The sequence below is a fragment of the Drosophila grimshawi genome, unplaced genomic scaffold (assembly GCF_018153295.1).
Source record: "Drosophila grimshawi isolate 15287-2541.00 unplaced genomic scaffold, ASM1815329v1 contig_78, whole genome shotgun sequence".
NCBI lineage: Eukaryota > Metazoa > Arthropoda > Insecta > Diptera > Drosophilidae > Drosophila > Drosophila grimshawi.
Window position 1 is genome coordinate 407,694 of NW_025063616.1, and position 141,271 is coordinate 548,964.

The 141,271-nt window shown below is 36.7% G+C and overlaps 19 protein-coding genes and 1 long non-coding RNA gene across 25 annotated transcripts; 7 read left to right on the top strand and 13 right to left on the bottom strand.

The window, feature by feature from the left end:
• Positions 1 to 2,215: 2,215 nt before the first annotated feature.
• LOC6557703 (nuclear hormone receptor FTZ-F1) lies at positions 2,216 to 45,096 on the top strand. 2 transcript variants are annotated; one of them, XM_001985632.2, is made up of 10 exons: positions 2,216 to 3,642; positions 4,482 to 5,660; positions 30,641 to 31,159; positions 39,625 to 39,842; positions 39,908 to 40,260; positions 40,657 to 40,713; positions 40,791 to 40,989; positions 42,145 to 42,403; positions 42,465 to 42,565; positions 44,244 to 45,096. In XM_001985632.2, exons 2-10 carry the CDS (start codon positions 4,619 to 4,621, stop codon positions 44,391 to 44,393), a joined length of 2,898 nt encoding a protein of 965 aa, XP_001985668.1. In that variant the 5' UTR covers positions 2,216 to 3,642; positions 4,482 to 4,618; the 3' UTR covers positions 44,394 to 45,096. The 2 variants fall into 2 exon arrangements, with proteins under 2 accessions (XP_001985668.1, XP_032598731.1); XM_032742840.1 differs by lacking the exons at positions 2,216 to 3,642; positions 4,482 to 5,660; positions 30,641 to 31,159 and adding an exon at positions 39,478 to 39,505.
• Positions 45,097 to 48,525: 3,429 nt separating this feature from the next.
• Positions 48,526 to 50,077, bottom strand: LOC6558584 (ubiquitin-like-conjugating enzyme ATG3). The gene is made up of 4 exons (XM_001985633.2): positions 49,860 to 50,077; positions 49,505 to 49,640; positions 49,259 to 49,449; positions 48,526 to 49,200 (listed from the first exon to the last, which is right to left on the bottom strand). Exons 1-4 carry the CDS (start codon positions 49,929 to 49,931, stop codon positions 48,601 to 48,603), a joined length of 999 nt encoding a protein of 332 aa, XP_001985669.1. The 5' UTR covers positions 49,932 to 50,077; the 3' UTR covers positions 48,526 to 48,600.
• A 1,668-nt stretch (positions 50,078 to 51,745) lies between these two features.
• LOC6558202 (nuclear fragile X mental retardation-interacting protein 1) lies at positions 51,746 to 53,337 on the top strand. The gene is made up of 3 exons (XM_001985634.2): positions 51,746 to 51,953; positions 52,008 to 52,279; positions 52,340 to 53,337. The coding sequence occupies exons 1-3, from the start codon at positions 51,768 to 51,770 to the stop codon at positions 53,289 to 53,291; spliced, it is 1,410 nt and encodes a 469-aa protein (XP_001985670.2). The 5' UTR covers positions 51,746 to 51,767; the 3' UTR covers positions 53,292 to 53,337.
• LOC6558447 (mediator of RNA polymerase II transcription subunit 11) lies at positions 53,283 to 54,012 on the bottom strand. The gene is made up of 2 exons (XM_001985635.2): positions 53,882 to 54,012; positions 53,283 to 53,826 (listed from the first exon to the last, which is right to left on the bottom strand). The coding sequence occupies exons 1-2, from the start codon at positions 53,952 to 53,954 to the stop codon at positions 53,348 to 53,350; spliced, it is 552 nt and encodes a 183-aa protein (XP_001985671.1). The 5' UTR covers positions 53,955 to 54,012; the 3' UTR covers positions 53,283 to 53,347.
• Positions 54,013 to 55,020: 1,008 nt separating this feature from the next.
• Positions 55,021 to 58,659, bottom strand: LOC6557935 (protein terminus). The gene is made up of 2 exons (XM_001985636.3): positions 58,645 to 58,659; positions 55,021 to 56,133 (listed from the first exon to the last, which is right to left on the bottom strand). Exons 1-2 carry the CDS (start codon positions 58,650 to 58,652, stop codon positions 55,053 to 55,055), a joined length of 1,089 nt encoding a protein of 362 aa, XP_001985672.2. The 5' UTR covers positions 58,653 to 58,659; the 3' UTR covers positions 55,021 to 55,052.
• Positions 58,660 to 58,664: 5 nt separating this feature from the next.
• LOC6558060 (charged multivesicular body protein 1b) lies at positions 58,665 to 59,621 on the top strand. Its single transcript, XM_001985637.2, has 2 exons — positions 58,665 to 58,891; positions 58,962 to 59,621. Exons 1-2 carry the CDS (start codon positions 58,870 to 58,872, stop codon positions 59,549 to 59,551), a joined length of 612 nt encoding a protein of 203 aa, XP_001985673.1. The 5' UTR covers positions 58,665 to 58,869; the 3' UTR covers positions 59,552 to 59,621.
• On the bottom strand, positions 59,596 to 60,173 carry LOC6558575. Its single transcript, XM_001985638.2, has 2 exons — positions 60,055 to 60,173; positions 59,596 to 59,997 (listed from the first exon to the last, which is right to left on the bottom strand). Exons 1-2 carry the CDS (start codon positions 60,156 to 60,158, stop codon positions 59,706 to 59,708), a joined length of 396 nt encoding a protein of 131 aa, XP_001985674.1. The 5' UTR covers positions 60,159 to 60,173; the 3' UTR covers positions 59,596 to 59,705.
• An 8,480-nt stretch (positions 60,174 to 68,653) lies between these two features.
• On the bottom strand, positions 68,654 to 70,042 carry LOC6558876 (SAGA-associated factor 11 homolog 1). The gene has a single exon (XM_001985640.2). The coding sequence runs from the start codon at positions 69,968 to 69,970 to the stop codon at positions 69,335 to 69,337; it is 636 nt and encodes a 211-aa protein (XP_001985676.1). The 5' UTR covers positions 69,971 to 70,042; the 3' UTR covers positions 68,654 to 69,334.
• A 699-nt stretch (positions 70,043 to 70,741) lies between these two features.
• On the top strand, positions 70,742 to 71,445 carry LOC6558802 (SAGA-associated factor 11 homolog 2). The gene has a single exon (XM_001985641.3). The coding sequence runs from the start codon at positions 70,742 to 70,744 to the stop codon at positions 71,375 to 71,377; it is 636 nt and encodes a 211-aa protein (XP_001985677.1). The 3' UTR covers positions 71,378 to 71,445.
• On the bottom strand, positions 71,359 to 74,845 carry LOC116805114 (gram-negative bacteria-binding protein 2-like; the record flags this gene model as incomplete). The annotated part of the gene is made up of 5 exons (XM_043215794.1): positions 71,359 to 71,639; positions 72,185 to 72,519; positions 72,581 to 73,267; positions 73,342 to 73,419; positions 74,830 to 74,845. Coding segments are annotated over 5 exons (1,320 nt in total), but the record flags the coding sequence as incomplete, so codon positions are not given.
• Positions 74,846 to 75,456: 611 nt separating this feature from the next.
• LOC6557716 (gram-negative bacteria-binding protein 1) lies at positions 75,457 to 78,839 on the bottom strand. Of its 2 annotated transcripts, none has more exons than XM_032743236.2 (5): positions 78,764 to 78,839; positions 77,939 to 78,340; positions 77,064 to 77,879; positions 76,691 to 77,007; positions 75,457 to 75,858 (listed from the first exon to the last, which is right to left on the bottom strand). In XM_032743236.2, the coding sequence occupies exons 2-5, from the start codon at positions 78,078 to 78,080 to the stop codon at positions 75,661 to 75,663; spliced, it is 1,473 nt and encodes a 490-aa protein (XP_032599127.1). In that variant the 5' UTR covers positions 78,081 to 78,340; positions 78,764 to 78,839; the 3' UTR covers positions 75,457 to 75,660. The 2 variants fall into 2 exon arrangements, with proteins under 2 accessions (XP_032599127.1, XP_001985679.1); XM_001985643.3 differs by lacking the exon at positions 78,764 to 78,839 and adding an exon at positions 78,421 to 78,577.
• Positions 78,840 to 79,368: 529 nt separating this feature from the next.
• On the bottom strand, positions 79,369 to 82,308 carry LOC6558954 (gram-negative bacteria-binding protein 2). Its single transcript, XM_001985644.2, has 4 exons — positions 82,095 to 82,308; positions 81,295 to 82,041; positions 81,172 to 81,228; positions 79,369 to 79,930 (listed from the first exon to the last, which is right to left on the bottom strand). The coding sequence occupies exons 1-4, from the start codon at positions 82,225 to 82,227 to the stop codon at positions 79,473 to 79,475; spliced, it is 1,395 nt and encodes a 464-aa protein (XP_001985680.2). The 5' UTR covers positions 82,228 to 82,308; the 3' UTR covers positions 79,369 to 79,472.
• Positions 82,309 to 87,056: 4,748 nt separating this feature from the next.
• Positions 87,057 to 89,952, bottom strand: LOC122322797. The gene is made up of 3 exons (XR_006246858.1): positions 89,928 to 89,952; positions 88,273 to 88,509; positions 87,057 to 88,047 (listed from the first exon to the last, which is right to left on the bottom strand). It is a non-coding gene; the product is annotated as an uncharacterized LOC122322797 (long non-coding RNA).
• On the top strand, positions 89,644 to 98,470 carry LOC6558034. The gene is made up of 6 exons (XM_001985646.3): positions 89,644 to 89,870; positions 89,954 to 90,057; positions 92,709 to 92,785; positions 95,111 to 97,462; positions 97,522 to 97,680; positions 97,741 to 98,470. The coding sequence occupies exons 1-6, from the start codon at positions 89,824 to 89,826 to the stop codon at positions 97,942 to 97,944; spliced, it is 2,943 nt and encodes a 980-aa protein (XP_001985682.1). The 5' UTR covers positions 89,644 to 89,823; the 3' UTR covers positions 97,945 to 98,470.
• Positions 98,471 to 101,455: 2,985 nt separating this feature from the next.
• On the top strand, positions 101,456 to 104,798 carry LOC6558506. The gene is given in 3 exon segments (XM_043215803.1): positions 101,456 to 101,665; positions 101,667 to 101,952; positions 104,674 to 104,798. Coding segments are annotated over 3 exon segments (621 nt in total).
• Positions 104,799 to 107,772: 2,974 nt separating this feature from the next.
• LOC122322798 lies at positions 107,773 to 109,269 on the bottom strand. Its single transcript, XM_043215804.1, has one exon. It carries the CDS (start codon positions 109,267 to 109,269, stop codon positions 107,773 to 107,775), a length of 1,497 nt encoding a protein of 498 aa, XP_043071739.1.
• A 3,572-nt stretch (positions 109,270 to 112,841) lies between these two features.
• Positions 112,842 to 114,764, bottom strand: LOC6557947 (nucleobindin-2). The gene is made up of 3 exons (XM_001985648.2): positions 114,388 to 114,764; positions 113,681 to 114,328; positions 112,842 to 113,536 (listed from the first exon to the last, which is right to left on the bottom strand). Exons 1-3 carry the CDS (start codon positions 114,619 to 114,621, stop codon positions 112,877 to 112,879), a joined length of 1,542 nt encoding a protein of 513 aa, XP_001985684.1. The 5' UTR covers positions 114,622 to 114,764; the 3' UTR covers positions 112,842 to 112,876.
• Positions 114,765 to 115,165: 401 nt separating this feature from the next.
• On the top strand, positions 115,166 to 117,211 carry LOC6557819 (CDAN1-interacting nuclease 1). Of its 2 annotated transcripts, none has more exons than XM_043215795.1 (4): positions 115,166 to 115,208; positions 115,937 to 116,318; positions 116,385 to 116,873; positions 116,942 to 117,211. In XM_043215795.1, the coding sequence occupies exons 2-4, from the start codon at positions 116,077 to 116,079 to the stop codon at positions 117,111 to 117,113; spliced, it is 903 nt and encodes a 300-aa protein (XP_043071730.1). In that variant the 5' UTR covers positions 115,166 to 115,208; positions 115,937 to 116,076; the 3' UTR covers positions 117,114 to 117,211. The 2 variants fall into 2 exon arrangements, with proteins under 2 accessions (XP_043071730.1, XP_043071731.1); XM_043215796.1 differs by having other exon boundaries at positions 115,196 to 115,259.
• Positions 117,212 to 117,278: 67 nt separating this feature from the next.
• LOC6557606 (zinc finger protein 706) lies at positions 117,279 to 118,411 on the bottom strand. Its single transcript, XM_001985650.3, has 3 exons — positions 118,203 to 118,411; positions 117,650 to 117,820; positions 117,279 to 117,588 (listed from the first exon to the last, which is right to left on the bottom strand). Exons 2-3 carry the CDS (start codon positions 117,791 to 117,793, stop codon positions 117,499 to 117,501), a joined length of 234 nt encoding a protein of 77 aa, XP_001985686.1. The 5' UTR covers positions 117,794 to 117,820; positions 118,203 to 118,411; the 3' UTR covers positions 117,279 to 117,498.
• Positions 118,412 to 121,467: 3,056 nt separating this feature from the next.
• Positions 121,468 to 128,222, bottom strand: LOC6558641. 3 transcript variants are annotated; one of them, XM_043215818.1, is made up of 5 exons: positions 128,060 to 128,222; positions 125,287 to 125,605; positions 124,449 to 124,635; positions 123,729 to 123,853; positions 121,468 to 122,439 (listed from the first exon to the last, which is right to left on the bottom strand). In XM_043215818.1, the coding sequence occupies exons 2-5, from the start codon at positions 125,575 to 125,577 to the stop codon at positions 121,567 to 121,569; spliced, it is 1,476 nt and encodes a 491-aa protein (XP_043071753.1). In that variant the 5' UTR covers positions 125,578 to 125,605; positions 128,060 to 128,222; the 3' UTR covers positions 121,468 to 121,566. The 3 variants fall into 3 exon arrangements, with proteins under 3 accessions (XP_043071753.1, XP_032599304.1, XP_043071754.1); XM_032743413.2 differs by lacking the exons at positions 123,729 to 123,853; positions 124,449 to 124,635 and having other exon boundaries at positions 121,473 to 122,439; XM_043215819.1 differs by lacking the exons at positions 124,449 to 124,635; positions 128,060 to 128,222 and having other exon boundaries at positions 121,473 to 122,439; positions 125,287 to 125,318.
• Between the last annotated feature and the right edge of the window lie 13,049 nt (positions 128,223 to 141,271).

A 141,271-nucleotide genomic window follows, 5' to 3' on the forward strand; every position in this document is an offset into this window, starting at 1 on the left:
AAATCAGCTAATCTTATATATCTAGGCCTATTTGCGTAATGTAATCTATGGTTATTGAACAAAAAGTGTTAGCAAAAAATAATATTAATAATGAATAATGCAAATTATAAAAAAAATAGTTGTAAGCAATGTAACGAAGGCGTATTTATATATTATGTATTTTTAAATGAAATTACATCAAATAAGCGAAATAATAGTAATACATACATACAAATATATGATAAAACACTCAGTGTGCGTATGCTTACGAATATGTTATTTATAATTATCTTAAATCAATTTTGCATATAGGTTTTTAACTTTTCGATGTAATATTGTATCGTAAGCGATAATGTTAACCCGGAAGATAATTGAAAATACTTTTTGGCAATTATATATATATAAATATGTATATGTATATATACATATATGTGTATTATATAGTAAATGAGAAGCAACAACAATGTTCAATGATTGTATTTATAAAAAAGAAACGTAATTTGTAAAAAGCAAAACAAAAATAAACGGAAATGCAAACTATTTTCTTATCAATAAAATCTAAAGTGATCGTGTTTTGAAGTGTGTATAAATTAAATCTATAAAATTATCGAAATTATAATTATTATAACAGTTATTATGAAAAATAGATAAGTTTACAAAACTACAAACTCATGAATGTATGTATATGTACAAGTGGATTAAAGGTTTATTAATGTGTATATAAACATGTTCAATTGGTAGTTATGGCTAGGAATAACAATAAGTGCAATAAGTTGGGATTGGATAAATTGTAGCATTCTATTTTATTTGATTCGTAATGTTTTTTGATTTAGCTTGATTAGCATCTAATTGATTTGTAGTTTGATATGTTTGATCTTGGGCCAAGCAAGAGATTAATATTTTTTCTGTGGTAACTTGTCGGTTTGAAAAAGGAGACAATAAGGAGATGCATTTCTTGAAACAAACTATGTAAGTAAATTCAGTTAGTGTGTTAAGTTGGTGTGGCCTAAGCGAGTCTAAGGTCGAGGCTAATGATCGTCTCTTGCAAAAAGTAAAGATAGTGCGCTGTATGTGTTTTTGGTTTATGTTGGAATTTCGAAACAACCTATTGCAAATGGATAAATGTAATATCTTCGTAGTGGATAGTTATGCTTTTTGGTATATGTTAACGTATACAGCTTTGATGTTGTGCAAAAATATAACGATTAAGCTTATTTATGATCCATCTTTTTTAATAAGATTTCAGAAAAAATGAAGAATAAATCTTAAAATTAAACTGAAAAAAAATGCCTAATAAAATCACGCCGGAGATGATACCCATGTAAATAGGATCTGTTATGCTGAAATCTCAACTATTTTAGTGCAGAGTCCGAAGTATTAGGTTTTGTACGTTCCACTTGTGACATGTATTTGCGATAGAGATAGTCGTCGTCACCCAAATATGTAGAATGCAGAAATGTTGAGTTCGCAATAGGACTCACGACTTGAAGGAAATCTGAAATTTGCTTAGAACTAACAATAAAAAAATAATTCAAACCAAAATGTATATGTCAGCAGATTAACTCCGGTCTGCAGGGGAATGTAATCTTCGCAGTATCTAAGATGACCGTGCTTGTTTAATCCATATATTGTGTATTATATAAAATTTTAAACTCCTACTTCTGCTTTTGTAGATTATTGTTATTGTTCTTTGATAAATGTGAAAAATTTTGTTGGTAAGTCCTATTATGTACAGGAATGCCATGTTTTTTCTAATTTCATACTTTTAATTTCTCTATTGTTGGGTTTTAATATTATTTGAGTTTATATAGAGAAACGTTATTGAATACAAATTCAAATATCAATCTATTCAAAATGGTCTAATAGGTGGCGCTTACTTGCGTTGGCTACATTTTATTCCAAGAGCTGGCGCTTTTCGAAAAAGCTATTCAGCGCTTACACACACAGTTGCTTTGGTGTGCGATTGCTTAAAGCTGAAAGCTTCATTGCTGGTCGCCATATGATTGCCGTCCTTGTTCTTCAAATGCGCGTTTAAAGGCCAAGAATAATTTTGACGCCGTCGTTGCTGCTGCTGCTTGCCTTTTACACGTCCTTGGCCCCGCCGCGTCGCACTCGATCTGTCTATCGGTGTGCTTGGGCTTGTGCTTGCGTATGTGTATGATATGTGCATACGTGTGTATGCGTGTGTGCTTTCCTCTTCTTCTACCTACGCCAACAACTTTGCTACTCTTACTGTGTTCCCGTTCGTGTTGGCCTACAGACCTAATTTTTGCGTGTGGTGTGCCGTGCATAGTTTTCCCGAAAAAAGCGGAATAAACAAATAGAGGCAGAAAGTTAAAGGAACTAAATTCTTCGAGCAGTGTGGCCTGAATCGGTCGCAACCAAATTACTTTCGTTCAAATGAAAATGAAAATGAAGCGCGCAGTGCAATTTCGAGAACACCATCAATGAAAACAAAAAAATCCACTAAAAAAACTGAAAAGCAAACTAAAATCTAAAAATGTGTGGCTCGTGCTGCTGGTGCCCATTACGATAGTGCAAGAATTGCAAAATTATTGCGTACGTACGTATGTAGTATGTACATACTACATACACACACACACGTCTCTATCAGTATTATATGCACTATATATGTACACACTTTGTTGTGTCATAGAATTGGAGCAGAGCTGCTAAAATAAAAACAAAATTAGTCGAGCGCCCCCTGCCAACCAGCCGCAGCAACAACACCAACAACAATAACAGCAGCAGTAAATGTGTGTGTATGCGTGAATATACATAAGTGCGCGTTGTTCTCGTCTGTCGTGTGCATACGTGTGTGTGTAATGGGGAATTGCAATTTGTTGTTTTTGTAGGAAGAGCTTTTCGCTTGTTGCTCGGACTCGTCTTTCTCTTCGTCTCGTCGTCGTCGTCGTTGTTGTGCAAGAAGTTTTTGTCGTCTGGCTTGGCATAATTGCAATAAATTTGCTGTTTTAACACATAAAAGGAAGCGGCAAACGCCGCCGCCGCCATGCAAAAACAAATTCCATGTGCGAAAGACAACACTGAAAGCGAATAGCGAATAGGCGAAGCGAAACAGAAAAAGAAAACGAAAACGAAAAAGAACGAAATAGCAAGAGAATTGGCGCAGCGCAAATAACAAGAACATACACTAGCGATAGCAACAACAACAAAAACAGCAACAATAATAATAAGCGTGAGCGCAAATGTGTATATATATGTGGGTATGTGAGTGTGTGCGCCGCAAGAAAATATGCTGAAAAAGCTTTCAACGGCGACTTCGCAGCTGCTGCTGGCGCAGGCGGAAACTGCATTAGTGCGGATCGCAGGGGGGAACAGGGCTGTAGGGGCAGCATGAATCACGCAAGTTCTTCTGCTGTGTGCGAATAACCGTGTGAAGTGTACAAACAAATAGAGAAGGCGAACGGGCTGACAAAAACAACAATAGCACTTTTGCTTTCGGTCCCAACTGGTTTTACGAACGACAAACATAAAAAGCACAGTAAACCAAGCGAGCGCCCCAAAAGTAGACGGAGTAGCAGCGTCTTCTTCTTTCTCGTGATCGCTGTTGCTGTAGCAGCGCATGCGCTAAGGCGCCTCTGCTAACGTGACCCAGCAGCAGCAGCAGCTGCTGTTGCTAATTTATATATATATGATGAAAAGGTAAGTTTGTGTTTCATCTCTCTGTTTACCCTGTGTACCTTGCCACGCCCCGTACATTCTAGCTCGGACCCGTCACTGCTAACTGTCCCAGATCTTTTGTCTAGTTGCGGTGAGCTTTTCAGCCGCAACTGCGGAGCGAACAAGGAGAATGCCAAAGCAAAGGCTGAATGAAAATAATTAACTTCTGTACAAGTTCTCTGTGTGTGGATGTTATTTAAGGCAGGCCGGGCTTTCCAGCTGGTTGGACAACCACTGGAAATTATCAAGTAGCATCCCGAGTAGAGTTAAACCAACTGCAGGGTTTAAAAAGTCAAATGAGTCTATATGTATAAAATGAAGCGTCCAATTGGATTCAAAAATAAATTACAGTGTGCCCTGTCTTAGAGGCATATCATGTTTTATCGACCGATAGTTTCTATGGTTTATTATAAAGTGGTCCGATTCGACCTATTCCGACACATTGCACACATTCTGCTGAAAAACTAAAGAACTCAAAACGTATGTTTTTTCTCGAATTTATTAGCGAAAACTGTTCTTGGCACAAATATCTAATAGCATAACAACTTTTCCTTTAATTTTATTTTAAATTTAATTTTGCTGTACAAAGCATTTTATCAAAAATTTAAAAGTCTTGTGGAGTGAAGTTCTGCATTTGTAAATATTATGAAATATTAATATGACCTTGACCTACATTAATTTTGAATCTCGAACTTTTGTTTAAACACCGTTCCTTTCTCCAGCATAGACACTAAAAACTATTTGCCTCTGCAATATATAAATTTAGTGTGTTCTTGTCTAATCTAATTTTTGAGAAATTTAATTGTTTTCTTCTTTTGCAGCTGGAAAATAAGTTTTAAACAATTGGGACGCCTACGGCAACAAGCTGCACTGCAACAGACTTTAAAACACACATTAAAACATCACCAAGACACTTAAGTGCATCACGAAAGAAAATAGAATTAAGCAACCTATTATTATGGATAACTTTAATGTACCTTTGTTGGCCGAGAGCAGTAGCATAGGCAACTATTCAACTAGTAACCACCACAACAACAATAACGATAGCAACAACCATCACCAGCAGCATTTGCAACAATTGCTGCCGCATCATCACAAGGATCAAATGCTTGGCGCTGGCAGCACACCAATTTTGCCATTTGGTAGCTATGCACAACTGCAAAAGGACTGCACACAGCCCAATTCCAATTCAAATCCACCCGTTGAGAACTTTAGTTCATTGCAAACCATCGATGGCAGCCAATTGGATGGGGCCGTGTCATTGAGCGGCCTGTGCGAGCGCATCTTTGCCAGTCCTAATCCCCACAGCAACAACAACAACAATAATAATCAGAACAATAATGTGGATGCCAAAGTTACAGCGCCATCTAGCGGCACCGGAGGTGGGCCGGTCATATTGGAATCAGTCACAATGCCATCATTTGCCAATATACTATTTAACAACCGTCATAACAACAACGATCAGTCAACGGTCAACACTGACCAGGTAAACAGTGATCCGGTTATTCTGCAGAAGTCTAACTCTGTGGAGTATCATCAGCTGAAGCCACTGGAGAACGGAGTGGGTTCAACGGCGGTCGTAAGCACATCCAGTTTCCTAAGCTCCACAACGGTGCAACTGCTGGACTTCGAAGTGGTGCCGAGCAGCAGTCACAAGAATATGGTTGTTGCCAATAATGGTTTGGCTGATACAACAACTCTAACAGGAGCAGCAGCAACAACAACGTCAACAACAAGCACTGCCAATCGTAGATCAATACACAGCATCGAAGAGTTAGCGGCCAGTTCATGTGGCGCTGCCAAAATATCTAACAATATTGATAATACTACAAGTACAAGTACAAAAGAACTTCATCAGATACATCAGCAACAGCGACAAACACATCAACAGCAACATCAGCGGCAACATCAGGCGGGCAATTTCAGTGGCTCCAATCTCAGCTCAGAGGATGAGTCGATGTCAGATGATGAATTTGGTCTAGAGATTGATGATCAAGGGGGTAAGTAGCCAATTCTCCATTAATTTTGAAGCGTTTCGCATAGCCGCAAATATTCTACTGAGTTGTTGGCAATATTCTACTGTATGCTGAGCAAAATTGTGACTTATACCGGAAAATATGATAACAGGAATAAAATATGTGAAAAATAATAATTAATAAATGAATAAAATACCAATTGAAAACCAAATGCAAATACAAATACAAAAAGTTTTTGAAAATATCTGAATGTAAGTGTAATCGCAATAAAAATAACAATCATAATCTAATTAAAATAAACAAACGGTTCAATCCAAAAATGTCATTTTACAAACTATCAATTGCGAAAGAGTTAAACAGTTAAATGTATTAAAGACAAAAAATCGAAAACCATCTTTGAAGCAATGGCCAGAATACTTATGTATGTGCTTATTTTTAATACTTCACATTTTGAAGAATGGATACTAACGTTTTCAAAGTGGATGTGAATTTATATGAAAGTGATTGAAAGTGCAAAATTGGCAGGAGAAGATGGTTTATAAGGAGGTACATAAAAAAAAACATTAGTGCCATTACTAAAATATATCAATTACTGTCCCAGAAGATCCACTCACTGGTTGCAAGTTAAATCTCAACTTCAGTAGAATATCTACTAATATGTATATATGTAATATGTGTAAGGAATACAAACATTTCTGATATGTTAAGGCATAACAAAATTTAAAATTTTGTCTTCCAAACAACAGACCAGACTTCACATATTGTAAATGGAAACTTTCGGTAGGTTCTCCTTATTTAGGCTAAGTGTAATAGAAAAGCAATTAAGACGATTTAAATTGTAGGCAATATGGATAGTCACAAGTTTATTTGTTTTCGCAAAAATAAAATTATAGAAAACATCACTCATTTGAACGTTGGCTCCTGTATAGCACACAAAAATCAAGTGCGCAACAAGTAAGGATTTCCTTATTGTTTTCTTTCCGCTTAACTGCATAAATATTATATAGGTATGTCCTATATTGTCATTTATATTTTTCAGTTTTTGTTTTGTGTTTTCAGATTGAAGTCCTCATCGCAACTTAATCTGTTCTCCTGTTCTTCATTGTTAAATTATTCTCTTTCTCTTTCTCAAACTCTTTGCTAATTGTCGTTGTATAACCATTTCAAAACACAATATCTCTCTAGGTGCTTAAGGAAAATATAGTTTCTGATATGATATATGCTTTTTGTGAACTTTCCATCATCCATAGCATTCTAAGTTCGTTAATATTGGGTTGCGGTAATGATTCTCCTTAGACTGTAACATACTCTCTCATAATGTAAGAAGTAAGTTGAAGTGAAGAGAAAGGATATTTTGTAAATTCTTTAACATCTTTTGATTCTTAGAGCATAAGCATTCTTGGTCTTATAGAAGCTGATAACAAAATGCAATCTACGTTTCTTTGGCTGGGCAGGTTCTTGAGTATGGATTTTCTGATTGTGATTTTCGGTCATCGTCGTTTGTACCTTTTTTAAAATTCGTTAGATCTGTCATGGCTTGATTTTATATGTTGATAAGATATGGGTGATAATGAACGGAATCATGAAGTTTTGCAAATGTATGTAACCAGGTGCTTGATATTTGGCATAGTCTCAAAAGCGATGGAGTCTAATTTACATTTTCGAAAAAATTAATTAATTAATTAACGGAGGCCTGGTGTAACTAAAATTAATTTCAGATTGCAAAAAAACAATATTTTTTAAATTTGGAAACTCGACTTTAGAAAACTTGCTTAAGTGAATTATTAAGGTATGGGCAGTTTCTCTCTTTCAATTGCAGTGTTGCCTAATGCAAAGTTTTTACGGAATTTAAGCAACGGCAAGAAACCGATTTAAAAACTATCTGGCTTTTAGTAAAGCAATCTGGATTTCGAATAACTTACCCATAAAGCGCAGCAAATTTTATCCTCTTGCCTAACTAATGGATTCCATGCCGATTCCATGCTTCCTCGAATTGATGTTCAAGGATCAATCCAAAAAGGAAAAACAACATCAAACAAAAGACTCGTTGCGACACCATTTCCGTTTTCGATTTCTTTTAATGTAGTTGGATACTGTACGCAGAGCATCGATATAATACTTCACATATCGGATGTGTCGCTTTCGTCATAATATGCCTTTTTTTTTGACAATTAAAACAAAATGATGTGCTTCGTTTCGCGATTATATACAAAAAGTTTTCTATGTAACTAAAGTTAGCTTCGGAATTATATGTTTAGATAAATATATTATTTACATTGGTACATTCCATCAAATGGCGTCTGTTTATTGGGCTAGAAACGTGGTCGATAGGTAGAAACTCGTCAAAGTATAATTCACTTGTTATTGCTGATTTTGCTGCTGCGTCAGCAAACGCACGCATTTGCCACCATTTGTGTTGTTGTTGCTGCTGCTGCGGCTTGTTCTAGCTGACATTCATCAATGTCAGGTGTCTAGTCGCCCACTTTGGCGACCTTCAGTGTTTCAAAACATGTAAGTATGAAAACACGTGTGTACATTTCTATCTATGTATGTATGTATGTATGTGTATTGGAATACCCACAAATGCAGCACGGGCATTGTTGCAATCCTTAGCTTCGTGCTTAAAATGGAGCAAGGTTGTTGCGCATTAAAATTTAGGTCAAAGGCATAACTCGTTTTTCATACCCTGTAATCGTTTCATGTGGCACCAAGAAGTGACATAAGACTCTGACTTAGTCATACTCAATACAGACATCAAATTTGATATTTTTGTTCTCGTACACCTAGCAGTGTGCTGGATTGTTGCTTAAGTCTCGATTTACATACACATTTGGGTATGCTTGTATTATGGAGTAGATAAATAAAACCTGGGTACAGGGTATATATAAGTCGAGAACTATAGTCGATTGCATTCTAACTTGTTTTTTGTTGTGTTGTTTTGTAATATGTATTAGAGATTGGGCACAAGGATGCAAGCGCATACACATACGCGCACACATACACACGGACAGCGAAATTGCATAGAAATTGAGGGTCACATTTGTGTATGTGTGTTTGTGTGCATGCCTCTGTTTGGGGGCATCAGCTGCGGCGAGCGAAACCCGTCAGTCGAATCAAACGTCTGTCGCGTGTGTGCAGTTTGCACTCTCTCTTTCCCTCTCTTTCTCCCTCTCCCTCTGTCTGTTTTGATCTGTCTATCTCTTTCTGTCTGTCTCTGACGTTCTCTATCTCTGTTCCTCTGTCAGTCTGTCTATGCTTATTGCTCTCGAGCTTTATGTTCTGCCTCAGTTAATTTAACGCCGCGTCGCCGCCCACTGCAACGCCGGCTGACATTGACATAGATTATTGCAATGTTTGCGACGCGTCGTCGCGTTCGCATACCGCTTTGTGACTACTGCTTACCTCAAAGGATTTAAATGGGTCAAAGTCAGCCGCTTGTTGCTGGCTCTGTTGCACTTTGGAAATAGCTAACGAGGTCACCGGCGACGCAAATTGGGGCATGACATTGTAGGGTCTAATGCTTAGTTGTTGCAGTTGTTGCTCTCCAAAGTATTGTAAATTGATTACAAGGCTCTATGCCGAAGGTTGTGCAAGGCTGCATCTGCAACGGGGCGATAGAGGCAGGCGGCACATGTCCTTGCCACTGCCTTATTTGTTGGTGTTGCTTGCGTTTTTGGTAGCAAGGTCGGACCTTGAAAATTATGTCTGTTGCCACCAAGTTGCCAGGTGCTTTAAGTTTGATTCATGGCTGCAGCTTTAAAATTCCCAGTTGGGGCGTTTGTATGTCTTTGAATAAGGATTTGCGGGAATCACTAATTCTTTTCATAAGTCTTTACAGCTATATAATCTAACTGAATGACGATAGTGGACGTTGGATCGATAAAAAAGATTCAAAATAAATATAATATACATAGGCAAATATAAAGTAATAGGATAAAAACTTGGAAATAAATTGATAATTTAAAAGTTTATTTATAACATTAGAAATGTTCGAATGATGTTAACTCTGTAAAGTTTACATATTGTTAATTACTTATATGTAATTTTTTTCACTTTAATACAATTAACAAGCGCTCAGACTTAGTTAAAGTTTTCTAGCTTAGTAGTATCCTCCAGAATGGTCATTCACGTTGATCGCCTCATAGGCTCTTGTATTATTAAATTTCAAACCTCAAATGTAAACCGCAAATTGCAATTGAAATACAATTGGCGTTAGTCAAGCGATTAGAAATCTTGTAAATGCTATCAAGGATGCAACATTGAAACGTTAAAATAACTTTGTATATATTGTATTAATATCAAATATTTATTATTCAATGTTTAGATAAAGTTTCAAGGTGCAATGCCTCCAAGCTCGTTGGATCGGAACAGAAATGCAAATTAAACCATAATAAAAGCTTTTCCGAACCAGCATTTTGCTTGCTTGCAAATTCTCAAACTATAAGTTAAGTTGCCTATTTTCATGGAGTTAATACATCACCCTTTCGAACTTAATTATTACCATATACAAGGTCGGCTAGACATAAAATGGGGACCAGAGGTAAGTGAAAGTTGTGCAGATTAATGCGACAGGCAGAACGTAACAATTCCCATGAGGAGTTTATGTACCTACACACCTTGACATTAAGATGTGAAGAAACAAACTTGTGAATTAAAAAAAGAAATGTAGAAATCATGTTCAAAATGCAATAAATTAATTTATAAGTGTGTCGACATTGCTTATTAATTAAAATCAGAAGTCTCTGACTTAAGATAACGGACAGTCAATTTGTTTGGCACATTTTTTTTGTTAAAACTCCATATTGATGTGGACAGTGAATTTAGTGCATGTTGCATGAAATTAACAAAACTCTAATTTCGCTGTTTGCAATCGGAAAGATTTCAAAATATTCATTATAATAAAGGCCACGGACATCACTACAGGACTAAGGATAGAAGGTAGAGCATAAGCTCTAGAATTAAGGAAAAAATTAAGAATTGCATAGCCAGATCAATTGGACGGTCACAGAACTTATCTACAAATGCTCTTATGTCAGAAAAAACATTTAGAGACACGAATGATTAAAAAAAACTTCATCAGCAATCGATAATAGTATGGTGTTATTGGCTAAAAGTGATCGAGAGTGATTGCAAGCGATATTGGGAATGTTACTTACTTACTTTTAATCCATTTTTTTTTATCCGTTTTTGATGGCAAAAAATAATAAAGGTTTTTTAAATTACCTTTCGGCTTTCTTTGAAATGTATACTGTTATAATAATGACAATCATGACCGTTTTAAAAACACAGAAGTTGTATGCGCATATAGACCAAACCACCTATTCAATTTAATTGTCCACTTTTTAAAATGAGTAATATGATAATGAATATATGGCTTTTGTGGATGGCACATCACAAAAAAATTAATTTTCTCAAAGTACGTTACAAATTAAAGCTGTAATAAAAATTCTGTGGTATCTTTATTTTCATCATATTTAAAGTTTGAAACATCAAATATTGCAGGTAGGATGTCGATAAGCTTCTTCAAAGACCTGCAAAAATAGGTTATAATATGTAATTTTCTACTCTGAATTGAAATTTTATATCTTGGGACGCGCTTTTGTTAAAGAATGTGTAATTGACCTTTATTGTTTTAGAAAAGTTTAATCAAAAAGATTTTAAATAATAATCTAAGTTGTGTTATAAATGTTAAATTGTTGAACTCACGTAAAGCAGATTATTATTTATAGTTGTTAAACTGAGAAAACGAAATCTGGTGAAACATTATTTATTGTATTCTAAGTCCGCAAGAGCCTGTAAGGGTAAGGACTTGATTAACAGCATACGAAACTCAATTACCGATTTTGTATTAAATTCTTAATAATAGTCTATTTGTAGATATACCTGCTAATTAGTTGAACTTTGAATTGAATTTAGTTTTTGTAGAAGTTTAACTTGTTTCGGACAACTAACTTTTTCTCTCGATTATTTTTTTTGATTCGTTGTTTTTGCTAATGATTTTCTCGCATTGCATTAGCCATTTTGTTGTTGACCTTAGCTCGAAAATAAAAAACTTCCATTGAGAGTTTGGCTGAGTAGCCGCAGTCTCGATGCGCTCATTGCAATTTGGATAGTATAAGAGGCATCAGCGGTATAAGGGGTACTCCGATTCGGTCAGTATGGAAAAGTGTGCTAATAGGTCACCAGTTGACCCTGTGCTACATTTCAATCGACGACGGTGATGATGGGGGCGACGATGGCGACGTCAACGGCGCCACATGCACTAGCTTTTTGCATTGCGATTGCGATTCCCCAGTGAAGGCGAAGAAATGCGAGAACGGGATTGGCGCTCTGGAGTGGAAGATGGTGTGAGGGTGAAAGGAACGAACGAAAGAGTGAGACATAGAAAAGCTTGCATTGCATTGATTTTCGTGCCACCGTGAATCTTTTTATTTTGTGTGTGGGTGTGACGGTTTGCACCCTGACCTAGTTATATTTCCATGTATTAAATTTATTCTGTTGTATGAGCGGAAAACATTGATAGTGCCCACTCGATAGTTTCGTCGATGGTGATTGTTTCAACCATTGACAGTATTTCGATACTGTTCTTAAAAACGATACTATTGTTGCTGAATCAGTTTAAATGTTACTCAGCCGTGCTCCCATTCGCTAAATAGCAACTTTTTCCGTTTCCGTTATAAAGGGACCATTTTAATGTTATTCAATGAATTAATTCTGCTGTGTACTTAACTCGAGTTGTACGTACCTCTAAAAAAGAGCTGATCAAACATAAGCCATTTGCTCTTGTCGAAGGAACTCGTCTAAGGGATATCCTTACTCCAACAATTAATTCGCACATTTATTTACGCTCGTTTCAACTCGCTTATCATGCTATTCCTTTCTAACACGTCATATTTATAAAGAAAATGCTTGTGCTGCTGGATAGTATTAGAATAAATATGAGAATACGATTTAGAATGTTTATTATGCGATCTTGATGATATAATAATTTGTCAATAATTTGATTAAATCAATACTTTGTCAACGTATATTTTAAATAAATTGTGAAGCTATACTTATAATATTAGGGCTTTTATTTCTATTTTATTTCTTTATTTCTAGAAAAACCGTATTGAATATATCAATATGTAACGATATTTGCGAAACAGGAACAGTAATCGAAAAATTAAAACATCTTGATATGAGATCTAATATCTCATCAGATCATATATCAATATGAGAACTTATATTCCAAAATTTCTTCAGCTCTTATCCATTTTATATGCAGATGGACATGGGTAAACCCATTCGGCTATTGATCCTGATAAAAAATATACATAAATACTTTATGGTGTCGAAGATGTTTCGTTCTGGCTGTCACATACTTTTGCACAACTTCATTATCCCTTTTTATCTATTTTTAAGTAAGTAGTATTTTTAAGGAAGTATAAAGTTTATTTCGAAAAATCTCCATTACGGCAACCATTGTTTAATTGGCTGCACAAAGTAATGACAAATGTGATCCATACTTTATTTGACACCTTTTCACATCAGCATAATGGAACCTGAGCCATAAAATGCCGTTAAGTGTTAGCTCCTTGTCTGAGGTTTTTGCTGCGTATATATCACGTAATGTTTTTAAGTATACTATATGTGTCTTATTATAACGTTGTGGTGATAACTATAAATACTTAGGAGGCACTGATAAAAATACCTATCATCTAACCTGCTATTGTTTTAGTTGCTATTGCTGTTAGTTCGACATCATACATCATCATATATATACTATATCGTCAAGCTAATTTCCTTCGGGATATCTTTCAAGTGGTTCTTAATATAGTTCCTGAGTGAGCTATATGAGTGCATACGTTGAAAATAACACATATGGAAGCTGAATGTGATCTCGGTTTACCATTAGATCACACTCCATCTCAACTATTGAAGCTGGAAGCTTAAACTTCATATTTATAAGTGTATCGCATCTAGCAGCATTCACAGCTATAGAAAATATTATTGTTTTTCATTTAACCGAAAAAAGTTTAAATTCTTCAGTAATATATAACAGCTTAGAAAAGTCGAAGAGTACCTACTCTCACTGACCAGAGTCCACCTTCCGATCTGTGCCTGTAGCAAACTGAGTAATAAACTACAAGGTAGACTAGCAATAATACCACCCTCTGCAAGGGTATTATAACACAATTCAGCTCATAGAATACGTACTCAACAAAAGAGCTTTCGGAAAGCTTTCAGACCTGCATGTGAGAGCGTTAGTTCAATATGTATTTTTGAGCGATGAGTTCGGGCTTTGAGTCTGTGCGCAGTAGTCGGCCGTTGTTAAAAAACTATATTAACACTGTAGCGATCTTCAGTCAGAGCGCAGAACGAAATCAACAGAGATAGCAGATACGAGCAGCTTAAGCGTACTATTTACTACTCTTGTACACACACATTTATTTTTATATCTATGTACACATTTACTATACATACACATTCAATCTCATGTGTATATACAAATCGTATGCATGCATTCAAGTGCACACGCAAAACTGAGCTTTTGCTATAGAAAGCTCACCGCAGTTTACCTATAATGCTACTGAATGAAGGGTAGGTCTCATCTATTCCTATCATGTCACAAATATTATCTTACATGCAAAAAATACATTGCTAACTTCTTAAATATTATTGTTGAACATATTAGTTATTAATATATATATAATAAAATTATTTATATGTATATAGTAAACATATTATATGTATATTTAACCGCTGCCATAGCGACTATCAGTATAAGAATATAAGTAAGTAAACAAGTATACTTTTTGAATATAGTATGGAGTATCACTAAATAGGAAAATACTTCACTTTTATGTGCTGCCTAAAGAGAATTTAGATGCTCCATGGAAAAAGGCAGATCACTTCTAGAAGCCTGTGTGATTCGTAATCTGATCTGTTCGGAACTCATTGCGTAAATGCTCCTTCCTGCTCTGGGTTACGGCTGGACATCAATTAAATGTGCTGAGGTAGTCTCGACGTCCTCTCTGCACAGTCTATATTATACGTCAAGCCAAATTTAATTTTTGGAAGCTGATATTTCGAGGTGTGATGCCATTCTGTCAGAAGCTTCAGTTCCGAAGCCGCGTGGATTAGCTGTTTGGGGTTCCAGTTATCCTTTGCCTAGTTGGTTTGTAAGTTAGCTACAGTTAATACAAAATCGTAGCTAACTGGTATTATGCTTCAAACATTTAGTTATACAATATTACCCCACAAGTATGATGGGTCCGTTTTTGCCATATTGTCGTGAACTTTATAGTGCATTGAACAGGTCTAAAACTTCATAAAGATAATATTTAATTGAGCAACATCTAAGTTGACTTTGGTTCGTTGACAAATGAAGCCAACACAATGAAAAATCAGCGAGCATGTTTACGATTTGTATCCGTGTTATTAATTAAATCTTCACCGGGGATCAGTATTTCTTTATGGTAAACATATTCGTTATTAGAAATATCTATCTTCAAAATTTAAACATTTATTATTGTCGGTAATCGAATTGTGTAGATATTAGCTAAATGTATGTTATACGAGTACATATACTCCATATTTGGAGTCTGTGAGATCGGAATGTTCATATAACAATCAAATAAATACAGTCACTGTTACTCACATCTGCACTATGGCAACTGCATTATAACCTTCTATTAAGCATTATTAATGCGTTCAAGGAATAAAATCTCGACACGAGATTATAATTTAGTGACAAAAGCTCATTTGTTAAATAGACAAAAGCATATATTTTTGTGATGATTTTGTGACGATGAATATATTATTTAATATATCAGCTAAACGCATTGGCATAGTGTTCGAAAATGAATATGCATGTAAACTGATTTAATATAACATATTGTCATCTTTTGCGTTGCCCAACTTAAAAATAAGGTATTTGGTCATTGTCATTTTGGTCAACTAGGTAAGTTAATATAAATGCAAATACCGCGTTGACTTTGTTAGGACGCCTTGTCACCAGTGTAAATCCACTATAAATACAAATGTTCTGGTTTCTTGTTTCTACGTATATATGTATTTTATTGCTGACTGCAGGTGGTCTATAAGTCGACCACTCCCGTGTAGAGCAACCTGACTTGTTGCTTTTGCTGTTATTGTTTTGGTCGTTGTGTTGTATTGTGTTGTGCAGCGTCGGCTATTGCCGAACTGATGTTCGTGTTTGTGTTGTACTTGTTGTTTGTGTCGGCCACTCTTACTGATAGTCATAGTCGTTGTCGTCGTCGTCGTTGTCGTAAAGTATTAAAATACGCGTGCGTTGTTGATAGCTGACCTACTTTGCCATTTGCATGGCCTACTGCACTTGGCCAAGTTTTTGTCTCGCTCGCGCACCTGCCAAAGTGACGAGTGAGCGAGAGCCGGTCGAAAATAATGAAAACGCAAATAAAAAATGGTATATATTTTTTAAGACGTTTTATTTTGTTTGCTTGTTGATAAGCCACCATGCTGAATAAAATACTAAATTACTCATACGCAGCACTCCGCTCTGCTGAGCTGTGCGGTGCGTTAGTTGGCTCAGAAACTACAATATGTTTTTAGTTGGGAAATTTAGATCATGGTAGCAATTAATAAACATAGTAATAGCAGTTGCAATCACACACAACACCAACAACTAAGTAAACAGAAAGCTCAATTTTTCGTTTTGACCTTAAATACGTAATATTTTAAGGAAGACTACAGATCCCATGCGGTGTGTAATCTTCAACGTGCCCAACATGGATGTACTCTCTTGTTTAATGTGTAAGATTAGATGTTAATTGTGATCTATTATTATATTATATACGAAAATGGGAAAAATTAAAAAGAAAAGTACAAAAAATGGGTTTAGATATGCATACAACTAAAGTAATAGTTACAAAAAGAATATAATCTGTTAAAAACTCAAACACTTCGAAACTTTTACTTTTTCATTTTCATCCATCTTTTTCATTATTTAAAAAGTATTGAATGCAACTGTTTTTTTTTTTAGCTGGAATTTTCAAAACTCAAGAGACGTGTACTCCATATTCTTTTTATAATGTTTTTATAATTATCGCTTTCATGGATTATTCTAATAGATCTGAATAGATAAATTGATGATCGGTTCGGGTGAGAAACAAAAAAGTTTCATAGTATGGGGAGTGTACCAAAAGTACCTTTATAATAAGTAGTAAATATTATTAAGAGCTAAATAAGCTTATAACCAAGGTTTTTGAACTTGTGAACTTTAACTTATAAGTTTATGAAGTTTGTCAAAAAACAGTTTTGGTGCAATAGTCCATAAATATATCAATTGCAGCGTATTTTAGATTTTCCATAGTTTCAATGACACATGTTGAAGACCCAACCTTTTCTACTGCTATTACAGATTATTGTGCAATAGGGAGATTCCGACTTGTACTTGTTGTTACTCATTTTTTAATGTGTAACTTTGAAAATTGAGCAAAAGATCGTGAATATGAGAATACGTTGTGTTGTTGTGTTTTGTTGTTTATAAAAAGCTTCAGAAAAATATCACGCACAAAACAAAGAGCGAAATAATGTGCGAGAGCTTCTGCCCCATCTACTCATGTACATACGTATGTATGTATTTTGTTGTTTTGTTGGGTTAGGTTCAATATGAAACAGTAGTGTCTGTGTGTATAATTTTGTGCGTGCGAGGCGTGAATGGTTACTGTATCTGTATAGCTGTGTTTACAGTTTGTTTCTGTTTTTTTATTTTTTTTTCGACTATTGCGTGCGTTTTGTGTATACTTACCTAAATGTATTTATTACGTATTTATGTTCATACGTTTGTATGTATGTGCGTGTGTCCACTGAAGCGTCGCCGTGTGTGAATCTCTCAGTGCGGTTTGTACGTTGGCCAAGGCAAAGACAACAAAGAAGCAAGCTTGTTTTCGCTGAGATGGTCGGAGTAGAAGATACCCTCTAAGTACCATAAACTAGAGTCGGTATTTGGTAGTTAGCTATGTACACGTATGTATGTAAGAGGGGAAAGAAAGAGGTGCAAAACATGAAATCAACTTGTTATATTGATACTCTTTAAATCTTTAAGGACGCGTACACATGACTAGACAGACTCAACTTCTCTTGTCCTGATCAATAATATATGGACTTTATGGGGTCAAAGATAATTCCTTTTGCCTAAACTGTACTTTTGCAATTTTAATGAATATAGGGTATTAAAAGCTTCATGAGCTTGTACGCAGCTTGACACTCCTCCGCCCGCTCTACGCAGTGCGCTACGCAACTAATAAACACAGATACGTTTCGTATATGTACGAGTATGTATGAATGCATACGCAAAGTGAGAGAGTAAAAAAGATAGAGAGGCATTTTAGCTTATTCGTTTTCATTTTCATTATTTCGTGTTGGTTTTGTTTTCGTTTCTGTGTCGATTGCGTTGTTGAATATTTCCACTTTGTTTATATAATTTTAATCAAAAAAAAAAAAAATAAAAGAAAAAAAACAAAAAAAAGAAGCAGTGAGCAATATATTTATACATATAAACATGTGTATATATACATAAGTGTATGTGAGTGTGTGTACGTAAAAAGCTTCAACGTTTTGAAAAAAGTAGGTTAGTGGGTCACCATATCTAACAACGGGGCAGCAACAACAACTGGCAGCAGCGTCGACAGCGACGCCAGCGTCTCAGCTTTGTCAGTAGACAGACGAAGCACATTTGTATTTATTTGTTTTCTTTTTATATACCCTGTACCGATTAAAATGGCTAAGAAGCGTACTCTGATTAAGGAGACACTTCCGACGCGCCAATCTCATAAAATCTGTAGCGTAGTTTCTTGCGAAGACTTTCTATAACACTTGTAATTAAGGAAATTTATAAATATACATTTCACCGATCGTAAACATACTATAAGGTATTTCCCAGATTTTAAGCTAAAAAACGAACAGATTTGTTACATACGATATCTCACATATCATGCGCACATCATACATAATTTTCCGTAAATAACATTTTATTGAATATATGAATGTATATATTTTTATAGATAGAGGCTTAACTGTTCGACGTTGCATAGATAGACATTTGTTTTATTTTAATTTTAAAAATAGTATAAAGTCGTAAGTAAATCAGGTTATAATTTTACAATTAATAATTAAGAGTATTCAATAGCTGTCGCACGCATTTTTAATGAAGCACTGAGTTGCTGTAACTCCCACATTATGGTGGCCAGTACGAAATACACAAAACGCCTCATCCGCATTCGTTCCCCTACGAACATACCACTTTTTATCAAGCTGCCGCATACCCTATTTCTACAATCAAAAAAATGTTGTTCCTAAGAAGTCGCAATCTAAAAAAATGTATATATTATTAAAAAATGATATTTTTTTGCTTAAAATAAGGATTCAACCAAAAATGTGTGCTGCGTGTTAACCTATAATGCATTTCGCCTCCCAGCTGGTCTGGCTGATTGCAACTCATTTGTCCATACGCGCACGGACAAACTGGACGACTCAATTAATTGTCCACTGCCCACCCAGCTGGCCTGCAACTGTCATCCGCCCACCCGCCCGTTCGACCGCTTGAGCAACTGAAACGCGCATTGCATTTTTAACAGTTAGCGTCGCTGGGTCTTACCGTATCAGCTACCCCCACCCCCCTCCGATCGCTCATACCTTGGCGCCCACCCTCCTGCACATAACCATACCGCCAACGCCAACGCCGCTGCTGGTGCTGGTGCTGCTGCTGCTGCTGCTGCGCTGCAATTGTTTTTGTGGCCTCGTGACCTAGTTTTGAGCTCCGTCAACTGCAACGACGACGTCAATAGCAAGCTTGCGTCGCGACGCAGCGTTGTATCTGTCTCTGTTGACGCGCGCGTCGGGTTTTTAAGAGAACTGCTGCTTCAGTCGTATGCTTTTTTGTGCATCTTTTTTTTGCAAAAAAAAAAAAAATAAGTGAAATGCAAATAAAAAGACATGCTATAATAAAGTAGTAACCCTGAGGAAAATGATGAAATAAACAAGCGAACGATAGATAGATGGAGAGAAAAGAGGAAAAATTAGAGAGAATGCGAGAGAGAAAGAGAAATCACGTTGCATCGAATTAGTCAAAATATCGAACTATGGCAGGAATGCGTATTACAAATCAGGGGATATTTTTTAATTTCAACGTGTTGCCAATTGTAACGAATAAGAAAATTACAATACTGATCAGTTTCTTTTTAATATGTATTAATAAGTTTATAAATATTTCTTAAATAATTGAAGATATTTAAATTGAAGATATCTTACAAATGTAACGTGACGTAATAAAGATATTTCAATAAATTACTTATATAAAGTATGATTGTTCTGTTCTATAATGAATTAGCAACAGCTGCAAAATTCGAATTTATTTAGATGAGTTTTCCAAAAACCTTAGGACATTTTCAAGTATTTGCTTATAATTTATAAAATGTAGCTTAGATTAAAAAATATAAACAAAATTATATTCAACCGAGTCATCCAAACACGAAAAGCTGGGCATCTATTTGCAATTAGAGGTGCGTGGATTGTGCGTAAAAGTAGGCACTCCTCCGATTATTGCTCAAATAGATCATATAAAATAAAACGTTTCATAAAATAGATGCTCTTACAATTTTCACCCACTTAGGTAACGTGTTTTTCCAAAACCTAAAACTGCTGTATTCACATTCTTACATATAGAAAATAAATCAAAAACAAAATTAAACCCAGTAAAATAAGAACAACAACAGCAACAAGAAGCAAGCTACGATCAAAACTGCAAGCGTTGCTCAAATCGGAGGCCGCCGCACCTGTTACGCTTTCGATATTGACGGACGGGCAACAATATATCGAAAACGTCGACCCGTCGCTCGATCTACGAGAGAAATGTGTATTTGTGTATGTGTGTATTCATATTTACATAAATACACATATATAAATAAGTATGCACAAACATACAAATACAAACTGAGTGATTTTGTTGAGGTCTGTGCCCATTTACAGGCTTCTTGTTGCCGCTGACCTGAATTGCAATGAGTGCTAATAAGCAAAAATTAAAATTATATACGTATATATATTATATATTATATACAGATATTGTACAATTTATATGCGTTAATTAATTTAATTAGCTGCAACAAAACAAATTCGAGTGAGACCACAAGGGTTTGGGGTTGGGGTTTGTTGTTGTTGTGAGTCAAAATGCAATTTATTGCGCATCGCTTAGAATTGCACTCTTTATTATGTATATATATATGCATGTATGTGTGTATGTGTATATTTATATGTGTGTTCGTACATACATTTGTATGTATTTCTACACACACACGCACACACAAACAAACAACGTACACTCGTTGAACTGACCTCCTCACAGAGGCAACGACGACGTCGGCGAATTGCGGTCGAAACCGTCCCTGGGCGAGTATCTCTCACTGTGAGCATGTTCGTATGTTTGTATATACATATGTATGCATGTATGTAAGAGTATAAGTATGTGTGTGTGTGCGTCGCGCGCACAAAAGTGTGTCAAGGTTTTTTGAAAAATATTTTGTGCAGCGTTAACGTTTGCGAACAGAAGCGACGCGACAGCGTCGACAGCACTGCACAGCACAGCGTAGCAGCAGCGGCTCTCCTTCTTAAGCTTTTGATTTGTTGCTATTGTAATCATAGTCCGCGCTGCTCAGTGCGCTCTCTCTCTGTTGTCCGAAGCTGCTGTGTATGCATTGTATGTGTGCGGCGGCCGCTACTCATTTTGAGTCGTCTCATCTCTTTATTAATTTTGGTAGATATAGTACTCTGTAACAATAAAATTACTTAACATTGGGTATACTAAATTTTGCGAATGCTCGCATCAAAAATTACAAAAATGAATCGGAAAGCTCTTTTACTGGTAACCACTTTTAAAGATCGATAACATACTCTGCAAGCCATGCCTACACTAGCCTCCAACAATGCGAATGCCTATATCCTCCACAAACAATATGTAAATTAGAACGGTAATTTCTAACAATTCCTTCCAAAGTCATTTTCATAGGTCAGCCACTCGTACTTGATTTATTTTGTTATTGCTTAAATTAAATAAAATAAAAACGATGTTAATTGAATTTTAAGTATTCATATTATTATTGAGTCAGGTATATCTATTGATTGCAGAAGATATACAAATGATTCTCGAATTACACAAATTGCTGACGGTATTTCTGTTTTATGCTTTCGGTAAATCAACTATGAGAACTCTGATCAAGTGAGTTCAAGATAGAAGATACCCTAAACCCAAGTCTTTACCTATCTTATGTATGTACAGTTGGGGTTAAAATAATAGTAGTGCGAAAATAGTACATTTTGCGGTGATACGGATAAGAATTGTGGTGATGTGGTAAGAATTACACTGCGGAGAGACCACAATACAAAGTTTACATGTCGATGAAAATCCTATTTTGAAATATATGAAATGGTAATATTGTCAAGTATATCTACTGCCCATATTTTGAGAAATGCAGGGCACGACCTATTATGTATGATGAAATGATGATACGAAAATGATTGTTCCTGATATGAATATAGGGTTTCCTTTCCAGTTTCTCAACCGATATTGATGATGATTATAATTGATAGTTAATCCATGCTATGCCAAGGTACACTAGTAAATAAAGTTATTTGAACATGTTGCAGATTGTATTTCTTATCTTTTTACAATTATTTTTGGATATAGACCCAAAACAATAAAATTTTATTCACTGACATAAGCAATATTAAAAACCAAAAATATTAATTTCTTAGAGTGTCAAGAAAGTGTTTTGGCGACTGCTTTATGATTTTACAATTCTCTTTATGGTCGACATTGACAAAAATACTCTGTTCAAATTTAATCATGGTAGATCAGTTTTGCTTACAAAAATAATGTTAAAATAGAATCATTTGATTTCCCAGTTGGTTTATTATAACAGAATGCGAAAACACTCCATTTTCAATTGGGTTAATGCTTGGATTCTTTCGTGGAGTATCAAAAGCATGCGCACAGCTATAAAGTGGCCTCGCAAATAGGAAAAATTAATTATGGACAATGCCATTAAACGGAAGTCCTCGAAAAATACCGGACTGAAATTAAGGATACTGAGCAGCAAACGCCAAATACATTAATTTCACTAAATGATAACAGGATCTGCTTGTGGTATAATGGAACTTGCATAGGCTCACAGCTTAATTCAATTAAAATTAATTAAAACTAACTAACTGAAACTATAATTACTTTCTGGATTCTGAAAGTTTTCATTCATTTTTTTCGCGAGTAGAAATTATGCTTCTAATAAATCACACATGTGTGGAACACTGCTGACGGGAGTTTCATTCTACTAACAACTTATCTAAAGATAAGGATCTTAAGCGAGTTGAATGAACTACTGCACCCTAATTTGGATCCTGGTTCCAAGGATTAGGTATTTCCACTTTCTCGTCTATAACCGATTTAAGCCTTTTGGGAATCGAAGTCACCATTTTTTGTTTTTTTTTTTGTTTTGGGTTTAACGTCTTCAACGTTGATATCACGAGACTGTGGATCCCAGTGGATCCAATTTGGACAGAATCCAAAATATGTTCACATTGCCTTATGCCAGTATCCTTGGAACTTCGGAGATATGTTTTCTTTGAGAATCTCAAGTGGCTTCCCCCCATTTAAAATATGTATATGTGGTTTGCGAAGTAAGCTTGCGAGGCACTGTATATACTAAAATTTAAGTCTGTACCTATATATAGTATATATGTAATTTATGGGGTCAGCTCAATGTGTTCAGGGTATACAAATCGGCCTAATATTTCTGGTAATTACTCAAAGTGCAGCTGCAAAAGCGATTTATTGAATAAATTTATCGAACGCTGAGTGCTGTCTTACATAAAAACAGATGTTCTATTACGATCATAAACAGTTACTTAGAACTTATTTGTACCTTAGTAGTTCTTCAGTAATCCATTCAAGGTCTACTGTCTGCTCTACTAGCATTCGCATACCGTTCTTAGGCCCAAAGCTAACGAAACCAGCTGTTTTGTTGTCCTGATTATAAATGGACATCACTTACTCAAATACACATGAATGTATTGTGCATAGCCAGACACATATGTATGCAGTATAAATGTTAAATAATGTGGAACCCACCTAAACGAAAACATTTGACGCGTCACACTAAACTGCCTCCTGACCTATTAACATTAATAGCAAAGTCATAGGAAAACCAAGAGCAGCAGCAGCAGCAGCAGCAGCATCAGCAGCAACGTTTGCAGACCATTAAATCAAATAGAGACGACGCCGAGCGGGCCTAACATAAGGTTTTTTAGTTGACTGCCTCACAACACTCATGCATAGTTGGATGGATGATGGAGTTCATCGTCATCGCCGTCAAGCTGCTTACACTGACATGGCAATAGTTTGGCGTTACCATACGCAGCATGAGCCATTATCATCATTCCTTTCTCATTGCGCCCCACATTGTTACCACATGCGCCGAGTGTCTTTCATACATTTGTGTGTGTGAGTGTGTGTGTGCGTGTGTGTGTGTGTGTGTGTGTGTGTGTGTGTGTGTGTGGGTATACATAGGCCTAAGCATAAAAACGTAAAACGTAATGAAACGAAATCGAAATTTATCTCTCTAACATAGACCTGAATATACACAACAAAAATGTAGGTCAGCTGAGGCAGCACGAGTAGCAGCGACTGCGAGCGATGTCATACACAACACAACACTGACAGCGCTCGCAACACTTTCACTTATTACATTATTCAATGATGCCAGGCAAGCGCCGGGCCCCAAAAAGCGCACCCAGGCGACAAAATTTCGGCAGCCGACAAGTAACTGCGGCAGCAGCGTGAGCTGAGCGAGCGTACTCGGCGTGCTGGTTTTTTTTTTTTGCCTCTCGCCGCGCTCCATTTCCGACAATAGGGCGACGACGAAGCATGTGGGCGAAAACTTGTTCGTGCGCTCTCATTTGCTTCGCAGCTCAGCTGCTTTGACTGCTGTTGCCGCTGCTGCTGCCGCTGCCGCTGTCGCCAGTGACGCCGACGCCGACGCCGACGCTGTCGATTATTTCATATTGAAAGCAAAAGTGATCAACGTTGAGAGAGCAGACAAACAAACCAGTAAGCAATTTGGCGGTCTCTGCTGCCGCTGTATTTGTGTGTTTGTGTTTGTGCTGTGTGTTGTGTGTTGTGTTGCTGCCGTTTGCACTCGCTGCAGTTTCGCGTCTGTACATACTTGAAGCGCCCCCCTCCTTGTTGCCTACAAGCGTGTGTAAACCGGCACGTCAATTAAGCTTGAGAAGCAGCGCAGCAGCGGCGACGCCAAGCTAGGGAAAAATGTTACAAGGTTTCGTTTCAGGTTAAGACGAGTTTTTTTTTTGGTTTTTTTATATATATATTTTTTTTTGGGTCTCTTGCCATTTGTTGCTGCTGCTGGTTGGTTGTTATTTTCGTGGTTTGAGTTTTAAACACATAATGTATGAGTGTATGTATGCATGCATGTATTCATTTACATTTATATGTATATATTAGTGTTTATACATGCATGTGTGTGTTCGTACGTGTACATAAAAACATTTTGTGTTTTCTAAATTTAGCCGCCGCTTGTATGTATTTATTGTTGGTGTTGTTCTTGTTGTTGTCGTTGTTGTGCGAGTTTTGTGCTTTTTTGTTGTTTGTTTTCTTCTCAGCACTACTTGCTCATGTTGACGCTGTCGGCGTGCGCCCATTGTCAAATAAGTGACCTGCCTCATTTGAAATTTGTTTGGGACTGTAAATGGGATGCACTAAACAAAAAGATAGAAAGAACGCCAATGCATTGGAATATATGTTGACATATTATGGAAAACAGGACAATTTTTTAAAATCGTGTACTCGACAGCCCGACCCAATTAACACAGAATAAAGTGCAATAATAATTTACTGGAAGCAATTTTTTTTTTAATGGGCACCATATACAATTTCATTGTAAACTTAATAGCTTAAACATATGCAAAATTCTTACCAAAATTATTTTTTTTTTTACATATTTAAATACGTATGTATAAATGTTTCTGAGATAATTAAAAAAAAAAATAAAAATCTTGGTGGACTTATGTTAATAAATATATTAGCCAAATCTCAAACTATAACTTTATTTTCCTCACATCTCTTATTTTCAAATTTAGAGTAAAAAATTGGCTCCATCAATAGTTGTTCGAACGATACTAAATTAGTATACTCTTCCCAAAAGAATTTTATTTTTTTTTTTCGAGAAATAAGTAACGCACTTAATGACATGTCTCTGACCCATCAACGTGAACTTATCCCTCAATTAAAAAAAAATGAAAATGAAACTTGGAATATATTCAAATTTTTGCTGCAGGATGCACACTTCGCGTCGGCCGGATCGGTTCACAATGTCATATGGCAGTCATAGGAACGTTTGGTCCAAAGTTGGTGTCTTCGATAAATCCACTTTAAAATACTTGAGTCAAGTACCGTTTTCTATATTCACGAATACTGAACTGTCTTTATTGTATAATTTGGGATAAAAAGCTAATGGGAAATTGTTTTGTATGTATACTTATTTACATACTATTTATGTGCATTTTTGTTCTAACTTCAATATTTGTATACTAAATTAAAAAATAAATTACTAATTGTTAAAAAAAATAGTACGAAAACTATTTTAGTACGACTTCGGTAACACTCTGTGTGGTGAATGAGAGCCTACCCGCCTCATCTTTTGATGCCGATAAGGAATATATAAAAACATTTGTGTCGGAGATGTATTTCCTTTTCGTACGGTTAAAGTTGTATATTTCCTGCCTCTATTTGGGTACAAGAAATAGATGAAGATGAAGAGAGGATCGAATCTATATCGGTGAATGGATGTTTTATTTCTGTAGTGTTGTTTTGGCGCTAAGAAGACACAGCCTCCATTTAAATGGAGAAGAAGTGGAGTTAAACCGGAGTTGCCACAGTATGCCTCATATCTCTAGCTGCTTGAGTATCTGGTTTATTTCACTGCCGAAACTGTGAAACCTGTTTTTGCAGGTTTTAAAAACTTAACATCTGAACACGAGAGTGAAATTTGTAAATGTATATGTATATGTGTCTGCTGGGTGATTGCCATACTCACGAAACGCATTGTGATTTGGTACTAACTGGCCATATTGCCTTTGCCTTGGCCATATGGAAAAGTCTGAAATTTTATTTTGTGTCTTACGGCTGTAATAAAAAATATGTGGAAGAAAATTGAAATAACCTTTGGGTCTTGGATGCGTTTGGTTTTGTGTTGGGAATCGGATCTCCAGCGCATTGCAGTTTCGCAAGTCTCTGAAATAAGGGCATGCTCTAATTTATAATCCCCGGAGTACCGTCAAAACAGCAACAAACGTGTTTCCTTAATAAAAAAAAGTAAAAACAAAACTAATCTTGCTTATTTAGTATCACATTCAGTTATAGTTTTTTTTACTTTCATACACTACATCATCTTCCTTCAAGTGGTTCCCCATAGCTGCGGCTATCGAATAGATATGTCTGCATCCATTTAAAACTATTTTAAAATGAATACATCGTTTGTCATCATGTAATTTGTATACGAAAGGCAAAAGAAAGTTTCATTGTCTACATGTTTTTTTTTTTTAATTATAATATATCTATTATAATTCGTACCCTTGTGGCGGCATTTGAACTCTGCTTTGTGTCTTTTGGTCCTACAAAAACGCAATACATCGCTGCAAAGTGCGAACCATTTTCGCAGTCCATTTTTTTCTATCTTTTTTTTAAGGAAAACATTCAATATATCAGATTTTCTAAACGATCTTTAATAAAATGAGAAAGTGATGCGGCATTCATTTATAAGGCAGCGCGAAGATTGTGATGCGTCTTATATTTATATTTATTATTATTTTTTAACAAAACACATCTTTCAACGAATTTTTTGACTGTCTGCGTAGGCCTCGTTGCAGTTTGTTCGCCATGTTTTATTTCCGTTCGGTTATTAAAGGAACTAAATTTTACGATGGGCATTGCAAAGCTGAGTGAAAGTTTGGTTTTTACGCTCCTTGCAGCGTTGAAGTTGACTTATGTAATTTAAAATGTTTTTTTTTTTGTGTTTTTATTTTGTATGTCATACATGTTGCATCCTTCTTTGGAGTTTATTGTTAAAATGTGTTTAAAAAGGGGAACAGCATACCAGACCGTGTGTAAATATGCATATGTAAATTGAATTGCAATATAAAACAGGAACTGTATTTCACAACTTGTATACACAAATCAAATTACGGCATTTTACAGTCGGGGTTATAATTCGAATGCCTTTTTAATTAAAATAGATAATAAACTTTAATAACTCTTTATTCATGCACAAAAAAAGCATTTAAATAAATAAAAAACAACAAAAAATAAATATATATATATATATTTATACATATAAAAAATTAACAAATCGAGGAAGCTAAAACTCGCCATAAAGAAACAGTGTCATGAACAAATGCAACAACAGAAATCCACAAATAATTGAGTGCAAAGAGAAGACGCGAAAGCACAGCAATTAATTATCAAGAAAACAAAAACTGAAACAAACACAGCCGCCAACTTAGCAATATGAGAGAAAAGCATTGAGATACTAACTCAACTCAATACAAACTCACAAAAATTTCAACTTTGAAAAATTAAGTAAAAAGTGAGTACCAATTACAAAATAGCAGGCACATTAAGCAAAGCTTAGCGCTTTCATAACATTGGAAGCTTTAACGGTGCTACATCGGAAAGAATGATTCGCTGTCATGTACTGTACAGTGGTCCAAAAGCTATGCCAAAAAGTTTCACTTTCGCTTTCAACGCAGTTGTAATTTTAATGCAGTAGTATTAACAGCAACAATAAGAAGCAGAAAAGCAGGGCATTAAGTCAAGCCGAGCAAAGCAAAAAAGCTTAAACAAAAATGAGAGGGCGAGCGCGCGCATTGAAAGTGAAACTGGCTCCCACTCACACACAAGCACACAGGCACACACATACACAAGTGTCGCATACGTAATATTGCAATGTTGCTGCTGAGAGCGAGAGTAAAACGCTGTCTGCGCCAACTGTGCTGTCGCTGCCGTCGCTGACGTAGCAGTAGCAGCGGCAGCGACAGCGACGCTTTAGTGTATGGCGGGTATCCTCGCCATTTGCTTGGGTTTAGTCAATCGAGATACGTGGTTGATGTTGGTCGTGTTTTTCGCATAGCAATTAACCTACATACAAAAATATTATAATTGATATACATATATATATAGTATATATTACATATGCCAAACAGCAAAATCAAATGTGCTTACCAACAACAAATGTGTGTGTGTGCGCGTCTGTTTGTGTGTAGAAATCAGAAAAAAAATATTGCGTACGCTTTTGTCTTAGCCAAATGACAACAGAAAAATAAACTTGGAATGCCTCAATTCATCAATATAACTTAACAGCAAAACAATAACAAATAAACAAAAAATTGCATTTGCTTCTTTTACTTCTCTCAATGGCAATTTGCACCCACAGCAGGAACAGCCCAAGGATTATGTTCTCTCTGCTCTGGTGTGTTTTGTCTACTTGCTAAGAGAGTAAAAGAGCAATGCAACATTTTTGTTGCCTGCCTAAAGGTGCAATAATATTGAGAAATAAATGTAAATAAGAAGTGACCAATAAGTGACTATACTACAATACTACAAAAAAAGTGACAACTCAAGGGTGTTGGTGTTCAAATGCCTGCACTCAAACAACAAGTATAAAGTTTTACAAAGTGTAAAAATAAGCTTAAAAACCCATCTATTCAAATCTCCCTATGTATGCAAGCAAATACTTCTCACTCACCTCGACAAAGTACCTGCAAAAAACGAAATAGAATTTAAACACATTTCAACTTGGATTTTTCAATAATAATAAATATAAAAATAAAATACAGCTTAAAAAATTATATTAAAAAAAAACGTATTAATTTTCAAACATTACAGACGAATTCAAAAACAGTTTTGACCGTATTCGAAAGTTGCACAACTATTGAACGTTACAGAATCACGATAAATATCTTAAAACAAAAATGGACGAAGTATTAAAAATAAAAAAGGACAAGAAAATATTTTAAAAGATCACAAACAGTTGCTTATAAATACATAAAATTGTTGAGTAAATAGCTAATAATTAAAATATCGGTAAAACCGAATGTTGTATGTTGTAAAAGTGTTACATATATTCAATTTGTTAAATGTTCGATTGTTGCAACTATAATGTTGTTTATAAAAATAATTCGACAGTTGAGTGCAAGGGGTAGACCACCGTATTTTAACAGCAACCACAACAACAACGTGCAAAGATATAAATAAATACAAATATTAAGAATAATATTGTAAATAAAGTTAAGTGAAGAAAATTCTAAATATCGCATCATACAAAAAATTAAATAAAATAAAATAAAAAAATTCAAATAAAAGTAAAAGGCAATCAACTTTGCTAAAACCGTCCAAATCGTAAACAACAATTACAACACCAATTAACAATAAAAATTAAAAACAAAAATAAAAATTCATGAAATGTTATTAGAAATGGATCAACAACAGGCGACTGTACAGTTTATATCGTCGCTGAATCTGTCGCCATTTAGCATGCAACTCGAACAACAGCAGCCCGCGAGTCCGGCGCACAGCAACACTAACAACGCTAACAGCAACAACAACAGCAGCAGCAACAACAACAACAGCAGCAGTAACAACAACAACAACAACAATAACAACGATAACGATACAAATGCATTGAGCAATTCCGATAACGATTACAGTGCATACACGCTGCAACTGGGCAGTCATCAGCAGCAGCAGCAACACTCACATCACACACATCACCAGCAGCAGCAGCAGCAACAACAGCAGCAGCATTACCAACAGCAACAACAACAAAATATTGCCAACAATGCGAATGCAGCGGCGAACCAATTCAATGCTTCCTCCTATTCGTATATATACAATTTCGATTCACAGTACATATTCCCGACAGGCTATCAGGAAACGAACTCATCCCATTCGCAGCAAAGTGCAAATGGAGCTGGCAATGCCGCAGCAGCTGGCAACTCTGGCCAGCTCTTAAACGGTGGCAGCAGCAGCTCGACAGGTAATGGTTACATGCTGTTGCCACCAGGCGCTAGTGGAACCTCAGCTGCTGCCGCTGCCCATATGTCCGGCAATGTGGGCGGCAATCCAGCCGCGGGCGTAAGTGGAACTGCTGCCGGCGGTGGTCATCATGGCGGCACCAGCGCCACCTCTGGCAGTGGTGAAGCGATCGATTTTAAGCATCTGTTCGAGGAGCTGTGCCCCGTTTGCGGGGACAAGGTGAGCGGCTATCACTACGGCCTGCTCACTTGCGAGTCCTGCAAGGGCTTCTTCAAGCGCACCGTTCAAAACAAAAAGGTCTACACTTGCGTAGCGGAGCGCTCCTGTCACATCGACAAGACGCAGCGCAAACGTTGTCCATATTGTCGATTCCAAAAGTGCCTGGAGGTGGGCATGAAACTAGAGGGTAAGTTGCCAACAATTTTTCCAGCTACAAATATTTACATGATAAGTGCGCAAGGATATTGTAACAATTACTTCAAGCTTATAATTCTCAACTGATATCAGCATTGGCTTAATGTATATGTATATGTATATGTATATGTATATGTATATGTATATGTATATGTATATGTATATGTATATGTATATGTATATGTATATGTATATGTATATGTATATGTATATGTATATGTATATGTATATGTATATGTATATGTATATGTATATGTATATGTATATGTATATGTATATGTATATGTATATGTATATGTATATGTATATGTATATGTATATGTATATGTATATGTATATGTATATGTATATGTATATGTATATGTATATGTATATGTATATGTATATGTATATGTATATGTATATGTATATGTATATGTATATGTATATGTATATGTATATGTATATGTATATGTATATGTATATGTATATGTATATGTATATGTATATGTGTTTGTATTTGTATATCTATACATGTACATGTATATATATATTTATATATATTTATATGTATACATATAGGCAATATAGGCAGCGCCGAACAAAACGCGACCAATGAAATTAAATCGATATTCCTTATTATTTATAAATTTACGAAACAAAAAATAGAAAATCAAGAAAAATCCTCAAATGCTTAAGTGAAATTGTTAGTCTTTTTTAATGTAATACTTTTTTTAAAATATATAATTTCTATTTTCATTTCAAAATAAAGCAGTATGAATATAAAGTATCTTTTAAACATATATAGATAAAGTCTGAAATCATTAGCGAGTGCGCCCGGTATACCCAGTACTCAGCTCTGATGTTTTGTATATAATACATTTTAAGCAGAGATAAAAGTTCATTTTATTTTTTTTATGCTCTGAACCCATTGCAAGTATTTAAAAAGTGGATTATGAAGTTGTTCAAATGTAGTTAACAGGCAGAAGGAAGCATATCCGACTCCACAAGTACATAAATATTTTTGATCATCATCAAAAGCCGAGTAGTTCTAGATGTCCTCTGTGTGTGCGTCCGCTTATCCGGCTGTGTGCACACACCGACCTCCGTGAATATAATAGCTAGAGACTCAAAATTTTGAACTAATGTTCTCCTATACTATACGCATATCGAGTTTATTTCCATTTTATCGATAACGTCTTCGTGACTATTGACAAGCCCTACCCTGAGTGGAATGAGTTGGAGTGTCGGACGCTGAAATTTATGGTATGGTGTGGAAAGCATTTTCGACTTCGCATAGGCCTCAAAAGAAATAATTTTTCAACATTGTTACGATTGTCAATAAGTTTTTTAAATAAAAGATATTTATGAAAACTTTAAAGCGCTTTAGTAAAAAATCTATTCTTATTTTAAAAGTATTTTTATTTAATGACTGATATATAAATATCACAAGGATTTCCATTGAAATAAAAATTTTGTAGTGTAAAAGAATATACAAAAGGGCCGCTTGCTTGTTGAGTTGAGTCATGCGAGCTGAGCTGAGCTGCTGTTGTAAGCTTCGCTCCGTCTCGCTTTGAGTGTGTTCACTTTGCTCAAGCTTTTAAAATCGTTTGCGAGAGTGTAAGAGTGAGTGTGAGTGAGTGAGCGTTCTCTCTCTCTCTCTCTCTCTCTCTGTCTCTCTCTTGTTCGATGTGCGTGTGTGTGTGTTTGTGTCTGTGTACGTGCTCTTTTAACATTGTTTGAATTTTGTAATATTTTTTTGTTGAGTTTTGTTCATATGCTTTGCGCAATTTTTTGTACTTTATCATTTGTACGATCATTTGCTCAAAGTGTGAGGCCTATGCAAATAGGCCATAGAGTGAGCCAAGAGAGGATGAGGAGAGTGGAAGGGGGGGCTAAAAATTGACAACCAACTGCCGTTAATTATTATGCAAAGTGCTCTTAATATCGAGTGTGGAAAAGTGTGAAAAGTGTTTATATAAATAAATATATGTACACAATATATATCTATACTAAATAGAGTGGAGATATCTGAGTCATTATAGATAACAATCGCATGTGTAATAATATGCGTTGCTTCTTTCAATTGCATGATCTCTATTAGATTTTATGGTTTATGTTATTCTACCTATTCCCAAAGTAAACAAGAGTAGACATGATCATAGGCGACAAAAATAAGAATGTTTAATTATCCCGTATTCCTAACGAAAATTGTTTTGACGATTTTTCTGAATTGAAAGTGCATTCCATAATCAATACTTTCAGTCCTTGTATTCCACATAATTTAAAAAATATCTAATATTTGACTCAATATTGCGAGGTACTCGCAACGTGCTCTTCTCACAAAGTCTTGCTTAGATTTTTTTCTTTCTGTTGTTTTTTTTTTAGATCAAATGCTTTGAATGGATTGGAATATAAATTTCAGCACATTGAAAATAACTTTTCCCTCTCGTTTATTTTGTAACGGTTGTATACCAACCATTCCCGTCCTCCGTCTCCTCTAAAATGAAAAACAAAAATTAGTTTTGTTTTTAGTTTGACTTAGCCTTTGCCGCTGCCCATTCTGCCTCAACTGAAAACCACACAACCCACAAACACACTCACAAACAAAAAAACACACACACAAACAAAAAAACACACACACAAACAAATAAACAAACACGCACAAACACACACACACACACACATGCAATGAGAAGCGCGTTCGCTCTCGCATTTATTCTCACACATACAGACATGAATAAAAGCTTCACATAAGTTTATTTGTAACATGCATATGTATGTATTTAGTCGTATTGCCATCTCCTTTGCACTTTGGCGCACTTGGACCATAGTGCCATCTCTTGCGCTCATGACCTAGATTCCGCAGCGTCTGTGTGTGTGCGTGCACGTGATATATAAATATAAACTTGTGACTGTATAAGTGCAATCAATGCAACATGTAGAGAGCGCTGTGTTGCTTTGCTTTGCGCTTTGCTTTGTACTTGGTGTTGTCGCTGTACACGTTTTTTTTTTTATATTTTTTATTTTTAATACTCAGTGAATTATTTCAAGCGATTTGCCATAGTGGTCGTTGTTCGTTCGTTCCGTCCTTCCGTTTTAGTTGTAGTTGCTGCTGAAGCTGACGCTCTGTCGTAATCTCTTGACGCTTTCGTCAGCGGCAGCAGCAGCAGCGGCAGTAGCAGCAATAGCAGTAGCATTGAGCATTGAGCGTAGTCATTTCGCTCTTTGCCAAGCGCAACGCTTTTATATTTACGGCACTTTTTGGTGTTGTGTTGTGGCAGCTTTGATTTAAACTTAGACGACGGCACGGAATTGGTTTAGTGTCTGTGCCCCTCTGCCTTTTGTCAACCTCAAGCGATGGAAATTCGGTACTGAAATCGACGACGAATGACTCACATGGCCTAGCTGGCCACATGTTGTTACTGTGCGCTGCTCTGGTTGTTATTGTTATTATTGCATATTTTTCTGTCTGTCTGCATTTGCCACTTGAACTGTACGCTACTTAGCCATTGGCAATTCGATTTTCAACCAGTTACGATTTGAACAAATGTCAAATTACTTCCATAGTAGTGTGTTTTAAACGGTTTTCATTCTCCAATCACTTAAAGACCTAAAATCCTATTTTCTTTGCTGTCCTCTTTAATTTACATATGTGCAAACATAAGCATAAGAAGTACAACAATTGTTACTCATACGCACCATTGACCTACATTAATGTATACTTTTGGCTTTGCCGGAGTGTGGGTGCACAAGCACTAAACGAATAAGAACTATCAGGCCATTCATTTATTGATTTTTTCCTGGTCAGGATATAGAAGGAAAAGAAATAAACAAGCAAAACTGCTACTAAGACCACCGATAGTTTAACAATTTTCGTATATAATATGGCAATAAATTCGATTGAAAAGAAAAAGATATCTGCGGAAATGAGCTGGTCAATCGCTGGACTCGTGAATCGCTCAGGAGATGAAGTCACTGCTTATGATATGATAATAGGTGATAGGAGATGCCCTTTATCAGGAGCTTAGCCAGAGTGCTGTTAACACATTTACAACTGCTGCATATATTTATGTGAAACATATTTAAATTTATCAAAGCTCAGAAGAATAGCTCTGCCTGCCGCCTACACCAATAGTAAAATGATTGTGTATTAGCTAGCGTTGCATAAAAGTAAACGCAGCCCACTAAACGAATACGTTGAGAGAAGAAATCCGTAACGAACCGCATAGACTCAATATAAATTGGCTTGCCCCAAGATGCCTAGCTTTGCTTTGCTTTGCAAGCGCGCCCACAAACAAAATAAACACAAGCTCACTTTCGTCCAACAAGCAACAAGAAGAGAGTGAGAGTTTTACAACGAAAAAGAGAAAGAGAGAGAAAGAGAGAGCAAGAGTTTCAATCGACGACGGCAACAACAATGCGCATGTTGTCCCAGTTTTCACAAAACTGTCCTTGACCTACTCCATTCAACAAAATTGTCTAATGCGGCAGAGTGTGTTTATGTGTGTGCTTGTATGCGTGTAAAAGAGTTGGCGAGCAAATGTCGTAATAGAAAGCTTTTTGAGTTGCTATGCCATGGCATACCATACCATGCCATGCCAGCCGCAACACGCAAGCCGCATAATGAGCGCGCGAACACAACACAAGAGAGAGCCCTCTTGCGCTCTCGTGCGTTTGGACATGTGACGCTGTGCGCTGTAACGCTGACGCAGACGCTGATGATGGCAGCGACGTTGACGCTGACGCTTACGAGCAGCAAGCGCCAATTTTCTATGCATTTGTTTGATGTGTGTGTGTGTGTGTTTATATGTATTTGTTTCACAAACTCACACACGCGCGTGATTATTTGTAAACAATACGCTTGACCTAAATTACAGTTACTTGTTTCTAGGAGAAACAAAAACGACTGCAATTTTGTTTTGCTGCACTGCTGCATATGAAATGCATATTTAATGGTCTCGTTCGTACATACATATGCATTTGTCTGTTGTGTGAGTGAGACAGCGTTAGTATGTTAGAAACTACACCACCTGCCGTCAAACCCACCCCACAATGTCTTTCAACGTCTTTCATTAATTTCCTTTTTATATCTGCTTTTTATTTAAATCCATACAGGGTACAATATTTTTTGTCTTAAAATGGGTAACCATAATGTGGCTTTCTAGAACTAGATGAGCTATTGTGAACGTTGTACTATATTTCTATAATTTTTTAATATGTATTTCGAGGATAAAACATAAAAAACAATCGAGCGAAAATGTATCTTCAGCAAATTTGATAGCTTTGCAAAGGATAACATAATGTTGTCAGGAAATAAGAATCACATAAAGTGTATTTATTGATCCTGTACGGCCGATTCGAGTTATTATTTACTGGAGAGGGACCATTGTTTCTCCTTAAAGAATGAACAAGCTTTTTATCTTTATCACCACATATAAGTATGTTTCTTTCTTGACATATTAGAGCGTTATTCAGGTGGAAATCGATGCGGATCATAATAATTGATAAATCGATTGCCTGACAATTGTTATGGCTCTGTCGTCGTGTATCTCCAAAAGCAATACACAAAAATCGCATTAGCAGAAAGGTTCATCGGCAAAGATACAACCACTAACAAAGAAAAGGATCGTCTCTGAGAAAAGCGTCATTGGCCACTTGGCGAAGGGGGTGCAGATTGTCTACCATGACTTCTGTAAAAGCAAATGAAGAGAAGACTAAAAGCATCCAACATTTCCTGAATAAGCGACACGTAATGCTTGAGAAATATTTGTTTTAAATATGTCTTGCTCAGCCGGACACCAGGCACCATAAAGGGCCAACAGACATCTGTATAAATTCGACCTCCTGGAGAAAATATTACCTAACCTATTAACCTAACACCCGTAATGGTGTTCGAAAGATGTACAAAGACATGATTTTTAAATTTTTGAAATCATCTCTAAGATTGAAAACAGCGCTGGAATTGTTGACCTTTTAGTTTTTCATTCAGTTTAAGGATTTTGGGTACGTTGCTTCCAATTCCCAATTTTTTTTAACTGAATATAGAAAATGTAAAAACGGAAAAGTACTGGGCGTGCTCAAAGTCAGGAATTACCTTCTTACATATATGGTGATATCGGTGATCCATATCCAAAAATGAAATATTACAAGATGTTCATTCTATGACAATATATATGGAACTCCCACTACAACAAAATTTTAGGAACAGAGCAATAATGACAACCCTTGTTGTGATCACACACCAGCATTGTCTTACAGATGAAGTAAAAAACTTATCACATGGTTTCTACGTTGATCACCGTGTTTTTTAATTTGAGTTTAATCTCATTGAATTATTCGCCTATTTTTTTTTACAAATTCTCTATGGTTCTAAATTTGTATCAGATTGTTGCCGATAGCCCCCTATCCGATCTACCTTAGTATAGTGTAGTCGAAAAATGAGAAGGAAATCTACTAACCAAAGAGCTAGCCAATCTCTCCATATGCATGACACAACTAATTTCTGGGGCTTTTTCTATAAGGTGATCAATGTAAAAAATATTGTTTTTTTTTTTAAATGATCAGGGCTCTCAAAATGTTTTTCTGCTTTAGCAAACATTATAAAGCAAAACATAAAGTTTGTTATTGTAAAAAGAAAAAAGTATTTCATTATGTACTGGAAAAAAATTGCAATTTATTTTCTGTCTTAAGCTGCCTTTCAAAATTGTATTCGTAGTGTTATATAAACTTTCAAATAATGCAGAAGTTTATATAACACTTTGTGCTTCAAGGTATTAAAAGGTGGAGATAAACAAAAATTACATTTCCACTTCTATTCTGAAGACTTGATATGTACTGTTAAATTTAGAATCGTGTAAATCTGAAACTTCAACCAATAATTTTTGCAAGTGCTTCTCAAAATACAAAAAAGAAATGATAATACCAACATTTTTTACACGTGGGCAAGAGCAGTGTGCTAGATTACTTAGTCCATGCTTAAGAGCATTAGCAACAACAAATGAGAAATGATTAGATTAGATTTAGAATTCCTTCTTTAAATCTTAGACGGGATTCGAAAGAAACTAGCAGAAATGGCGCCACAAATAGAAAATGAATTTTATATTTATTTATTTCTTTATTTGTATGTCTTTTGAAGTTAATTTGTTCGATGTTAAACGTGAATATGTATAAATTATAGTTATATACATATCATTTATTTTAGATATTCAAATTATAGATGCATTTCCATTTTTTACATATTTGATTTTCCGGAAAATGTGGCTTATGCTGTTGCGTTTAGACCTTTGTACAAGATAGGGTTTTGTATAAGATATCTGTATAAGTACGCGAACTCTCACTTTTGTTGTAGTTTTTTTTACTAACACGTATCTGCATTTCGTTCTTAGCTTGTCCTTGTTAAAAAAGGGTAACATATTTCCAATGAGTTTTGAAAGTTGATATATATGCATAAGTCCGTGCTGGCAAAAGTGTTCGATTTTTATGCCAAGCTTACTGGATGTCAGGCAAATGGATAAAAAGCTATATTTCTTTCGAAATTTTAAAACAAATCTCGCCAAGTGTTCCTCGACCTACTAATAACTTTCCTTCACTTTAAATTAAAGGATTTCTTTAAAGACCTAGGGGTATGCCTAATATTAGAATGCGCTAGTCGGGAGAGCTTGTCTACGATATCTCGAAACCGAAGCTCTTACTTATTATTTTATTTAGTTATTAGAAATAATGATGTAGGCAAGTATGAATGAACTTATGCTTGCATGCATTATATGTATATATGTAAATGTGATATGAATATTCCACCCGTGTTTCTCAACTGTTTTGATTAAATTTTTACAGATGGATATTGTTATGTACACCCGAATATATGTTTACGAATTGTTATCGGTTTGTACCGATATTCTCCAAACGGGGAAACTGATCCAAAAACGAAATAAACTTAATATGCGCGTCTTATACAAAAAAAGTTGAATACTCTGGCTCATATAATCTTTAAGATCGGCGGGCTCATATAAATATCGACTCTGCTTTTGAACGTCATAAACAATATTAATTATTATTATTATTATCTTATATAATCGGATGCTTCTTCGACCTGCTACATACTTTTGCACAACTTAATTTTTTTCTACCCATTTTTAATTAGTTTGCGGTAGAAATAAATGAAAAAATTATAAGTCCTAGATGGGTACAACAATAACAGCAGAACATCCTTTCGGTAGTAGTAGACTATATCGTTGAATATTTTTTTTGAAAATTCAGATCCATGACTCCTAAAGCTACAACTCAAAATTGCTCGGTATTCTCTGATTGCCTTCCATGAGCTCGAGAGTCTTTTCCAAAACACAAATGGAAACTGTGGGTACATTCAAAATTATTGTGCAAGTCATTTTACTTATTATTAACTTTTAATCTTAAATACTTTAATATATTTAATGTGTGACTATTTAATAAATCTATTGATATGCTGTATTCTTAAAGCGGTTCGAGCGGACCGGATGCGTGGCGGTCGCAATAAATTTGGACCCATGTACAAACGGGATCGGGCGCGAAAACTGCAAGTGATGCGTCAGCGGCAATTGGCGTTGCAGGCGTTGCGCAGTTCGATGGGCACGGACATAAAGCCGACGCCTCTCTCGCCGGGCTATCAGCAAGCATATCCAAATATGAATATTAAGCAAGAAATTCAAATACCTCAGGTAAGTGTGGGATCGAACAAGCAACTGAAACAGACTCACTGATATGCTTTTTTCTTTTTATATAGGTATCCTCACTCACACAATCGCCAGATTCATCACCCAGCCCCATTGCAATTGCCTTGGGTCAGGTGAATGCGAGCGGGGGCGGTGTGATAGCCACGCCGATCAATGCCGGCAACGGCAATGGTGGCTCCTCACTTGGCAATGGCAACAGCAACACCAACAACAACAACAACGGCACAGGCAGCGGAAGCGGTGGAGGAGGGGGTGGTGGTGGAGGAGGCACCAATACTGGTGGCAACAACAACGTCACCGATGGCCTGCAACGCAATGGAAACAGCAGCAATAGCAACAGCAACAGCAGCTGCCACGAAATCGGCACTGGATCTCTACAGAACTCAGCCGAAGCGAAATTGTGGTATTTACATCTAACTATTATTCAGAATAACCGAATCCACGCAAATAATTAGTATATATGTATATATCACGTCTACATATATAGCAACCGAAAAAGTCCAGTTTTATTTTTATTTTTTTGTAAGTGCAACAACATCTTTGATTTGAGAACAGACTAAAGATCAAAATTTCGGGAATGGCTCTAAAATGAATTCATGATTATTAGCCATTTATTCTCCAAAAGTAATCTTAAAACTGTTTAGTACTTAATATTATTTATTGCCTAATTGTCTCAAATTAGAGTGATATTTACTGTTAGTTATTTGAGAATCGTCATTATTGACACAGTAAACTCTCTTAACGCAAATTTAGACTCATCTATTTATTATAATATTTGTATTTTTACCTCACACTAAAGCTTCGATTCTGGCACACATCCATCGAGCACTGCAGACGCGCTTATTGAGCCACTGAGGTGAGCAGTTGCAAGTTACGAAAGCTCCTGATGGATTTTTTCTTATTAAAAGAGTGCTTTGTTTTTATTATTATTAGGGTCTCACCAATGATACGCGAGTTTGTGCAATCGATCGATGATCGGGAATGGCAAACGCAACTTTTTGCGCTACTGCAGAAGCAGACGTACAATCAAGTTGAAGTGGATCTCTTTGAGTTAATGTGCAAAGTGCTTGATCAGAATCTATTCTCACAAGTGGATTGGGCAAGAAACACCGTCTTCTTTAAGGATTTAAAGGTATGCCAAACATAAATCATACACATGCGATTCAACATACATGCAGACACATAAATACATGGACACGTGTACATACATACATATATATCTACTTACAACCACAACCACACAACCACAAACCGGGCAATCGCCAGTCACAAGCGACCACAACCAGTTTTTAAGCTAGGGGCCAAGTCTGCAGCAAGTTATGTAAAACGTAAACCAACAACGCACACGGCTACGGAGCAGCAGCGCTGCGGCCGCGACTGTGACTGCGATGACGGGTACTTAAATCTGCATTGAATTTCGATTTCATTTGGCGTCTGACCTACTTAGCAACCAAAGCTGAACCAGTCAGACCTAGCAGCGATGACAGCGGCTGCGACGCGACGTCGGCGTCGATGTTGCTCGTCAGTGACGCAACTGAGCGATGCCGCTCTCACACAAAAGTAAAGAGAAAGAACGACTTGAAACACAGCCAAGACAGAGAAAAACGCAACGCGTGCTGAAATCAAAAGCCAGCCCCATCAAGCAAAGCGGGTTTCTGTAAAATGTGTATAGGAAATTGATTTAATGAATTTCCATCCTTATGATAAGTAAATTTTATTGTGATTCGATCACAAATTGTTTTTGTTTATAATAGCGCTTACTTACTTAGTAGGTAAGTGTGTACAATATATAAATCCATTAGAAAGAATCGAGATGGCCAGATCATTATTTAACACATTTGAGAGGCATCAAATGTATAATAGTAAGACGACCACGCCCCTTGTGCCCACATATAATTAATTAACTTATTAATTAATTAACACGTATTAATTAATTAACTAACTTTCGATAGAGAGAATATGTTTATATACTCTACTTTTGTGCAATGTCTGCCATGCTCTCTGTCCGTCTGAGAATCCGAATCACAGAGCTGTTTGCAATGATCACACAATTTTCACTCAAACCCGAATGTATATTGTGTTTGTATGTGACCCAATAATTATGTGCATAAGCACGGATTGATCGATTGCACATACGCTCAAAACTATCATTCTGTTTGCTCCATGACATTCAAGTGTATGAATCACAATTTCAGGGTGATATATATATTATAAGTAGCCTACATTAATTAAAGAATCAAGTACATTTATTTAATATTTCAATCTCACTTGGATCCACTATTTGCAGGTTGACGATCAGATGAAGCTGCTTCAGCATTCTTGGTCCGATATGCTCGTGCTGGATCATTTGCATCATCGCATTCATAACGGTCTGCCCGATGAGACTCAGCTGAATAACGGTCAGGTCTTCAATTTGATGAGTCTTGGTCTACTGGGTGTGCCACAGCTTGGTGACTATTTCAACGAACTGCAGAATAAGCTGCAGGAACTGAAGTTTGATATGGGCGACTATGTTTGCATGAAATTCCTAATACTGCTAAATCCAGGTGAGTATTTTGTACGACAGATTGCCGCTCACGGGTTGTCATAAATTGCTTCTTATTCCAGATGTGCGAGGCATTGTGAACAAGAAGACCGTCTTGGAGGGTCATGAGAATGTTCAGGCCGCGCTGCTGGATTATACACTGACGTGTTATCCCTCAGTTAATGTGAGTGTATTCGTGTATTATGAACAGAAAATTTCAACAATTATGTAGTTTAAGTTTAATCAAGAAAGCACCCTGCAGATTGGAGTCTTCTGACCAACATTTATATTTAAAAAAGTCAAATCCCATTATTTTTGTTGCTGACATCGCACAGGAATTATTTTCTGTTATTTCCTAATTACCTATTAAAAACTATATAAAATATAATTTATTTGAAATGGAAATTATAGTTATGTAACAGGTAGATGGACGAATCATAAGATTCATAAGAAACACATATAAATATACCATTATTCTCTGCTGATTCGTTAAAGCCATTTCCGACTGTCTATCCACTTGCTTGAATATGCCGATCTCTGAGACTAAATGTTCTGTAGCCTATTTAATCCTTTCTGTTCTAACTCTCCATGTGCTACGAGAATAATTTAGCTCGAAGAAGATAATAATTTTGTTAATTTGAAGCGCTTTATATTTCCCTAACTATCTTCTTTATACTTTTAAATTTATCTTGGGCGTAGGATATTGTAAGTCTTACCTTTCAAATTACAGATACATTGGAAATTTATCTGCTGTTCCCTTTTATACAAACTCTTTTTTCAATTACTTGGCATCCTTCTCGAACTTGGCTCCATTACGAATAGTTCCAGCTTGAGACATTTTCTGAAATTTATCTCGCTGGTGAATTTTACATTTCCCATACAGATTATGTGTATATATACTGATATCAGTATTAAACCCAGTCAACCATGAGCTTTTAATTGTTAAGATTCCCTTCCTTGTTCAGATCCTCCTATTTAAGAGGCCAGACTCAAGAAGCGCTGATTTGGTCAACTACCTCGAAAATGATTCTCGATAGCTATTGACCTTCCGTCATATTATCACATTCTCATATTGTTATATATATTGTATATTATTGCCAGACACCGATCGCCTGGTTATTATACTCATCAACCGGATGATTTCAATTATATGCAGTTTTATTGCTTTGCCAAACAGTTGCATCTTGATTCTTTCTAAAGTTTATTGTCAGTCTATTTTTACCACCCAATATAATTAACAATATCAATTTGAACGCGTATCTTGGAGTTCTTTTTGATACCAAATAAATTATTAAAAATATCCTTTCCAATTTTTTTCTCCTTCAGTTCTATTCTTGAATACTGCCCTGATTTATGGTTTCCTCAATATAATAACTATCAAGATCGAGTTGATTCTGTTGATTATGCTCTGCACAATCCAAAGCTTCTATTTTCCCGTCTCATATACTCATGACTTTTCAAACATTTAACATACGCCACGCACTCTTTACTTGTACCCAGCCATAAAGAGCATTCATAATAGCACATAAGTATTTTTATATTAATACATACATTCAAAAATACTCAAGCGGAGAGCTTTAGTCAATGGTGTGCATCTTCTTACCTGACAAAATTTATTGATTGTTGATCAGTTTTTGTGCTTATAGTCCGATAATAATTATATTGAAATGGATTTATACCATAAGATTGGAGATTCTATTACTTTTTGTTACATACATGTTACGCAACTTAATAAGAAGAGTGGACATTTATCAAGGTTTTTCTTTTCAAAACATTGTGCATGTACCCAAATGTTTGGTCTGAGTTAACTCTCACTGCCTTTGCCATGGTCATATAAACAAAAATGTACATTTCTATTGCAGGACAAATTCAGGAGGCTACTGAACATCCTTCCAGAAATTCACGCAATGGCCGCACGGGGAGAGGAACATCTCTACTCAAAGCATTGTGCTGGCAGTGCGCCCACACAGACGCTGCTCATGGAGATGCTGCATGCAAAGCGGAAAGTGTAAGCAGGCAGCAAGCTTAATCAATTCCAGGAAAAAAAAAATTTGAAAAAAAGAAAAGAAAACGGCAAACAATCGCAAAAAATATAAAGAAAAGAATGAAGTCTTGTTTGCCATGCGAAGAACATGAATTATACATATATGATGGAAATATGAATATTTGTATGTATAAGGAAGAAAGATCATCACTACCACCAACAACCAACTACCACATACACACATTTGTTGATTCAATGTTTATTATTATTATTATGTTTATGACTAGCTTTATTTGTATGTTTAAATAATTAATTTGTCTTAATTTAAGTTGTTTTAATTCTTTGCCGTGTCCTCTGATAAAGCAGTTCAAAAACAAAACTAAAGTAAATTACGCAAAACTACCTTTCTTTAGAACATAACACAGATCATAACAAATTGAATTAATTAAAGATATATATATTTGTATATATAAATAATATGTAAAGAAAATTTGAGTAATTTTAACATTGTCCCCTACCCTCCCTCTTTCTTTATATGCATGTAAGATATGTTAAAATATCTCTTACAGATAAAACTTTTGTTATATGTTTTACCTGCTATTATTCGCGCCAATTGTCTTACATAGTATTTGCGTCTACTCTAAAAAGAAAAACTAAAGCAAAGAATATGATAAATAAAAAACGTTTTAGGTGTTCATTAAAGTATAACTACAAATACACATATACCTATATTTAAATGAATTATTGTACATTTTTTGTCTTTAAGTCTAATGTTTAAAAAACAATGCAAACAACTACCTTCATCAAAGGAAAACAACAACAAAATCGAAAACCAGAGCAAGAAACTCTCTTTAAAAAACAATGAGATATTATAAATAATTATAGCATAGGTATATTACAAAGTTTGAATGTTTGTAATTTTATTGTTTTAATGTTTAACGTATAAAGCTGCTTATTTCTAAAAAAAAGAAGAAACTAACCGTAAACCCATAACATATTGTATTTTATTTCTGAGAAGCAAATGCATGTTAAAAGAGTACAAGCGCTTGAATATCCTTGAACATATATATGAAACCGTTATCCAATCTAAAGTAATTACATGTTTAAAAATTTATGCCAAATGCAAAGTAGCTTACAAAATATTTTTTCCAACCAACATAATCTTGTTTGTTTTTGTTTTTACTACATGGAAAACAAATTTAGTACCAACATTTTTTGAAATCGTTTAAGTTCATGTATATCTCCTTCGATTTATTACACATTTAATGTCAAAATTATGGATGCTCTTTCTGAAAGAATATTGAAAATCTAAAACCAATAAATGGGCAATAATAAAAATCGAAATTCTTTTCAGTAGAAATAACAACTGGATGTTCAGTTCAGTTCAGAAATATGAGTAGAAAAGGGGGATAGTAGCTTGAAAGAACAAACAAGTTTGAAAAAATCAAGTTAAACTGTTTGGATCGAATATTATTCTATATATGTTAGCTAAAATTTTTAAAAATGTATTTTAACTTGTTTTTTTTTGCAAAATTAATTTTTTTATGAAGGCCTCAGTTTTCTTGGCATTGCGCTTAAACTAAATGTACCTTATAAAATTAAACCCACATACATAAATTAAGTGCAGTAAAATTAAAAAATTAAAGGCAGCATGTAAAAAATGTTTAAATAATAATTTTAACAGATAATAAATAAGCTAAATTTATGCATGTTTTGAATATTATTGTTAGACGCAAGAGTCGTGGGCATAAGAAGCGAGTCATACAAATACCGAAAGATAAAAATCCTTGTAGGTTCCTCCCCAGGTATTCATGTATGTATATGTTAGTTCTGTATGTATTGTAAAATGTATAATATCTAAAGGAAACATTAAGTGAAATTAAATGAGCAAAATTTGGGTTAGGATAAGATTTGAGCGTTATACATATTTATGTATATGTACATATGTACTACGTTTAACGTAAGTGGTAACGTGTTTTTTAAAACAAGTTAAAGAAAGATATATATATATATATATATATATATGGGACATACTGTGCGGTTCTGCATGAAGTAAAAATGTGTAATGGGTCTTATTATATAGGCAATGACGTTAAGTATGTTTATTGTAAAATTGATTACGATGTGAACCTGTTATTGCAAATGAAAAGTGATTTTAATTATTAAGAAAACATAATATAATAAATATAATAAAATAAATATATAATATACATTATTTGTTTTATTTATATATATAATACATATATATCTATATAAATAAAACAAATAAAAAATGTAAAACAAAGTATAACAAATATAAATGGAAGTTATATTTGGATAAAAGCTTATTATGCATATTGAAGTACACACCACATACCCCCACACAGCCGTTTTAAGTTTTTAAATTGTTGAAGCAACCAACCAGAGGAATAAAAACAAAACACCACTAGCTACACAAAACTACATGCATAATCGTTATGTTTATTATTATTACATTAACACATTAATAGCATCTCAGAGATGTTTCGAAACGAGCAACCAACCAACCAACAAAAAAAAAAAATAATAAAAAGTAATTATATAAAAAAAATCTGGCTGTTCTGTAGAAACAACGTTTTTGACATTCTGAAGCTCGTATAACCATACTAGCAGGTAATATTAGTCTCAAATTGTGTATTTTTTTTTGCAGCTTTTGAATAATAAGGTCAAGTTTAAATAATGCAAAATAACAATTTTGCTCTTTGGATTTTGAATAAGGTAAAAGAAGATGCAGTGGAGACTTAACATTCTTGGTACATACACTTATTTACAATGATTTTACTTATATAAAAATACTTATAATTACTTACAACCATATTTAGCTAATGAATATATATATATATTAGTGGTTTATCTAGATGCGGTCGAGTTGAATTAACCAAGTCCGTAGCACGTATGAATCCTGTTACCGGGGTACTTATTTGGAAATTGTAATAAAAATGTATATAATATTTTTATGATGTTGATCATTTTATGCCAAAATATTAGGAGTAAAATAAAAATACAGGTTAAAAGTAATTAGAGAGTGCCTTGAATATCTTTGTAACAAACAATTCTTTCACAAAATAACTTATTTTTCAAACAATACTGCTTTTGCTAATTTTATGAAATAATTATCCGATGTGGCCGACCCAAATCATTATCGATTGTAGCAAAACTATGTTTATAGTTTTATTAAGGTAGCTTTAAAGCTGTGGGACTAGTAATGTTGCTCAACAATATATTTATACTGAATGGAGTCGCGAACGTTTCCTCAATGCCTTACACACTTAATGAGAAAATTAGAATTCCCTCTGCGTGTGTATTTGAAGCAGCTGCTTCTGGACCACTGAAAATAAAGCCAATATGACGCAAACAAAACGATGCTGATACTTACAATTTCGTTTTGTTATTCATACGACTGCCGATAACTGTGGAACACAAATATTTCTGATTCCGCGGTTCAGGGGTTCTGTTTCTTTCCAGTGCCTGTGACTCGTATTTTGCTAATTTTCAACGAAATTTTAGATAGTACTGCACAAGGACTTTCCAAAAATATAATGGGCGATCTAAGTTGTAACACAGAAAACAACGGGCACAAATCCTTTTACCATTTAGCCAATTCGAACTCACACACACACACACTAAATGACTTCGCACAACAGTTTAAAAATCTCGTGTCTATTACAGCCAAAGACAAAAGTGCACATTTCAGTCCCGTTTTCCTGCCTGCTCCGAGAAATATACGCCAACGGCTCACTCGACTTTTCATGTGGTTATATGACAGCAGATTCCCAGTTCAGATTCGCGTAAGCCACTATATGCATAGGCTCACCGCCCACGTTCTTACAAGAGAGACATTTCACAAGCTACATATAACACATATATATATAGTATAATGAATCTTCACAGAATATTATATTATTTCATATTGGACAAAAAATCGCTAGTATATACTTGTCAGTATAAAAATCTCTTGCAATAATTGCTTCAAAAATATGTACGTCTGTCATAGCTTAGATGAACGGGTATGACTATATCGATTCATCTTGGTCAACAGTAGATACTCAGTAGATATTGTCAATGATATAGGATGCTACTACTTTTTCTGATTCTAATTCTAACCACTACCTAGAATATTCGTGTGGAACTTGCACCGTGGATTATGGTTTTATAATGAGTAATTTGTTTTATTATATTGCTGTTGTATTGCGTGAAGGTAGCTTATAACCAAGCTTCTAGGACATGTTGAAGTTTTGCGTAAAATCATATTCAATAGTTGGTATAACTGTTTGCACAAATTTTAAAAATATGATCAAATATAAATGTACACCGAGTTGGCCGCCGCCCTCCTCAACAGTTTGGATGATCTTTTTCATAATATCAGCATGGCGACAGGGGTGCACCGATGCCATATTGGGACCTGGCAAATGGGGATGCGATTCCATGGTAACAGTCTTTTTGGCATGATCCTGCGATACATCCTCGTACATTTGCTCCACATTAAGTGGCTTCCGCTGCTCATCGTAGCCGAACACCCATAGCCGAGGCGTCTGGTAGTACTTATCGTACGTGATGTGCAGATCGTAGGTGCGCGTGCGTAATACGGAGTCCCCGCTACTAGCAGTCTCGCTTGCAACAACTGATGCTGTTGTGTTGCATGGACGTGTTTCTGCCTCTTGCTTTCGTGTTGTGGTGGCGACTGCGGGATCAACAAGATCTAGCATGCCGCTTTCTTCAAATGCATCCATGTCAATGGCCTCATCATCGTCATCATTCTCGTCATTTGCTGCCGCTGTAGGCAACATCTTGTCGGAATTTGGAGTGTGCATTTCGTCCTGAATAAAGACCATAAGTTTTCTAATTTTTGTTAGTAAGTACTATTTAATTTGATACCTTGCTCTCGTCTAGCGTTAATTCGCATATTTTGTCATCGAGTTGATTGGTGCCGTCATCGTTTAATTGATGTGTCTCCACCCATCCACCATCGCCGGACTCCTCCTCTACCAGAGTCTCTTCCCCCACATACTCCATTTGTTTGCAGCGTCGATAGCATGGCACATTGCGTGTTATCAGAAATTGTTTATCTACATTTTAATAAGGTCTGAATAATTTGTTGTAGAACATATAATTTGCATTTACCTTTTGGTAAGTATGGCTTTGTTTTATTTTCATCACCCGCTGCCCACTGCCAAGTGGGACAGTGATGCACCAAGTGATCACCGGCTGCCACAAAGTCCTCTGGTGTTAAGACTCCAGTTTCGCGAAATTTCGATTCCTAATTAATAATAATTTTAAGATTAATTTCTCAATAATGGACAGTTGAACACTGCGCACGCGTCAGCGCCCCTCACTAAATGTATTAATAAGTAAAAATTCACTTAAGTAAAATAATATTTTGTGTATTTATTGTATTGTGAGTTTGCACAAAGTAAATTATTTATTAAAGCTACATAAATCCTGGGACTCAACTAATCAAACATAAGTTAATACTTGCCTTTAGAATTGGTGTCAAATATTCTGCCACATTAAGCGCTTTGCCTTTTACTGTATTTAGCACGCTTTGCATTGCTGATAATATGAGTATTTGCTTTGTTTTTCTACTACGGTAAGACCTAATGCGTGCTAAGCAAATATGTATTATTAATTTCACTTCTTTTCTCTATTTTGCTATGCGTGTTCACTGTGTAACACTGCAGTGCAGTCGTGCCAGTGTTACCAGAGATTCAATAATGAAAATAGCTATATGTTCCCAAAAAAAGAGTTGCTGCTGTTAAATATCAAAAATATTTATATTAAGTCAAATATCAAAGTCTGCATATTGTTCTAAGCCTTATGAGGCAGGTGATGTTATATACTACATATATGTTATAGTTACCAATAAAACATTAGTATTTTTTTTTTTAAATGAGGGATACAGAGCTTTTGAAAAAGTAATTATGTTTGGGCAATGCAACTCAACACGGACACGGAGTGATACCTTTTAGCACTTGTGATGGCAAGAGTATCATGCGTTTTACTGTTTAAGCCATATAATTATTTATTAATGTACTCCTTAAACTCATCGTTCAATACTTGATAATAGATAAAACACAAAATAAAGTCCATTTTCTCAAAAATTGTGTATCATTTCTTGCTCTTAGGAATATTAAAAGAAAATTGCAAAATCGCTCTTGGCAATGCTCCAAATGTCGAACAGATAACTCTCTATATTTACTTCAATACATTTGAGAAAATATTGCCAATTATTGCGATAATCACAATAGTACAGTTGATCTAAGCAAAAATTGTCCACACTTGTAGCCCGATTCCACTATCAACATTTGTTACATTTTGGAACGTGTACAGAATGTAAAGTTTCTGTATCTACACATTCTGAACTTTCAACATTCGCAGAGTATGTAGTGAATTTTAGAAATTCGCTCTGTATCGTGTGTTTGCGATGACTTATCGGACTCCTTATTGATGTTATAAAAAGTATGGGAACATCAATGTCACGAACAGTTGATATTTCAAGGAATTAAGGGCTGTTTTAAAATACATTTGAATAATAACAATAATTTTATAATTCAGGGATGGGCGAATTACGAAACCTACCAATAAGTTGGAGGTCCTACCACGAGGCAGTCGAATGAAAATTGAGTGCACTTAGGTCTGCGCAATAGCCCGATCCGCTTTGTAATTTCAATCAAGTGCACATTTTGCCACTCACACATTATCGCATACGGAGACTCATAATGGAATTTTCAAAAATAAAACAGTTTTATGTTGCCTTCACACTCATCCAAGGTTGTGCACGGTCCACTAACATTGTTGTTGTTATTATCGCAGACATTAAGATATCTTTTGGACCTAGTAGAAAAAGTCTCTACCTGGTGGCACCCGTGATGAGATCAGGTCTTCACTAGATAAAATTGTCGCAGTGAAAGCAAGGCAAATATGACCTGCGTTTGCCCTTGCGTTGGGTTCATGTCATCACTCTTAGCACAGGCAACCTAGAGGAGAGAGCATAGGACGACAATACGATCAATATATTTTATATGCGTAGTTGCAAATAAAGATTGCAGAATCTATTTCATTATTATATATTTTACAAATTCTTCAGTGATTTGAACTACCGCCGAGTGCTGTCAGACAGGCAAAACAAAACAAAGCGTCTGCCATCCCTTTCACACTCAGCAAATCTCTTTAACCACCCCTATTTATTTTTCATTCTATTTCAATCGCACTCGTGTATTCCTGAGGCTGGTGCCTGAAAGTTCATAGTCGTTTTTACGTCTCTTGTATTGTGGTGATACATACAGAAAGAAAACATCGAGTACGAATTTGCAAATATCGAACAAATCGATACTTTGATTTTTATAATCATCACTATCTACGAGATGCCATAAATATTAAAGACAAAATGGGTCCAAAATTTCTTCTGCCTTCGCCAAATTTCAATAGAAACAAGAAAGAACCCGAAAGGATTAACCTGCATTACTTAACTCCATGTGGTATGACACTGCTTCCACGCACCAAACAGCCACCCCCCATGTATGGAGCACGTGGCAGCACTGTGCCCGCAAAATATATTAAACATGATCAACAAGTAAGACAAATTTCACATTTAAGTAAAAATGCGTTACTTCAGCTTTGATCACAGGATACCAACAAGGCTCCAACAACATTATATACACCATCGCCGACACCCGAACATTGTGCCAACTGTAGCATGGAGTTGGCCACAGACCATGACATGAGGCGACATTTGGATCAGCATGAGTTCTGTCCCGCTGAGGATTGTAGTTTTGTGGCCTTGGCCAGTGTCATGGAGCGACATATTGAGGCAAATCACATAACAGGCTTATACAAAACCGTAAGGAAAGTGTGGACTCCTGAGGACATTTCTGCTTGGCGTGCAGAACGATGCAAACGGTTATTATTAAGATTTAGATTAAGTGTATACACAATTAAATACTATTTATGGCGTTGCAGGTTTCCCACTGCGACCAATGTTGAAAAAGCCAAACGCGCAAAGGAGCAGCGCGTGAAACGAGGTGAACGATTGGAATCTTCTAAACCACATTTTGCTAAATCGGGCGACCGACGACGCAGCGGTCCACTAACAAATACGAATGATCGCAAAACGCAAACTAAAAGGCAACGGCGTACTGTAAAAATGGCAGTTGGGCAAATTGAACAGCAAAAGGTACGAATGGAACAGGAAAAAAGAGATACTTCGCTACTCGAGGATGCCGTCTATCTTAATCCAACCTTAGTGCCCATTTTCCCAGGCACCAGTCGAATGACAGACTACGAGCACATTGAGGCAAAAGTCAAATCCAAGCAAAATGCATTGAGTAACATGTTGGGCATGTATGGAACGGACAGCGATGATGATGATGAACCGATAGACGCAGAGAATACTGTAGAAGTAGTTGATTCGCCTATAACTGTAGTAAATTCAATTATTAGTATAGACACAACGAAAGAGCAACGACAAATCAAAACAATGTTGGTGGAGCTTACGCAAGAATGTTCTGCCAAGACATTAGTAGATACAGACTCAATGAATGTCTCCAGCTCATCAGATGAAGGACCTGAAGAATTACCCATTGAAAGAAAAGTTGAAGCATTTTCAGCTCCCAGTGCACCGCAAAAACTAAAATCATCAACTGATAAAATTGAACGGAGCTCAAGACCAACGACTAGGCATAGTTCTGGACGCGAGAAACCCATTTATGGCCTAAATTACAAGCGAGCGCGTGAGACGAGCAAGCAAAATACAATGTTGTCAAAGCTGCTGGCGTCTGATATACGTCACGAACGGAATGTCCTCTTGCAATGTGTGCGATACGTATGCGAACAAAACTTCTTTGACATTGGCAGTAGCGCAATTTCTCTCACGACTGAAACCATTAATATTAGCAAAGATGTGAACGCTTAAGCAAACGTGTAATGCGTATAAAAAATAAATATAAATTTAATTGAAATCGTTTTGAATTAATTTGTTGGCAGGCCACCACCAGCATCTGCGCTAACTGCACCGCCAGCACTATTACTGATACCCGCTGTACCGCCATCAGCAGCTCCTGCACCGGCAACGCCACCACCAGAAGCATGTTGCTGATGTTGCTGAGCCGCGGCTGCAGCGGCAGCCTGCTGTTGTTGCTGTGCGGCTGCATGTTCTTGCTGCCGCTTCTGTTGTTGTCTGGCGGCATGCGAGTGTTTGGCCTTCGTCTCTTCCAGTTCTCGTACCCGGGAGCGTGCGTGTTGTATGCGATGCCAGGCCATTTGTAAGACTTTGGCGGACGCGTATCCGGAACCCTCGTGCGGCTGACCGGTGGATACTTGTGTGAGGTAGTTGATTTGTTCAGAGAGCTTGGACTCAACACTAGATAGGCTTTTTAAAAATTGTTGTGACTGCGTTTCGGCACTCTTTTGTGAAGACTTTTCCTTGCCGAGCTCTTGCAACGCTTGCCCTTTTTGAGATAACCAAATTAGATTTCCGTATAAATACACATTTGACTGTCTTACCTGCACTCTGCATGCATAGTATAATGTCTTTCTCGATTTCATCTAATGCGTGTATTTTGTCCAATGGATTCATTTTAAAATGAAGACAACTCTACTTTTTTTTAATCACTTTTGAGTAAAGTGTTGCAGATTTATAATTTGTGTTTTGACCATTCTCCCATTACGCCGACATCTTTGAATGTACCTCTGTCATTCACTTTAATTCTGGATTCACACAGAGCGAAGCTAATCATTTTCGATAATGAATAATGATCTGTAAATTTAGACCACACAAAAAGCTACACAAACATTTCACATCACTAGGGGATGTTAATAATTCATATGGATGCACTCAGTTTTAACGATATTTTCTGACCACCACAGATAATATTGGACATTCACTGCGAAAATGTAAACAATCTCAGGGCGGAGAATACAAATTACAAAATTTTAAATCGCGGACAATCACGAATGTAACTAGAAAATATTGTTTTCAATTTTATTATTTATTTTATTTTAAATAAACAGTATTTAAGAAGGCAACAAGAAACTGCATTAAATGACACAAAAAAAAAAAATAAATAAATGGATGTCGAATGCAACAAGAGACAATTTCGTCTAGCCAAGAAGTTTTTCGAGCAAGTCTGCCGAATTTGGTGAAAAAGATTATGCCAAGAGTACTGGTGGTAGAAATGTCAAAATTGAAAACCATTCATTGAAAAATAAAAAATTTATAATTATAACTTATTTGATTTAAGAAGGTCGAATTTGTATACCATGACTTTTGGCTAATTATAATTTATTCTCCGTTGCTCTGTATACACATTAATCATCTCAACCCTCTTTTCTTTAATTTCCTCGTCTTTATTGCTTCCGATTTCTATCGTCCTGTCCAAATCGACAATCAGAGCATGCAAAACAGTAATAAGCATAAGCACACATAAGCAACATCCAATTCCTTCTCAAAGGTAAAATTGAATTCTCTTTTTTTTTTTGCTTAACAATGTATTCGTAAAGTTGAGTCCGAATTTCGTAAAAGACTGCCGAATTGAATTTTTTTATGTACCGAAATTATCGAATTGATGGCGTGCTTGTAACTTGTTTAAATATTGCAATTAAGTGTTTCAATATGTATTTGATATAAATTTTATTTGACACAATTCAAATTTAAAAATAATATAATAAATTCCTGTTATTCATTCCCAATACCAAACCATGCGAATTTGAAGAACTGTCTGGGCAGCAATAAACAATTTTCATAAAACTCCGTTGAATCCCGGTCAATGTGCCAAACCATAAAGCCACTCCCACAATTGATTTGCTTATGCAATGTATACTGTAAGCGATCAGAAAAATGCATCTTGCACTTTCGACACTCAAATGAATGGTCCTGTGAATCTGCTCTCAGAAATCGGCGCAAATTTCGAATTTCATGCATGCCGCGAAATTCACCTTCTACATCTGATAGAATAAGAAATGTTGGTGTGTTTGCCACATCCTCGCTCCTGAGCAGATATGGAACCGCATAGAGCTCCTTTGTGCTTGCGCACACACGCAAGCAGTATAAATTCACTTTTAATGAGTCGGTGAAGAGTCCATTGCTCATGTAGCTGTCGGTGAGCAACGCAAGGTCCACAGCTGATGCGTCGTTGGCATTTAAAAACTTTGTGTCGTTTTTTAGACGGTATTGCAATGGCAGCTCGAGTTTTTCGTTCCACTGCCGCTTTACAAGAAGTTTTATGCGCTTTATGGTGCATGCCTCCAGTGGAACTCGTTGCTTCATCAGCACATAGTTGCTTATTTTCTCAAGTAATACCGAAAACACCATGTCCACCGTATCTTTTATATCCAAATAATGGTTTATTACAACAGGTATGCTCTCGTAGTACATAAGCTGCTTGGTCGCTTCTACATAGAACCCAACGGTTATCTCCAGCCGAGTGGCCTCGTAGCTAAGAAAGCGCAATAGCTGTGGCACGGCTTCCATACCAGCTTCCAGCAAAAATTCATTAGTGCGTCCCACTGCACTCTCATCGCACAGAAAAAAGGTCTCAATGTGCTCCCGTTCGATGCGCTTGAGCAGGAGCTTTTCTGTCAATCCTAATTTAATGTGCTGATCAGCTTTGTCATCCAGCCAATGATGTCTATAGGGCTCGTCTGCCCGTACGCGACTGAGACAGGTCGGACATTCTACCCCGAAACGCTGATGGCGAAAGATCCGCATATTTTCCATCATCTCAAATATGAAGCGCGAATGGTTGCGACTTGACATTCTGAAAATTAAATATTGACTGACATGAGGATGTGATGTGATATTGAGATTGTATAGAAATGTCACGCAAAACTACATACGCCGACAAAGCTGATATGAAATAATGAGAGGTACCTGCTCAGGACCATATTTGTCACTTTACCTGCCAGACCTTGCAAATTCTTTCCTTTAGGATATACAGTGTCTCACAGCTTATTTCGGCAGTGTCTTAGCAAAAATTTTAATTGCCTGCCATAAACTAATAATACAATATTTTTCAAAAATTCCAAAGACCTATTGCAGGTACATATATTAACCACCATAATGACTATATGACCCCCATAAACTGGGGTTTTCCCGCCGGCTGGGCCGGGTTATGTAAAAAAGTACCTTAATTTATGGTCACGGCTTATTTCCAATAGTGGCATTATGGACACCTGGGTGCCATAAAACCCGGATTTTTTACGTAAGGTTGATTATTTTCAGAATAAGTAGACCAATCCTTCGTAGTCAGTTTAGTTATATCCTGCATCTCGGGTGCCACCAGCCACCAAGGACTATGGACAAACGGACTACCATTGAGCAACGGAATCTCATCCTGGAACACTTAAAGATTGGATATTCACATCGCCAAATAGCTAAAATGGTAAATCTAAGCACCACAACTGTATTCAACATCATTCGGCGCTTCGTCGACGAAAATCGGATAGAGGACAAGGGCAGAAATGCACCAAACAAGATTTTTTACCACGACAACGACCAGGACAACAGCCAAGCATAAGTCCGGATCAGTGCAGTCCTGGCATATCTGGAACTGCCCCCACAAGATAATTCCACAGGCCCAGTCTCCAGACTTAAATGTTATTTAAAATTTGTGGGCTCTGCTGGAAAATACCATCCGGAATCACAGATCCGATCTCAAGAATGCTCTGCTGGATGAGTGGAGCAAAATCAGTCCAGAAACGACCCGGAAGCTGGTATCTTCCATGAATAATAGGTTAGGGGAAGTTATTAAGGCTAAATGATATCATACTAAGTGTTAACATCCTTATTTAAGTTTTTATACGCCTAATATATTACTTTTCTAAGACTGCCGAAATAAGATTTGACCTGTATTTTGGATAAGATTTCAGTTTTTGACTAATTTTAGTTAATTAATTAATATTTTAATGAAAACTGAAGTTTCCTTTTCAAACGTGATATAACATAAAACAAATTGACATTTATACATTTTGCGTTTGTTTCTTTGCTTAAACTTTATAGCACTTTAAAATTTTTGCTAGACACTGCCGAAATAAGCTGTGAGACACTGTATGCATATGATAGTAAAATTTCTACCTGAATATCCCAGTATTTTTCGTCACTTGTGGGAAATTCCATACTCTAAATAACCTTCAATTACTCCCAAGCATTAGACATGAAAACAAATAAGAACGCCATAGGATATATCCCCTCGTTTGACTAGGAGATACCCCGAACACTGTTTTTTACCCGAGATACGTCTTATGCTAGATTCATTGAGTTACGTCAAAATTTTTTGTATGCGTCTGTAAGGTTTTGGAATGCCGAAATTTCAGAAACGTTGCAGTTGCAGGGGAGCAACTCTATACATTATTTGAATCACAAAATAACCAACTAGTCGGAAAGCATTGTCTGGACAGATTGTAATTATTTGTCCATTGCTCAGCACTCTCAAGTAATTTCAGCAACAAAATCGGAAAAAGATAGATTAACTTAAAACAAAACAGCAATAATGACAACAAACTTAATTCTTCTAAGGCAGAAAAGTTACACAATTTTTTAAATATCACAAAGCAAACTTTAACTGGTACAAAAATGAATGTTTGCACCAAAGATAATTGGCTGAAAAGACGTACAACTTCCCTGACCCACCAGGGCAACGACCACAAATTTAGGGGAAATATTGGAATCTCCAAAAATTGTTTATTCCCTGTTGAGTTCTGGTAGCAAAGAGCTGTTCACCCTTATATTTTTTATAAGCTTTCGTTGAATTTCAATATATTCAAAATGTGAAAAATTAGGCCTTTGCAATGCCGAGAAATGGTATTTCCTAACATTTTTTTTTAATATGAAAGTGGGTTTGGTGTATATTGTATAATTTCAACGTTTATCTTGAATTTTCATACGAATAATATGAAAAGATAGGGTTTTTGTGCTAAGCAATTTTTAAAACGGCCGGATCTGTTAGGAAAACCGACTTTATATCATGTGCATATTGACAACCAGATCAGAGAAGCGACATCATCAAATTCCTCAAAATTACCTCAGTTGACTATGAGGCTTATGTCGAAACTTATTAGCTGTAAATCATTCTTGGAAAACAAATTTCACTAATTAACAAAAAGCACAAGTATGGCAAAAATACTGTTTTATGGACAAATTGATATCGATAGTCTAGAATTATTAGACGCATATTTTTAATTGCTACACTTCTCGCCACTATCTGTAGTTATTTGGCATTATTGTCACAACTAGTATTTCTTCTTATTAAATTTTTAATACGATAGCTTACTTTCGCATATCGATTACGTTTGTGGGACTTGTAACGAAAAGTACCATAATTATCGAGTCGATATGTTAACATGTTCTCACTAAACACAGCTGTTTGAAAAAAATACACAAGTGATTCATACAAGGTCGAAAAAATTATTGAAATAAAAAAGCGAGCAAGATTTACCGAAAGGACTACCAAAGATTATTTAACATTAAAAATACAAGCTTCAAACTGGGTAACGACATGTCTACGTCTTCAATGGAAAGTAAGTAAAAACTATGACGCCATTTGTCAGTCGCACTCAATTACGATAACACACCCACCGTTCCCCATAGGGCACCTTTTTAATTTGAAGTTTGCCGTAAAAGAGTTGGAGCGCAATTCCAAAAAATGTGAAAAGGAGGAAAAACAAGAAAAGGCCAAAGCCAAGAAGGCCATACAAAAGGGTAACATGGATGTTGCTCGCATACACGCTGAGAATGCCATTAGGCAAAAGAATCAGGCCGTCAATTATCTGCGTATGAGTGCTCGCGTGGATGCAGTATCTAGTCGGGTACAATCAGCATTAACAACACGTAAAGTGACTGGCTCAATGGCCGGTGTAGTTAAGGCCATGGATGCTGCCATGAAAGGTATGAATCTAGAAAAAATCTCATCGTTGATGGAGAAATTCGAATCGCAGTTCGAAGACTTGGATGTACAAAGCTCAGTGATGGAGGGCACGATGTCTGACACGGTGACCACATCTGTGCCACAAGGAGATGTGGATAACCTCTTGCAGCAGGTGGCTGACGAGGCTGGTCTCGAACTGAATATGGAACTGCCCAGCGGCGTGCAATCAACTACCATTGGTGCCTCCACTCAAGTGTCGCAGGAGCAGGATGAGCTGACACAACGCCTGGCCCGTCTGCGTCAGGCCGAATAAACATACAAAATTCTCTTAATCTTGCTGTTTTATATTTCTATAAGAATAATAAAATATGTGTATAAAACTACCCATTTTGTCAATTTTTTGATTTTCAGGAATCAAATGAGCCATAATTTTCGCATCGATTATCAATCCAGCCTAAGTTAAATGATTATTGATGTGTGGATGTAGTTGGGCCGAGCTCTGTTTGCTGCTGGTGTTGTTTTTTCACGCGCTCTTTCCTGGACTTGCGGAATGTCTTATGTTCTATTTCAGCTGATAGGTCTGTTGCATTTGGTATGCTCTTAGGTTTCGGTCCACGACGTTTCTGCTCGGGCTTACCCCTTGCCTGAGGCGTCACCATTGGTACTGAGCGCCAATTGTCACCATGTTTGTCAAGCCGTTTTTTTAACAGCTCTACATCATATGTGCGTCGGCTTAGTATCTTCTTTATGCAATTTACTCTGCAATTAATGGTCTAACCTTTCAGCGATGAAGCAAATTGCGGGCTCATTACTCACCTCATAACGCTGCGCTCATTTTCCGATTGTATTTGCTGGCATCTGCTATATATTTTCTCCACGAGCAATTTGTAAATCTCATTTTTGTTGTTAATAAGCGTCATTCCATTTAAGTTAGTGCTGCACGAAGCATCGATCTTACAGATTCCCAAAAAATATCGATGTCATTCCCAAAAAAATATCGATGTGGCTACTGCAGTTTCTAAATGACTAATTCGGGTCATAATGTAGTGCTGCAGTTTTGGCCTTTTATCGGACGGATCTGTCGTTTTTTTGAGTTATCCAAATATATATGAAAAAACGATTTTTTTTTTTCGATATAGGAGCAATCCCAGTAAGGCATTTTACACGTTTGGCAATAGCCGTATATATACAACATAACCAGATTCTTTCTTATCTGGCATCAAGAGTAATATAAGAAGGACTAAAAAAAAAATTTAATTCCTTTCCAGCACACAGCTGAGAAAATACAATTCTGAGTCGATTTTACTTTTCCATGCAATGCTAATAGGCTAATCACACAGAGCAACATCTTACGGAACGAATGGAATTTTTCAAAAATGTGAAACGCTTTTCACATAGGTTAACATCATCAGTATCAGTTGTAGCTGTTAATTGATCAATTTTTATTGCAAAAAATGTAACTAAATACAAAGGTTAAAGAAGGAATTAGATGTTTTAGGTATTATTTTTAATGGTCTGCACTGTTTTGCAAGATATGTTTGTCGATTAATATAGAACGGATATGTTGGCAACTGTGCGCAGGGAGCCACGAACAATTGTCACAGCCAGACGAGTTTTGGAAAGCGCATGGGGTCATTGGGGCATTCTCAATTAAAATAAATAATACTTAACTCTAGTCGAGTAAAGTCAACTATGAGATACATTAAGCCTAGCTATTAAATGTATTATTATATTATTATATTTTGCACACTGAAAAAGCACCCTATTTTTTTTACAAGCCCGAACTAAAATCACTGGCTTGCGACTACCTCGTACATATACATACATAAGAATGTACACGCAATCGGAGATATTGGGGCGCTGCAGAATATGGACACGCTCAATTCGATTATCATGCAATGAAGGTGACTACCATGGGATCCTACACCCTGGTACTCAAACGGGACAACCGACAATTTCATTCATTGGGTAACGGCAACAACAACAACTCCAGGACGCCAGCAGCAGCAACAGTCGAGCATTTTTTAAAATTAGGCACGTTCGACTAATCGCGCCTATACAGCCGCAAAAACGAACACGATAACCAAAAATAGCCACATCGATGTTACCGATAATGCCCAACGAGCGTAGTGTCCGGAGCGTACCACAACGTCGACGTGTTGGGACAAACGGGAATAATCCGAATAAATCCTCTTGGTTTATTCGCTGAAATCCTAATTATATTGTAAGTATTGAATTTAAACGGAAGAAAATAAGAGTAATAAAATATTTTAAGCAAATACAAAATTTTAATTTAATTTAATTTAATTTAACATTTTTTCCAAATGAATCATTTTTACTTAAGTTCGAACTTTAACTGAAATTGTGAATTCATTTTTGAACAATTGCGAAACCCTTAACCCAATTGGCCTAAAATAGTCAGATTTCAAAAACAATTTTTGTTAGATTATTCCTCTGGGTATACAAAAAAATAAATAAACCCGAAGATTCAAGAGGAAGGTCTTTCTGAATTTTTACCAAATATGAGACTGCGAATCGCTAGTCTAACTCATCGAAAAGTGCACAATCAAATAATGTCCCTTACATGAGTCTGAAAGATATTATAGAGTCTCTAATAATAAAAAGCTTTTGGGAGACTAAATAATATGTCAACCATTAATACTTAATAGTAAGCATTTTACCTGAACAAGTTGTTAGCGAAGTAGGCTTCGAATTTGATTCGACAATGTTCGGTGCTTCATTTTTTAGATTAAACAATTCCCCACTACCCTATTCGAATTGTAGAACGGGGAACAGCCCTACACTTAATTTTTTAATTGATACAGAATTACATCCAACACAAGCCTAATATATAATAATATATTGAATGTAACTTCTGTTGGTGGACAAATCAAGAAATCCCATTATACCTGCTGCAGTAGTCCAAGGCTTAGTTAACATTATCCAAAATCGACTTGTATCGATATTCGCGAAATGAGCGATTTTCAGTGATATATGAGAAAATACGATATATACGCGAAATTATATTTCAAATGAAATATACGCGGGCTTACACAGATGGTCAGGACGGACGGCGCGAAGGAATTTGCTAAGCGTATACTTTCCAGGTGCTTCCTTCAACGTGTGGAGTAGGTATACCTTTGCACATCTCCAATATAAATATAATATAAACCAAAATAACAAATATAATGAAAGGGTTTAGGGTATAATGAAGCATCTTATAGAAAGATGCTTTATGTTGCTCTATGCCAAAAGCATTATTCTATGTATATTCCATATAATATTATCCTTATGCGTGTAATGTTAAAGGAGACATCGATTTCCCTCATAAAGTGTAGTTATTTTTTTTTATTAGCATCAAGAGCTGAGTCTATTAGGAGATAATTCCAGTTAGGGCTTATTTATTATTCTTCATCGACGTATGGAAAAATGTTATATTTTTGTGTTTTTATACTTTAAACATATAATTCTGAATTCATCAGTTTTGATTATGTTCCGTAATGTTTTTCTGTTCCGAAAATTCAGCGTCACTTCTGCATCAGTAGGGGATGTTCCTAAATATATTATGTTGCTGCACATTTACTACACATATCAGTTGAACCCATCCCTTCTATAAAACAGTGTAGATCATTAAAATATATAAAATATTCAATTCCTGCTTTGAATTAGTTTTTTTTTGCGTAACAATTTATTAATCAAAAAACAGCTGAAACTGATATTGATTTCTATTTTGCCTATGTGAACAGCGTTTAACATGTTTGAAAAACTCCCATTCGTCCCGCAAGATGTGGCTCTGTGTGATTAGCATATAACAGTATATTGGTTTTGTACAATTTACATTATGCCCATAAGCATATGAATGCCGAGTATGCTTATGCTTGTATATATTATTGTGTCTACGCGCATTCACATTTACTGTGATTGTATGTGTGTATGTATGTATTTCTCATTTTGATGGTGGTGATCAAGAAAACAATTTCGATTTCCGAAATATTCGCAGAGTTGTATATTTACACGTGTGAACAGATGTTTGTTTCATTGCATTGGTAGCAATTGACTTTGAATTGCCTTGACCTGCCTCAACATATGCAGGACTCTTATGTTGTTAAATAATTTCTTACATTTATTCAAGCTATTGTATCGACTTAGTAATTTCGACAATCAACACAAATATTGCAGTTTTTTAAGCAAAACTTTAGATATTGACATTAAAGAATGTTTTAAATTAAAAAATCTAAATTTACCAATTCTACCAACTCTAAAACTAGTGTCAGTTGGATTTCGTCGCTTTTGAAAATCGCGCTTTAGTGCCGAACATGAAAACCTAACACAAAGTGTTGTGAACCAGCTTAATTCGCTGCTTTAATCATTAACAATATTTTTTGCAATTGGGGATAAATTTTAAAAGTTTATTATAGATAAGTCTTTTTAAAAATAAAAAATCCTGGTCTAAAGAACTTGTGGGATGGTTTGGATGGGGCTGAGCTGAGGCCAAAAGGCGGGTCGCGGGTTACGGATAGCGAACGTCCTCCCCCGGGAAAATTAGCAGTGAATAAAAAGCAGCGGGTCCGATAACGTTAATCGTCTGACAAGGCGCCTGTATTGTCGCCTTTTAAAAGCATAGCCTCACACAACCCCTGTCTCCCCGCACTACTTACCTACCCCCTCCTATCCTATCGGACTAAGGTGTTACTTGAATTAAAAACTAGCTCAGTCTCTAACGGCGGGCTCAGGCAAATCACTGCCTTTTCTAATTAGCCTTACCCAGATAACGCGGATCTCTGCCCGGGCGGACAAATAGCAAGCTCAAAAACACAAAACTCAAAACGCACAACTCCTTAAAAAGGCACCTGGTTGACCCGGTGGGCTGGACGACCTGAACCTCTGCGGTTCCAGAGTCAAGTGGTAGCTGCTGTAACTCCAGCAAGGGCTTACTCCCAACGAATTCCTGAAAAAGGCCAAAGAGCCTACAGGCAAGGAGATCTTCGTGATGGATTTTCCCACCACATCAAAGGCCAGAGCAGTTACCCAGCGCAGACCGCCGACTTGTCGGAGGACCTCGCAGAGGACGAGGAGTTGGCAGAGGTGACGCCCGTTCACGGAGACGAGGGCATCCCTATGTCCTCCAAGGAGCTGGAGGAGGAACTGCAAGAGATGGCATAAGAAGCTGGCGTCAGCGGTGACGGGGGCAACTCCAACTCACCGTGTCAGCTGGAACCCCTCCTTTAGTAGGTGACTAAGGTCATCGATACAGGGTTGGCTCAGCTAAACATCCACTGCGATAATGTGGCCTCAGCGGTCTTAGCAAGAATGTTTACCAAGCAACACTTTTGGGCTAGCCCTGGTACAGTACCCATGTGTAAACAGTGGCATCAAAGGTCTGGATATGGCTGATTCAAAGGTAATCTGGGTTTGGAGATCCAGTACCCACAGCATGCATTATGGTGGGGAAAAGTATTAACTTTACTATCCTTTCAGAATTCCTCACTAGACACTGCGTTCCCGTAGTGGCGCGCGGTCTTTATAGTTGTAAGCAGGAAAGGTGGTCATCGGATGCCAACGCGCACCACTCGATATGGGCAGCAGCGACATCAATTTGAGTGAGTGCCTCACAGATTTTATATTTAAATATAATCTAGCATTCGGTAATGTCGGTTCAACACCGAAATTTGTAACTAGAATCAGGGAGGAGGTGCTAAAGCCTCACCTTCGAGACTGGCATGTTTCCCCAGAAGAATCTATGTCTATGTCGCCAAGCAAAGACAGACGAAATATGGGAACCGTGAAAGTCTGACCTCCTATGATAAGGAGATATAACGGAAGAAATTACAGAAATTTCTGCGAAAGTATAGTGAGCACAAGTGAAGGCGCCAGGCTCCTTGGAGCATTGATAAAGCGAACGCCTGCTGCAAACTTAGTACTGAAATGTAAGGATAAGTCCTTTACGAGCAGTAGAAATTTTAACTCCTTTTCGAAACGCACGTTCCAGGTAGTGTACCCCTGTAGGAAGACGCTATCGAAGTGAGAGTAAATATAGACCGTCGACTGACGACTGAACATGCGCCAAGTCGGCAGTCACAGCGGAGAGGCTAAATTGAGCAATTGGTATATTCCAGGTCTATAAATCTCCCGGAATGGAAAGAATATCGCCAGTTTTCCTACAAATGGTCAGGACACAGGAAACACTATTAAGCCCGTGGACATAGCGGAACCGAGCTCATGGAGGAGAGCTAGGGTGGTCTTCATCCCCAAAGCAAGGAAGAAAGACATCTTCAATCCAAAGCACCATCAGGTTAACAACGCTTTTACTGAAAACGTTGGACAAGCTGGTGGACTATAAAATTAGAAGCACTTTGCTAAAGCAAAGTCCGCTGCATCGAACGCAGAGTAGGCAGGTCCACGTATATTGCACTTTATCAACTGCGACTTTGAGTGTGGTAGTTGATAACAAAGAAGTAGCAATATGCGCCTTCTTAGATATAGAAGGCGCCTTCTGATAACACATCACATTATGCGATTAAGGCCATCCTCTCGAGGATGGGCCTGGACCCAACTACCAGCAGGCAGGTGGACACTCGCATTGCTGCGGTCCAAGTAAGCCACGGCATCAACACATGATAGCACTGTAACAGTCCTAACCGCTAACGGCAGTCCTCAATGGGGTGTATTGTTCATGCTACTCTGGAGCCTGTTAGTAGATGAAGTACTTAACAAACTTGCAAACAGGGTATTCAATATCAGGGTTATGTCGATAACATCGTTATCATAGCCCAAGGCAAATTTTAAGAATCGTTCTGTGACATAGTCCAGTCAAGGCTGAAGATATCGAGTGACTGCTGTAAGGAGCTTGGTTTCAACCTACACTCTACGAAAACAGTCATCGTCCCCTTCACTAGACTACACAATTTACAGAGCATGAGGCAAATATGGCTTCCAGGAACCCTACCAGAAACAAGTAGGGACGTAAAATACCTGGGAGTCACATTTGACAGTAAATTAAACTTTGGCACCCACTTTGGTACAGAATACGATATTAAAAAGCCGCAGAGCGCTTTATACATGTCCTAGCATAGACGGAAAGTCATGAAACGTCACCAAAGATGATGAGATGGCTACACCTAATGGTAGTAAGACCCATGCTGACCTATGGGATGATCGCATGGGGTGGCAGGGCGCGGCTGATCACCGTGAATCGACAATTGCAAAAGTTGCAAAGAATGGCATATCCAACAATGGCCCTGGACGCATTAATGGAGCTCTCGTTACTCCACCATACCATAAGGCTCCAGCAGAACGTTACGTTTTTTTGGATGTCAGCAGAAGGTGTTGGGAGCAATCACTTCCTAATTCATAAAGATGTCCAACTTCTTTCGGATGAACTTCCCCTTCTGACGCAACTTAGGGATGAAATTTTAGACGAATTCGAGCGAAATTTCACCGCTCATATGATTAGCAAAAAGGAATGGACAGCTCTAGATGAAGCATTAATCGCTATAATGGGGGCAAAAATAACATCAAAAGTAGTCCATGAGGTTCGTTCCAAGCTAGACCGGGCTCACAATAGGCTTACCCTAAGATGGGTCCCACGCCACATGAACATAGAGGGGAACGAAGCGACTGATAAGCAAGCGAGAATGGGTGCAGCGTGGCCCCTAACAGGACCAGAGCCGTATTGTGGCATAGGAAGACACACAACACGACTGGAACTTAGAAAGGAAGAGAGACAGAGGAGACAACAGAGCTGGTCAGAGGCATTAGGACTCCGACAAGCCAAATGTCTCCTGGGTGGCTATAATCTTAAACGATTTAAGCAAGTTATAACCATGGGAAAGAAAAGCCTTAGGATACTTACCGCTCTACTGACAGGATATTGTAGACTAAGAAGTCACCTAACTAAGTTAGGTATCTAAAGCAGCGAACTGTGCAGGTTTTGTGAAGTCGAGGAAGAATCCTCGATACACATTCTGGCAGAGTGTGTAGAAAAAGATGCAGAATTCTATTGATGCATGTTATAGTTTTCAGACATATAGAAGCCCTCAACCCAACAAAGATTCTCGCATTCGTACGGGAGATGGGGTTGATGGAAGAGCTATAGTCTCAGAAGGGGCACATAAACTTGTAGGATATTTATACTGCAAGTCAGTGTTCAATTCGGAAAAAATTAACTCATTTTGGGCTTCGAAAGCTAAATACACTAATGAGCGTATACTATTTGTACTGTATATAATTTACATATCTCTTTATCGATATACTATAAAAAAATTAATTTGCTTACGTGTGGAACTTGCCGTGGCAAACTTCATAACAAGATGTCCTCATACTACAAATAGTATGTGTGGCCAGAAACACAACATTTATAGAATTCGGGTTGGTGATTGATCATGCTGTTCGTTTTCGTTTGCCGCCACCAAACAAGCGACTGAGTATATATATTCCACATTTAAGAGAAACAAAAGATTTAAAATAAAATAAAAAAAACTTAGTTTTAGCTTTTGTGATCATAAATATACATACATTTTTTTTAAACTCTGAATAATTTAAAATTGGATGCTAGCAATATAATATGTTGGACTCTGGCAACACTTTCCGGATCAAACAGAAAGCATAGACCAGCATAGCTCTAATTATTTTGTGCCGCCGACTAGTTTAACTCTTTGTTCAACTGACTAATTTGACTGGGGTTTCCCACCTGTGTTTTTGGCTAAACTGAATACTAAGAAAAATATAAAATTAAAATATGGACGAGTGAAATTTCGAGTCAAAATGCCAATTGGCGATTCCCATGTGAGAATTGTCGTAAAGCTTCATATATTAATATTTACATCTGTTAATATATTGCCTACATACGAAGCAACAGGAATATGTTTCTAGATAAAAACTTAATGCAAATCAATAAATATACCCCGAAGAGGCGTCTGCATTTTGATACGGCACCTTAGAAATTGCACGACTAGAAGAAGCTATTGTGTATTGAAGTAATCAATTATATATTCTCGAATTACTATGTGCACAGTTTCCATGGGCCAAAAGTTTTAACGGTCATCAAGGAAATCGTTGGAAATGTTAACTTTATCTGCTTCAGATGTGTTTAAGAAAAATAAAGTGAATTCAGCCGTTAAGTGTATTTCAGAAGATATGTGTAAGGTAATTTAAGTTGATCTATTGAAACACGCCAAAAAAGTTTGACACAATAGTTTATCGCTCGTGCTCTCCGAAATTTCACAAAATTAAACATAAAGCAAGATCAACACATCTTTAGGTAGAACTCAACAAATGAATTTTAAGACAATCCTGCAAAATTTAATAATGGCATCCAAATCTTGGAATTTCCATAAGAAATCAACATATGTATCTCTGAAAATTATCTTAAATCCTTAATATTGATTTTCAAAAATTCAAATAAAACACAAAGCAGTGCAATAAAATTCCGTTTAATTGCTCACTCACGTTCTCAAAATCAAATAATGAACAGCATTGCAGCATTCTAACTCTTGTTGGTTGGTCCTGCTCCAACTTTTGGCTGGAAAAGTTCTGCAGCGAGTTCCCTATGCACATACATGCTTACTTGATTTGACTTGTGAAAAAATATTGCGACTCATTGAAGCAGTAACGTTTCAAAATGGTTATGATATATACACATGCTTATTTTATGCTTGCATTGTGTTGCATGCTTGTTGTATTTATTATAAGTAATTGTTGTTCCGTATCGATCGGCAAGTCATTTTGCAGCTTGTTATCCCAATAACCATTTTAAGTTTGCAGAACTAATCAATTTAATGAGATATAATACTTTTTGTATTATAGAAATGTTACTTTGCAATATATCATTTATATCTTCTTTATAGTGCTTCATTGTACTGGGTCTGACAGCAGGCGGCGGTCTCAACTTTGCAGATGATTACTTATTGCGTGGGATGAGGAATTATAGTTATGGCGACGTTAAAGCTGTAACCAAATTTGTTGAATCAAACTCATTCACGTCCTGGGAACAACCAAGCCTGATGATTGACTATGTGAAAGTTTACACTACTCATGCAAATGAAGAATAAATTATTTTATGTATGTGCATAGGTATAAAGGTGTAAATGACAGCATATTAAAAAGTTTTTCCATTATTCTTTTTTGATCCATTATTACGTGAGCTCTGTGTAGATTTTTTTTTGCGCTTATCAGAAGACCAGTCCACGTCGTCTTCGTCGTCAGTACCACCAGTATTACCACCTGATTGCAAATAAGTTGATGTTGAGCTTGTGCTGGCACTAGAGCCTTCCTTGGTTGCCAATCGTCGACTAGCGATGCGAGATGAGATGCGGCCCATACCCATGCATTTCTCCAAGTGTGGTGCAAATCTGGCTGCAGCCACTAATCTATCACAATTTGGGCAGGTGCAGTCCATCTGCTTTTTGGCGGTCGATATGCCAAAAATGTCCAAATTTGGCATCTCACAAATGTGAAACGCAGACTCTAGATTCTCCTCGCCGACTCCATCAAGCGCTGCCAGATTGCCGGTCTTACGCAAATGATGTGTTTCTATAAAAATGCCGGCCACAACATCATCTAGTAGTGCCTGGTACAAATAGTTGGAGGCCTCGTCCAATTCTTTTGGTTCCTTGATTAGTTCTCGGAAATTGATCGCAATGGTGGAGGCTGCTGTGTGATTTAATGCCGTTGTGAACGTTTGAGATGTAGTCGCACCCAATGGATGCAACTGATTTGTATTGGAATTGGCCATGTTTCCTTTAGTATATAATTTATAAATTTTTATTTTTGCAAAATATGCACAGTTGACGTGCACTATCGATGTAAAGCCATCGATATAAAATCATCGATATAAAACCATCTATACAAAATCATTTATACATTTTTACCGCAAATAACATAAAATCTCCTTCGATATTTCGTTTTTGAAGATTCAATGTCAAAATAAATATTTTTGGTCTACCACAAAAAAATGGAGGTTCACTGCGAAATTGTACAGAAGCCGAGAGCAAGGAATAGAAATACATTTTAAAAATAGCCCTCAACTATCTTATATCGAATTACATGTTTCCTAAATTAAACAAGCAAGAAAAAACTTCGGCTGGCGAAATAAGTTTTCAAACTTGCTTTAGCAGCTGCGTGAAATAAAAAATATCATGTACATATGTATGTGCAAACTGAAAAAATCAATCTATTTTCTTAAATATAGCCTGTGAAAGTCCTTAATTAATTATTTATTTAAATTGAGAAATAGCTTTCACAACTCGTCTAGGTATGTCACATATTGTTCGTTGCTCTGTGAGCAAAGTTATTCACAGCTACGCACTCCTCACTCTTCATTTCTAACATTATGACCAAATCTAAAAACAGCAAATCATAAAAACAGCAGCAAGAGATATCGATGAAGAATGTATGTTTTCTGTTTTCGCTAAAAAATCATCGATGTTTTTATATCAATAGTGAACATCAACCGGCTGCTTATTTTGCAAAAATAAATATTTATAAATTATATACTAAAGGAAACATGGCCAATTCGAATACAAATCAGTTGCATCCATTGGGTGCGACTACATCTCAAACGTTCATAACGGCATTAAATCACACAGCAGCCTCCACCATTGCGATCAATTTCCGAGAACTAATCAAGGAACCAAAAGAATTGGACGAGGCCTCCAACTATTTGTACCAGGCACTACTAGATGATGTTGTGGCCGGCATTTTTATAGAAACACATCATTTGCGTAAGACCGGCAATCTGGCAGCGCTTGATGGAGTCGGCGAGGAGAATCTAGAGTCTGCGTTTCACATTTGTGAGATGCCAAATTTGGACATTTTTGGCATATCGACCGCCAAAAAGCAGATGGACTGCACCTGCCCAAATTGTGATAGATTAGTGGCTGCAGCCAGATTTGCACCACACTTGGAGAAATGCATGGGTATGGGCCGCATCTCATCTCGCATCGCTAGTCGACGATTGGCAACCAAGGAAGGATCTAGTGCCAGCACAAGCTCAACATCAACTTATTTGCAATCAGGTGGTAATACTGGTGGTACTGACGACGAAGACGACGTGGACTGGTCTTCTGATAAGCGCAAAAAAAAATCTACACAGAGCTCACGTAATAATGGATCAAAAAAGAATAATGGAAAAACTTTTTAATATGCTGTCATTTACACCTGATGTACACCTTTATACCTATGCACATACATAAAATAATTTATTCTTCATTTGCATGAGTAGTGTAAACTTTCACATAGTCAATCATCAGGCTTGGTTGTTTCCAGGTCGGGAATGGGTTTGATTCAACAAATTTGGTTACAGCCTTAACGTCGCCATAACTATAATTCCTCATCCCACGCAATAAGTAATCATCTGCAAAGTTGAGACCGCCGCCTGCTGTCAGACCCAATACAATGAAGCACTATAAAGAAGATATAAATGATATATTGCAAAGTAACATTTCTATAATACAAAAAGTATTATATCTCATTAAATTGATTAGTTCTGCACACTTAAAATGGTTATTGGGATAACAAGCTGCAAAATGACTTGCCGATCGATACGGAACAACAATTACTTATAATAAATACAGCAGGCATGCAACACAATGCAAGCATAAAATAAGCATGTGTATATATCATAACCATTTTGAAACGTTACTGCTTCAATGAGTCGCAATATTTTTTCACAAGTCAAATCAAGTAAGCATGTATGTGCATAGGGAACTCGCTGCAGAACTTTTCCAGCCAAAAGTTGGAGCAGGACCAACCTACAAGAGTTAGAATGCTGCAATGCTGTTCATTATTTGATTTTGAGAACGTGAGTGAGCAATAAAACTGAATTTATGAAAAAATAAATTAAAAATTGCTTCTTCTAGTCGTAAAATTTCAAAAGGGTTCAATCAAAATGAAGAAGCCACTTTCAGGTGTAAATACAAAACTTCTAAAAATGTATGAATTTATTTACGTCATTCTCCTTGAAAGTCCTCAGAACATCCTTATTTGTTATTGTCCCGTACTTGTAGCCATCCACCTTAAATATTATGCGATCCTCATGCCAAATCAATGTATAGTTGTAAAACCGTTCGCCATACAATTCATCTTGAGGATTTCGCATTGTGTTCATATACTCTGTGTGCGTTGTATCATTGGGCCAAAGCACGGCACTTCCAAACAACACTTTTCCACCGATTGGCATTGAGCTTTTATCTTGCAATTTCTTGTTACCTCGTGCGTAAGCAATTCGTATGTGGTTGACGTATTTCTGTTCGCTTTCTGTGTTTACCGGTTGAAGGATTAGATCTGAAATATTAATTTTAAAAACTGATTCTATTAATAGATTAAGCGTTACAGCAATACGTACATGGGAATAGCCAATCGCCAATGGGCATCTTAGCACGTATTTCCACTCGGCCATATTTAAAGTGAAAATGGTTCTTAGTATGCAGTTTAGCCGAAAATACAGGTGGAGTACCCCCTCGATGGCATTTTATAGGTCCACATTCGTTTTCGCGCTGAAAATTTTTTTTTTTGCTTGTACAGTTCTTTTGCTCAAATGATTCTTTACATTGTTCCCGGGTTGCATTTAAGTACAAAATGTTATCTTTCAACCAAATATTTTTTTTTTTGTCCACATAGGCAACGAATTCTTGTTCTGGCTCTGCTGCTAAAACTAGTGAGCGTAATTCATAAGTCCAATTGGATAGGCTCTGATTGTTGAAATTTTCCTCAAAGATAAGAGTGCCGCTACAATTAAGATTCTTGTAATCCTGTTGCGGTTCAGATTGCAAGCAATCGCACTCTGGCTTTTTATTTTTGACAACTTTTTTATGCTCATTAATCTTAAATTCGTAAGGTTTCGTTATTCCTTGACCATCTTTTTCAAAAACAGCGATAATTCGTAGTATGTCGTTGATTTGAATATTTCTTTGGTTATTCGCCTTAGAAAGAAATGTGTCGTTTTTGTTCCTTGTATGAAAAAATATGTAATCTGAGGAGGATCCATAGCATATTTCTGCGGAAAAGAATGCTGAGTTGACTTCAGTATTATCTGCAAATGTATAATTTAATTTAAATTACTTTATTGGTAGACCGATAGTTTTTGTAATATAACTATATTTATACCATCCAAGCGTATTGCTACTGCATCTCCATCTAAGTAAACAGTTATATTAATGTTATTAATGTTAATGCCATGAGCGCCTAGACCAATAAAACAAGAAAATATAAATAGAACACATCTCATTTGAATTTTCATTATATGCGAAAGGTTATCACAAAAGTACACAATGTCACTTTTTCTTGTATTTTTAATCTATAGAGTTACTTAAATCTTTGCAGGTTGAATTCCAAAACTGAACTGACAAATTGAACGCAGAAAATACAAAGTATATGCCTCTCCTTGGATCCGGAAAGTGTTGTCATTATTTAATTTAATAAAACAATTTTTGAAACTCACAATAAGTCTCTCAAAGTTTAGTTTTTATAAAATTAAAATATAAAGAAATTTCTAATTCATCAATTGTTTTTTAATGCATCTATATTTGAGCTTTATCTAGTGAATACTTATTCTACTTAGTCGAATTTACGAACTGATATAGAGAAATTTTTTTCAGTTCATTAAAAGAAATTTTCTTATCAATTTGTGTCAGACCACTGAATACGTGGAACTTCACAAAATTGTCAATTCAGTGCAGAAGCTCATTACTCGTCAAATTATTCCATGATGCGACTGCTAATTTTGCTGTTTTCAATCGGATGCTCTGCAGCTATCCTATGCGGTTGTGAACAAAATGAAATTAAGATTGAACGAAAAGAAAGTAATGTTACTATCAAAGTGTCAGGTATCAGTCTATATTCAAAACTATAATTTCAATTACACCCAAGAACGAATACATTTAACATTCGCAGATAAAATCAAGTCAGTTTTCTCACTGATACAAAGCGACGATGAGTGCAAATTATACTACAGGTTTGAAAGCGACGTCAATAAAAACATTACACTGGAAATCAACGAAAAGCGAGAGCTACAATTTTCAACTGTCATCAACAAAGAAGATAAATCAATCGTAAATTATTACAGGATTGAAGATGAGCAAGCACCAGAGGTTTGCAGTGAAAACCAGAAATGTTTTCTAGAAGAGACTGATTCTGATTCTAAGGGTTGTAGCGGACGTATAATTTTTGAAGAAAACTTTACGGACGAGAATCTGTCGAATTGGACTCATGCAGTGTACTCGTCGTTACACGCAAAGCATGAATTTTCGGCATTTTTGCATGATAAAAAAAATTGCTATATAGAGGATAACAATTTGCATTTAGAAGCCACATTGGCCGACATTGATAGGCCCGACTTCGTAATTCCTAATTGCACATATTCAGGAGTTGACAAGCGCAGAGAGAATTGCGGACCACTACGCTACAGCTTTGCATTACCGCTGCCACCTATGCACTCGGCAAAACTACACACTAGAGGCAGTTTCTCATTTAAGTATGGTCGGATCGAGATACGCGCTAAAATGCCAATTGGCGATTGGTTGTTTCCCTGTAAGTACATATCTTAATAGTAATTTAAATACGCCTATGACACTACTATAATCTGCACAGACTTACTGTTACAACCGAACAACACAGAAGTTGAGTTTGATAATCAACCACACATTCGTGTTGCCTATGTGCGAGGAAATCCAAAACTACGCGATTATGCCCTCAACGAAATTGGAGGAAATATGCTTTTTGGCAGCATTTTCAGTAATACAGCCAATGATTTTTTACTCGAGTATTTGTATACCAAGCCACATGAATCACATTATGGGGAAGCTTTTCACATCTACACTGTGATCAAACATAGAGATCGCATTATTTTCAAAGTAGATGGTGTTACCTATGGCACGATAACGGATAAAATGATTATCGATGATATTAATAAAAATGAGGTATACATTTATAGTAACAATGAATTTTTTAACAAATATGCTTTTTTTTTTCACAGCACTATATCGTAATTGGTTTGACTGCAGGAGGAACAATAAATTTTAGGGATGAATATTTTGCTTATCCAGATAACATTGACTTTAAAATGTCCAATCCCAAGGCTCCGGTGCTGTTTTTCGAAGACATATCAGGAAATTCAACAAAATGGGAACACCCCAAGTTGGTAATTGACTATGTGCGTGTTTACACAACGCATCCCGATGAAAACTAAATTTCTTGTTGAAAAAAATAAATAAATGTAACAAATCATAATATTAATTTATTCCAAAAATTAAACATTTCGTATCAGTTTCCCACTGTTGATGATTGTACAGCATTCAGGAAATCTCAATTTTACAGCGTTATTTATAAAAATGAGTGTGATATGATATTGATTAAACATAATGAGTTTATGTGGACATAATTCTTAACTGAATTACGTTTGATTTAGGTTGAAGAGGTCATTATTATCTAAATTGCATAAACACGAACATAATCGACAATCAACTTTGGCTTCTTCCAAGTAGGTAGCCATTGATCCTGGCTCTGCCAAAATTTAAGCTTCGCTTGTGGATGTTTATTAATCCATGGCTTCTCAAAATTAGCAGTACGTAACTCATCAACAAAGTCTCCAAAGCCGCCAACTGAAAGGCCCAGTGTGATGTAAAACTGAATTGAAAAATATATATTTGATTTGATTTTGTATATACATGTTGTTCTGTACCACATTACACCAAACGGTTAATATGAGGTTATCAGGTTATCAGGTTATGTCAGCGAAAACTCACCATTCTTTACGAGCTAAAATCATTTATCTTTGGCTCTAGGTAACTATGGAAGTGAGCGAAAAATAAATATATATCGGAAAACAAGAGTGTCAAGCGTGGGCGGATTTTTGAAGGATGCTACTAGTAATATAAATTTCATATTTGGTGACTAGCTTTTAAATTGACTGAGAGATATTTTTGTATCGATTTTCACCATCAAGTATAACGGTCTTGGAATAGAATATTTTACATTTTTAAGGGTGGAGTCAATAGCGCAGAGGAGATATAGCCCAGTTATGTCGATTCCCCCATGAATATAGCACAACAATTCTTACGCATTTCCTAACAAGGGCCCAGACGAGTATATCAAGTTTCAAACTTTAACGATGTGGAAGAAAATTGCGCTCACACGGACAGACAGACAGCAAGTAGGACATTGTGCAAAACCAATTTACTCTTATACGAGGGGCATCAGAGTATACTAATATAAGAAATTGAACGATTGACGGGCATGGATATATTGATCCAAAAAAATCTGATTGTCGAAAGCAATTACAATACTGTTTCATTATCAATAGCTACTTTCTTAGAAAAGTGTTTGTAAAAATTGCACATCATTTTAGGTTCTTATTGCCTGCAAGAACAACGCAATTGACCAGCAATTGTCGTAATTTGTAATGGAAACAGAGTATAAGAGTGGGTTTAAAATAGAAGATGAGTTAAAAGAGTGTTACCATGCGATCAAAGGGCGCCATCGGCCCACCTCGACGCCAGCTGGCATTTAGGTCCGATTCCGCAAAGCCCCTTAACAGTTCGCCATAATCCTGACCATCAATTGAAAACCGCAAACTTTGGCTGGTCCATATCAGGCCGTAAACGTGGAAGTCATCCCCAAAGTGGGTACTCCGCCGTTGTTGGACAAAGAAGTCTTCACGCTGAGACGCCTCAGTTGACAGCACGGCTCCAGCATATAAAGTCCGACCATCGATGAGTTTGCCATGGGGCAGACGTAGTTGATCATTACCACGGGTCATGGCAACGCGCAACTGACCTATAAAATGTTATCAGTACTTATAAATATAAGGTAAATAATGCAAGTAAGCGGACCAGATTCGTAGCCAGTTTGGCCATACGATTCCATGAGCGGCTCCAGCAGCAACAGAGGTACCAGCCAATCGCCTTTGGGAAGCTTAGCACGAATCTCCACACGTCCAAATTTAAAGCCAAAAGATTCCTTAGTGCTCAAGCGTGGCACCACCACAGGGGGCAATATAAGAGGTCCACTTGTGAGCAGCACACACTCCTTTTGCCTATTGTGAGTCCCAGTGCAACGGTCTGACAAATCCAGATGAGCATTTGTTATATGCAAGTCTGGTCGATAGCTGGACCACAGCTTAGGCTCGATGATTAGTTGACCACTTCGAATGCGTGCCTTGCCATCGTAAAGCACAAACTCAGCGTCTGCATTGTCAAGTGGTGCTCGAACTTCGTGTAGCCAAAGACTTTCATTGAGAGTATCAAAATCTTCCTCGAATATCAATTTACCCTTGCAAGTCGGATTGGTTGGTGGAGGTGACACCACAGTTTCGCTTTCCTCACCGCAAGGCAAAGACGGCGATGTGACATGTACTAGGTTGCTTCTGGGTGTTGATATTCTTAAAGTGCAGTTAGCTGGCAAATAATCGCCAGCCAATTGACAAACTTGCTGCGGTAAAGCCTGATCACGATATATGGCATTGCCATGTTGCACATTCGTCCAAATGTAGACCGTATCATGTGCTCTCAAAGGTGCTCTAACAAAATCATGTTGCCAGCGTCCATCCTGAGGCTTACGAACCTGAGCTTTAAACTCGCCCTCCTCAAAGTCTGTGAAATTGCGATTACGGTTTACATTAAAGTCAACTCTTTTGACGCCACGTTCGTCTGTAAATGAATTTCGGCAAGTCAAACTGGTTGTTATATTTCTTGGGTTAACTGCTCACCTGGTATGAAAACACGAAACCCGTTTTCCAATGGCTCCACTATGGCAGCAGGCACCTTGTAGCATCGTACTTCAACAATCCACATACAAAGTAGCAGCCGCAGCAGCAGCTTCTCTCTCTGTAAACTACCGTCTACAGACATGACTAACCTAACATATTTTGTCCGACTCCAACTTACAGATTAGGTCAGGAGCTCTCTCAAACCGGTTTCCGCTTGTTTTTATAATATTTACATATGTATTTTAAACTTCAAAAACGTGTATAAGTTGAGATTATTTATGTAACATGCATGTATGGCATGTCTGTCCCTCTCTCTGTATACGCGCGTGAATCTCTGAGCTTAGATTCTAAGGGAACCAGGTAATGTAGTCGTGCTGGCCTTTTATCCGAAAAATCTGTCACCTGTATGGAAACCAAGCATTTTTTCAGCAAGTTCATATTTGTTTGTTTTAGTATAAAAATGTGATATATTAGCAATGCACCTTTTCTGAAATGAACGTTGTTAATCGGTCTCAACTATCGGTCGGGTTATTGTCAAATGGACCAATTAAAAATAAATGGTAATTTGCTGTACTCTTCAATGTATATTAAAAGATGACTAGAGAATTGTGCATGCAAAACTTTCGTCAACCTCGGATAAACTAGACAGATTTCAAAGGGCGACATAGCAGCGATCACAATAAGGCATGCTGCCAATATTGCAGAAGTCTTGTGGCTATATTTTCAGATCGAAAAAAAAATCACTCAGGAAACTCAGAAATTATATATCGTAAAGCCAAGAAATAGAAAAGTCTGATGAGAGCCAAATGTAGCATGTTTTCCAACCTTTTAAGATGTTTGTTCCTTTTTTTTCATTTTACTCTAATTAATCTGTTCGATTTTTGACATCTATAATTGGCAACACTGCATCTGATTAAAATTTATCGATAACTTATATACTCCTTTACATATAATCATATACATACGTGCATAAATATATTACTTATGTACAAGGCATGGTTCGTGATTTGGGTGGAAAGTAAAAGATCGTTTTTAAATTTTAAAGTTGGTCGAGCGCTCCTCTATTCTCAATTAGATTACGCTCGTTCAACTTGCCAACTCTTTTATTAATTCAACTCAATTTGGCATGCATATGCACAGATTTATTAATTCGGTTTGCATGAGTTTGATGTTTTGATTATTTGTTTTGTTCATTTCAAAAATTGTTGAGGAGCAGTTTGAAATTTAAAATTTGAACGTATTCCATTGCATTAAGAGTGTTTAATTCGAAAATAATGGTCAAATACGAGGAAAAACGACGGTAATGGATTTTAAATTATTCAATTTCGTTGTTTTCGTTGTAGAGCTTTGTTCTATATTTAAATGTTGAAATTTAATGAGGTATGTATGTCAAAGCTAAAGATAAAGAGAAAATAAAATAGAAATTTATATTTAATAAGCAAAATACATTTAATAACATTTATAAATTTCATTTTCTGAAAAACAAAGCAAACATAATTTAAGTTCTATGACTAATCACATTAATATATCGATACTACTCAGCATAGACACGAACATAATCAATAATCATCGCGCTGCTCTTTTCCCAAGTGGGAGCCCACGTATCACGCTGTAGCCAAAATGAGAGAGCGGCGCGTGGCTCACTATTCTTATATGGTTTTACGTCATTAGATACAATTTCATCATCAAAGTTGAGAAAACCGCCCACTGTAACGCCAAAAATGATGAAACATTTTTCGTTGAAAAAGGGCAAGCCGTCGTAAAGCTCTCCGTAAATCTTTTCGTCCACCATGAGAATTAACTTATCCTGTTGCCAGATCATTGTGTAATTATGAAAGTCATTACCATAATGATTCTTGTTAAGTCGATTTTTTAAAAATTGCACAGCGCGTCCATGATTCCAAACAACCATGCCGCCATATAAGCGACTACCCGATATGTCCTCCTGCTGAGTGCTGCGCAAGTGAGAGTTGCCCCGAGCAAACGCGATGCCTGTAGTTTATTAAGTTTAAATAGATTAATCATAGAACCGTAAATAGTGATATTTATAAAAACAATTTATATACATTCAAGTGCGTACGCAGGGTACGCAGGCAGCATATTAAAAGAATATTGGATCTATATCAGATTCTTAAGCCGAACTGATGTAGAGATGCTCGTCTGTCAATATTTGTAATCTCTAATAGCCGGTTTGCTCGACGCCCAACATTTCGTACATTCAGATTTTTTTTTTTTTTTTCTCGATTGAATCCTTTAAACTTTCGAGAATGGAAGAAATTCTCAAAGTTGAATCGGTCTCTTAATTTTAAGCATATCACAAAGCCTTATTTCGGTAACTAAATTACATAAATTTTTGATTGTATATAGAGAATATAAAGTTAAGGCAACATAAAATACTTTCTAAATTCGTATGGTATGTTGTGAAATTTAGAAATTCGACTAATTCGTTTCGATGTTATGAAAAGTATTGCAATACCAATGTCAAAAACAGTTTATATATATATACATATATATATACATATATAAATTATTTTTAATACTGAAAGCAAAATAGTAACGAAATTCTTTAAATTTTTGTTGTTTTTTAACAGAAGATTTGTGTTAAAAAAGTTAACGGAAAAGTTAAAAAAATTGGAGCTCGCTTGCTTATTTCCTTGCAGAAGATATTGTCGTTACGCTTATGACACATTGAAGCCTATGACGCCGACACCAATAGGAATCGGCTTCGACCCCATAAAGTATATATGTATATTGCTAGCATTATTGGTCAATATATCTATATATATGCGCAGAACTCACTCAGCTTAAAAGCTATCTCTTTGAAAGTAAATATACATCAGTGTTTTAATTCGGTCGACGGAGCCTCTTTATTTTAGAGCTGTTTTACAAAAAATCAGTCGAAGTCCTTGGTTCGCATTAAAGGAATTACATTTTACGATAGTATCCTGATCAAACTCACAAAATATTCTTGCAATTAGGTTCCCCACATTTGGCTACAGTCAAATAATATAACTGCCGTAAGAACAATGGGTCTAAAGGTAAGTTAGATGTAGTTAAATGTCCGGTCTACAAGGGTATTCAATATGTGGTGTGTTAAAAACACCAGTGCTTTCTTATCGATTTATTAAAATTAATAACTATATTTGAAATTGGTCTGTCTTTGCAAGGATAATTAATCTTGAACGTTTCATAATGTGCTAAGACACTGTTATTGTGAGGACAACTATACTTACGAAGCTGTTTGACATAATGCGATTCCACATGCGTTGAAACTGGCTGAAGCATCACATCTATGAAAATGTTGCTTGTAGTGAGAGTAAAATATAGAAGCAGAATAACACATAAAAACAACTTACATGGAAATAGCCAATCGCCTATAGGCAGTTTAGCACGAACCACAATTTTTCCATATTTGAAACTAAAGGTTTTACGTGTATGCAACTGAGCCGAATATACCGGCGGATTAATCTTATAGTAGCTTCCTCGGGCAATGTTACACTCCAGCTGCGGACTTTCCACAGCCGTACAGCGATCGCCCAGTTGATAAACGCCCTGATTCACCTCGCTTGCCACTGTTGGAACAATGTATAGGTACCCATCCTTCACGTATGAATTGCGTGGTGAGTCGTCGAAGGCCACAAGTTCCTCTTCCACATTATACATGCGTTGACGTATGTCATGCGTCCAAACACTACGATTAAGTTGCGCCTCACTAAAATTGTCTTCGAAGAGCAGTTCACCTTGGCAAGTACCTTGCTTGTTGCTCACTATGCTGATGGCTGGTTTGCAAGTTGTGATTGGCGTTTTTGACGTTAGATAAACCTGGCACTCTTCTTGGTTGCTGGGATAGCTGATATTGCGGGATAAGCGGTGTTGAGTGGTCAGCAGGCGGGTGTTCAGTATCACGCGTGTCTCGCTCTTCTCATAGATCAAATCGTTGTACTGCACCAACAATGCGATATGAAGCTTGTCATTATTGTGTAAACTGATTTGTTGTGTGCTGCTCCAGGTGCCATTTGTTGCTTGTGTTATGTAGTCCATATGAGCTGGGCATTTGTCATCCACCTGCAGCATATAGAAGACGCGTTGCATGCCCATTTCATCTATAATTGGTTCAATTACAATGCTGACCTTGTAACTCGTCACGCTGACTTACCAGGTATTGAAACCTTAAATCCACGATCGTTTAACATTTCTATATCCACGATTGGTATTTTGTATGCCACACTTTTTTGGCATTTGATTAAAAGCGAAATAGAAAAAAAACATAACAAAATTTGCCATCCCATGATGCAGTTGCATTTATTATAATACAATTGCAACACAATATTTCATTGCACACAGCTTCTGAGAAATAAAATATCGTAACTATCAGAAACCTGTCAAGCTGCATTTATTGAAAGCTTAAATGCTAATTAAGCTTATGTGTAATTAATTGTCAAGCTTCGCTTGAAGCTTGCAAGATGCAATAAATCAACAAATTATAAACTTGAGCACCCGTTGTCTTTTTTAAAAGATCTATTTGAAAAGTTCTTAAAGACATGTTAAACTATTACCGTATATAGAAAGTTGACAAAATTGCACTGAATTTAAGTAGTTTAAACTTAAATCGAGAAGAATCGGTGTCAAAGGATTGAAGTTACTATTATGCTGTATTAATAATAGAAGTCTAGTGGATATCAGTTTTATAACAAAATCTGTGTTTTTTTCTGATCTTAATAATATTTATACAGTTCATTATTATTCACTATTGTGTATTTTATTGCTGTCGGAAATCGATTTGTATCGAAATTCGTAAAACGGCAATTATTGATCAAATACAATCAACTTGATCTGCGTATGATACGCGAAAACTTATATCCCTAAATTTGAAGTCTTTAAGACAGACGGACATGCCTGTTACAATCACATACACGACCCATTTTAATGGGTCTAGTAAGTACAAATTTTGAGAGGATACATTTTAAAATTTAATTTTGCATGTTTAGTTAGAAATAATTACCCCTAAGCAATTAAGTTTTTGTATCCAGGCTTACCTCTCACACTTGCGAATCCTTAGCCACTGATATAATGAGCAAATTTCCAGATAATTTCCTCATTTAATTGCTCCACACACAACATTTAAGATGAAACAAACAAAAATCGTTTGTTTGTTCTGACATTCAATTCCAGAGTGTAAGACGTGTTATGTCTAAGCTTAAAAAATCGTACATCTATATCGACTCGTAGATGGCGGCTTACTAATTGCTTACAGAAACCATCGTTCAAGTCACTTTCACCCATTAAATTCAATCTTTATTAGGTATTTATACATCTCACCTTCTTTTGAAATTAAAGTTTATATGCAACATATCTTGTACTAAAGAAGATTCTTAATCTTTAATCTCCCAAAAAATCGTATGGTAAATCTTAAAATGAGCATAATTTCGTAGATCTTATGCTCGATCTTCTGTTGTTTCTGATCAGTTGAATTCACAATAGAATGCAGGACGTGTTTAATTTATAAGTATTGTTGAAACAAGCTGAACAACAACAAGTTCCCGTATCGTGCTGGATGCAACAAACGAGTAATGTAGTGGACACTATCAAAGAAACCGCACGAGCATCGGGGATGCGAGGCAGGAGAGTAATCACATCCGAAGGTGGAGCCTGATCTTCGACGGAGACCCGAAGGGAATGCCGGTGGCGGAATTCATCTTCATCATCAAGTTCCGTGGTCAGATGTACTGAGGGATTTCCATGGATTAGTGAACGGGCAGGCTAAAGACTGGTACTGGATGTATGTGCGTACCTCTGGAGTTCCAGATTGGCCAAATCTCAGATATGGCCTACAGCAGCAGTTCCAAATAAGGCGAACTGAATTTGAGAGAGAACAGGAACTGAGAGAACGCAAGCAACAGCATGGAGAAAGCACGGATGAATACATTCAGGCCATGTTGGTGCTAAGATCGCGGCTATCCAGCTGTTTCTCGGACTACGACGTAATCAAAGTGATGTCAGAGATCAGCTATCAAGGATAATTTACCCGATGCCGATCAGCTATCAAGGATAATTTACCCGATGCCGATAGCCAACCTCCAGAAACTGCGCGAGGAGTGCCAAGACGCGGAAAAGATGCTGTCAACGCGATGGGCTAGAACGTCAGCGAGTCAAGACTATGCTCGGTCCCGAGAACAAGCAAGGGTACACGAGATAGCTGCGACGGAACAGGATCCAGGGACCGAACCACTATAAGCCCTAGAAGTTATTTATCGACCTGCTGGAATTGCAAGCAGATAGGACATACATTCTTTGAATGTGAGGCACCAATATGGAATATATTTTGCTATAAATGTGGACATTCTGGCGTAGTGTTGCCCAAATGCCCAAAGTGCCGACCGGGAAACACGGGTCAGAACACGATACAAGCGGAGGAGTCGCGTTCCAATTCGGCGAAAAGCAATCACCTCCCATGGACACCGCCTCGGTTAGTAATTATAAGCCTGTAAGTAAGGATAAGGAAATAATTAATATTATTGCAAAAGTTAATCAAATAAACCATAGTATTGACTTACCAAACACCAGATGGTCACAACATAAATCCCCAGAGCAGAGACAAGCGGAGTATGCTCAAGCGAAGGAAAGGATATTTAAAGATGCATGTCAGGAGATGAGTGGGAAGACACACTATAAAGTTCAGCGAGCACGATCAACATTCCAACAACGAAAGGCGAGACGAAACAGTTTGTGTGCAGCCATAAGATCGGCGATGCGCACCGATTGCAGGCCGTTCGCCAAGGTATGGATCGGTCACAAGGAACTCAATGGCCTGTTAGACACAGGGGCTTCGGTGAGTTTGCTGGGACACGGTGGTGCTAATCTGGTAAAGGAGTTGGGATTAGAGTTACACAAAGCTTGCTCAACTGTACAAACCGCTGGAGGATCTCCTCACCGCATCATGGGAAAGATACGGACCGCCATGACCTATAATGGAATCACCAAGGACGTAGATCTGTTCCCTTATCACGGGAACAACAGGAGCAACTGGAACGGGTTAAGGCCAAATTTAAATCGTTCGCTGAACTCGGTCTAGGCAGGACATCGCTGGAAAAGCACGAAATTTAATTTTCAAGGATACAGTACCGGTGGAAGAACGCTTCTATCCAGTTTCACCAGCGATACATGAATTACTCTTTGCTGAGGTTGACGAAGGAAAAAATCGTCTCTGTCTGGATGCTCGCAAGCTGAATAAGGTGACAATCAAGGACGCGTATCCACTGCAGTGCATAGAGTCGATCCTTAGCCGAGTAGAAGATACGGTTTTCATCAGCAGTATCGACCTAAAACATGCCTTTTGGCAGATTGAATTGGAGGCAGAAAGTAGACCGTATATAGCCTTCACCATACCCGGGAGACCATTATATCAGTTCAAATCTATGCCGTTTGGTCTTTGCAGCGCAACGACTTTGCCGTCTAATGGATAAGGTGATTCCACAAAGGCTCCGAAGTCATGTTTTCGTTTATCTAGATGATCTGCTAGTGATTTCGCGCACATTTGAATAACATTGCCATCTATTATCCGAAGTAGGAGACTGTCTGGAAGCAGCAAACTTAACAATCGGTATAAAGATATCTAAGTTTTGCTATAAATATTTAAAATATCTGGGATATGTAGTTGGCGATGGTGCACTACGGACTGATCCAGAAAAGGTACAAGCAATTACGGAGATATCCGTTCCGAAAAGTGTACGTCAGTTACGTCGGTTTTTAGGTACCCGGGAGACCACTGTATCAGTTCAAATCTATGCCGTTTGGTCTTTGCAGCGCAATGACTTTGTCGTCTAATGGATAAGGTGATTCCACAAAGGCTCCGAAGTCATGTTTTCGTTTATCTAGATGATCTGCTAGTGATTTCGCGCACATTTGAAGAACATTGCCATCTATTATCCGAACTAGGAGACTGTCTGGAAGCAGCAAACTTAACAATCGGTATAAAGATATCTAAGTTTTGCTATAAATATTTAAAATATCTGGGATATGTAGTTGGCGATGGTGCACTACGGACTGATCCAGAAAAGGTACAAGCAATTACGGAGATACCCGTTCCGAAAAGTGTACGTCAGTTACGTCGGTTTTTAGGTACCGCTGGATGGTATCGCCGCTTCATCCGGAATTTTTCAGCCTTAGCACCGCTTACGGATTGCCTGAAAGGAAAAGATCCGTTTAAAATGACAGAGAACGCGCTGGAGGCTTTCACAAAGTTGAAAAAGGCACTCACCAGTGCACCACTTTTGATCCATCCCGACTCTAAGAAGCCATTTTTTATATAGTGCGATGCAAGTCATATAGGTATTGGAGCCGTCCTATTACAGCTCGACGAGGAGAACGCCGAGCACCCAATTGCCTTCTTTTCCGCGAAATTGTGAGGAGCCCAATTAAACTACAGTGTCCCAGAAAAAGAATGCATGGCCGCAGTGAGAGCAGTGGAGAAATTCAGAGCATATGTGGAACTCATGCCGTTCACCATCATAACGGACCATGCAAGTCTCCAATGGTTAATGTCATTCAAAGCACTGGATGGTAGGCGAGCGAGATGGTCATTAACACTTCAGGCGTATGACTTCCAGATGGAGCATAGAAAGGGTGGAGATAATGTAGTTGCCGACATGCTTTCTCGTCCTTTCGATGCAGAGGAGGCTGACTTCTTTCAATTCGAAACGACCGCCTTTGAGGTACAGACATACCTAGATCGTATCGAGCTGGTACAGCAGAACGAGGAAAAGTTTCCTGATTTGCGTGTGGAGGATGGATTATTGTTTAAAAAAACACATTTTATTCAGCCAGATATGGAAGAGTTCCATTGTAAACTATGGATTCCAGAAGCACTAACGGACACACTGATCAAAGAGGCACATGATGGCGACGCGAATATGCATGGTGGATGCGCAAGGACCATAGGTAGGCTCAAACAAATGTATTTCTGGCTGAGAATGGCAATGCAAGTGAAGGCTTACATTGCGAACTGCGACACGTGTAAGGAGACCAAAAACTCGACGCAGACGAATAGACCAGCCATGGGAGGAGAGACAATGACGGATAGACCCATGCAAAAACTGTATATGGATTTTTTGGGACCATACCCAAGGTCGCGAAGTGGTAATGCGGTTATTCTGGTAGTCCTTGATCATATGTCAAAGTTCATTTGGTTGAAAGCAATGCCAAAAGCGACGGCAAAGGCGGTGATCCGATTTCTGCACAGCGAGATATTTTCCATGTTTGGGGTTCCAGAAATCGTTCATACGGATAACGGCAGACAGTTCACATCAGAGGAGTTTACAAATTTCTGAAGTCGGCGAGAAATAACCCACATGCGATCTGGAAATTACGCACCACAGGCAAACGCAGAGGAAAGGGTCAACCAAACTATCCTAGCGGCGATAAGGACATATGTTGGAGACGACCACACACGTTGGGACGAGAGACTGCCCGACATCCAAGGTGCGGCTTGAAGCGCTATACACCATAGCATTGAAACCTCGCCATATTTTGTGCTGTTTGGACAGCATATGTTTACAAGCGGAAAGGATTACAAACTCGCTCGCAAACTAGGAGCCTTAACGGATGCCGAAGTCCAACATCTTTCCAGACAGGACCAGCAACAAATCACCCGCTAGGAAGTCCAGAAGAATCTGCATAGAGCATATGAGAGAGAGGCTAAGACTTATAATTTAAAAACGCGGGAAATCCACTATGTTTCGGGGCAAGAAGTTTTCAAACGGAATTTCGTGCTAAGTGATTTCAAGAATCGGATTAATGGCAAGTTTTGTCCGAAGTATGTCAAATGTCGAGTCGTTAAACCAATTGGAAACAGTCTCTACGAGCTGGAGACCCTCCAAGGAATCAGGATTGGGGTATTCCATGCAAAGGACTTGAAATAATAGCAGTGTAAGCCCGGCTGGCTCAGTCAGTTGAACATGAGGCACCTAATCCCAGGGTGTGGGCGATGGCCTACGTTGGACAAATATAGCCTCCTTTTGCACTCCTCTTTCGCTGAAATGAACCTCGAAACCGTAGTGTGGTGTTGTGGTCGGCAGATAGATCGATAGGCGAGGGATATCGATGGGGACCATCTTCAGAAAAATAGGGAAGAAAAAAGAGAGAAGAGAGAGAAAACAAAAGGAGAGGAAGAGAGACCGCACGCGCGTGCGCTGCGAAAAGATTGATTTAAAAATAAATTCAAAGAAATTAATTGTGAATAAATTATGAAGTAATTATATAGAAAATAAAATAATGTAAAATAAATAAATATAAAGCAAAAGTAAAAATAATAAATAAAAATAAAACAAAAAACATACAAATCTGCGGCAGCAACAGGCGGAACTATCCATCGCCGCCATCAAGGAGAAAATCGCCGGGGACAACTGGACTCAGGAACCAGGAAGTCGAAACCCGGAGACCCTGAGACGCCTCGGTTATATCAGCACACCTGTGAGTTTGTTCCCGCCTAACTACGGCAGAGTGAGCCAAAGACAGCTGATCGGCCCTAACCCATGCAATAGTGATGCTCATTTTGTCACTCAGTGATGCGCACTCTTGAAGCCAAATAAAAAAAGAAAAGAAAAATCATAAATATTTTGTAAGCTTTAAATTAAGTAGATAGATGAAATTGTATTAAGCGAATTAGTGTTGGCCAACAAAATGTTAGGGACCACGATGTGATTGGGTGAGATGAGGGCATAAGAAACCAGCGAGAAAGGAAGAATTGTGAAAGGGATTTTCTCCAGGAAATTTAGAGGAATCACTAGGAAGGGAGGGACACGCAGGCTGTACAACATCCACACAGCCAACACAGCAGCGAGCGGACTGGTTAGATGGAAATATTTGTTTTTTTTTTTATTTATAAAAGAATACAAATATTTAGTTAACTTGCCGCCCAATATATCGCGGTCGAACTACCCCTGAGCCGATAGCTAGCCGGCTGAGCGATATATTGGTACCTACGACAGGCAATGCATAACAGTATCCTAATGTTTCCATAGAAATTTATTTATTTCGAAGTCGAAATTGTTGAATATGCGTTCTTATTTTTTTCTTGAAATAGAAAAGTCGAGCAGTTTCTTTCGATCTATCTATATATTTTTGGAATTTCCCCCCTTCCACACCACAAAAAAATTAGTAAGTCTCACGTTTCAAATTACAGAGTTATTACAAACATATCTGCTATTCCAAAGCTGTTAACTTGAACTTTGAAGTGGAAATGGAAATGGGGGATGCAATTTCAAACAAGCTTTACTGAACAATTTCTGTACCGCGTTTGCGATTGCCTTTGTGCACAAGTCCAAAACTGAAAGGTTGTGAATATCCTCAGTATACATCTATTCTTTGGAATTTGGTAATATCGCCCAGATATGGCAACGTCATTCGCTTAAGCAATTTTGGATTGCAAAAATGTTAAATTTTTATACTGGTGCTTGCTGATTTGATAGTTTTGTATTATTTTGGTATTGGTCACATTATTGATATTAAACGTAACCGATGTTGACGAGAAACTATCGATAGTGTAATCGATTGTTCGCCAGCTCTACTGCTCAGAGCGGCCGTCTATTTATTTATAAAAACTGAGTAATTGTAAGTATTTGTCAAGAAATTGCTTTAATATTATAACAATGATTATTGAGTATGTGAATATTAAAGAGTAAACAAAAAACACTATGTTTTTCGCTTGAGTTGCTGTCAAGTCGTGCAGCCGTACTACAATTGAAGAAAAGATAATTTGTCCATGGGTATATAGCCGACAAATAGATGCGAGACTGAAAGTTTTATTTATTTATTATCTGTTCCCTGGGCGTAAATAAAATTGAAGTAAAAGTTTAAGTGTAAATTTAATTCTGTCACTGCAACAGGACATGGATATACTGGACATTGACGAAGCATTAAAGGATGATTCATATATGTAAGTGACGTTCACGTTCGCGTTTGCTTTTGTAATTATTTTTTATGCTAAAAATACGCCATCTGTTTCCTTGAAATCTATAGTTTTCTCGCAGATAAAACGAACGATGACATATCGAACATACTTCAGCAATGGAAAACAAATAATCAAGAGCAGTCGCAGTCGCAGCAACCCACAAATGAACAAGGTACGTAAATGCATCATTCAATGTAGCACATGCACATACTTATGTATGGCGAATCGTGGTACATACCAACACACAAAAACAGTGCATTTATCTTAACACAGACAGTGTTGCGCACTTGAAGCCTTAATAGCCACATTGTAGCGGGTTAAACCGACGGCAATGATGTTAATATTTATATACTCTTGCGATGCGTGTAGGCAGACCAATCCGATTACCATCTTGTGTAGCCCCCATGTCCATTGGCCCAACTGTTGCTCTTGCTATATTTGGCTAATGTTATTGAAGTAATCAATGCATACATTATTGCGGTAAATAAATAAATATGCCTTTTCTGATTATGCTTCAGTTCATACTTTGTTGACAAATTAAAATTGCTTAAAAATTTGTGCTATTTTGCATAACTAAACTTTATAATATAAATATAAAACGCACAAGACGTACATATATACTCAAAATAATAGCAGTGCTTTTAGTAACTTACACTTAAGATGTAGCAAATATTTAGTTTACGTCTCCAAGAAATGTTTGCTTAAAATAATAGGAGTACATATCTTATTGGCTATTAAAATTATCAATTAAACTTAGCAAGTGTATAAATTATTTAGAATATGGAGCTATTGGGATATGACACTATTTTGAATAGTTTGCTACTTTGCTTTCAAAAACAGGTACGCAACGATCACGAACGATTTTTTTAGAAACTTTGTACAGGGATTGAGTTTTAAGAACGTCAAACTGCTGCTCAAGAACGTCAAATTACTCACCAAAGTTGGTGAATATTGGTTGGCGAGTATTTGGTGACTAAATTTTTTGAGGTGCATCAAAGGTACCCATGACAAGAAATATACTCTCCATTTTTATGATGACATTTTCCTCGATCTGGGATTAACCAAACTGTTTGTTAGTCTTTTTCATTACCCATATTTACAGATCATAACTGTTTTTGATTCAATTGATCACATCATATTCTTGCGTTGCTCACCTGTCCAATTAATGTTCTTTGTGAAAATGTGATATTATTGCCCTTTTCTTCGACTTTAACAATGTAGTAATTCTCTACATTATTTTTGGTAGGTTTGCTTCCAAATTATAGTTTCAGAATAATCTATTATGTTTTGTATTTTCCTGCAAGGTTTGCCCTCAAAAATGTACTTCTTAATAAGGTGTATCCCAGAGTTTTAATCACAACCTCTTGTTTTTCGATTAAAAATCAAAATCGGAATAGAAGTCAGGATGTAAATTTAAATTTTAAAATTAAAATTGCATTTTAGGCACGCCGAATATAACTGACATTGGAGACCTCAGTTCACATTTTACACCTCAATTTCATTGTAAATTTAAAAAGCAGCCGAGCTATATATGAAATATTTGCCCGATATTGATCAAATTTGTGCTCAAATGGTATCAGAGTATTTCACAGTCCGGAACGTTCTCACACAGTTTTTCAAAGTTCTGTAATGGACCATTACGGACGGGTAGCGAACCGGTACCGTTATTTTTTTTTGCATTCTTAAATATCTGTGACATCTGTGTCATAATATTTGTGACATCTATGTCACAATATCTGTGACATATATGTTAGATTAAAGAAAAAACTGCAATGGTTTTGCAAGCTCCCTCTAATATTATTTTAATCGCGTAAAAAGTAGTGACCTCTGAAATCCTTCGAAACACACTTGTCTGCTAAAATTCGATTTTTGTTGTTAAATTTTTATGTTTAATTCGATTTATTGATCTTTTGATTTTCGTAAAATATGAACACATTATAATTTTTCACTCAAACAGTGTTAAAACCTTCTAATATAATTGTGCAACCAATTTAAACACAAACTTTTATTTCGAGCAGGAACTATCCTTTACTCTTACTTGCTTACACTGTTTCGTCAGATCTGATTGCCAATTTGAACAAGAAGAGTCAAATAGCAAGCAGCCGCAAGACGGACATTTAGTTACAATTTGTCCAAAGTTGTGGAAAATGCGTTCTGTCATTTGAAAATTTCTCATTTCGAATTAATAAAAAAACTTAATTATAAGGCACATATAGGTTTTATTTAGAAAATTAAAAAACGGTGACTATTGATTTTTTACACATATGCAGAGCTGGAGTCGAGCAGCAATTTAAGCAAGTCGTCTTAAGAACTTAATGCTCTCAAAATATATGCATAATACATCTAAAATATCGATATAAATGTGGAGTCGGCAAGTCTTAATTTCGACATATTCAACAGAGATCTTGGCCATGTTTTCGCTGTGTGTGCCTGAGAAACTGTTGCACTCCTCGAATTGTAGCCGCAGCTACACACTATATAATCGCAATCACTTCCACCTGCATTCACTATTTGCTCGCTGCGGCAAATTACGTTTTGGCTTGCAATCTATGATTCAAACAATTTTGCAGTTGCCCGAGATGCCGACTTTTATTGAGAATGCGCAGTCACATATGACAACCACTTTCGCATCTTCACATTAAGCGGCTGTTGTATGGAACGACAGATTGTCATGCGTCCAGTGTTGCATTGAAACCCACACAGAAGCTAACACCGAACTAACTAAATACAAATAATTTACAAATTCATATAACTCATATAAATTATTTTAAGGCAAATATACCAATTAAAGCTAATACATATACATGTATTCCATTTATTAAGCATACAAACTTAATTCGAAGACGTTCACACGACCCAAACGCAGATCACAGGCGGCAACAAGTCTGGAGACACAATTTGTAAGTACAAAAGTAAAAATCTATTCAAAAAATAAATGTTATGTAGCAAAACATAAAATGGAAGAGATTTGAAATTGGAGATATAATAATCTGATTTAGGATTTTGGAGACTGTTACCGTCATTTTAAAAATGGTATATTTAAATATCTATAAAAAAACAACAAAACAGTTGTTGAATTTATTCTAGATTTATTCTAAAATATAATTTTAAAAGATTTGCACACTTAAATATAAGAAGGTTTACAAGTGCTCTAATTTCTTATAGCAAGCACAGCCACTGAAAAGTAACAATCGAAGGCAACGAATATATATTTTCACAAGCATGAACTGTATAAACATATATACATGCAATCGAAAAAAAACGCAAAAATATATACGTTCGCGTCGATTCTCACACATACAGGAGTTATGCTCCTGTTGATGGTGATAAGTTAAATATGAGAATGCGATTTCTAAGTTATAGATATTTCTTATCCGATGGTGATGAAATTTGTCCTGTTGACCAATTATTTATTCGAATCCGCTGCCTATGGGAAATCGCTATGTATCGATATTCGCGAAACGGAGGCAGTTATCGATAAAACGAAGTTTTGGGCTTTATCTGCCTGGGATATCCAAGAACATATTATTTAAATTTGAAATCTATAGTTCTAAAAGTTTCTGAGATCTGTTCATGCAGACGTGTCGAGAGCCAGACGAACTAAGCTATATCGAGTTGGCGTTTGATGCTGATGAAGAATATGTATAGCATATATATATATATATATATAGGTCGGGTTATGTAAAATAGTACCTTAATTTATGGTCACATAAAATTTGGACCAGGCGCGTTATGGACACCTGGGTGCCATAAAACCCGAATTTTTTACGTCAGGTTGATTATTTTCGGTATCAATAGACCAATTCTTCGTAGTCAGTTTAGTTATATCCTGCATCTCGGGTGCAACCAGCCAATAAGGACTATGGACAAACGGACTACCATTGAACAACGGAATCTCATCCTGGAACACTTCAAAATTGGATATTCACATCGCCAAATAGCTAAAATGGTAAATCTAAGCACCACAACTGTATTCAACATCATTCGGCGCTTCGTCGACGAAAATCGGATTTAGGACAAGGGCAGAAATGCACAAAACAAGATTTTCACCGAACAGGAGGAGCGGAGGATCATCAGGAAAATAAGGGAAAATCCCAAGCTATCGGCTTCAAAGCTGACTCAACAGGTGCAGGATGAAATGGGGGAAAAAGTGCATTGTGGAAACTGTGCGCCGGGTTCTGCGCAACCATGACTTTAATGCCCGAGTACCACGGAAGAAGCCCTTTATAAGCGCAAAAAAGAAAGGGACTAGGATGACATTCGTCAAAATCGACTTGGACAAGGATTTGGAGTTCTGGAACACATTCATATTTGAAGATGAGCCCAAATTCATTGAAGCAACAATGGACAAGAATGTGTATTTCAATATATTAAAGGACAATTTACTCCAAACTGCCGAGAAGCTAGGAATCCGGCGTACTTTCAAGATCTACCACGACAACGACCAGGACAACAGCCAAGCATAAGTCCGGATTAGTACAGTCCTGGCATATCTGGAACTGCCCCCACATGATAATTCCACAGGCCCAGTCTCCAGATTTAAATGTTATTTAAAATTTGTGGGCTCTGCTGGAAAATAACACCCGGAATCACAGATCCGATCTCAAAAATGCTCGGCTGGCTGAGTGGAGCAAAATCAGTCCAGAAACAACCTGGAAGCTGGTATCTTCCATGAATAATAGGTTAAGGGAAGTTATTAAGGCTAAAGGATATCATACTAAGTATTAACATCCTTATTTAAGTTTTTATACGCCAAATATGTTACTTTTCTAAGACTGGGCCAAATGAGCTTTGACATGTATTTTGGACATGTTTTCAGTTTTTGACTAATTTTAATTAATTAATTAATATTTTAATAAAAACTAAAGTTTATTTTTCAAACGTGATATAACATAAAACAAATTGGAATTTAAACATTTTGCGTTTGTTTCTTTATTTAAACTTTATAGCACTTTAAATTTTTTGCTAGACACTGGGTCTTTTGAACTGTGAGACACTGTATATATATATCATATATATATGTCGGTGCAATCTTCTTCTTGTAACAAAACCATTACCTTTTTTTAACTTCTTTTTTTAAGTATATGTATATAAAGAGATAAAGCGATAGACAAGGTTATGTTAGCTCGTTTCTTACCGATCAAGAAATTAAAGACTTTAGCAATAAATATATGGGTATAAGAACGATTTATAATTTGATTTTTCATTTCGAATTTGAATTGCAGACGCATTTGGCTCAATCACAAAATAACACGATGGCCACTTCAAATTCAGGAATGCTCAGTCTTGAAATTGGTGGACTTGTCACCAATATGCACAAATCCTTTTTGCAGGACACCTCGCCACCATCGTCCATTTGCTCATCGATGAACAACGGTCACATGAACAATTCGCTTATCACTTCCGCAGATTTCACAAATCTTAACTTTCTGCAATCGATCAACAGTATGGAAACAATCGATGGCACTGGTATAACGCACCACAATTTGACAACGACGACAGCGCTGATGAATGATGGAGGCTACACGCTTAGTGACATGATCAGAGATCGCAAAGCTCTCGAATCACTCAGCATGTCCGGTGATGGCACATTAATCAAGGATTCGCATATTGGCCAGATCGATGACATATCGCTGACGACACTAAGTAAAACCACTTCGGCCTGCAGCACAATGGACAACAGCACCGACAGCGTGTCAATGTCAAATGAACAGCAGATGCTGGCACAAGTCAAAACGCAGCCGCCCTTGGGCAAAACGATGGTGTTGTGCGAGGAGATGATTGGCGATACCACAGTCAGCCTGGTGGAGAGTTTGACATCGCCCACAACAGAATTTCCTGGTGAGTGGGAGAAAAATGCGACATTTAAACGGCCAACGGCAGTACAGACTCCACTGCTAAATGAGACACAGTTATTGACGGGGCGAAATGTGAACAACACCTTCTCAGAAGGATGTCTAACCCCTGAGGCTGCACACTGCGAGACGCCAGAAAATGTTGAGAAAAAATTGTCATCCATACATATGCAATCCACGCCATTAACCACAACAAGCGCACGTGTTCAAAACTATAACAACAATAATAATCATCATAAGCAGTTTAACCATACGCCGAAAAGTCATGGCGAAATAATTAACATATCGCCAATCGTGAGCACAACGCCACACAACAACTTCAATAGCCGGCAACTGCTTAATCATACATTTGAACCACTCACTGAAGTATTTAAAGAATTGCAGCTTGATGGTGAACGCGATGGTTTTGACAACCAAAATTTTGTGCTAAGCAAAATGGAACTGCTGGAACAAATCGAGCAACCTTTGTTAGATGCCACCTACAATATGTCCGTGGAAAATAAGCAAAATCAGTGCGTTGTGGAACTGGCGAAGGTAGATGTAGAGTTCATTGCACAGCAAGATGATGAAGAGCTGTTTGAGCACATGCTTGCTGAGCTCGGGAAAGTAAACGTACTCAATGCGGAGCAGCTGAAAATGCAAAAATCACTTGACAGCATCAAGCGGCGTTTTCAAAAAGATGAGGAGCATACCACACAGGGTGAGCAGCAACAACCAGTCGAGGATATTGATCATGTAACGCCCACATCGCCACAACTAGTGAGCACCCACAGTCATAGCAATATCCAATCCAGCGGTGAACGTTTGCTGAGTCGACGGAGTCGCCTATATGACGATGTCAATCTGAGCGCAATGCAAAACAGTAATGGCAGTACCGTCAGTTGCAATTCAACATCATTTATTGTTCATCGACGGGAGGAAGATCCGCCCAATATATCGCAGGTTGGCACGTCATTAGAGGAGACTGCGGAGCACGAGGTCGATGTGCAGCAGCAGGTGGCTACAGACACAGAATCTTCAGGCTATAAGGTGGCCGGGCGTCGAAACAGAGATCGCGATCGCTTCAAGACAATTAAAATAACTGAGGAAATGCGGGCTCGCAATGAGCAGTTAAGCGACATTATAGTTCCTTGTATTGATGATGAAAGGCACCATCATCAGACATTGGGTACAGTAGAACAAGATCAGGGACAACAATCGCCACCTACGCGACTTTCACGTCATGATCAGACATCGTTCAATAATATGAACGAGTCAGCGCGCAATGCCAAAGCTAGCAACAATTACTTGACTTACAAAAAGCCTAAGGAGACATCATGGATGGTGCGTCAACGACAGAATCTTCCCGAATCTGATCAGAATAAGTCAACACAGCCGCGTTCGCTGTCTCGACCACGTTATATCGGCGATCTGCAAAAGCTCACCAGTGTGAGTAAGGCAGCATCCGCTGGCGCTGGTCTGAATGCAACCACAGCAGTTAACGTAACGACAACAGCGGCGGAAGTTGTGCCCACATTTGGAGACTTCGGAGGGTTAACAAGTCCGATGGGCATTAAATCGAAGTCGTTCCACAACCTTTCATCCAACCTAGGCCACTATGGGGGAGCTAGTGGGTGTACAACTGCATTGGTATCCCGACCCAGTGTTGGTGGAGCCATAAGACGACCCAGCATTCAGGCCAACAAGCTCATCAGTGGACCAAAAGCCATGCAAGAAAAGGAGGTGCATATAATGTAGGTTATACTGGTTTGGTACAAGCTAATTTCATTTTTATTTATCAGGATAAAAGTTCCGTATTCAAAGTACCCAAGTCGATCAGCGGTTTGCGTGCACCGTTGACAGCAGGTGCCAAGAGAGCCACAGCTAATGGGCTTGCCCGTCCATCGTCCGGTTTTTATAGTCTGAGTGTGAAAGCAGCTGGGGAATCCGAAACTCCTGAGGTGAATTAATAATCAAAATATTGAAAAGAGTGATTAATTTTTAAACAAATTTTCAAATAGAGCCTTTCTTCGGCATCGTCGCGTTGCAGTCTGCATTGTAAAGATGTAAAACAAAATGACCCGTTTGATACACATGCGCTTAGCTTGAAGCTGACACAAGTTACAACCGGTGCAACGGGCATACCGAAACCATCGGGTCTACGGCAGCCAACACAAATGAAACGCAGTGGATTACCGCGACCCTCTACCATAGTGAGGCGTTGAGTCGAATGATACGACCAAATAAATTAAAAATGTTTGATTTGTAATTACTCCCTTAACCTAAAGATTTTTGCGTTTTGTGCTCGCTTTAAATATTTTTTGTACGTGTATACTCCTCTTCCCTTACATACTTTATATTAAATGTTTTGCAACACTATGTTAAAGATAAGTAACAATTACGAATTTTGCATTTAGTTGAAAGCAAAGTCAACTTATGTGAACAAAACATACCCTACACCGAATCAAAAACACACTTTGCCTTAATTGAAAAACAAAACCTCCATGAAAAACCGTTTATTAAAGAAACGGGAACTATTGGTGTATATTTTTATAAATTATGCTAAAGAACAAATAACAATTATATGAACGTTACTTGCTGTAGTTGAAATCAAATAAATATACATACTATAATATTTATAACGCTAGATTCAGCGTAGTGGCCAGACCACATAAAATATGCAGTAATTGATTATATGTAACAAAAAAGCTCATTCAAAATATTAATAATAAAGCATGTTAAAAATCTGAATAATTTGTATAAAATATAATTGCTGTTCTGTGTAATGCATGGTTCGGGCTAAAAGTGGCACTAATTTAAATAATATAAAATACGAAATAATTTTTAATTTTAAAAAAATAAGAAAGTTATAAATTAGTCACCCAGTACGAATTTTCAAAAATAATTCGGGTCTTAATATTGTTTATCAATTCGCGCTAACAACAAAAATACATTAATTAACATTTAAATAACAAATACGATTTTTGTTTTAGCTGGATTCTGTATGTTTAATTTTATATAAACGAACATTTATAACACTCGTTAACGAAAAATTGGTTTATCCAATAACTGATCTATAACTGACAGACAGACATTTATCGAGTTGGCTATCGGTGCAAACCAAGAGAAAATGTATTTTAAAATAATTCGACGTGTCTTCTTCAATGTTTTACAGACTTTATGACTGTACAAATTATAATAGATTAGGTAAAAGCACAACAATATGTAAAATTATTTAGAAATAATTACTAAGCATAATGTCTCATTAAATAGTACTAACCTAGGCCTTCAACTCATATAAAATTGAAAGACAGAAAATTTATTAAATAAAAGAGGAGAGGAAACTTTAATTTGTCGAGTTAGGCTATGAAGTAAAAAAATAAATAATACATGAAAGTGACCTTTTAGTGTTAATTCAGCAAAAATTACGAAGGGGATAAAGAGAATAGATTTAGAAAGTCTACTGGAAAACATAATAGTAAGTTCATTATTTCATAAGGCTCCAATAAAATGCTTCGCTTCTAAGGATGTCGGCAGAAAAAGTTGGGGGCAATCATATCCTAAGCCAGAGAGATGCTCAGATAGATGGCCAGAACCGTTTGTGGCATAGGAAGACACACAATACGACTGGAACTTAGGAACGAAGAAAGACTAAGGCGACAACGGAGCTAGGAGGCACCAGGCCTTCGTCAAGCCAAATCTTTTTTGAGGGGCTATAATCATAAACGATTTAAGCAGGCAATTAACATGGGGATGAATAGGTTTACGACACTCACCGTTTTATTGACAGCACACTGTAGACTAAGAAGTCACATATCTAAACTGGTTATCTATATTAGCGAACTATGCCGCTTTTGTGAAATCGAAGAGGCATCCTCAAAGTACATCCTAGCAGATTGTGTCGCATTAACTAGGAAAAGATGTAGTATCGATGTATGTATGCATTTTCTGAGCTCTAACGACATAGAAACTTTCAACCCAACAAAGATTCTTGAATTCGTGGAACAACTTGGGTTGGTGGAAAGGCTATAGGCTCAGAAGTGTTCACAATAGATCTAGCATGTCGCAGTGCATACATTACCCAACAATATAATAATACTGTTTGATTTATCCCTTCTTTCTTTCTATTAAAAGAGGTGCGTTCCTTTATGTTGCACAAAATGTGTCTATTATCTGACATTGATGGTCCAGAAGTGGTTCTCCTGTTGTGACCTTGTTTTCTGCATAGTTTAGCAGGCACTCACCTATACTATTGATTTTATTTTTCTTGATCAAGAGGCACAGTGCTTGCTCATTCTCCCTACCATGAGCAATTACAAGCAAGACGGCCCTCGCAACTTTTATGAGCACTGTTTAGGATTCGTGTAGTCTGTGATCAAACCTGCAGACACGATGCTTACTTTCGCACTCTGCATCTGATTCAAATGAGTAAAATTTTTAGACTCGTAAAATTCGAATTCGAGGCCGCTTCTAGGCTATACTAAGGGATGCTTGTGGATGTTATAAAGGTCCTTGTTAGGGCTGTTAAAGTTCTCAAGGTCTGCTAGTCGCAGGGAGCAGATGACATACAACCTGACATGCTGTATGCAGGATCCTCTGACTTCACGCTGCGACTTATGCAAAATTTTCAAACGGCGTCTTCTAAGAAGTAGCATGGCAAAGGATATGAAGGAAAATTTCAACTGTATCTAAGACGATGCTCCCTGGAAAGTACGTCTCGTACGAGAGCTCCAACTTTTCCATGTTACTACTCGTAAATGTTCTATATTTTCGTTTCCGGACTATATTTGCTCTATGGAGCCGGCTGCCGTCACTCATAATTCCTGCGCTTTTGCAGATGTCAATAGTTGCTGGATAGCTAATGTAGCATTTAATTTAAGAGCATCAAAATTTCTGCTAATTTGAGTCAGTCAGATTACATGTTGTCACGAGGTGACAGAAATTCCTCCTTCTTCCTGTGTCTTTGGCACATTTGCCAGACAGTGCTATGTACAGGTTACAGCGGTCGGTATGGTCGGACAGTGCTTCCTTACCTGGCCACCCGTTGATGGTAGTCTAGCCGCGTCTACTGTTCGGTATTAGGGGTGGTGTAGCACACGGGAATGATGCGGTCCTCCAGTTTTCTAGCGACGATTGATGTAGGGAGATCCTGCGGCAGTTGAATACTTTTTCTGCCATTCTTCATACCGTTCACAGGAATCGAGGAGAATAATGGGTTCCCAGCCAAGCTGCCTCGAGTGACAACGTATTCCAGCTGGCAATAGGAACATAAGATATAATTAGGCAATTGTGGCTGTGCTCTTGATTGTCAGTACCGTGTGTGCGAGTAATGTTTACTATTCGCAAGCCGCGACTCGCCTGGTAGCTTCAGCTCAGTCGCCTCCAAACCCATAAGTTCTTCAGAACAGAGTTTTTTTAATTCACTTTTTTTTTTACTAAGTTTATGTATTTAATAAATATATATCATAGTCTAAGATTACTTTTCATGCAATGCTCTATATTGATTCGCTGATGCACTCTCTGCCCCTCTCTCCTTGTTAATGTCATCCCAACTGCTTCCGAACCCAAGATAAAGGAGAACGACTATGGAAATAATGGCCGTCGCTATAACATGAAAGCTCGTCGACTCACAGATATATTACAAATTAATCACAAAAACCTCGGCCCCAAAAAGTTTACGGAATGTGTGGGTCTTTAGCTTGGCGATATGAGCGGGAGCGCAAAGAGGCAACCAAAATGGTTAATGTCACCGGCTGGTACACTGTGACCATATCCAACTGCAAGGAGTTGCCAAGTAGCTCCATTGTACTGGCTTTGAAATACGCCATTTTGCCACTGAAGGTACATCTGTTCGATTTTAAGCGCAGCCACGACGGTTCTCGTGGTCAATTCTTTGTAGACAATAAGTTGATGGCCAATCGCTTGAAGCGAATAAATGGCAAAGTTTGAGTGTTTGCTGTTTAGCACCCAAAATATTGATATAAATGTGGAGCAGGGTCTTCCGCCAAATTTGTTATCGCAATCGCACTTAACCCATGAATTGCTGGCCCTAATGAAGGCGGCGTTCGATGCTGAAAGTCAAACGCTCAATTTATCGCGCTTTCATGTCATCCCAGAGCTCGTAGACCAATTGGTTGCACTACATGCATTGCCATTGCTGCAGCAAATTCTTCATATGATTTCTCAAGAGTTTTCACATTTGCGCGTTCTCCAATTACTGGGACATTTTTTGTGTACACTGAGTTATAATCTTGCACGTCCTAATATGCTTGCGTTACAGACCTTATATGTAGGTGTAAATCATAAACAGGATATAATGGAGTCAATAACTTGAGAAACATGCGCTTAGAGACTTTGGATATTTCAGGCAATCCACTGGCGGCATTTTGACACAAGTGCATATAAATGGCAGTTCTATAACTTTGTAAATATGAAACGTAAATCGTCTTCATTACAGAATTCCGTTTTTTATAAAGATACTAAAGCAACGATTTACCAGGCTGCAGCCGATCTGTTTGCCGAGTATTTTCAATCTACCTATTCCTCTTCTAATTGTTCACCCAGTCTACCTTAGACTTACCTTTTTCAAAGGTTTAATTGCATTTTTGGTCCTGTGGTAACTGAAAAGTCAGTTCTTGTCAACCTACACTTAATCAAGCCTGGATATTCGCCAGGTTCAGATGGAGTTCCGGGATGTGTTCTCAAGTACTGCTATAAGTCCCTTTGTAAACCTTTACTTAAATTATTTACTTTGTCTGTTGCTACTTGTTCTTTTCCTGCTATTTGGAAACAGTGCTTTATTACTCTTTTCCATAAAACTGGCTCAAAGTCTGATGTAAAAAACTACAGGAGTATTTCCAAATTGTCCGCAATATCTAAGGCATTTGAGAAAATAGTAACAACTCAATTACAACACTTATGTAGGTCTATCATTTCACCTTTCCAGCATAGTTGTGTGAAATGTAGGTGTACTACCACTAATATTCTTGAATTTTCTTCCCTTGTGATCAAAGGATTTCAGAATAAAATGCAAACTGATGTCGTTTATGCAGACTTTAGTAAGGCCTTTGATTCTGTTAACAATTGTCTCCTTCTTCATAAACTAAACCTTATTAGATTTCCTACTAACCTTCTTGCATGTATTTCTGGTTATCTGAGTAACAGATCTCAAAAAGTTGTACTCAAAACATTACGTTCAAAACCTATCCTAGTTACCTCTGGGGTACCCTAGCGTAGTCACCTGGGTCCAAAGCTTTTTCATCTATTTACTAATGACATTCCTAAAGTACTAATGTATGCAGGCGGACTTACTTCCATTTGAACTGCTGTAAGTGTAATAACATGTCATTTTATCGTGTCTCTCCTCATATTGTTAGTTACACGCTCGATGGGAGGCCACTTGATAGACTGAATGATGTAAATGATATAGGTTTACTTCTTGATCATCGGTTAAAATTTGATGGTCATATGAAATTCATTGTCAACAAAGCATTTCAAGTTCTTGGATTAATTAAGCATTGGTTAAAGGAATTTGATGATCCTTATTTGACTAAGATACTCTTCATTTCTCTTGTACGTCCCATTCTAATATATGGATCTTGTGTGTGGACTCCGCAATATCATATTCAAATAGATTGGAATCTGTGCAGAAGAGTTTCTTACTTTTTGCTCTTCGTCGCTTTGACTGGGGTGTATTGCCTCCTTATACCAATATACTGCTCCTTATTAACCTTCCCTTCTTAACTAATCGTCGTGTTATGCAAGGTGTTACGTTTGTAGTTAAATTACTTAATGGTGAAATCGATTCAGCTGCGTTGATGAGCCAAATAAATTTTTCTGTTCCCTCTAGACCGTCACGTTCCTTTATCCCACTTTCTCTTAGTCGTTGTACAGATTGTTCCTTGCCAGAAGCGATTCGAGTACTCTGTAATGATTACAACAGAATCTATCACGTAATCAATTCATAGTCTTCAATTTCTAAAATTAATAACTCAATTTTAAACGCCCTATATCGTGAATAACTTTCTTGCGTGTATCTGTGGTGGAACTTAACTAATTTATACTAAATATTTTTTGGTATAATTGGGTTTTTTCTGGGTTTTCCCCAATTCACGCAACAAATATTGGACCATTTTGCATTTAAATACCCCCAGAAATATTATGAACATTTCTTATTTTTTAATTTATATGTATAATTTATAAATGTATCTTACTTTGAATTGCATTTTTTTTTTAGTTGTTGTATTTTTTGTGTCGACTGACTTTAGTTGACATTAAATAAATAAATAAATAAAAGTCTGAAGAGCAACACTTATATCTCCCTAATAGTGAAAGCGTGGCATTTTGCACTAAGTTTGCTAAACTCTATTTCGACATACATGTATGTATTTGTTGAGAGCTCTTGTGGTCCGGACTAAAAAGAATTTTATGATGCTCAGGCCATGTTTTTGCTGTGAGTGCCTGAGGAGCTGTTGCACTCATCGAATTGTAGCCGCAGTTACACATTATATAATCACAATCCCTTGTACCTGCATTCATTATTTGCTCGCTGCGGCAAATTACGTTTTGGCTTGCAATCTATGATTCAAACAATTTTGCAGTTGCCCCAGATGCCGACTTTTATTGAGAATGCGCAGCTGGACATACTCATATATGACAAACGCTTTCACATTAAGCGGCTGTTGCACGGAGCGTACCCACGAGGCGACATGAAAATGTCGCCACTTTTCCCTACGGATTGTCATGCTTCCAGTGTTGCAATACAAATGGGTGGTTACCAACGATATTCTGACGATATTTTTGAATGTTAATGGATAAGACAATTTTCGGAAAAACTTGGCTCATCAACCAATTCCAGCTATTTCAGCAAATGCAAAGTCACGCAGTATAAACTACCAATTGGAGAAGAAAAGCAATTGCATGCCTAAACTAGTTCTACAACACAATTACATCAGATCAAGGTTTGCCGCCGTCTGGAGTAAGTGTGGAGCACGAAATTTATGATCCGCTGTTGTGCTCAGACGATGATGAAATGATGATCAACAACGAGGATGTACTACTAGAAACCGACGAACTTTGAAACCCATACACAGAAGCATAATTTATTGACTGTACAATCAATTTACAATTACACTCATACAACTAACAAAATGTATATCAATTCACAAAATGAAACTAATAAATATGTGTATGTATCCTATATTAAGTAAACAAGCTTAATTCAAAGGATTTTTTTTATATTTTATTTATATTGTTATCCGTCAATTCTGGCATATTTACTTACTGCTATACAGCTGATAGACGAGATCTTAGAATTATAATAATATTCGTAATTGCTAAGTTTGGTATTTTACTGAGAGACTACAACTAGGCTTTTACCGATACCAATACATGGGTGTAAAGAGATTTCTCCTTGTGATTGTATTTTAAACTTTTGTTGCTCAATCTGAAAATTGGAACAATTGTCACCAAAATGGATAATTCATTTCTTATCAGTTTCGCGAATCATTATTATTATTATTAGGGGGGAAGCTGCACCGCGACCTATTTGATCTATTGTGCCCCCTTTCTGAGCCTATAGCTCTTCCATCAGCCCCAACTCTCTTACGAACGTGAGGATCTTTGTTGGGTTGAGGTCTACTATGTCTTTGCAATTCAAAACATGCGCCCCTAGGATGCTTCTTCTTCTTCTAATTAAGGCGACACAATCTGCCAGGATGTGCATCGAGGATTCCTCCTCTCTTTCACAAAACCTGCAGAGATCGCTACTATATATACCCAATTTTGTCAGGTGACTCCTTAGTCTACAGTGTCCTGTCAATAGACCGGTAAGTATCCTAAGGTTGTTCTTTCCCATGGTTATAATCTGTTTAAAACGTACAAGATTATAACCACCAAGGAGATATCTGGCGTGTCGGAGTCCTACTGCCTCTGACCTCTGAGTCCAACCTCCCTACACCAGTCATACGTTATCCTTATCCCTGACTGGACTATGTCACAGAGTGATTCTTCAAATTTGCCTCGCGCTATGATAACAATGTCATCGGCATAACCTTGACATTGAATACCACTGTTGGCAAGTCTGTTTAGTAGTTCGTCTACTAACAGACTCCAGAGTAGCGAAGACAACACCCCCCTTGGGGACAGCCTTTGGTGGTTAGGACTGTTACAGTTCTATCATGTAATGATGCCGTGGCTTGTCTGGACCGTAGCAGTGCCAGTATCCATCTGCTGGTGGTATGGTCCAGGCCTCTTCTTTCAAGAGTAGCATTGATTGCATCGTGAGATGTGTTATCAAAGGCACCTTCTATATCCAAGAAGGTGTTATCAAAGGCACCTTCTATATCTAAGAAGGCGCACAGTGCTACTTCCTTATTATCAATTGCCGCACTCAAAGTACGTCGCAGCTGATAAAGTGCTGTGTCCGTGGACCTGCCTACTCTGTATGCATGCTGCGTTGGATGCAGCGGCCTTTGTTTAAGCAAAGTGCTTTTGATTTTAAGTCCACCAGCTTTTCCAACGTTTTCAGTAAAAACGGTGTTAAGCTGATGGGTCTGAAGGACTTTAGGCTGGTAATGTCTTTCTTCCCTGCCTTGGAGATGAAGACTACCCTAGCTCTTCTCCATGCGCCCGGTATGTATCCGAGGGCTAGGCTACTTACTAATGCTTTCCTAATACGGGAGAGAAGTATTTCCTGTCCCGTTTGAAGGAAGGCTGGCGATATGTCGTCCATTCCAGGGGACTTATAGGGTTGGAATGTTCCAACTGCCCAATTAAGTCTCTCCCTTGAGACTGTCGACTTGGCGCATGCCCAGTCGTCAGTTGACGGCCTGTATCTACTTTCCCTCTCGATAGCCTCTTCCTGCACGGGTGTACTTCCTGGGAAGTGTGTCTCGAAGAGTAATGCTAGTTTCTGCAGATCACTGCTCGTAAAGGAGTTATCCCCACGCTTCAGTGCTAAGTTCGCATCAGGCGCTCGTTTCGCCAGTGCTCTATGAAGCCTGGCGCCTTCGCTTGTGCTAACTATGCCTTCACAGAAGTTTCTGTAATTCTTCCGTTTGGCCTTCCTTATCTCCTTATTATAGGAGGTCAGGCTCTCACGGTACTGCTCCCATATTCCGTCCCTCTTTGCCTTATTGAAGAGGCGACGTGTGGTCACGCGCAGCCTTTCTAGGCTGTCGTTCCACCATGGGGCATCTTTTTCCATGTACTTTTTCCCTACCGGGCAGTTATCCTCAAATGCCTTGGTTATGCATTTATTGAGGTCACCAATAGCCCTATCAAGCTCTAGCGGCCTTCTGGGTATACCAGACAGCCCGTTGGCTAGGGAAAGTCCTAGGGTCGACTTGTACCCTACTCAGTTGGTTTTTCTAGGGTTGCGACTTGGTGTGCTACTATCCGTATTTAATTTTAAATTAAATAAGATAGTCCTATGATCAGACATGGATTCGTCTTGGGAAACATGCCAGTTTTTAAGGTGAGGCTTTAGGGATCGATTGATCAGGGTGATGTCTAGCACCTCTTCCCTGATCCTTGTGACAAATGTCGGTGTAGATCCGACATTACCTAGTTCTAGATTATATTTGAAAATAAAATCAGTTAGGCACTCACCCCTTAGATTGATGTCACTGCTGCCTCATATAGTATGGTGCGCATTGGCATCGCATCCGATGATCCGCATCTTCTCTTTCCTGCAGTACTCCACCAGCTTCTCCATCTCTGGTGGTGTATGCGGATACGATAACCATAGAGACCGCGCTGCCCTTGGTGTACACCAGTATGGGGACGCAGTCTCTAGTCATGAATTCTGAAAGGATAGTGAAGTTAATACTTTTCCTTACCATGATACAAGCTCTGGGTGCTGGATCTCTCCGATCCCAGATTACCTTTGAGTCGGCTGTGAACAGGCCCTTGATGCCATTGTTCACCCACGGCTCCTGTACCAGGGCCAGCCCAAGGTGTTTGTTGGTAAACATCCTTGCTAAGACCGCCGAGGCTGCCTTAGCTCGGTGGATGTTTACCTGAGCCAGCCCTGTGTTGATGCCCCTTGACATCTACTTCTGGGGAGGCTCCAGCTGACACGGTGAATGGGGCCCGGAGCCGTCCCCGTCACCGCTGCTCGCCATAGCGACGTCAGCTGCAGCTGCATCCAGCAGCTCCTCCTCCAGCTCCTGCGAGGACATGGGGATGTCATCGTCCCCCAGCATCTCCTCCTGGCAGAGCGTCGCATCTGCCAGTTCTTCGTCGTCAGCGAGGTCCTCCGACGGGTCGGTGGGCTGCGCAGTCGGACTGCCCTGCTCCGGGGCGGGAGTGTCCGATGTGGTGATGTTGCCCACTGAGACGTCCTCCTTGCCCGTTGGAGCAGGTTGAGGCTTTTCCCTGGTCTTCTTTGTCTTCAGTCCACTTACGGGGATGGTCCCGTAGCGAAAGAAGACCTGGTGTCCCTTCTGCACAATTATGCTCCTGGATAGCTCATCTATCCCGATCACCAGGAGGGCTCCTCCTCCCTCGTTCCTCCTGGAGATCACCTTCCAGGTGTCGGTCTCGATCCCGTTCTGGCTCCTCAGCAGAACCAACAGGGATTCGGTGGACCGATCTGCACTCCTGGGACAGTACAACGTGATGCAGTGGGGCGACGGTATGTCGTCCCCCACCTTGCACTCAAGGGGCACGCCCTTCCACGATTGTAGCCTCGGCGTTGCGGTCCTCAGCCAATCGGCCGAGGTCTCATCGAAGCACTCAATTACCAGGAATCCAACCCGGAAGTGAATGCCCGCAAATGAGACCACGACATCTCCACCAGACGCAATGATTTCGTCAATGATGGCCTCTTCCAACACAGATAAATCTCCGTGACTGAGCATGACCCGTGGGAAATCCACGGGCAACACGGCCACCTTTACCTTCTTGGCCATATCTGCGTAAGACAGGCGAGGCTCGGTGGCCGCTGCACGCGATGTGCTTGGGCGCAGGTCCAAATTTCCTGCCCCATTGTTCTTCAGTACCTTTGCTGCTGCCGAACCGCGGGCAACGCCCACAACCTCCGGGCACATCCTCTTGGGGGTGGCCATCGGTGGTGTGAGATTGTTGCTACGCCTTTTCAGAGCTGACATAGGTGCTGCAACGTCCTCCCTGGGCTCTTTGGTCTTTTTCAGGGCTTCATCAGGGGTGAGTCCCTGCTGGAGATACCGAAGGTACCACTTGACCCTAGAACCGCAGAGATTTCTCCGGTTTGGGTCATCCAGCCCACCGGGTTGACCCCTTGGTGGCAGGAACTCTCCTTTCCTTTTTGAGCGCTGGGCGCCTTGCTTCGCGGCGTTCGGTGCTGGGAGCGGTGGTCTGGGTGTACCAGCCATCGGTCTCCCATGCCTCACAGCCGGAGTTCCTTGTGCCTGTGGCACTCTCCTGTTTGTTGCTGGAGCAGCACGGTGTGGAGGATGGTCTACCACACAAGAGGGTCGTTCCCCATCAGGGGCATGACCTTCCAACTGTCTTGCGACAAGCTCCGCAGGGAGATCCTGCGGTATTTTGGCATAGTGTACTTTTTTCATGGAATCCCACGAGCTGCGGAGAAATATGTGTCCGCCCGGGCAGAGATCCGCAATACCCGGGTAAGGCTAAATTAGAACAGGCGGTCGCCATTTGCCTGAGCTCACCGTTAGAGACTGGGCTAGTTTTTGATCCGGGCCCCCAGCCAGACTGACTCTCGGCACGGTTCGAATGACGCCTTAGTCCGGTACGGAGTGAGGTGAAGGGATAGGATGTGATGGGAAACTATGTGGGGAGATAGGGGGGATGTGTGAGGCTATACTTTGGAAGGCGGCAACACAAGCGCCTTGTCGGTACGATCAACATTATCGCACCCGTATTATTCGCAGCTAACCTCCCCGAGGGGAGGCCGTTCGCTATCCGCAACCCGCGACCCGCCTGGTGGCCTCAGCTCAGCCCCATCCGAACCATCCCACAAGTTCTTAGACCAGGTTCGCAAATCATACAAATCTAAACTTTCTGCAATCGATCAACACGTGGATCTCATAGAAGACACAACTTAACAACGACGAACTTAATATTGAACTGGTGACGAATTCTATTTGATCAAATTTTTAATTGCGTTGTATTTTTCATAAGTCATACTATCTGATGACAGGTGCCACAGAACAGGGTGGGTGTTGGCAGCAGTAGCAAAGAACTTTAATTGATTATGAGTTGTTAACATGTTTGAATTTAGAGCCCTGCGTGGTCTAATATAAATAACTTATTGTTAGTCTTAATTACATATCCAAATTTGGCGAATGTGTCTTTATTTATTTATTTATTTAATGTCAACTAAATTCAATCGAAACACAAAATACAACAAGTAAGAAAAAATTAAATTAACTTATATGTATTATAAAATTTAAAATTAAAAAATAAGAAATATTCATAATATTTCTGGGGGTATTTAAATGCAAAATGGTCCAATATTTGTTGCGTGAATTGAGGAAAACCCAGAAAAAAACCCAATTAGACCAAAAAATATTTAGTATGAATTAGTTAAGTTCCACCACAGATACACGCAAGAAAGTTATTTACGATATAGGGCGTTTAAAATTGAGTTATTAATTTTAGAAATTGAAGACTATGAATTGATTACGTGATAGATTCTGTTGTAATCATTACAGAGTACTCGAATCGCTTCTGGCAAGGAACAATCTGTACAACGACTAAGATAAAGTGGGATAAAGGAACGTGACGGTCTAGAGGGAACAGAAAAATTTATTTGGCTCATCAACGCAGCTGACTCGATTTCACTATTAAGTAATTTAACTACAAACGTAACACCTTGCATAACACGACGATTAGTTAAGGAGGGAAGGTTAATAAGGAGCAGTATATTGGTATAAGGAGGCAGTACACCCCAGTCAAAGCGACGAAGAGCAAAAAGTAAGAAACTCTTCTGCACAGATTCCAATCTATTTGAATATGATATTGCGGAGTCCACACACAAGATCCATATATCAGAATGGGACGTACAAGAGAAGTGAAGAGTATCTTAGTCAAATAAGGATCATCAAATTCCTTTAACCAATGCTTAATTAATCCAAGAACTTGAAATGCTTTGTTGACAATGAATTTCATATGACCATCAAATTTTAACCGATGATCAAGAAGTAAACCTATATCATTTACATCATTCAGTCTATCAAGTGGCCTCCCATCGTGGCCTCCCATCGCGTGTAACTAACAATATGAGGAGAGATACGATAAAATGACATGTTCTTACACAGCAGTTCAAATGGAAGTAAGTCCGCCTGCATACATTAGTACTTTAGGAATGTCATTAGTAAATAGATGAAAAAGCTTTGGACCCAGGTGACTACGCTAGGGTACCCCAGAGGTACCCTAGGATAGGTTTTGAACGTAATGTTTTGAGCACAACTTTTTGAGATCTGTTACTCAGATAACCAGAAATACATGCAAGAAGGTTAGTAGGAAATCTAATAAGGTTTAGTTTATGAAGAAGGAGACGATTGTTAACAGAATCAAAGGCCTTACTAAAGTCTGCATAAACGACATCAGTTTGCATTTTATTCTGAAATCCTTTGATCACAAGGGAAGAACATTCAAGAATATTAGTGGTAGTACACCTACATTTCACACAACTATGCTGGAAAGGTGAAATGATAGACCTACATAAGTGTTGTAATTGAGTTGTTACTATTTTCACAAATGCCTTAGATATTGCGGACAATTTGGAAATACTCCTGTAAGTTTTTTACATCAGACTTTGAGCCAGTTTTATGGAAAGGAGTAATAAAGCACTGTTTCCAAATAGCGAGAAAAGAACAAGTAGCAACAGACAAAGTAAATAATTTAAGTAAAGGTTTACAAAGAGACTTATAGCAGTACTTGAGTACACATCCCGGAACTCCAACTGGACCTGGCGAATACCCAGGCTTGATTGAATGTGGGTCGCCAAGAAGTTTCTATTCAGTGATCACAGGACCACAAATGCAATAGATCTTTGAACAAGATAAGGATAGGGTACATTGGCTGAAAAGTTAGTAGAAGAAAAGGTAGTTTCACTATCGCCCCCACTTTCTCGGGTTTTCCAGTTTTTAATTAAACTTTCATTTATGCAACCTTGAACTGTCCATTTATCACAGACTTTCACAGCAATTTCCGACCTTTCTGATCGAATATTCCGAAACCCCCGAGAACGGTTTTTTTGGAGTTCGAAATATTATTATATTTTTGTAACAAATGTTCTTCATTTAAAACAGATTTTTCGGACGCAATGTCATTTACGACCATTGTACAGACTTCGGGAAATATTTCTTTGGCTAAATAATTCAGACAGACTGATATGGCAGAATCAAATTGGTTAGAGATGCTGATCAAGAATATACATATATTCTTTATAGGGTAGGAGAAGACTCCTTTAATTTGAAATCAATACTCCAAGGGAATAAATATAAACAAATAAATCATAAATGTAGATTACACAAAAGAACAATAACGCTCCATTACTTTAGCCTTTTTTATTGAAAAATTTGTTTACAGAATAGTAATTACTCAATATTTTATAAATATACTGCAAATTTCAAACCAACCCGAAATTTCTGTGACAGCGGAGAGTTTGAATTCGTTTGGGTTTTTGCATTGTATTTTATGCAATTTATAAGAAGATACAAGGAATCTGCACGGCGTGCTTTCTTCACTACTGATATATTGAATTTAAACAGGTAAGAGCTCTGGCTCTGATAGCTGTGTAATAACGTTGCTTGTTGTATCCACATTCGAAAATGTGGGAAACACAAAGTCTTCGATGTTTCTCTCGTCTCTAGGAGGCGTGGTTCGGTCTGCTAAAAATCATCAATCAAATTTAAATAATTTTTGCAAAAGAGCAATTACACATAAAAATAATCATTCGGTCATTTTTATTGTATGAAATGAACGAGTGGAAATAAATTTCTAAATAATCGTTTTATGTACAAAGTGTTAATGGAATATATAAACACGCAAGAAAATGCTGTAATGGATAAATAGTTCTGCAATGACAAGCAAATCTTGAGTTGTTTTGCATACTTTTTTTTCCCGAGAGTTTATATGATTATTTTTTTAGCACAAAATGCGACAGGAATGTTGTTTATTTTGTGGCTTTTATTATTAGTTAGTCTAATGGTGCTGGGCCTCAGGTATTTGTTGAGGTTGTTTGTTTTGCACAAATGGAGTTGATTGATTGTTGGCCTGTTGCAAATTCACTTGATTTTGACCCTCGGTGTGTTGCTGCTGTTGCAGAGGCTGCTGTTGCACAGGCTGCTGTTGTTGCTTTTGCTGCATTTGTATCGGTTGCTGATTCACCTGGAGTCCTTCTGGTGTCTGTTTAGCATGCTCATACACTTGATTTGGGTTCAATTGAACGGGCTGTGGCTGTGCATTCTGCTGATGTTGGTACGGTTCATTATACTGCTGTTGCTGTTGGGCGTATTGTTGTTGTTGATGGGCATATTGTTGCTGCTGTTGCGCGTGCAACTGATTTGGATTCTGGTAGTGCAGTTGAGGGCCTGGCGTGACCGCGTGATAAGTCACGCCACCTGGCGGTGGCGCTGCGTAATAGCCTTGCGGCATATTAGGATGCGGTGGCAGTTGTCCGAGGGCAACCATGCGCTCTACTTCTTCTTTTCGTCTTCGTTGAAACTCCAAAAATTCTTCGTGCGAATACTGCGGTTGTTGATCAATGGTTTCCCACTCCGGATCTTTTTGGAACTCCTCTTTTGTGGCTTGCTGCATAAACTCCTCTATGCTTATAAGGCCATCATGGTTGGTGTCCGTTTCCTAAAAGTAATTTTAGACAAATCAAACATAAAATAAACTTTCGCGTATACAACCTCTTCCTTTGTTGACCATCAAAGCAATGTGAATGAGTTTTATGCAACATTTTTGTATAGTAACTAAAAATGTCATAAGTAAAAACAATACCTGGAAATAGTGTTCTCGCATGCGTTCCATTTCCTCGGCGCGCTCGCGCATATCATCCTCGGGAAGATTGCTCTGGTACACCTTGTCCAGCTCCTTGACGAAAAGCGCCTTTACTTCAGCCTCGTCCCAATAGCCGTTGCTATCAACGTCATGAATGGAAAAAAAGGTTTTCGGATTAAAATCGTCCTTGTCCATGTGATCCTGTTTCTCCCAAACTTCCTCTAGGTGTGCCTTGTTGCCTGGGTGATGCACTTTCGCGTGCTGCTTGTGCTTATCATCCTTTTCTTTTATCTCTGCTTCGAATTTCTTTCGTGACTTCTCATCCATTTCGTTCTTTAGAGCCTCGCGTTCAAATTCCTTTTGCATTTCATACTCCTTAAACTCGCCGCGACGCCTACGATCCGCCTCAGCCAAATCGTCGGATGTTTTTTGTATCAGCTTGCGCAAATCGTCTATTTCAAAAGTGTGCTCATTGCCGTGATCCAGATGTTGTGGAACTTTTAAATGATTCCGATCAATGTCATTGCTCAGATCGAATGCCTTATTGGCCAAGTCACGTAAACGTTCCAATTCACGTCGCTTAATCTCGTCCAGCTTTGTGCGCACGTGATGATTCACATAGTCGAGCTCTTGTGCAATTTTGCCACTCTAGTGGAATAGATTTCTAAGAGTGAAAAACTATTTCGCCAGCTCATTGAATTACTTACACGTATGTCGGCCTCAGGCGCTTGGTCCAGCTTCTTCCTAAACTCGGGATCAGCTTCTAGCGCCTCTACAACTTCGCGCAAATAACGTTCATACTCCAGTTTTTCCCCCACATCTGCTGTAGGTGCTGGTTCCTTCACCTTTTCCTCCTTTTTGTTCTGCGTCACAGGTAAAGCTCTGACTACTGACACTGCCAGGGCAAACGTCAGCACGACATGCACCTGTACCAACTTCATGGTTGTTGGTTTTTGGAGTGTTTACTTCCGACTGATTTTCAAAGACGAAAGCAATTGTGTAAATAACTTCAAGATTGAAATGTGTTCTGACGTGTCTGCATTCAATAGAGTTGAGCAACGTTGACGTAGCTGTGACCGAGTCGTTGTGACTGACAAATATCGTGACATACAGTTACTGAATATGAAGAGTAACAGTTCCGATTTCACATTCCATTTTAAACTTAGTTTGTCTGACGAAATATTTAATAATAATTTCAATTTGTCGGTGTCGTTAAAAACCCAATGAACATATCGATATTTGCATACAAACCTTATGTAGAAACCCATTTTTTGATTATAAGCGTATTTAAATAAATATTCACTTTGGTGGATGCTTCTGCAAAAAAAAAATCGATCCAATTTCAAAATAATTGTTGCATATGATTCTAATTATTGGCTAAAGATTTTATATTAGTTTTTGTATAAAGGATGCACTTACATATGGCACAAAAAGTATCGATATACATCGGATCTTTCGGTGATTAAAATCTATCTATAGCCGTGCATCACTAATTTATTTTAGAAAACAGTATCACTCATAATCATAAGTAATATACGTATAGAAATAAAAAAATATAAAAACACATTGGGATATATCAGTTAAGCGCATCATCATTAATCCGATAGGCATAGTGTTAACCCTACTCGCCCTCTTGTGCATAAATTTACATCGACGCATACATTTGGTTGCTGGAATAAAATCGAAAAAAGTCAACTTAAGATGAGTTTTTCAAAACCCCTAGCAAAGTTTTAGTTACTGAATATAAAGTATAGCTCGTGGTTATTAAAAAATGATTATTCAGGTTCCCACATTTTACGAAAGGCTAAAGAGGACCTTGTTTCACAATATGAACATCTCTTAAGGTCGGATTTTTGCTTCATTGTGGAATACGTTTTGTGAAAGCTATCTTAGGCAAATATTACATACCCTTAAAGACCGGAGTCCACTGGCTCACATTTTAAGTGGCCGATTCGAGAGGTTCTCACAGCCATAAGAACATCCCAGATTTAAATGACGAATATGTATCAATTAAACACACTTTTTTTTTTAAACTAACAACAAGTATTTGACTATTAATGTAGATACAAAATGTTGCTACTTTATGGTCCTCGGTTTGCTAATTAGGGAAGATAATCATTAATGCAAAGAATATATATTAGCTTGAACTTAGAAAAAAAGAGATCGCTTATACAGACAAAAGTTCATCAAAGAAATACAAATGAAAAGGTGTGTTTGTCTCCACAAAAATTCATTATTAATTTTCACCTGTTATAGCTTACCCAGACATGAAAAGAAAATGAATTCCGATGCAATAAAATTAGCTTAATTTGGTGGACAACTGCTTTTTGAGCAGTTCACTCATGAAATACGCTGATCGAATTTGTGAGTTAAGTTAAATTTAAAAAATTAAAATAATGGACAAAAGTGACACAACTAAGAAAAAGATACTAAGTAACGTTGAATATGCACGCATTTGTCAATTTATTAACGGATTTAATGGCGGCCTTCCAATGGACTGTGAGTTGGAAATGGTACATCGTTTCTTTACGGACGTCGATCCTTTGGCTCTGAGTTGCATTTTGCAATTCGAGATTATTAACAAAGCTCGGGGCCAGCATTGGCGCCAGGAACAACGCGCCAAAAACCTGTTGAAAACGTATGTATTAATCTTTATGAACATATTTCACTTATGTCTGCATATGGTCTATTTTTGTCTGTTTAGCTATGAAGATCAGTGCCACTTGTATAGCGATAACTCTCTGCTAATACGTATGGCATGTGTGGAGGCCATAAATCCAATAGCTTTGTGCCGTCTGTTACTGCAAGAAAAATACGATCTGAAGCAAAGACCTCAAGTTTCGCGACTCTTAAAACATCCATATTTGATCAACGATTCACTTCTGGCAGCCAACGTACAACAGTGCTTGTACAGTGATAATCAAGAGGGATCTATAACGGATCTACGAAGACGCTTAGTTGGTGAAGAGTATGAGTTAAAGCTGAAGCACTTGGCCAGGAAAGCAGGCATACACTTCTATGATGAGCATGATTTGCGCCGCATGGGATATGACAAGACACCCGATATAAAGATGATATTGCCATTCCTCTACAAGGGATTTGTGGTAAATTGGATAGAGAGCAAGGCTAATTTCGGAGATCCGAAAAGTCACAAATTGAACATACAACAACAGTTGTATAGCTATTGCAATCGGTAATTGTTTGGTATTGATTCCTAAATCACATTTAATTATTTATTTACATACATTTATTTTCGATTAGCTTTGGACCTGGCATCATTATCTATTGGTTTGGCTATCATGAAGAAACGGCACAGTTGCCCGATAATAATATTGGTATAACAGTGCTTACAGATTTTCCCGCACGAGAAGATTTAGTTTTCATGCAACTGACTGAACCACGAGCCCAAGAGACAGCACAAACATTGCAATGACTTAGCATTTATTATTAGCAATAAAATGACACGCTCATGTTTTTAACAAAGTTCAATTTTTGTTTGTTTATTGATTAATAAATGCCCATTAACATCGATTTCGTTTTTTATACATAGTACAAAAACCAATTCACCATTTTTTTATGTATGAAACTATATCATATCTGAATTGTTAATAAATCCAAATGGAATATTTATTCTTAATAAAATCAATTTAATGTATTTTATAAAAAAAATTAATCTTGCGGGGTCAAAGTAGCAATTCTTTTTTTCATTTCAAAATATTGATTGTTTATATTTTTATTGTTGCATTATTTTTTTGTACAGGTAGGCAATTCGTTTCGTTGATGACATTTTCATGTTACAATTGAAACTGCCCCAAAGCTTACAAGTCTTTTAGCTCCTCAGGCATGTCATTTTTTGGATGCTTGTTTTCGAAATGCTGCTTGTAAGTTTTAGGATCCGGCATTTGTGACTGAAACAGATTTAAGTTTCACTTAAATTAATGTGTCCCCTCTTTCTTGTATTTGTCTCACCTTGCACAGGACGCACACATGCACTAGTGCTTTTTGGGCCGCCTTCTTTTGATCGTTGGCACTGTGGCCCTGCTGCTTTTTCATTTTTGCCTGTTTGTCGGCAGCCTTTGCCTGCGATTGTATTTTTTGATGACCGCGTGCCATTTTAACGCAATACGTCTGTATTTAACCCTGAAAATTTAAAAGCTTAAAATCTTTACCATATAGTTGATAAGGCGTCTGAAGTAACAAATTATTATTTGTATTATATGTTACTATCATTAATAAGTCTACGTTCATTTTTGTTTTATTAAAATGTATACATCGCATCGAAACAAAAAACACATATTTGGCTAACATCTGCAGTAGTAGTAGAATATTGTGAAATATATACTTTCTCTTTCGCTTGTGCGAACGTACAGATAATAGTTAAAAAACACGTTTTATATATAGACATTAATCATAAATAAAAACAACCGTGAGACGGCAGGGTACATATACAGATATTGCCACGCCATATTTAACCATTCATTTTACATTTGCAAATTCAGCGAGCACGCTGGTTATGCCTCACCTAAATTTTAATTTTATATTGCGCTATTGGACGCAAAACGCAGTTGTTTCAAGCTTTTAGATATGAGGGAACACGAATTCTTTTTAATACCCGAAATTGGTCACCTTTTTTTAGACTTTAATTTTTGTGATGCAGGTTTTTTTTTATGATATTAGGAATTGAGGCCTCTAATTTTGTTGTGTTAAATTTTGTGTAGTGATGGCACTATTAATAATCGATAGTACATAATCATCGGTATTATTATTTTAATATTCGATAGAATTGTGTCATACTTTCTTTTGAATACATTGAAACAAAAACGGGTTTTGCTAAATAATCGGAATAATTCCGCAGATTAATGTTTTTTGTAAACAGTCGACGGGCGAGCTGTACGTTTTGCAGTTATGCACAACACTAAGGAGTTTAAATATGTTGCAGCTAAATAATAATGTACATTCCAAAGAAATACACACCATTAGAGTACGTTTCCCAATTTTACATTTTGTTAAATGCGGTAATTAATTATTTTTTATGCATCAGTCAGTGAGAGCCAACTACAAATCACTGATGGGCCCGGAAAAATCTACAGTTGTAGCTGTTGGTTGATGGAAAAATTGTTCCACAAAAAATAAATTCAAAAAGAATTTTAAGGAAATTTGGCAAGATCTGTTTATCATTGAAGATAGAAGGGAAGGGTTAAATAGAATGTGCATCTGTTGGTAATTGGGTGAAAACGAATAATTGTTCAACCGACAACAAATAACCAAAAAACAAGAGTTCTGTAGACGAGTGAGCTCGACTAGGATATACCCTGAACCTAGTTGTTAAATATATTCTAGTCTTATTAGAAAATTTTCACTTAAAAGTTTTGCACCAAAATGTCTGCAAACGTATATACGAACGGACAGACATACAGACATGGCTATAACGCCTTGGCTGTTGATCATGATTAAGAATATATATACTTTATAGGGTCGGAGATGCTTCCATCTGCCTTTTAAGGAGGAGGCGTCTTCAATATTTTGATTGAAGTAGGCGAGCAAGAATACAATATTAGAGACTTTCTCAATTCAAATATACAGAATATGCAGAGGTCCACACACGCAATATATGAACAAAATAGCCAAAATTGAGAGGCAAACGGATATAAATAAATATAATAAACTTAAAAATAATATTTTATACTTACATTCTTGATTGCCGGCCACTTTTATATTGTAATTTCAAAACCTTAATCTGGGTTTATTTACATATTTGCAGCGACTGCCAAATATTTTTAGTGGATAACCGAAATGATTGAAAAATACTGAATATTGAATGCAACAAAATGATTTGAGGTCATCCCCGGCGAACGCAGAAGGGTGCTGCCTTGCGGACCATCATAAAAATTTATGATTAATGTCGCTCTGTATGAATTCAGCATAAGCATTGTGTGTTGTCAAAATATGTATATCAATTTTTGTAACATATAGTTTGCCAGTTTGATTGTGAGGTAAATAAAGGGTGTATTATTTTTACTATTGGGATACCTGCACTATGACCTACTCGATCTTTTCTGGGTTGAGGGCTTCTACATCTTTGATACTCATTGCATCCGTCCCTAGGATGCTGCATCTCCTTTAGTTAACTCACTCTGCTAGGAGGTGTATAGAGGATTCTTCCTCGCTTTCACAAAACCTGCATCGCTCGCTACTATAAATTCCTAGTTTAGTTAGGTACAGTCGGCTTGGACGAGCTGGTCAAATTTGGATTGTACCTCTTGGACTACTTTTGATGTGATCTTCGTCTCCATTATATCATTTATTGCTGTTTGACTATCGGATAGGATGGATAAATCCGTATTCCGATAGTTACGTTGCAGGTTGAACTCCGTACATCTCTCTATCGCACGCACCTCAACTTGAAATATGCTGGTGAGCATCCCTAGGGCCCACCACCAGGCCCGTGCCCTGATTGGTGAGCGATCCATCGGTGTACCATTTTATGGTGTGCGGTTTGGATTTCATCTAGACTCGCCCATTCCCTTTTGCTATTCATATTAGCTGTGAAATTCTGCTCGAATATGTATTCAGCTAAAATTGCATCCCTAGATTGCATCAGTAGGGGAAGTTCATCCGAAAGAAGTTGAGCATCTGCCTTTTCACGGTTATCAGCCGCGCCCTATCACCCTATGATATCACTCCATAGTTCTACAGTTAATGTGTTATTTATATTTATATATATATTTATTTATATTTACTTCAGGAAAAGCCACAAGGAGGATACTTAATAATGTGTTTTCAAGATTGGTGTACTTACATCTGTTTGATCACTGTTTTGCAGCACAATTAATTTTTAACCCTTAATAATGCGCAGATCTCCAAAATAATAAATTCACTTTTGCCATTAACAATGTAAATTTAAATGCAGTACAGACAATGACTTTATTGTTGTATGGACATTTTTGGAAAATCATAAATAATCAATTTATTGCGCATGTTGATTGTTGATTTTGTATACACTCCGAGAAATGCAATTAAAGGCAAACCGTTTTTCCTTAAAAAAAATTGAAAATCAAATTTATATAAAATACAGTAAATACAGTATTAAATAAAAAGAATCACATTTTTAACATGTATTGTCTGATTAATGGCACAACGTCATCCAGATTGTGGAAAGGTTTCGCATTCTCATACTCATGCTTGATTCCCCGCATATCGATTCACGAACGAAAACATTATTATTATGCGCTATTCCATTTCGGATCCCAAAGATCAGAAATTTAATAAGGGCACTGATCAACAAAGGTTTGCGTCTTAGACAAGAACGACTTCAGACTTAACTCATGTGTGACTTACACTGGTGTCGACTTAGAATTACAAACGGCTGAATGTGTCTTCGTATAGCTTAGTACAATCACTAAGCACTGTGTTGTCTGCTTAGTGGTACAACTCACCAGCTAATTGGTAGCAAACCTGTTCGACGACTCCAAAATTGTTCAATTTAGCTTAGTACTTTGCGCACACTTATATTCCACATAAAAGTGCCGTCCTTGAGTTTCGTTCGCTCTACAAGAAGCCCTTGTATATCTGCCGGCTGCAGTTCAATAGTTATTGTCGGTCTCGTTTTTCGGTTTGTTAAAAGACTAAGATCGCAAGCCTCATATTTAATAAACATTATATATATATTTTTAAATAACTTACATTTTTTATTAGCACACTACAGCTATCTAGGAGCTGGTAGTGCCAAAGTGATATTTTGAGCCAATTATCTTAAATGAATAGTAGCAATAGTAATATTAATACTATGAGAAATATTAATAGTATGAATAATATTAACAGTATGAATAATAGTGAATATTTATAATGCGAGCTTAAATAGCTAAAAGGTTTCAGAATCAATAAAATTAAAGTAACATGCTTGGATTATTATCGTAAAATTCATGAATGTTATTAGCTAACGGTGTTTCGCATATAATTTTAGCATCTTGAGGTATACCTGGAGAATTCTCAGTCAGCACTCCTACTGTGCAATCACTCATTTTTATTGTTGTAGGCTTTATACCACAGTACTGTTCTATCGTCATTCGCTTCATGTTGTGTATCAACGATATATGTCGTTTGATTTCGTTTCTTAGCTCGAGAAGCTCGCGTTCCGTTTTAATAATATCCACAGCATAGCCTTCAATGTTATGCTGTAGATGACCCACGGAAAGTTCCATTTTTGTACACAAATATTGCTTGTTTTGCAGTGTGTAATGCTTGTACATCGCAGTTAGCTGCCGCGTAAGTTTATATTCCCTGTTGTATCTCATATTCATCTCAGTGTGGAGTGTTGCCAGTTTGTTTCGCAAACTATTTCGCAAAGGAGCATTCTTACGATGATGTCTAATGCAATTACTATTGATAAGTTTTCCTTGTTGGGCATGTTCCCGCTGTGTTGCCTTGGCTTTCATCATGTGTTTTAACTCAGCCTTGATATTTTTGTTGGTCTGTGGATCTTCGTAATGCTGATCAGGTAGTATAACCCGCAGCAGTTTATCTGACCTTTCTTCCTTTATTTTGGCTGGTAAACATTTCTCTTTAATTTTATTGACAGCTTTGACTGATTTTGTGCGAGTTTTGTCATTGGTTTTGAGCTTTGATTTGTTGCCAAAATAAAAAATTCTTTTGAGCCATTTGAAAATAGAAAAACTGTCCGGCGCAGGTCGAGTAAGTTCCATAAATTGCGTGGATGTCGATTCGTTGATCTTTTGACGATGTTTTAATGATAGACGCAACTACAGAAAAGAGAAATAACAAAATATAAGTGAATCTAAGTTAATATAAATTGATAATTAAATTTAAATAAATTACTAACCCAAATTGAAAAAAAGACTCAAATAACTAAACATTTTCGAGTATAAAAATAAAGTTAGTGCACAAGCAGCAAAATAATCCCCAAACCCGGGAACAAACCAAAAAAAACAGGTGAACAAAATTTGCTTACATCTTAATCTCACACAATACATAGTACTTCTTGGTTGTTCCCGTGGAAGCTATATAATATCTTTTTGTCTGTTTGTTGTTGGAGTGCCGTCGACGTAAGTAAACAACAATGAAGTACTTTACTGTAGGAAGTAATCTGGTGGCTTCATGATTTGTTGACCTTAGCTTTTAAAATATGGATAGTGCCTAGGGGCAGCGTTATCATGAATATTATTGGCCGATCTTTGATTAACTCGCTACAGCAAAGACATACATACATACATAGAGAAATAGATAACTTATAAATAAGTTGTTGGATTTGCTAGATCCGATCGCACAGTTTCACAGCGTATACAAGCAAGATAACGATATTGAGGAATCAAAGATTTTATTAGTCTAATGACGCGACTCATTCGGCAGTCTAAAACGGAGTGGGTACAGAACTATTGTGAAATTAATATTTGAGTCCATGCGAACGAGGGGACAATGCAAAACTTAAGATAAGCTAAATAAGGGTTGCCAGATTGTTACATTGCAAGCATTAGATTCACATTTGCTACATAAGTTTATTTGTTAACGTACGAAAATATAATAATATTTCGAGCTACGACCCAAAATTTAGATGACAGAACGTTAGCTCCGGTCTACAAGGGCAGTTAAATTTCGGCGTACCAAGCTTGCAGTTGTGGGAAAGCTGATTTTTCTTCGGTTCCTTCCCTGACTTTGATACATGCGATAAAATTAAAATACAATGTACAAGGGTTCAATATTCAATAAGCATATATCAACGTTGCTCATGTATTTGTTTATTGTTTTATAGTACACTCATATATTCTTACAAATGCATATGAACATTTGTATATATGTATACATACATACCGAGGCAAATGTATGTACGGAGGCGTGACTGTTTGTCGGAAGTTGGTCGGTTCTAAAAGAGTATTTCAAATTTTTTATTGCGTGTGGCGCCAGACGGACGAGCAGACACTAAAAAAACGCCTATTATGCAATCACTGTCGAATTTAGTTGCAGCCTTGGTTCCTGCTTTTGCACGGCATGTGGATAGGATTTTATGCTTGGGTGTGGGTTTATCGAATATTACCTCATTGTGCACACGGCTCCAAGCTCGCCAAACGGGCAAAATGGCCATATTGCCATCGTAGCCACGCTCGATACCACGCCAACGTTCCGTTATAACATAATGATTGTAGTCACGCAATTCTGCTGCTGAACCATGGTCGCATTTTTTTCGGGCATAACAAACATAAAAAATACACGAAAAGAAACAATAAATAGTTGTTACAGGGTAGAAAAGAAACTTTCGGTACGCCGAAGATTACATAGGTTTATAGACCGGAGTCCACATTCTCGCAGGTCATATTGCACAAAATATAATTTTTGAGTTAAGTTCTTTTTTCCAAACCAACTTAACTCATAAATTACTAAGTAACATTAATCTTAGAAATTAAGGATTTTCAAAATCGATAAATATTTCTATATGCAATTTTTCATTATCTAAGACTTTCCACCGCTCTTAGCAAAAATGTTTTTTTTTTGGTTTACTTGGTTTTGTGTATATTTGACATTGCAAATAATTGAAAGTCAGAAAATTGTAAAAAGATTGAATTTAAACGTTGCTAGTATGTTAAGTAGTATGTTTTGGCGTTGATGAAGAACGGTTATGTTTCTGTATGTATCTGCATATAATCGATTAGGTAAGTATGTAAGTAATCTCGATTCCACTAGTCCTACTGAACTATTTTACTTGTTAGTACAAGTTTTTAGTACGTTTCTGATTTTTGTTTTATAGATTTAAACTCACCTAACTTTTCGTTGATGTCATTAGGTAATTTTTTGTTGATATTGGAATTGTGCGCATTACTAATTCCAAACTGGTCATCAATCAACGCTTTGATTATATCATTGCATGTGGTTTTGTATGTTACGCCTGATACATAGCGCAGTTCATTATTGTTTAGCCAAATAGGCAATTCCTTATTACATTGTTTCTGCTGGTGCCGGGAATAAGTGAATTGGTTTACCAGATTCAGTTTGACTATTTGGTAAGCGCCCTTTAAGGGTTTATATAGGAATATTCTACTTATAAAGAAGGTTTAATTTATTAATTGTTTCCATTTAAAAAAGTTGTCACTAAACGACTATCGGTCCATACGTTTGAATGCGACGATCTCAGAGATTAGCTAAAGAAACTATTTTTGGTTAGGCTCCTGTAACCATGTGCAGAACAAGTTATTAATTTCGCCAATTGTTTTCTAACAAAATATATTAAAATTGATACTCAAACAGCGCTTATCAGCATATCTTGAAGCATGTATATAAGAATTCTCGCGATCAAGACAATTTAATTTTAAGAATCAATTTGCCAAAGTGGGGTGCTTAGACAAAAAGTAACACAGGCATGTGTTTCTTTCTGTGTGTACATGTTATGTTGATGATGTGATTAGAAATTATGTAAGGTACGTAAATATATCTCCTAGTCGGCGCATTTTAACTATGGTATCTCCTTTGCATTGGTAAAACTCAATTTTCATTTCCCAAATAAAACAAGTGTTACCAAGCTCCGCCTAATAAGGTAATTTGATTGATTTTACTAGAAGCCCACGACCGCTACTACTACTAATGGTTGGTAGGGCACTTACCCTAGTACTGTTAGCGCCATATAGAGATATGGAACGGTGGTTAGGGCGGCGACTGGAATCCTTGTGTGGCTCATTTCTTACTGCAGTTGGAGTTGTTACTTCTGTATTCATCCAATGCTCAGCACTTAGCCTATTGTTGTTAGTGTTGTCTGGATATTGGCGATAATGTTGATGTTTGAGCGGCAGTATTGGGCTATCAGGCAAATTCAAAAGCGATGGACATGTGTCAGAATTGTCATTAATGAATGTTGAGTTTTGTTGGTGGTGTTGCTGCTGTTGTTGTGGCGCCATTTCACCGGAATCGTCTTGCTAATTGGCACTGCAATGAAAAGGCAAGTAAAACCCATTTGTAATTATAGTATTTATGTACACGTTAATGGGTGGGGTACATACGTTCATATGTATATAGAGGCTAGGTATATTTTGATTTCTATAAGCACGCAAAATGGCTGTTATACAGCATGTTATTGTGGTGGTTGATGGTGTATAGACGCCTACACCTAACGATCAATTTAGATTTGCTGTGAGCGATTAAATAAATTATGCAGGAAGTTTCACAATGCATAGCAGCATTACCATGCTTTCAAATCCTATGTATATTGGTATAAAAATACACGCAAAAACGACTGCTTTATTGTGAGATTAAAAAACAATATATATTCACAAACTTTATTGTTATCATTTTCATTTTATTTAATGCCGGGTACCAACTATAGCATTTCTTGACCTTTTCTTTATTTAATTTTTATCGAACAATTTTTTTTCTTGATATTCTATCTGGAAATTTTAGCCAATTTTAAATGAAAAATCTAGCCACTCAAAAAACTAGAAAAAACAGCTTATTAGATTTTTTATTTTATCTTTTCGACTGTTCCAAGAGGACATTTATATGGTAGTCGAATATTGATTATATTTTTTTAGGAACACAACTCAAGTAACAAGTGCATTTAGTCCGACTATCTGGGTAAACAAAGATGAATTGCATATAAGAAACCATTTTTTAACCGTTAGTTTTTATGGCAGCTTTATGTTATATCCAAAATATTAACATAGTACACCTGTACACCATTCAGCAACATTATAGAGTATATTAAATGTAAGAAAAATCCACTTTACTCATGTAGCGTAAACGTAAATTTTCAAACACAAATGTTAAAAATCTTGCGTTAAAGGTGCAATACACGACAAAGGATGCGATTAAATTCATGTAAGTTCGAATGGTAGTTCGGTGACTAATAAGGTATGATGGAATGATTAAATGCAACTTAAATAATTGGAGCTTATTATAGCTACGTGCAACTTTGCTTAAAAATAAGAAGTTAATTCTTCTGCATCAAAAAACTACAGCATGTTCTTGTTAAAGAATTGTGAAGGCAACCAATGTAAATAATATTTTTTCGCTTTATGCGTTGTAGTTCGGGAGTGAAATATGAAAGTGACAAAAAAAACGTTAAATTTATATATAAATGGGATTTCATATGTAAATGATTTAAAGAATTCTTTTGGAACTAGTTTCGCTTGAAAAAAGAATAGTTGCAAATTTAAATGTTTTGCGCTAGGACATGAACACTAAATCACACAAGTAAGCAAGTAAGCAAGTAAGCATTCCATTATTAAAACATCCTTCAATATGTTATTTTGAGGGAATTTCGCAAAAGTAAATTACAAAAATATTCTTGGGGATAGTTAATGTTGTACCGCAATGAGTGACTTTCGTTTGGTGCTGTATGCTTCGGGTTGTTATCACACTAAAAGAAAATTCTTATTTTAAGCTGAAATTCACAGGACAACAAATTTGGCTATATACCATTTGGTTTTTTATAAAATCTATAAATGTCGTCGTGGTCGCGACTACTACTCTTTTACCACAGATCCTATATTTATCAATGTAACTTTTCATTACATTTTGTTAGAAATGCAAACATTCAGTACAAAATAAAAGTTGAATGAAGATAAGCTGAAATGTAAATGGTCCTTTGGACAACAAATCAGGATAATTATCTCGATGCGTGACATTGTCGTTTTTATATAGGTTATAAATTAAACGATTTTTGAATTTTTTTTAATTGTATGTTAAATTGCATATTAACTTTACTTGATTCATGCATGTATATATATATTTTTAGATGTGCTAACTGTAATTACACACAAGAAAGTGATAATCATGTTTTGATCCGAAAACTAAAACACAATTAATAAAGCAATCCATTCAGTTAGATTGGAATGTATTCCTTTTATATATTCTTCTGTGACAAATAACCATAACAATTTTGATGCAAAATTTCAACTTTCTAAGGCAATATTATTGAAGAAACGCTAGGATAATTGATATGGAAATTTATATTGACTATTATTGTGTAAGTGAGATTTATGTTGAAAAATTCAATTTAATTTGTGTTCGTTTCAAGACCGACTGGAATTTGGATTATTTTGATTTATTTTCGGATTAAGAATACATAAAACGATAATATACAAATAATATACAAAGAGATATTTTTTTATTTGTGTATGCTATATAAAAACATACATTTAAAACTTGGTACCTCTATTGAAGAAATAAGTGTTTTATCAATCCAAGAAAAAGACGGCATAATATTTTAAATTATTTGATATGTTGCGTTTTTCAGGTTGTTTCTATGTCCACACATTACAGTTTGGCACCCGCAGAACCACAGAATATTATATAACCAACTGTGAATTCTCCCAGTGCCAAGATGTAATGGCAGTAGCTTTCCACAATATTTTTCAGTGAGTTGATCATTTCTAGACTTACCTTTAGTACACTTTTTTTATTTATTGATATTCACTTGATTAAATTTTCTATGTTTGATGTGTAACTTTTTAGGCTTTATGATAACAACAATTTGGGGTTTTGCTTATATATTTTTTTTGTCAAATTTATGTTGAGGAGTACACTTTGCTTTTTGTCACTAAGCAGGTGACCAGTTATCATGAGCCGAAGCACATGTTAATCCTTTGAGCTTTGACACTTGACTGAAGTTCAAATTTGAATTTACAGCTATGTAACGTGCTTGTAAACGTCAGCGCCAGGCAGCGCTGCCGGAAACTGTTAATATTTCTAGATCTAGACAGGTGCTAGGTGGTAAGCGGCTGTCCTTGTTTGGCCGCAGGTGCGGCACCACAGCTAAAGCGAATGTATAGCTCGTATACCTTTAAATAGTCGCTAGGCTAGCAAATGACTTACACACTAACATAGCCACTGGTGTTGAGAGAGTGCAATAGTGAGAGTCTTTTAGTTGGTTAGTCCTGTAGCTGGTTGCCAGTGACAACTCGCAGGTCGCGTTCAATGCACAACAAACAAAACGGAACGTTGGCGTATCCTTGGCGACGACATGTGACTAACTGAAATTTTATTTGCTGCCGCACAAAACTTTAAAGCCAAACCGAGTTGTTACCGACTCACACATACACCTGCTAGCAACATATGCACACAGATACATTCACACAAATGATGACAGAGAGAGGGTCTAGGGGTAGTTATGTGCTATTTGCTGTCGTCATCAGCGACTGTCGTTGGTAGTAGTAGTAGTAATAATAGCTAACAACTGGCCCGACGTCGTTTTTTGGCCAACCAGCAACAACCACCAACCTAGTGAAGTCGCATTTATTCGTGTTACCAATTTCCCACTTGCTCTATAGACAGGCGATCCACATGCGACCACTCCCTCAATCCACGTCGCAGTCTTTTTACTTGCGTGCTACGACTACCCCTCCTCCACTCTTCTCCAATTCCTGTTGTTTTCTGTTTTTTTTGTACCAATACCAATGCACACGCGTTATTTGGTAAAACGAGATTGTTGATAACGTGTAACAGCAACACGCGCTATATAACATTTTTTTGCTAGCAGGACCTACGCTGGCGCTTGCTGCCATTGGTGTATTTTATACTTGGTTGTTAATAGACAGTATACACGTTTGATTCGATTTTTTGTACCCTGTAACTCATAAAAAATGAATTTTCAATCAAATGGTCTTTGGGGAACTATATGATAAAGTGACTCGATCAATATGACTTCGCCATGTGTCTACAGAATATGGAACTGTGCCAAAACAACGATTTTTATTTGAATGAATAGACTTGTTTTGTAGACGAACATGGCTATGTCGACCTTATGTAAAATATAAAATGTTATTAATTTCGTGCTAATTTTATAATACACATTTTAATCATCCAACAAGTATTTAAAATGACTATAATAAAGAAGTACAACTGTATGTAAGTAGTAAATAGTAGTAGCTGAAGTAGTAGTAGGGTCGTCCCAGATATCAAAAAGCGCTGCGTGCGATGCTAAGTGATTTCTTTATTATAAGTAAAAACTATATAGTTGAATATGGTTTTTGTAACATAATACTGTAGTAGTATGTAAAGCTTTCAAAATGAATTTGATGTTGATAATTTAAACAAATGGGGTAAATTCAAAAAAAAAAAATAAGATTATCGTTTTTCGCACATTTGTTTATATGTAAAATGATTTTAGCATTTGTCTACTAATTTTTCGACCTTCGTACATTTAAAATGAAAATAATCATTGTTACAGGTAAGTAAGTCCAACTATTAATTCTTACAGCACGTAAGCATTTTGATAAACTTTGATCAACACCGGAATACTGTATATGAAAAATTAAAAGTTCTGGCTAAAATTGACTTTTGTATTCAAGATTCTTCTTTAATATAAATATATACTGTTTTATAAATATTTGATATTTTAATTGGGCACAGATCACATCATACTTAAGTTCACTTTATGTTGAATCCACGTCACTAAACTGTTGAGTTAACAATAAATACATTAATCAACTTAAAAAACTAATGTGAGATAAATCACCATTTAAATATCGAATCCACAAAAATCAAGTATCGATCGAATCCAAAAAGTCTGAACTTTTCATAGCGAAGGATTTAACTACCTACGACATTTCATAAAAAGAAAGAAACATATGCGTCGGCATTCATACATCAGAAAGGTATTCATTAAATCTTGCGTAAAAATAAACATAAATTTAAGTTTTAAAAATTAAAGCATTTTTCAAACAACGTTTATTTTCTGCAGATCGGTGCTTTTATTTAATAATCTGTATCTGTCAGCTTCGGTATGTGTATTTTCTGTCTGTCGTATACATATATAAATTGTATTGTATATTGTAAAATCGTTCAACCTTTCATTCTTGAATAAAATTGAGCTCTGTTTTAAATATATATATATATATATATATGTATACTGTATACATAAAGTATATGTACATATATATATATATATATATATATATATATATATATGTACATATACTTTATGTATACAGTTTGTGACAAAATTAGAACACCCTTTGCAAACTACTATTAGACAAAGACCGCTGGTTATAGGACAGGCTGTACCTGAAACAGCCACTCGTAGCTGTGTTTAATAAGGGTGAGTACTTTAACCCCTGAATTACCTGCCGCTCGATGCGGCTCAGTAGTTTCACGATATGGCGACCAGGCTGGTAGTCAGAAGGAAGAATGCAGTCGAGTGAGCTCGATTACGATTTACCTTGAACAAAGCAATTAAAAATAAATATGCGCATATGAATTCAGAAAATGCTTGCGCCTTCTGATAGTACTGAGATCAATCAATAATGAGATATCAATATATCAAGATTTATTTTAAATCAATAAGTAGATTCTTCCCTTAAAACTGTTCAGGATATAAAAAGAAAAATTATTATTTTTTGGCAAACCGATGACCACTTAGTATTGCACATTTTAGTTAACATGCTCTTAGTAAGTTTGGAAACCAAAATTGTCTTTATTTCCAGAAATCATATTTCGTCATTAAGTGGACGAACACGACTGCATAAACTCGGTAACTAACAAATATCAAGTATAGTAAATGTTCCGTTACCTACCTAATGGTATAAGCCAACGAAATGTTCTAAAATAGCCGAACTGAAAGCCGAACTTCGTATTATGCCCGTTGTATATGAAATGAATCGCGTTGATAATATTTCGTTGCAAGTGACTATTCGTGATTTTCCGACTGAGAAACAATTAATACTCGCAAGTGAACAATTAATTGCCACGCTCTGCTGGCCTGAATCTCAAAGATGTATATTTTTCCAAATGGCAAAGACTACGTTGGGTTTGTAATTTATCTATCTGTACGCATTTGTCTATTCTTCAATAAACATTCCACAAAAACGATTTATATTTACATTGCAAATGACCGCTAATAAATTTTGTCACACAGCACAATGAACATACTTAGGCGCATGCGTGAATTTTTCTTATCGATCTTTGCAGGCGGTTACTTGTAAATTACCATACAAATTTTGGAACATTGTCTTTGTGACGATATTTCTGTTATATCACTGAGTTAGACTGTTGTGTTGACCCACTGTCTTGTTTCAGAGCCTCTTAGTCCACTGGTGCCATAATTTCTCCAACTGTCTGAGACAGTTTTCTGTTAACCTATTGCATTACAGTTTAATGGACACTGTATTACTGTATCACTGTACTCAAAAAAAAAAAAATTACCCTTAAAAACATCAGAAACACAATTATATATACATATTCAAATATTTTGTTTTCTTTATTTATTTACGACTATGTGCTTACTACTTACATAGTTAAAAAAATAAGTCAAGTAAGAATGCTCGAGATAACTCGCCTATGAGATACCCTGAACAATAATATATGTATTTACTTCATGGTTGCATCCTTCTAGCTGTTACTTTTATTATTATTTTATTATCACTTTATTTCTCTTTTTATCTTTTAGCCATTTTTAAGGGACTACATATATGCCCAGACATACATTTCTATTAATTTTAATTTTTAAAATAGTCAATAATTCTTTTTGTATGAATGTAGCTTATACTTGTTCATACGAATTGCAAACATTTTAATTGATTAACGTATTCACGGAGTAAATTACATCTTGCTGGAACTTCAGAAATATTGTCACCATATATATCTGAACTTCTGGTAAATACGATTTTAAGATACATTCATGCAAATATAGCGACAAAAAGAAGTCAAACATGCTCTGCATGTGTGAAGTAATATATGGTGAAAAAATCTACTTACCGTCAGTCCATATGAACACAGTTGTTTTTACATTACTGGAGCGAAAACCATGAATCTGTAATCAACTAATTGCTCGTATGGCACTTCGGATCCATGGGCGAATAGTCGGAATCAAAAATTGGTTGTCATGTCTAGTAATTTTGATGTTATCGAAAATATTCATATAGGAGTTTATGGGCTTGTATATGTCTATGTCAAAGAGTTTTGAATTCATGACAAAGTTTTTGTACCTGTGCAACGGGTTGATAAGAAGAATTGAGACTGAAAGGCAAATTGACCAACATAAATAAATATAAATATATATAATTCGTTCATTGTGTGGAGTCAAAGACGAAGGCATTACAATAATAAAATTAATCGTCAAAGGTAATTAATAATTACAAGACGAGGTCGAAGGCCGCTGTTGCTGCTGCCAAGTTGCAGCTGCAGGTGCTGATATCAACAAGCGCAACGAAGCGAGACTCAGACCTTAGAACCGGGTATGAGTCTAGAGAACACAGGGTAGGGACAAGCGGAAGCTGTTGCGCGGGCTAAAACACATGTTGTCGAAACCTGTTTTCAGGCTGTTCGCTTCAGTGATGACTACTCATGGTTTTTAGGGGTTGTTCCGTTACAATGCCGGTGGCTCTGTTGCGTGTGCATTGACCTGAACATTTATGCCATCTTTAATAATAAAGAAACTCAAAAGCACATCTTCAATATTATATGTTCAGTATTGAATTCCAGAGGATACTATATTTTTTGTTTAGTGCGTAACGCACTGAAGTTGACTTCCTAAATTCCATATATATAGTCTTGAAAGCATCCTTAGCTGATTAGATATAGACATGCCTGCATATACATACAGTGTCTCACAGCTTATTTCCGACAGTGTCTAGCAAAAATTTTAATTGCCTGCCATAAACTAATTATACAATATTTTTCAAAAATTCCAAAGACCGATGGTAGGTACATATAATAACCACCATAATGAATATATGATCCCAATAAATTGGGGCGTTATGGACACCTGTGTGCCATAAAACCAGGATTTTTTACGTCAGGTTGATTATTTTCGGTATAGATAGACCAATTCTTCGTAGTCAGTTTAGTTATATCCTGCATCTCGGGTGCAACCAGCCAACAAGGACTATGGACAAACGGACTACCATTGAACAACGGAATCTCATCCTGGAACACTTCAAGATCGGATATTCACATCGCCAAATAGCTGAAATGCTAAATCTAAGCAAATCAACTGTATTTAACATCATTCGTCGCTTCGTCAACGAAATTCGGAAAGAGGACAAGGGCAGAATGGCACCAAACAAGATTTTCACCGAACAGGAAGAGCAGAGGATCATCAGGAAAATAAGGGAAAATCCCAAGCTAACGGCTCCAAAACTGACTCCACAGGTGGAGGATGAAATGGGGAAAAAGTGCAGTGTGGAAACTGTGTGCCGGGTTCTGCGCAACCATGACTTTAATGCCCGAGTACCACGGAAGAAGCCCTTTATAAGCGCAAAAAATAAAGGGACTAGGATGACATTCGTCAAAACCCACTTGGACAAGGATTTGGAGTTCTGGAACACATTCATATTTGAAGATTATCCCAAATTCAACATTTTTGGCTCAGATGGACGGAATTATGTGTTGCGACAGTCCAATACTGAGCTGAATCCCAATATCCTAAAGGCAACAGTCAAGCACGGCGGAGGAAGTGTCATGGTATGGGCATCTATCTCGTCGTCGTAAATTTGGTGTTTATTGAAACAACAATGGACAAGAATGTGTACCTCAATATATTAAAGGAAAATTTACTCCAAAGTGCCGAGAAGCTAGGAATCCGCCGTACTTTCCGGTTCTACCAGGACCACGACCAGGACAACAACAAAGCATAAGTCCGGATTAGTACAGTCCGTTCTTATTTGGAACTGCCCCCACATGATAATTCCACCGGCCCAGTCTCCAGATTTAAATGTTATTTAAAATTTGTGGTCTCTTATTTACATTTAAACATTTTGCGTTTTTTTCTTTGTTTAAAGTGTATAGCACTTTAAAATTTTTGCTAGACACTGTCGGAAATAAGCTGTGAGACACTGTATATCAGCATCGGCCGTAACGGACAACTACATCATAAAGCTTCCTGGAATTATCGGAAGATGATGTATACAATCACAAATTTGGATTAAACATCACTTAATTATTAAGTTATCCGAAGATGTTATATACATATCGTATATTTGGTTTTGACGACAGTTAAAGTCAAACAAAATGAAAACTTACAAAACTGCGGATTGTCAAAGTCTATAAGCGTTCAGCGTTCGCTTTCTGCTCCTTTTTCGATACCAAACATTTCAGAATTATAAGCAGGAGCAACATTCGTGCAACGTTCTCATTTGATTTTTTTAATATATTATTTTGTTAATATGTCATCCGATGCAATTGGAAAGGTCTTCAGCATTTACCGAAGATTTTGTACATATGGTATTTATTAGTATATCTGATGGGACGATCTTTACTAATGCAAAGTTTGTTTTTTGTTTTTATTAAAATATTTATTTAAAACTAGTTTTTTTGCCTTTGTTTTCATTCCGTGTATTTACATAAATTTTTGTTGGGTTTATTAAAGGTGTAACATTATATTTTTGTGTACGTGTCGGATTTGTAATTCAGCTTTTATAAATTTATTAAATTGATAAATGAAGTGATGAATTTAAACTATAGTGAAAAATATTTTTTTATAGATTCAACTTTTTTTTTTTTAGAATTTTCAGTTGATTTTTTTTCTATATTTTTAATATGCTTAAGTAATGTTGCAATGTATTAGTCAATATAATTTATTAAAATATGTTTTTGCTTAAAAATATTAATACTACTTAATAAAGCTTTTTGTTTTATTTACATTTTGTAGAACAATTTGTAGTACTTTGCTGTGTAAACTAGCTAATTTGCTGTGTTAGTACATATATAAAAGACCAGTTATTGAAAATAAGCTTGGATTTGTTTCTTAATAGCCCTTAAAGTTTAAATGTGTATATCATTTCATATCAGTTTAGTTGAAATTCTGAAACGATCGATGAAATATTTGGTGCCTCCTTACTCGAACCTACAGAAATGTTTATTTCTAGGTAAATTATGTTTATTCTTTTCATTTTGATTAATCATAACCATTGTTCTTAATTAGCCATATATATTTTCCAATTTACTTATTTTCCAGCATAAAGAAAATAATTTTCTTAAATCTTATTAAAAATTACACTAACTATTTTCTAAGCTGTTTTTGTCCTTTAATACAAGTCAAGCTTTTACAATTTCTGCATCTTTTACCAATGTTCTCGTAATTAGTTCGTAGATCTTGTGTGAATCGAAGAACTCTCAAATAAAAATATAACTATTTACCCTATCAGAGGGTATATTGCCAAGAAGTATTAATTTATTCTTGAGGAGCATAAGCAACCAGTATAACCATGCCAGTCTTTAAAAAAATTCATATTTTTGCTGCAGGCTATATACATATGTACTTCGGAGCTATAGGCTATAAAATATAGAAAATGTATGATTGGCAATTAACGGATGTCCCAAAACATCGCAACTTCCTTCGGGGACCAATGAGAGCACAACGATTTATTTATGAATATTCAACCCAGAAACTATTTTTTTTTTTTTGTTTATTTATTTTTTCAATCAAAGCACTTTTGAAAATCGATCTTAAAATTCGTTAAAGACTGAAAGCGATCTAAGAAACTAATTGTTTGAAAATACAGTTGTTTGACATAGATCAGAAATACATTTGCATAAGTATTTAATACTCGACATCAAAAAAAATAAATAAATAGAATATGCTTATGATAGACTAGAATTAAGAATACATGGATACAGATTTCCATGGCTATTTCGTCACAGTAAGTTCTTGAAGTTGGAAAAATCGCAATTAAAAAAAGTGAAAGGTGGCCTTTCCGAAAAGCTGGAGCACCCTATTTGTGTATATTATCTCGATTATATAAAATATTAAAAGGTACCCCAAAATTATCTTTATCTTTATTAAGATTTATCAAAAAAAAAAAAAAAATTAATTTATTAGGAAAGTTCGTCAGAAACAGAAGTGTTAGTTAAGAATAATATTTAATGTTCTTAACAAGTCGGCTGGTCAACAATGGCGAACTGTCCTAGTACCTCTATGTCTTTTAAAGTGAAGATATACTGATAGTGAATAATAACATATTCATGCAGATATCTCTATGCGCTATTCGATTTTATTTCATTCCGTAGGAAATGCAAGTCAATCAGCGCAATTCCTCTTTGGCGATCTTCAGAGCGCCAATAGCGTAAAACCCATTATTTGTCGATTTATATTCTAGTCATTGGCACTCATTTCGCACATCATGAAAAGTCAATAGAATTTTTAAAACGAGGTTTTTCATGCATAAGCCTAATCAAATGTTTGTTAAATTTTCTTTAATTTTATTTACAGCCAAGTCGATATGGGTTTTTGAGCAAAACTTTCAATTTTTAATTTATAGTAAGCGATAAAACATTATCAACATCGGGCATATTTTTCATTTGTGTCCGATAAAAGCAATCAGCCACAAATATAGTTTTTGTTTGAAACTCTTTTCCGTTCACCAAAATATCTTTATATCTTTATTGACCCCGCCCGTTGTTGGGCGTTCTTTAAACATAAAATATTTGTATTATAAATCGCAAGTATGGCATGCTTATTGGCCGAGTTGTTAAATAATAATAATTGAATATAAATATTATTGGAAACTAAATTATTAAAAAGTGTTTAATTTATGTGAAATCTCACAAAAGAAAAACTGTCTCCAAGTTTTTATGTAAAGTTAGTTTCTAGATTTATTTACCATTTTCAAATGAATTTAACAGACCTTAAACATACTTTTAGGATCGTCACCAAATTAACTAATTTAAATCTACTAAGTTAATTTTAATGTAAGCATACAACCAGCATTATTTCTGTTTTCTGAGGAACTTTTCAACCATCTGATAATTGTTTATATAGCTTAAATATATATTTTTATTGCAGTTTGAAAAATTTAAGTAAATTTGCAGCGTTCCCATAATGACGTAAAATTATATTTGGCAAAATATATTGGTTGGTCAAAAAATAAAGAAAAGAAACAAATATATCGGTAATGCAAAATAATATTCTTTGATTTAAATATCGAAAAAATCTATGAGATCTGAAAAGTCTATAAGATCGATATGTGTATATCGTGAAATCGAATATCTTATACAATTTTATAGGTAGTTACCAAAGTCACATTTCAAGAAAACTGTTCTAAGATTGATAAGAAAATTTCTTGGCCGTGACCACTGCGACATCAAAAATCGAGAATACCTATAATATCCCGAATTTCAGAGGTATAGTTGTCAAATTTATAATAATTCTGAAGATTGGTAAGTACATTTTTATTCCGCACTCATTCCTTTTATTTATTGTATTTTTTTTTGTATATATGAATAGCAATTTTTAATTAACAAATAATATTAATATTTTATTTACTTAACTTAAAAAAACTTTTTTTTACTATTTTGAATTGGGATTGAAATCGCAGCCTTATGGCCATAACACCGATTGTCAAACATCTAAGTTCTTAGGTTGCTTTTTCCTTTATTAAATATAGATAATACGCAATAATATTTTGTTTTTTACTTGCATTAAAAACCGGCTTTCCAATCTAATCCAAACTTACTATATACAATAATTTTTGTGTTCATAGCAAAACAGTGTTAGCGACACACTATACCTATATAATTCACATTGGAAAAATAGGTTGAAAGTCGAGTTTTTATAAAAGAGCCCATTTTTCAAAATATGTCAAACAGCGCATTAGTTGTCATCGGTCTTGAAAGTAGGCATCGGTTGCCTCACCGCTTAGTCTCGGATTTGACCTCAAATTAACAACGTTTTCACAATATGAATTGAAATATACATTAAATAAATAAAAATGAATTAAAATTTTCAATGGTTAACCTAAATAAGTAATTGTTAACAAAATGCTGTGCAATCACTGATACATATTTGGAGATGATTAATTTTTTTTAAACATTTATCATGTTTTTTTTTGGTGAAAATGTTAACAGTAGCAGGACTTAGTCACATTATTATTTTTTTTTTATATTTCATATTAAAAGAAAAAAAACAGTTTGAAAATGAAGTACATATAAATTAAGATCATATTATTCAAAAAGCTGTCTGAATCGAAAAACACTCACACACAGTCCAAATATATTTTCCGTAACTAATCAAATTACACTAAGATTCTAGTTTATATATCGTTTTATTTAATTTATTACTCTGATTACTTATATAAAATTAAAAGAGTTTTTAATGTTATCATACAAACAACTGGCGCTCTAAAATTAAAGACTTGTGAAAAGTTGGTTTGATTTAAAATTATTTAATTAAATAGCGTTTATGGTTTTTAACATCAATAAAATTAAAATATGTTGATGGGTTGGCATAGCGGGTCGAAAAAGTTGCCGGACGGATTGGTACACAGGTGTTTGTCGTTATTATTTAATTCCTGGAAAATGAATCGGACTTCACTAATCATATCGAATTTTATCTCATGCAATACTGATTCATGTTCTATTTAATATTCACAAAATGAGCGTATCTTAAAAATCTTAGATATTTTAAGGACAATCAGAGGTGTAAATAATAAATTTTTGTAATATATTCATAAAAATATATTAATAAATGTGAAACTGTGAAAATGCCATATAATGAACATCAATTCATAGTCCCATTTTGTGAGTGAGTTCATCAATTGGTATTTACCGATGGGTTTTTAAGATGTCATGAAATTTTGCAAGCCAATAAAATGTTGAGAGTCTAGTCAATTAACATTCAAATGTCAAACAAAAGACAATATTTGCCGGATACAATGACACATTTAATTATGTTTTTTAAGCAATAGACCCTTTTTTTCAACCAGAAACACGAACTGAATTCACAATTTCGGCAAAAAAGTCTTTTGTGGAGATAGACTGTAGAATTCCTTCATAATTTTTGTATTAAAATATGTGTTGACAGTTATATCCGACCCCTGATAACTAGGCAGTGATTACCGGCAAGTGAAATTTTCTATGAAGTCGTTGTCGCTTCAAAAGTTTTTTTTATGGTGAATTTAATGAAGGTCAATGCTCTTCTGACAGGAACTGTATAGCATATTTTATCTGTTACTTTCATAAATTATTTAATTAAAATAATTTACATATTTGTGTTTAATTAGCTGTAAACTGTAATTTGCAAGCTGTTGTTTTATGGTTACAAATATTTGTATGTGTGTAAGTTTCTCAGTGCTGTTCAGTGTACAAATGAGAATAAATGCACTTAAGTTGGTACAACTGCAATTGTAATCTGTTTGAAGTGCTTAAAGTTGTTTGAGAAGATGGGCTTATAGAAAAGGTATATTATATAATTTCTGCTCCAAGCTGTATGCAATCAATTTCTTATAGACTTTTCAAATGGCTTATGGCTTTACCTAGGTTTTGTTTTATTTGCAAAATATGTAAATTCTAAAAAGCATTTTTTTATATGCATTTATATTATATAATAAATATTATTTAAATAATTGGTAACAATGGCCCTCATTAACCTGCTCAATTTATTAAGTTAAATAAATGTTTACGCAAAGGTTTCTTCTTTTAGTTTTTGTAGTTGTGTTTATCACAAGGCTTTAAAAACAGCTTATTTTATATTTCTTATTTAAAAATATGAATATCCATATCCATACGTGTTTTGTTTATGGAGTGTTTTCTAGTTTTGGTCTTCTGTGTGTAAATGTTGCAGGACTTGATTTGTGTTTGACAGAAATTGTATTTAAAATACTTAGGCGATTTTTTTTTTAATTTTGATGGCTTAAATTCTTGTTTTCTTTCATATTGTTTATATTATGATGTTATATATTGTTTTTATAATTTTGTATTGTATAAGTTTTAGTCCATTAAGCTTTGATATGTGTTTTCTTTTAATTTATGTTGTCTAATCCAATTCCTGCTGCTAGTGCTTTTAACATAAATTGTTCTAGTTTCGGCAGAGGGCACGAAATTCGGGAAAATTACAATAATTCTTTTAAAATAAATATTGATAATTTTATATTACATGGGAAAAGCTTATTAAAATATATATTTTCTTTGATCTTAGTAAACTATATAAGTTCCCAAATAGGTACCCTGCACCCCGCTTCAATTTACTGCATCATTATGTTTTGTTTTAACATGCATACATAAAACATCGTACGATCAACAAAATAAATCACAGCAATCTCTAAAAAATGGTCTGCAGTACTTCTTCATACATTCCGCAAAATCAAAAATATCTGTGTATTTACATGAGCTTTGGCTTTAGGACGGCTAGCGCAATTTTTGCTTTTGTGTCTGGTTAGCTATTGTATGAAAAAATTAACTAAAGTAAAGAGTTGGCTGTTGGCTAACGTATGTTTATACTCGCTCATGTATCAAATGGACATATTTTAATATTTCTCAGTGTACATTCAAAATGCACCGTTCAGGCTCTCCTATCATTTGCTTTTGTCTAAAAAGTCAAACTAAAATATTAGGAGATGCACCAAGTCTATCTTAAATATTAAAAATACTTTGAAAAATACGCTTACAGTTATTGCTTGTATTTACTTATGTGCACATTTATATAATGCTTGTGCTTGCCGCTGTGTAATTTTATAAATATGAATATATGATTTCCTTCTGAATTTCTCAACCGGTCTTCATCAGCGTTATGCCAGCGCATACTTCTTTTGCCTAATATGGCTGGATAAATCTTTAAATTGTGACTATTATTGCTATTGGGATCGATATTTGCAAAACTTGGGAGTTATCGGTAAAATAAAATAAACTTGATCTGTGTGTGATAAATGGGTATTTCCATCCGTT

Coding starts and splice junctions, on each gene's coding strand:
- LOC6557703 (XM_001985632.2), top strand. CDS start 4,619: ATGGATAACTTTAATGTACCTTTGTTGGCCGAGAGCAGTAGCATAGGC. Junction 40,261..40,656: donor TCAGCCGAAGCGAAATTGTG/GTATTTACATCT, acceptor CTCACACTAAAG/CTTCGATTCTGGCACACATC. Junction 40,714..40,790: donor GCGCTTATTGAGCCACTGAG/GTGAGCAGTTGC, acceptor TATTATTATTAG/GGTCTCACCAATGATACGCG.
- LOC6558060 (XM_001985637.2), top strand. CDS start 58,870: ATGTCTACGTCTTCAATGGAAA. Junction 58,892..58,961: donor GTCTACGTCTTCAATGGAAA/GTAAGTAAAAAC, acceptor CGTTCCCCATAG/GGCACCTTTTTAATTTGAAG.
- LOC6558447 (XM_001985635.2), bottom strand. CDS start 53,954: ATGAATCCATTGGACAAAATACACGCATTAGATGAAATCGAGAAAGAC. Junction 53,827..53,881: donor ACTATGCATGCAGAGTGCAG/GTAAGACAGTCA, acceptor TATCTCAAAAAG/GGCAAGCGTTGCAAGAGCTC.
- LOC6558584 (XM_001985633.2), bottom strand. CDS start 49,931: ATGCAAAGCGTGCTAAATACAGTAAAAGGCAAAGCGCTTAATGTGGCA. Junction 49,641..49,859: donor ATTTGACACCAATTCTAAAG/GCAAGTATTAAC, acceptor ATTATTAATTAG/GAATCGAAATTTCGCGAAAC. Junction 49,450..49,504: donor AAAGCCATACTTACCAAAAG/GTAAATGCAAAT, acceptor ATTAAAATGTAG/ATAAACAATTTCTGATAACA.
- LOC6558575 (XM_001985638.2), bottom strand. CDS start 60,158: ATGACGCTTATTAACAACAAAAATGAGATTTACAAATTGCTCGTGGAG. Junction 59,998..60,054: donor AATGAGCGCAGCGTTATGAG/GTGAGTAATGAG, acceptor CATTAATTGCAG/AGTAAATTGCATAAAGAAGA.
- LOC6558876 (XM_001985640.2), bottom strand. CDS start 69,970: ATGGCCAATTCCAATACAAATCAGTTGCATCCATTGGGTGCGACTACA.
- LOC6557606 (XM_001985650.3), bottom strand. CDS start 117,793: ATGGCACGCGGTCATCAAAAAATACAATCGCAGGCAAAGGCTGCCGAC. Junction 117,589..117,649: donor ATGTGTGCGTCCTGTGCAAG/GTGAGACAAATA, acceptor AATCTGTTTCAG/TCACAAATGCCGGATCCTAA.
- LOC6558641 (XM_043215818.1), bottom strand. CDS start 125,577: ATGGCGCCACAACAACAGCAGCAACACCACCAACAAAACTCAACATTC. Junction 124,636..125,286: donor ATGGCGCTAACAGTACTAGG/GTAAGTGCCCTA, acceptor CGGCACCAGCAG/AAACAATGTAATAAGGAATT. Junction 122,440..123,728: donor GGAGCCGTGTGCACAATGAG/GTAATATTCGAT, acceptor TCTTTTCTGTAG/TTGCGTCTATCATTAAAACA.
- LOC122322798 (XM_043215804.1), bottom strand. CDS start 109,269: ATGAAAAAAGTACACTATGCCAAAATACCGCAGGATCTCCCTGCGGAG.
- LOC6558034 (XM_001985646.3), top strand. CDS start 89,824: ATGGATATACTGGACATTGACGAAGCATTAAAGGATGATTCATATAT. Junction 89,871..89,953: donor TTAAAGGATGATTCATATAT/GTAAGTGACGTT, acceptor TGAAATCTATAG/TTTTCTCGCAGATAAAACGA. Junction 92,786..95,110: donor CAAGTCTGGAGACACAATTT/GTAAGTACAAAA, acceptor TTTGAATTGCAG/ACGCATTTGGCTCAATCACA.
- LOC6557819 (XM_043215795.1), top strand. CDS start 116,077: ATGGACAAAAGTGACACAACTAAGAAAAAGATACTAAGTAACGTTGAA. Junction 116,319..116,384: donor GCCAAAAACCTGTTGAAAAC/GTATGTATTAAT, acceptor TTGTCTGTTTAG/CTATGAAGATCAGTGCCACT. Junction 116,874..116,941: donor TTGTATAGCTATTGCAATCG/GTAATTGTTTGG, acceptor ATTTTCGATTAG/CTTTGGACCTGGCATCATTA.
- LOC6557716 (XM_032743236.2), bottom strand. CDS start 78,080: ATGTCTGTAGACGGTAGTTTACAGAGAGAGAAGCTGCTGCTGCGGCTG. Junction 77,008..77,063: donor CCAAACTGGCTACGAATCTG/GTCCGCTTACTT, acceptor AACATTTTATAG/GTCAGTTGCGCGTTGCCATG. Junction 75,859..76,690: donor TGGCGCCCTTTGATCGCATG/GTAACACTCTTT, acceptor TTTTCAATTCAG/TTTTACATCACACTGGGCCT.
- LOC6558954 (XM_001985644.2), bottom strand. CDS start 82,227: ATGGGATGGCAAATTTTGTTATGTTTTTTTTCTATTTCGCTTTTAATC. Junction 81,229..81,294: donor AGGCGATTGGCTATTTCCAT/GTAAGTTGTTTT, acceptor ACATTTTCATAG/ATGTGATGCTTCAGCCAGTT. Junction 79,931..81,171: donor GCATTATGTCAAACAGCTTC/GTAAGTATAGTT, acceptor AATAAACTACAG/GCATCGCGTTTGCTCGGGGC.
- LOC6558802 (XM_001985641.3), top strand. CDS start 70,742: ATGGCCAATTCGAATACAAATCAGTTGCATCCATTGGGTGCGACTACA.
- LOC6558202 (XM_001985634.2), top strand. CDS start 51,768: ATGGGTCCAAAATTTCTTCTGCCTTCGCCAAATTTCAATAGAAACAAG. Junction 51,954..52,007: donor ATATTAAACATGATCAACAA/GTAAGACAAATT, acceptor CTTTGATCACAG/GATACCAACAAGGCTCCAAC. Junction 52,280..52,339: donor CGTGCAGAACGATGCAAACG/GTTATTATTAAG, acceptor ATGGCGTTGCAG/GTTTCCCACTGCGACCAATG.
- LOC6557947 (XM_001985648.2), bottom strand. CDS start 114,621: ATGAAGTTGGTACAGGTGCATGTCGTGCTGACGTTTGCCCTGGCAGTG. Junction 114,329..114,387: donor CGCCTGAGGCCGACATACGT/GTAAGTAATTCA, acceptor CTATTCCACTAG/AGTGGCAAAATTGCACAAGA. Junction 113,537..113,680: donor TGCGAGAACACTATTTCCAG/GTATTGTTTTTA, acceptor AATTACTTTTAG/GAAACGGACACCAACCATGA.